Source organism: Chroicocephalus ridibundus, chromosome 6, assembly GCF_963924245.1.
Source record: "Chroicocephalus ridibundus chromosome 6, bChrRid1.1, whole genome shotgun sequence".
Classification (NCBI taxonomy): Eukaryota; Metazoa; Chordata; class Aves; order Charadriiformes; family Laridae; genus Chroicocephalus; species Chroicocephalus ridibundus.
The window spans coordinates 15122186-15257276 of NC_086289.1; the positions used below are offsets into that span (position 1 = coordinate 15122186).

The following is a 135091-nucleotide window of genomic DNA, read 5'->3' on the forward strand; positions in this document are numbered from 1 at the left end:
GAGTGTAGTACATGGCAGACTCAGACACTTCAGATGCTCAAAAACCAGTTTTCTGTTTTGACTTGCGCTTTCTGTTTTGCATTACTTTGCAGACTTTCCCTAGGCCAGCCTACCCAGGTGTCGTGGTTTGACCCCGGTTGGCAGCCAAGCACCACGCAGCTACTCGCTTGCTCCCCCCTGGTGGGATGGGGGGAGAATCTGAAGAGTAAAAGTGAGAAAACTCGTGGGTTGAGATAAAGACAGTTTAATAAGCAAAGCAAAAGCCATGCACGCAAGCAAAGCAAAACAAGGAATTCATTCACTGCTTCCCATGGGCAGGCTGGTGTTCAGCCATCTCCAGGAAAGCAGGGCTCCATCACATGTTGGGAAGATGAATGCCATAACTCTGAACGTTCCCCCCTTCCTCCTCCTTCCCCCAGCTTTATATGCTGAGCATGACACCACATGGTATGGGTTATCCCTTTGGTTGCTTGGGATCAGCTGTCATGACTGTGTGCCCTCGCAGCTTCTTGTGCACGCCCGGCCCTTGCTGGTGGGGTGGTGTGAGAGGCAGAAAAGGCCACGATGCTGTGCAAGCGCTGCTCAGCAATAATAAAAATATCCCTGTATTACCAATGCTGTTTCCAGCATAAATTAGCTATTACAAAGAAAATTAACTCTGCCCCAGCCAAACCCAGCACCCCAGGGCAGGGAGGGAGAGACATCAGACGGGTCATTCCTTTCTGTTTGAGTGAATTGTCTCCTGCTGTTTCTGGGACCAAGAAAAACATTAGAAAAAGAGCAGCCTTGGTCATCTCCGCTCTAAGACAAAGTGCTAAAAAAACCAAAACCACAGCCGATTTCAGCATAAACTGCCCCAGAAAACCTTCAGGGCACTGTTGTGATGAAGGAAGCCCAATGAGCTCTGTTTTCTCTTACTTCTGCAGACCAAGGGCAGGGATTAGCTTCTATCTGTGCAGTGCCTGCTTTTAACTGCTACAGCTACCACTGTGGAGACATGTGGATACCGCTAACTTTATTTACGGCGACTAATTATGTAAATCTGTGCAGAACACTACAGATGGCAGTACGAGGTCTCCCTAAGCTTGTAGATCTGGTCCTTTGGCTTTTTGACCCTGGGCCAGACCAATGCGGTGGTGCAGCACACGGCGCAACCACAAAAAATATGTATTTTTTTTAAGGGGAGGGGTGTAAAGTACGGCACAGAGCGAAGCCTGGACAGCAGGCCGTGGTCGCGAAGGCAGAGGTCTGTGTGCTGTTTTGGTGGAGATGGGGGCGATTTCAGTAAAGTTACTCCCTTCCCAGCTTTTTACCCTCCTCACACCTGTAGCTTTGTCAAGCGGCGGCAGAGATGCGGTTTGGCTTGTCTCAGAGATGTGGCCGGGCTGTCCCTGGACGCTTTCCTCACAGGACGCTCCTGCCTGTAGCGGAATCCACCCCTACGCGTGCCCCGCCTGAGGGTGCCCTCCCTGATGGGAGCGGAGCCGCCGCGGGGCGGGGAGCGGGGCCGGCTCTGAGGGGGAACGGGGGGAACCGGGCGGTGCCCCAGGCTCGCGCCCGGGGGGCGGGACCCGCCCCGCGCGCACCAATCAGCGAGCGGGAACCGGCGGGAGCGAGCGGCACGCGACCAAGGCGCCAAACGGCCCTTTGGCCGCGGAAGGACGCTCCCACCTCCCCGCTCTCCTCGCAGCCAATCACAGCCGCGCTCCGTCTGCCCGTCCCGCCCCTGGCGGCAAAGAACCAACCGGAGGCGCTACTCCTTCAGCCGCTCAGCCAATCAGCGGCAGAGCCTTCAAGTGAACCCGTCCCCGCCTCCTCCCGCCCGTAGCCCCCGCAGGCGAGGGTCGCTCCGGTCAGCGGCTTCTGCCATGGTGCCGGGGGTGGCCGGGCTCCCCGCTCCGCTCCGCCGCCCGGGGTCAGCCGGGCAACCCGCGCCATGACCCGACCGCTCGGCGTGGGCGTGCCGTCGCGGAGCCCGTCCGTCACCAGGTCCCGCCGCCATTTTACGCCGGCGGCCGCGGGCAGACAGACAGCCCAAGACCTCAGGTACCGGCGCGGAGGGGCGGGCGGCGGGGGCGCGGGAGGCGGCGGCTGCCGCTGTCGCTGTCGCTGGGCTCGGCGCCCGCCCAGCGGGGCGCCGCTCGGCTCCCGGCGTGCAGCGCGGCGGCTCCCGCCGTGCACCCCGCCCGGCCTGGGCGGAGGGGCCGTCGCCATGGCCGCGGGATGGGGCCGCTGGGCGGGAGGCTGGGATCGAAAGCCTGGAGCCGGGAACGGCAGCGGGAGGCTCCCGGCCAAACTTGGCAGGTGAGGGCGTGCTAGCCGCGCTAGGGGCCGGTGCCCTCCTCGTCCGTACTGGCCCCACCGGGAGTTCCAGCCCTGAGGTGCTGGCCCTACTTCTGTGGTGATGGCAGTGTGTATGTTTTTATTTGGCGGCGTCTGGTAGCCAGGCAACCAGACAACATACGGAGAAACTGAAGAAGATGTCTGGCCAAGTACTGACTGGCATCTTCAAAATACATGAGTCCTCCCGTGCGTGCCCATATGTCCTCCCGTCGCGTGTCTCGGTGTTTGGTAGCAAGCCTACCTGTAGAGCTGGGGAGGCTCCAGCAGTTCGGCTCTAAAGATAGAGTTTTGGTTTTCACTGACTCAGCTGTCAAGCCTGTTCCAGCTGCAGACTGTACTGTTAACGGTGCTGGAGAAGAAGGTCTCTGGTGAAGGCAGTGGCAGTCAATGACAGTTTTTAGACATGATGCCCCTGTCTACCAACTTGAAATCCAAATTCTGCCAAAGGCTCGATGAGTCTTTTCAGAGGCTGCCAAGTTAACTAAGTTCTGTTTCTTGCGGTATGAGGCAAGTCATAATTTTCTTACCCTGTTCACAGCACCCCACTTTGCTCGTCTCTGCTCGTATCTTTTTTGGTAGCCCTGACATTTGGAGGAAAGGGAGAAGGTAAAAGTTCAGTTTCATTTCCGTGTTGCTTCTTGCCCACAAAAGTGAAACTACTCTGTGTTTTGTTTTTTCTGCGGTCATCTAAAAGACTGTTGTGACGGTCTATGTGCGACTTTCTTTTCTGGCTTGTTTTGTTTTCTGTTGCTATTTCTACAGGGCTTTTCAAGATGCTCCATTTTGTCAAAGATGTAGTTACATTTTGTAGTTTATTCCTATGTTGTGCCTCTTTGCTTTCTCTGAGCTACTACTGGTGTTTCCAGAAAAATATTTTTAAAATTATAGTTTTTATCCAATCAAAGTTAACCATTGATATGGCTGTAAACACTAATTACTTTTAATGGAGTTTGTCTTTTTAAACAAGTGAAAGAATTTTCTCCCTCCCTCTTTCATGCGGGTTGTGCCCTTAATCTTGAAAGACCTGGAAGGTCTGTTAGGTGCATCTCCTGGCTGTGTACCTTATTTTTCTTTGTCAAGTGAGATCACGTATTTATGGAGTTTGCTTTTTCTTCTCTGGGTTTTTTAGTGGTCTCCCTGGTGTCTCAGTTAAGATGAGATTTCACAAAAAATGGGGGAATAATCTTTAGTGCAGATAAATATGTTTTGCTGAATTAATGTCTTTTGCTAAAAAGCGTTAACCAGAGCTATATAGTTGTTGATAAAGATACATTAAACAACTGCGACTTTCATGTCAGGAGGGAAAGAGTAAAAACCCAATAATTATCATTGCTTTATCATTTCTTCATTCTTCTAGGTCTGACTATTTGACCTCTTATGAAAATAATAGTGGAAGTCCTCCTGTGAACAGTTAGGGTCCTGTTTGCATAGAAAATCACATGTTCTTTTTGTACTTCCGTATATACGAAAAGCAAGTTTGAAAGCCCAGCACTTTCTCACGTTCCTCCTAATACTGTATCACATGCTTTCTTTATTTTCACCCTTTGCCGTTTGTAAAGTTTCTAGTATGCTTCCTTGTCTGAGTACAATTGAGGAATTATTATTCTGTTTTAGTTGGACAGTTCCTGTCTCTTGTTCTTCCAAAAAGCAGTAGAATACAAAGTAGAAAATGGCAGTGGATAAGCACTTTAAAACAAATAATCTAAGATAAATCACGCTCTGCTCAAGTTAAACTTTTACCCCAGGGGGAAGAAAAAAAAAGCCTTTCCCCCCCCCACCCCCAGTGGTAGTGCCTCCAGTCTCTCCAGTCTCTTAGTTATGTTATAAGAGGCTTTCTACAATTATGGAACAAACATGAATTTTGTTACAAAGCTATTGCACTTAAAATAAAAGACAGTAAATGGATACAACAACGAGATAAGGGATGTGGGAGGGAGACAAGCAGCTGTTCAAAATCAGTGGCTGTGGAAAGGAGAAAAAGAGTAGAAAACTTTGATTTTGGTTTGTTTTCAAGATTTAAGTGTGGAGAGAAATCTGAGAGGTAACTGAAGATGACATTTGGACTGACGACAGTGGTTGGTATTGCAGATGGGACTTGAACCTGGAAGGAGGAAGTCCAGTTGCTTAGAAAAATAGAAGGGTTTTGGAAAGATATGCAGTGCAGGAAGCTGTGGGCACAGGGTGATTTTTGTGGCTGCGAGAGCAGTTTCAAGTGAGCATTGGAAGTGTCCTGAGGAATGCAAAGCAGAGAGAGCTGTGCCGTGGGAAGGTGAGGTCAGGGTGTCAGAGTGGGAGGTGGTCTAGGGCACAAAGACAAATCATTCGGCAACCACCGTAACAGCAAATAAACCCGCAATTTAGCCTCTTGATTGTTCTGTTGAACTGAAATTTGAGGACCCCGTTGCTTCAGCATGTGGGAAGAATGGGCATATCTTGGCCTAAGTCAAATTAATCTGGGATGGGTTGGAAGCAAGTAGTCTTTGACAAGTAGTTTTTCTGCTCTCTTTGGTGAGCCGAAAAGAAAGGTTTATGAACTTGCGTATTCTGATTACAGGTGGCTTTTCATTGAGTTACAGTATTCTCAAGCATCGCTGCTTGCCTGTAGCCTGATAAAAGAAATAGCTATGTATTATAAACAGTTTTTTTGTGTTTGTGTAGGTGCTAAAAAAACAGAAGCCATGTTAGAGAATGCAAAAGTGAAAGTAACAAGCTTACGGAAAGATTCAACATGAAATCCAAGCTTAGTTTGAATGAGTGAGCAGTGGATTCTTCTGACCTGAGCTTCAAAAATGGTTATTGAGTCCATGAGAGCACAGTCATGTATGGATGCTTGAATATGTTAGCTTAGAATCTGGAATAAATAAGTTTTGCCTTTGTAATCACTGTTACACAGAGAGTAGTGATATAGCTTTGTTTTGGAAGGCACAGAAAGATTATAGAAGTTGGAAAGGTGATTTTGAACAGATCTGTATTATTCTTGCTTTCTCACAGCAGTATCTTCTTGGAACTCGAAGAGACACTTCCAAAACAGGCATAAGTGTAGCCTTGAAGTTGTTAATAAACTTCCTTGCTACATGGGAGAAGATAGCCAATTCAGAGTTCTTGATGTATTCTTAATGTTCACATTGTATGTTACTCAGACAATCTGCCCATTTTTAGAAGTGACATTCTGTCATGGAGAAATGCCTTGGTGTTCTCATGTCCCACTTATTCTTGCGAGGGAAAATACCTCTGATTCAAAGCTACTAATTGTCTTGTGTCTGTGTAAAAAAAAAAAAAAAAAAAAAAAAAAAAAAAAAAAAAAAAAGATGGTTGTAGACTGTTGTTTCTGTGGGAAGCTGTGTTCTGGGAGAGAGACTGCGGACACGTGTATTTTGTTAAGGGGCAGTGCTGGTACAAGTTCCTGCTGAGAAGTGTGTCTGGTAATAGTACAGATAGGAATTTGCATCCCAGCCTGGCACCAGATGTGTGGAAAAAAGCAACAAACAGTGGTGCGCAAATTCTTTTGGACAACAGGAAGAAAGTTACAGGATTAGATAGAACTTTGTGGTTAGGCTTGATTGCAGCTAATAATGCATTGAGGTGTTTTTGGTCACCGATGGTATTGATAAGGCCAGCTGCTTGCCACTATAACACCTTAAAAAAAAAAAATAAAAAATTGCAGTAGGAGTTATCAACTCAGAAGTGTTGACAGTGGAGATGGGGCGGTTGTTAACACCATCACATAAGGTACTGGTGAGCTCTCATCTAGAATACTGAATACAGGTGAGGTAAGTTCCATTTTTAAGAACGGTTAATTTAAGCTGGAAGGGTGCTTAAGACTTTCTAGAATGATAAAGGAAACAGTTTGAGTGAGGAAACTGACAGGTTGGCTTCATTAGCCAAGCAAAGTGAAGGCTAGAAGGCAATGAGGATGATGATGCTTTCTCTGATCTGTCAGAAAGGGTTATCAGAAATAAGAACTGCTGTCATTAAAATTAAAAAAAATCTGTAGAAATTACACTGTCTTAATTTTCTCAGTAGTCACTTTATGGGCATTTAGTTGGTGTTCTTTTAAAAACATAAAGTTATGTTTTCTCTTCAGAAACCAGACCATTACAGAGTTCTTCAAACCAGTTTTAAACAAAGGTAAATATGTGTTTTTTAAATAGAAGATATTTATATGACCTTTAATTTGTAAGTGTGCAGAAGTATAGTCTAATCCTGTTCCAAATTGGAGCATGTGTAATGAGTATAGCTTACCAAATATGTCAAAATGCACACATTTAATTTTTTTTCCAATAATGTAACTGAAAATGTTAGCTTCCTATTAAAATTTATTTATTTAAATAGTGATTTAATTATTGTTTCAAGTTATTGTCTCATGCTTAAGCTAGATTGTTTATAACAACTGAAACTGTGGCATAGATCATGCAATTTTTTGATGCGAAATAAATCGCATGGCACTAGCAAAACTAAAGGATTTAATAAATTAATTTTGGATTGCATGTGACATAAAATACCAAATAATACAGTCCAATAAGATATTTTTTTTTCCAATGTTATGATGGTGAATAATTTGTCTTATCTTTTTTCTCTCAGACCTTGGCCATAAAGACAGAACTGTGTTGGGCTCACCAGACAGAGGAAATGTAAAAGATGCAGGAATCGGACTGTCAGTTCTATGCGCTGAACGTTTTGAAAAGAAAACATCTTCTCCAAAGAAGGTCAGAAGAAAAAAGATGCCAGACCAAACACCAAACACAAGTCCTGTGGTAGATGCCTTTCGGAGAGGAATTAAGGTGAAAAAGGACAGTGTAAACGTCTTAGAGAATGGCAGAGCATGCAAGGCACTGAGTTCGTTGTACCCAAAAGTTGTGATTCAAAAACTCCTTATTACTGCAGGGTCTCGCGGCTCTCTCTTGGCCAAAAAGGATAAAACTCACAAGTCAGAACAGGGAAGAAATGAGAAGTGTCTGAGTGTAACAAGAGCACCATTTTCTTGTGGAAATAGTTGGGAGCGGGAAACTGACTGTATGGATCTAGAAGACACTAGTTCAGACTCTGACAAATGGGTTTCACCAGAAGCTGATACTCGAAAAGCCTCTGCTAGAAATAATGGCACTGTGAACAACACATCGCTGTGCCAAAACCCAGGTCTTCCCATGAAATTGCCCTGCGCTCCAGCTGACTCTGAATTTCGGTTGTCACTGGAAGCTCTCCACAGAGAAAGGAAGCAGAAGAGACATAGAATGAAACAATCTAAGCCACATTCTGTAAAGCCATTCTCAGGAACAAGTGTATCACATCAGGTGTGTTTGAAAGGGTCATTAAAAGTAGAAATCAGTGACCCATTGTGCATGCGGTATTTTCTTGAATTTTTTTTTTTTTTCAATGTAGGATGAGATTCTTGGTGCTGCATTTTTCAGATGTAACAAAAGTTTATGTGCTTGCTATTTCTTTGCAATTTTAGGTTATGCTTGGGTAAGATGATTCTTAACTAGTTTACAATAAATAAGAAATCCTGGTTTAAAAGCAGCGGAGGTATTCTGAGTTAGATGCAAGCATGGAAATGCAATGGAAATTGTAACTTTAAGTTGTATTTTGTAGAAAAAAGGTCTTTATCTAAATGTCTTATAACCTTGTATTTTCTTACAATGTAATGTAGAGAACAGCCTGGCAAACTTCTGCTAGTTAGAAGCTGCAGTTAAGTTCAGATTTATGCACTTCAGCCACAGTATTTAGGTAGAGGTGGGAATGGTCCTATGAGGTATGTAGTATTTCATTATAGCTTGAATTATATCCACTTTTTTTACCAACCAAGAAAACCCTTGAAAAGGTTGCCGCTTACTTTCAAGGAAGATCATTATGTGTGCTTCCATAGTATGCTATGAATGGAAAAAAAGATTGTTTAGCTTGGGTTTCCTTTTCTCCTTAGCACCCCTCCCTCTGTATTCGCTTCTCTGTGCTTTCTGTCGTTTTGTTGTTTAAGTTCCTAATGACTTGTCTGAGGAAAAGCCAGCTAGGCTGTGTTGCCATATAGCCCAGGGTCACAAGTGGCTAATGGCCCTAAAAGCGGAGAGATTTAGAACTGGAGGCCAGTCTGAAGAAAAGATACAAAATCTAGGTTATGGAGTGTCCTTTTGTTGAGATCTTTGGAGCTGTGTTTTAAGTTTGTCTTGAAACAAAGTATATTACCATATTTCTGGGGTTGCGTGGAACTAAGTCCGTGCTGGATTCAGCGCTTGGCTCAAGACGTTGACATCCTGGTTTTAAAAAGTTTGCAATTAACTCTTCTATTTTTTCCATCTTTACTTTTAGGGAAATGGATGTCCTTTAAGAAAAATACCACGTTCTGGTTCAAGAGAGACTGCCTCAGGTAGAAGTAGTGCTGATAATATGGAATTGATTAAACAATCACATTCATCACTTAGTGTCTCTTTCTAATGGCTTTTTTTTCATGAAGTTACGTTTTTCTGTCTTCTCTCTCTCAAAAAAGACTATACAGCAGTCAAGGTTATTTCTAATATGTGGCAAGCTTGAAGAGATTTAAAAGTAATTTGGGATTTTGGTGAAAAACAGGTTGTAACTTAATTAGAAGCAATGATATTTCTTTCTGTTAAACCCTTAATCCATTATTATTTTTGTGGTTTCTCTTGCATTTTGGAAAATCCACATTCACTGTGGTTGTTAACAAATTCTGCCTTTCGGCTTAATCCGAAAAGAACATTCTTGTTGAACCAAACATTAAAGTTTAGCTGATATTCTTATTGCTTTTTGTCCCTTTTAACCACATAATTTTGTTCTACAGTAGGTAGAACTGAATAAAAAGCTCACATGAATAGAAGCTTGAGCTAGGTAGGTAGAATGATTTTTTTTTTTTTTTTTTTTTTTTAAAATAGATGGGGGGGTGCAAAACAAGGAGAATATTCCCATGTTGTGGGTCCATGACTGTGTAAACCTATTGGACTCTCTGCTGCCAGGCCTCACTCTCCATCTATGCTAGCACTGGGACTTCGCCAGGGGTGTGAGGAGCTGATCTGGCTGAAAATTGAGTTGGGAAGTTCTCGGCCACATCAGCTCCAAGAAGTAGCTTGCCATAAAGTGTCCAGGTGCTGGTGCCAGCTTAAGAGAGGAAGCAGAAAAGCATTGTGAGAAAAGTGAGCGCTGGAGCCACAGAACCATAGCCTGAAAACAGATTTCTTCACGTTCTGGGTGCTTTTTTATGAGCACTGTTAAAATTATTACAGCGTTTCCAAAATATTTTTTGTACTGTTCGTTATTTATAATCATATATGTAATTACAGAAAATTCCTTCCAGTCCCATACCTCAACTGGGCTATTGTCTTTTTCCAAAGACTGGTTGATTCTAGTGTATAGGAAAAGCGTTCTACAGTGGCTACTGAGCTGCTTTTAAATAAAAGGATTTAATTTCATTTCCAAGTTAGTTACAATAATAACTTAATAGTATCATCTGTGTTCAAGCAGAATGGAAGTATTGTAGTTTCTGACAAAAATTTCAGTCAACTATGACTTAAAAGCAGAAGTTAGTTTTTTAAAGGGTAAGCTGTTATGGTTTTGACTTTGTGTTTTATTATTTTTCAAATGTGACAACAGTGGTTTACTTTTTTCTTAATCACTTAATAGATGACCCATCTCAACCAAAGCAGGTTTCAAAACATGAGGCATCTTCTCCAAATGCACTGGGAATGTCATCTGAGGTGCGGAAGAGCCAGTCTTTTCCTTCACGCTGCCTTACATCTAAGATGTCTTCTGGGCAATCCAAACAAATAGACTTTCCTGGGAAAAGGAAACATGCTGCCATGAGTGTGGATGCAGACAGTTCAAATCAATCTGAAGTATCAAGTTTGAATGACCCTGCTTTTAGTAGATCATCTGCAATATGCAAAAATAGGAGGTCTGACTTTGTAAAAAATATCCTTTTAAAGTCTAGTTGTGGTGATGTTCTGCAATTAATGGAGGCTGCTGCTTTACCTAGATATGATTCTACTCTTCCAGAGGAATACCTCAACTCAAGTGATGAAAATGAGAAAAATAATTGTTCCTCTGTAGGCTTGTCATCTTCATATTCTGTACGCAGCCCTGGTAAAAATAACCACATTTCTGCTGTGGATACCAAAGAGAATCAATTGCAGGTGGCTAACTCATGCTTTTTCTTGGAAAAGTCCCTTCCTTTTTCTCAGGAAAAAAGTACTCTGTTGCCTTCTCTCCACCACTTAACACAAACAAAGAGTGTGGAATCTAATCTCCAGAATGCTGGCTTATCTCAGGTATTGGACACTAAGAAGGAGCAACATGGGAAAAGACCAGAAAGAAGCACACACAATAAAGCTTACAGTATTCAATCTGGCAACGGTGTTTCAAAAACAAAAAACGAGACTTCAGAAAATGCTTCTGATTCTTGTTCAGTGGAAGGTTCTGGGAAATCTGCGCTCTCAGAAGAGACTGGTAAAAGTGTTCCCTGTTTGTTGTCTTTTAAAGAAGGATGCACGGACAGTGGCCATATGTCTTCACAACTCTCAGGAGAGTTAAAAGTTGCAAGCAAGTCCAAATTGAATGAAAAATCAAAAAGCAGCTTTGATAGTGAAGATGAGCATTTGGAATGCAGTCTAGATGATGATGACGACGATGATGATGTAGTATTCATGCCACTGCAAGAAATTCTCTCTTCAAGTCCCAAGCCACAGGCAGGAACCCTGGAGGATTCTTGTCTTGACAGTTTTTCTCAGGAAACCATGACTCCATTACTGAAGCTTCACGTAAGTGCCTAAAAAAACCAAAAAAAGCATTGCATCAACTTTGTTATATTTTTTGTATGATTTTTTTTTTCTTTTAATCATAATGCATGAAAACTCAGAGCTATTTGCCTGCAAAACTGGTGACTCAGCTTAAGGGTCCTATGCTGTAGAGTGCAACGTAGTCAGAGAAAGGGTGTGCTTGTTACTGTGGCTGACCTTGGAATGGCTGAAAGATGGTTCATGCAGCTGGATTGCATTGGCTGTATGCCCTTCTGTGGTTTTTAGGAGTGCTGGTTTTGTTTTTTTTGCCCTAAAGAAAAAGGCAGGAGGTTACATTTAGATGATGTGTGGAATCTAAGGTTTCCATTTTCCTGATCAGGTAAGATTTTTGAGTTGAAATTAACTAGGAAATAAACAGGAAATTGATGTAGATGTTGAGATCTGTGTGCTAGATGCCAGTCATATATCCTTGTCACAGTCTGTGATTGTTAAAATCTGTGGATGAGTTCTTGATCTGTAAGTGTGATGTTTTCTTTGAGGTTGAATTTCATGGAAATTGGATGTATTTTAGAAAGGATTTCAAAAAGCTGAATAACTACTACTGCTCATGAGGGATAAATGAAGTGTTTAGCCTATTTTTTCAATAACAGCTTGTCCTATAAGTAGTGATTTTTGAAGTTTTATTGTAAAATAATGTTTTAATTAGGAAGGTCCTGCAGTAAGACTCTAGTGTGGCATTCCAGACAAAGCTGGTACAGGTTGGAAGTGGCTGCATTTAAATAAAAGAATTTTGTACTGAGTCTGGCTGGGTTGAAGTTAATTTTCTTCATAACAGCTGTATGGTGCTGTGTGTTTTGGACAAAAACAGTGTTAAGAGACCAGTCTTCTGGCTGTGGCGGAGCAATACTTGCACAGCATCAAGGCTTTCTCTTCTTCCCACTCTGCCTCCTCAGCGAGTAGGCCAGAGTGGACAAAAAGTTGTGAGGGGACACAGCCTGGACAGCTGACCCCAGATGTCTGCAGGGGTATATTCTGTGCCACATAGTGTCATGCTCAGCAATAAAAAGCAAGCAGGGGTACTTGGTCTGGCATGTAGCCATTACTTGGAGTCTAGCTGGGCATCCGTCTGCTTGTGGGAGATGCTGAGTGATTGCACCGCTTTTTCTTTTCCCCCTTATCCCCTCTTCCTTCACTAATTAAACTGTCTTTATCTCGACCTATGAGTTTCCCTGCTTTTTGCTTTTCTTATTCACTCCCCTGCATCACTGGGTCGGGAAATGAGCAAGCTGTGTGGTGCTTAGCTGCTGTTGGGGGTCAGCCCACGGTGATTTTCTGCAGTAGAAAACGAACAGCAGAATACCTGTTTAAGTACTCTTGTCTTCCTCTCGTCCTGTTTTTAAATCTCTGAAACTGTTCATTTGTTGACTGAGTTTCTATCTCCGTAGGCAGATGTTGAACAGCCATAATTACTTTATCTGTCCTTACAGTTCATTATGCAAGTACGTTATAGATCAGACTTGTGTGGTTACATACATATTCCACAATCTTAACCAACATGTCTACGTAATTAATGGTTAAGACTGATAAACATATGCAGCCTAGATCAAATGTTTGTGGAACATGTATGTGACCACAACATTTGGCCTGTCCTGTTCCTGCATAACTAATGGCTAAGTACGACAAAACAGTTAAGAACTGTCCCAAAATTTCCATGGCCATGTTTTTTGCATATACTAGCATTCTTCTCTTGCCTTGTAAGAAGGGGCATATGTGCACATTGGAATAAAGTCTTGATTTCTCAGTTGTTTTAGACATACTAAACCAGTTGTTTTAGACATACTAACCAGATTATGAAATAAAGAGGTCTCAGCTTTCCCATGAGACTTCCCACACAAAGACATGCCGCTTGTTACATTTGCCAGATATCTCTTAATACCAAAAATAAATGCTGTGTTAAGTGGTTTTTTTATTAGCAGGTGGGCATTAACTTCTTAAACTAACTTCTGTTACCTCTGGGTAATAGAAAATCCTTAATGAGAGGGGATACTCTTATTGAATTGTGTTCTCCTAAAATGAAGGAGCTCATAGGAAGAAGCTTTGTCAGTAATCGTAGGCTTGCAATTTAAGAGGATGGTGTCAGAAGAACTGAATCATGGCCATAAAAGACTTCAAATCTGTGTCGTCTGCTCCTAGCTGGATAAAACACTGGATACTGAAAAACAAACTAATTTTGCTAGTGGTTAAGACTTTCTTTATGTGTTATTTTGGTTTTTAATTCTATTTATTAGCTTCTTAATTTGGGTTTGTATTAGGATTTTGATTGGAAGTTTTGTTTTCTGTGGTGATTTTGTAGGTGATTTAGCAAATGCTGGTGCTTTTTTCCCCTAGGGACTCCTGAAAGTAACAAAGAGGTACTGAATTACTTTTTGAGTTTCTTGTCTCATGTGCAAGAGTGGGGATTCCCAGGGTCTCATTGGATGATAATAATAAAGCTGTGAGGTAAAAGGCTTCTGATGCTAAGGCTCTTTGTGAAGGTTAGCTGGAAGTCAGCCCCAGGGAGAGGAGCAGAGATACAGAGAGAAGTACAGTTATTTCTAAAGTAATCACTGAGAGAGATTTGACCATTATATAAAATTGTCAAGGGACTGAGAAATGTAAACTCAGGACGTTAATCGTCCTGTTCTTCAGGGTCTCATTTGAGGTTTTTATCTTCTGGTAAAACATCGTTAAAATGAGAAGAGGTTTCTATTTTGATTATTGTCTAACTAAATGAATTGATAACTTGTGGTATTTTTCTAACTTCTTACTATTTCATTTACAGCTTTCTAAACCTCCTGTTGTTAGCCAGGTGTCATATGTGAACAGCTTAGAACATCTCTTGAAGGAGAAAGAACAATCTAAAAGGTTTGTTTCTTAAAGCAGCTTTGAAAAATTTGGGATGGAGTTGTAGAAGCTTAGATTTACCTCGTGTCCCTGAAACTAGGGGAGTTTGGGTAGCAACAAGCTAAGATTTGCCAGCTGATGCCACCAGCTTACATCTGGCGGATATACAAGCGTGGCTTAACTGTAAAAGCTGAATGACAGGCTCCTTCCAGGCAATAATGAGTGATTTGTGATATATCTGTCTACCCCTTAAGAACCAGACTAAATTTACTGATGCCTTCGTTGTCGGTCACTGAGCCAGCTAGCAGCTGCTGGTCAGGCATGAAGTAGAAGTATTTATATAGACTGACTGTTCTAGTTGCTTCTGCTAGGCATTTGTAGCTCAGTTTTGGTTTCCAAAGTTGCGTAGACTGTCAGTATCTGAGTAGTTACACAGTAGAGTGAACAGAACTAAGGAGTGTTCTTGCAAGAGGTCTTTGAGGTAGAAAGTGTGATATGGTATATATACTCATGGTAAATCACAGTGGTGATGGGTAAGATGTGTGATTTACTGCTTTTGTCAAAGAATCTGACCCTAGTAACTATGGGCTGACTGACTATGGAGTAGTGAATGTTCCTATAACTAATACTATTTAACAAATAAAATACTAGGATGATGATTAAAAAAAAAAAATCATCCAGAAGATTGAAAGTTTTGTGCAATTACAAAAAATTCTGTCAGAAGTTGGTTGAGCGTATTTGTCTCTGATAAACTAGGGATTGAATGTGCTGTTGGAAATTCCTTAGGCTTTGGGAAACATCCACTTTGTATCTTGGAATAGGAAGATGCTTGCTTTTTGCACAGATGCAGCCTCACACATGCTTTTGCCATGCATAATTGGCTACTGACTTGTACGTTCACATTCAGAACTTAAATTTTGTTTTCTTCTGCTGTAAATACTAAATGGTGATCATATGTTCTGCTGCTACTGTTATTTCAGGGTAGATGAACTAGAAAAGCAGTTACAGGAAGACATACAAAGAAGGGAAACAGATTCTTCAGATGGAGATGATGAGGAGAATGCCAGTGGAGATGAAGATCTCTCAGAAGAGCACAGGTCCTTCCAACTCCAAAACCAATTAAATCTAGTTCTTCACTTTTCTAGCCTTTTTTTCCTAATCTGTCTTTCCATCATTTGTTGTTAATATGTTTCATGTGAACCATTTTTATCATCTTTTGGGTATGGGTGGATTTTCTTGGACATTACTGTATTTTAACAATTCAGCTTTCACATAAGGTTAATATGTTCATCTGAAAATCACTGTCTTGACCAGAAAATATCTTCTCAATGTTTAAATTCATAAAAGCAATTTTGAATTTTACAGGGCTTTTATAAAGAGATTTTCAGTAATAGCTGATGCTATACCTGACTACCACCCTGGAGAAGATATATTTGATTTATCAGCCTCTGGGAAAGCCTTCAATCAACATAACCTTGACTTGAGGAATTTTCATTTAATCCCTCAGAATCCTATAGAAAAGCTCCTTCTTAAGTAAGAATATCTTCTTCGCTCTGTATTTGCTTGTATGACTTTTTTCAGTATTAGCAGTCTTTAAGATTAAATAATATCTTTGCATGCAAATGAGCTCTGTCTTACTAAGTAGGCAAGACTGATTCCCTTTCCCTGGAATTCTCCTTTCCAGGTTAACTTTACAGAACAATGAATTGTTGCTTGAAGCTTCTTTCTTTCCTCTTGGAATTCTTGAAAAACGTCTTAAATAAGACATAAGGACAAAAAATGGTGTTCTGACCTCTTCCATATTTCTACTGTGTTGGGCTATCATTGATAATCTGACCAGTTTGTGGAAGATAAATGCAGAAGTGCAATGTCATAGTGAACAAAACTTAACCATCCCAAGACAGAAAGAGGACCTTTGTGGTGAACTGATTTGGGACCTATCAATGTTGCATTATGTCTACTGAAAGACTTGTATGTGCTTTCATCCTGAATGGGCCTGGGACTTAATGCTCCATCTAATGAGGATTGCAGAAAGTCATGTTTTCTGACATCTGTTAGATTCAGTCACTTAGCTAGCAGGGTGTCTGTGTGTATATAAACAACTGTTCTGTAAATCATCGGGATTTGTGCTCTATATTTATGAGGCTGTCAGGCTACAAATAGCTGGACAAATTCTTGCCTAATGCCACAAGTGCAAATCCTGAAAAATTCTAGTTATTTCAGTTGGTGTTTTATTCCAAACTTGTATCAGTGAAACAGAATTCCTTTAATCTTAAAGGATTTTGTATATGTATATGCATATATGTGCTATTGTGGGTGTGAGGAGGAGGAGGGCGGCTTCTCCTCATCTCCGGAGGGAGTGATGTTTGTGATATACTCCTTTGGCTTCAGGAGTTCAAAACATTAATGTTTTGAATATCACAAGGATATAAGCTTCAAAAGTATCTTGTAAATCAGTGACTAGAGGAATGAAAATTAAACGGATCATCCCTTCCAGAAGGCAATTATAATTTAATTGCTTATGCATTCTTCCTATTTGGCACTGCTGGCATGTATTGACTGTCCAGTTGGCAGATGAATGTCTTCCTAGCCACTTGTTCAGTCAGACAGATAGAGGGTATACAGAGAAGTTAGGACACAGATCTCTCAAGAGAGCTACCCGTTTTAGTAGGTGCTGAGAACAGAGGAGACTAAAGAACGGTATGTGGGAAACTGGATATCATTAATTCAGCTGCTTATAACATACCTGATTTTATAACAAATACTCAATCTGAAATCATTGAGTAATAAAAATGGCATATTTTCTGTTCCTCCAAAAGCTACTTTTTGCATCTCACAAATTTGCACAGTAAGATTAGACTGACTGGTTTTAACTGCTTTAGTTTGCCTCCGTACTCTTTATTTAAAAGATTATTTTTAAATTTCAAACAAAGTGGGTTTTTTCTCTTTTCTTAGTAAAGGTCATTGGATAATAATAAAAAAAAAATCTTATTCACTGGTCTCATTGAGCATAGCAGCCTGTCTGTGTAGACAGGCATAAAGGTTCATAGTACAATACTGTAAATCAGTGTTTGTTTGAAGCTATTAGCTATTGTTCCCTACTAATACAAATGTTTCCAAATTATATAGTGTGGCATTCTGGAGAAAAAGATAGTTGTTCTAAATCATGAATAAGGTTTAATTACTGTAGTATTTCATATAGGTAAGAGCATAAGATAACACTTGTTTTGGATGTTCACATCTTTCTTTGCTGTTGATGATGTTTTGAAGGGTGGGGAAGTTCTTACTCTTGTGAAAGTGCTAATTCAACCACTAATTGATTTTTAACTTCTTCCCCCACCCCCGTCTTTGTCTTACAGTTCTGGTGTAACACAGCAGCTTTCTTTAGCTATTAATGGTTTTTTAAGTTCTGCTTACAGTTGTATCTTGTGTCCCATACCAATTCTAAAGTGGCTCTTCCAGGTAAGACTATACTATTCATGTAGTTATACTCTGTCCGGGTATAATATTATTCCCAGAAGGCAGTTGTAGCAGGAAGAATAGGAACAAGTTTATGAATCTGTTGCATGAAGTTAAAAACTTTTAAATCAAAAAAATCTTTTCTTTCTGGGTTCTGATTTGCTCTCCAGTCTGAAATACTTTGGTTGTCACTAGGGGTAAAACACTAGGGATAGTTTTTTCTCCACACGTTGAGTGACTGCAAAGCTGCACATCCATGTCCATCTTCATGTGTGTTACTGCATTTGAAAAGGCCACAGTACATGCTAGGTGAGAAGAGACTTCACGATATAATAGCGTGGGCCAAATAACAAACAAATGTTAATCTTACTTCCTTCCACCTTTAAAAAACAAACAGCAAAACCCCTAAACATGCTGCAGTATGCGAAAGTACCATTTCTACATATATCACCTTGTAAAACGTCAGAGATGCCTGCACTGTCAGATAATTTTCATTTGGCAAAAGCTGACATGCATTATAGCTCAGGAAAAAGTCTGAAGCCATTCTCAAAGGAAGTGTGGTGGCTGTCTGCTTTCTAGATGTCTGTATCCGTGTCTAAATCACCAGGAATGTACATTGTTCTGTTCCTCACAAAAATGCCCCTCTCCAGTTTCCATTCTGTTATTATTTACTACATTCTAACTGTGCCTGAAACAAAAAAAAAAACCTCACAAAATTGCAGCCTGCATCTATTGAGTGGCTTTCTGCTTTTGCCAAAAGGGAAACATTTTGTTTCTCTATGTCCTTCCCTCCAGACAGTAAAAAAATTGCCTTCCACCTCTTGTGTGAGCCCTGGTGTTCCTCTAGGGAGGAGGAAGCATGAACCAGTTCAGCTCACTTACTGAGCAGGAAACTCTCCAGCACTTGAGGGAGAAGAAGAAGGAGAGTTTTTTTTCTGGGCTAGTGAAGTGCTCCAGGAAACCTGAACTGTACTTCATAGTCATGCTTTTGTAGTTGGAGTTCTATGAAAAACCAAGAATTCATTGTTTCGGTTTAGTATTGCATATATTCAACTTGCACATGACTGGAAAAGGTTGTGGTTAACTCTGTTGCCCCTGCTCCTGATCAACGAGTTCAATTTGATTACACCCACAAATGAGTCCCAAAGGGATACATGATACTTTCCATTCTCTTAACCCTCAGTACCTTCTTATGAACCAATAGATTCTACATGGTGTTACAGCATTCTGATAATGCAAATAATTAAAGTATTCATAGCATCTGTGCACTGCTTGAAATAATCAATATTCACAATAGTCTGTTCTCCTCGGTGTATCTTGCTTTAGACTTTGGGTTTGTTTGTTTGGTTTTTTTCTGTTATTGTTTCTTACTTTATTTTACCAAAGAGTTGGTTTATTTCTTTTAATTTAAAAGAAGACTGATGCCGTCATGCTACTTGGTGTTTGACATGTAGCTTCTTTTCTCTCCACAGATGATGTCTGTTCATCCCGACTATTGTGTTTCCACACAGATTTTAGACAGATTGATGGAGATAACACTAAAAAACGGTGAGTATTTGAAGGATGGAAAAGTGACCACCTGAATGAAGGCATTTCCCTTCTGTTAAGTGTAGAAAGGTATTGAGGAGGAAGTAAAAGGTACTGGCTCTGTTCTGTGATTCTGGCATGAATTTAGGCTCTTCTGTTAATTACGTCACGCACAAATGTCAGGAGTTGGTCTTCACAGAGTGTGTGCAAGCTGTACCGCAGGATGTGGTCCTGGCATGTATTTGCAAAGCAGTGCATCCAGTACAGAGCCTTTTAAACTCACTTCTGTTATTTCACAAACATAATTGACCTGAAGAGGAGCCCAGTCTGCTCAAAAGTCTTACTCTTCTTTCTGTCTTTTACTTTGGAAGATGCAGGCATTCATTTCATAGCTTAATATCTTATACAAGATGTTTTTCACAGTCATGTGCAGTATGTAGTACTACATAGTTTACTTTCCAGATAAACGGCAAAAGTGAAAAGAATCGCACAAAAACACTTTCAAGGATCTGCTTCAGCCCACACCGCTGCTCGTATCTTGTGTGTTTTGCCTTCCTTCATCTGTACTCTCAAATACTTCTCCAGTACAATTTATTTTATGTTCTCCATGCCTTCACTTTATTCAGATCCATCAAAAGTCTCTAATTCATTTAAGCCTGCTGGTTAACATTGCTAAAGTAATGCGGTTCTCTTGAAGTGCTTACTCGGGTCTGTCCAAATTGTACCCCATGTTTTGAATCTTGTTTGAAATCAGACTGTGAGCTGATATGAGAGAGAACGTAGCTGCCTTTATTTTGTGCTTTGCTAGCGTTAAGCTTGGTTCTGAATGAACAGTTGAAGCTGGTGAATGAGCATTCAAAGAATTAAGACTGGGAGAGAGCCCCCAGCAGATCACTGACCTTGGAGCAGGATCACATAGACTACAGTTGCTCCTGGAACGCTGTCTAACCACTTTAAAGTTGCCACTGTGCAGTCTTTAAACCATTCTGAGATATTCTTTTCCAGTGCTTAACTAAGGATGCATCTTTTTTGTTCTTGTTTTGTTACTGAATTGAACATTGAACCTACAGTGTCTTGAGCGTTACGCTCCATTATGTTTAGGGTTTTTTCTTGCGAACTTAGCTCATAAGACACACAATTGACCCAATTCAGAATTCTAGTGACTTCTGTCACTGTTCAGAAAACGCTTCATCTAGTTTGATGTTACCTTGCTAGTTTAGCGTCCTGTAGAAAATCCTTTGTACAGTTTTCAGACTTTCAGACACAAGTCATCATACAAATCAGACCTTTTTGCAAGGGGCATTGGTTCTTGTTTCTATCAAATGAGTGAATTCTATCTGTTTAGCACTTCGGTTCTAGAAATCAAATTTTATTTATCTCTACTTCCAGTCCCAGTACAGTAACACCCTCTTACTTGTACCTACACAGAACAGTAATCTCTGTCTTCTCTTAAAAGTAAATATTGCCTCCTTGCTTTTCTGAAGTTTGTGATGGAAGAGAGCTACGAGGGGAAAATGGGTGGAACTTCTAAGTAATTCACCTGTTAAGTAGACAAGATGTTTCTCTACCTAAAATACTGTTGGACTACTGTTTGGGTTTTTTTCCCCTCGTGGTTCTGAAAACAAGCATATTGTTCAATGTATTGACTCTTCTGGGAAGAGAGCTGGTAGAATTGATGCAGACTACTGAGCTTATTTGTTTCCCTTAAAAGAAGGAACTAATGCTAAGAACTAAATTTAAAACTAATCCATTCCATGTCTTTTACTTGTAGCTTCCATCAGTGATGAACAGTGTAAACCATGGATTCCTTCACTCGCTGATGTGTCAGCTGTTTTTGTCAATATGGGTGTTGCGTTTAGATCTCTCTTTCCGTTGCAGCATCTTCAGCCCAGCTTTAACGAATGTGATATTCTGTAAGTGTTTTCCTTTTGACATTTATTGCTTAGATCCTGTGAAAGCAAGTCTTGTGCTTAGAATGTAGAATCGGAAGGTTTTCTTTTATTTCCTCTCCCTTCCATCAAGTCCTGCTCTTCTTTAAATTCTCAGCTCAGGTTTTAATAAGAGTAAATAAGACAGAACTTTAAACAATGCCTACCAGGTAAGGATTCAGCAAACCAGAACATTGTCCTTTGTCGTGCACCTTCCTAATGGAGGTTTACAAGAACTTTGCCAAAATAGCTGGGCAGAATTGTTAATAATGGGTCACAAGTTAAGATAGATGCGTATGCTCTGTAACTGATGATAGTTTTGATTTGAAGGCATTTTGAAACATGCGGGTTTTTTTCTTCAGTTGATGCACATGAGCTCTTGTGAGCTTTTAAATTGTTGGTTTATTGCTCAGATTAGTGTCTCTTCTTTTATTAGAAGTAAGATGCAAGAAACAGTGAGTAAACAACAGCCAAGAGGAGAAGGAGACCCAACCTCTGCCAGTCCAGCCTTCTCCAGTCTACCAGAAAACAATTTAATTAATGTGATTAAGGTGAGAAAAACTCCAGTTTGTGTGGGAGGGTTTTTTGTGTTTTTTTTTTTTTGTGGGTGGTGATGGGCCTTTTTTTTTTTTTTTTTTTTTTTTTTTTTTTTTTTTTTTTACCAAAAAGCCTGGTGTCTTAACCTAGTCCTGGGCATGTTTTTTGAGTAGATGCTATCCTGGGGTGTCAGCTTCACATCCAGCAGGCTTCTTGCAAACTTCAGTGTTTCCTTTCCATTGGCTTCACTCACAACGGCACAGCTCTGCTGCCTCCCTTTTTGGGCTTTGGCACTTTTATCAAATGTCTGTGCTCCCTCATGTAGAAGAAACTGCCCATTTCTGTGTTCCAGTGGAAATGGGAAGCAGAGTTGACGTTGGGTGGTGTGTTTTATGCTGCCTTAGTGTGTTAGTGCAGCTCTCAGAGGAACTCGATCAGTCCCTGTGCAGCACAAGGTGCATGAGGTGGGAGCTGATGGAGGGGAGGTGGAGCCGTGGCTGACTCTTCTGTGGAAGTGAGCTGTTAGATCCATGCGCTGTGTCCCGTGAGACCATAGCTTGAATGAGTGCTGGTCACACTTCACAGGCTAGTTCTCTGTGATTAAAGGTTGTATGGTGAAAACGCTGAATTTATAACTGATTTCAGAGTTCCTTGTGGAAGTATTTGAATCCTCCTAACATAATTTCTTTAGGGATTTTTAACTGTAAAATCACTTAGTTCAAGAGGAAGCACTCCGAGCATCTCCACTAGAGACAGAATCTCTTGATTTGTGTTCTCATTTACACACCCATCCCATATTGTGAGTGACCCAGGTAATAATACTTTGGTGGGGAAAAATCTTTTGATGTATGTTTTCAGTATTACTTTTGTATTTAGAAAGTCTGTCAGCCTTTCATTCAGCTAGATGAGAACTGTCTGTGTAGTGGAGAAAAATCTTTCCTACTCCTGTTATGTCCAGGGAATATTGCCATTGTTCAAAAGATGAGCTTCAGCAGGTATATATATATAAAAATATATATAAAAAGAAAGAAAAAAAAAAAAAAGAGTGCAGTTACTGGGAGATGAGGAGGTGTTAGTACACAAGTGTTGCAAGAACAATATATCATTTGAGGTGTATTTTAATGTGAGGATGGAAAACTTAAGTTCTCATTGTACTTAAGGTAAACAAATTTCAGGTTTTAATACTTTTTTTTTCTTTTAAAGTTTCTAGGTTTCTGTACAACGGTAATTCAAGGTGGATATACTGATCAAGAAATATTGCTGCTGCTTCTGTTGCTATTTAAAATAAGCTTGGAGAAACAATTAAAGCAAATTCCTTTGATAGATTTTCAGTGCCTTTTCATAAAGCTTCTGATAAGTATAAAAGACTGGGATACAAAGGTAACTTCATAAATAATTTTCTTGTACTAGATTAACGTGAAACTGCAACTTAATTTTCAAGAAACTTCTGTTTTGAAGTTGGTTTTTTTTTTTTTTGGGACATCAGAAAAATACTGCTTGAAAATGTAATATGAACAAATTGAGAGCTTTGGATTTGTGTGAGATTTAGGAGGTGGGTGGTTATACCAAGAGGGTTTTTGTTGCATGACATCATGCTTGCCTGCCCTCTTCTGTAAGGGGACTGTTGTATTGAACTTAATCTTATATTTACTAAAATAACTGTATGTTTATAGTGGCTCTCTGAAAGCAGAAATGATTGCATTAAGCTGATAAAATGTCATGAAAAGCAATCTGATCTTAACTACCCTACTGTAAAATAGTATTTAGCGGTCTTTACTACAAGTGCAATGCAGAAATATCTTTTATGCACATCACCTGTTATTAGCCGAATTCCTTTTAACGCTTATGTTGTGTATGTTTCTAGGGAGTAGATGTGTACTCCTTTGCAAGTCAAATGCTCACCATGTCTGTTCTTCAGTAATTTTTGAGAATTTTTTTTGGTTGTTGTTTTTCTTTTAAAGATGCCTGAGCTCTGCCTGGCAGTGAGTGAACTCTCCAGTAATCACCATAATCTCCTGTGGCTGGTTCAGCTGGTCCCTAGCTGGATAATACGTGGACGGTAATGACACAGTAACATCAGAAATAAATAGTATCATTAACAGCTAATTTATTTGAATCATTAACAGCTGATGTATTTGTGTAAGTTCGAAGTCTAATAAATGCGATAGGTATTATATGGTGCTTAAAAAGTATTTGGGTTTTCTCATATGTTGCAGATATATGTGCAGTTCTTACTGTGTGTATGTATAGCTTCTTGATCACCTCTGCTGCAAAAAAAAGGTTATTTTACATTTTATGTGTGGGTTTCTGGGCTGCAGACTTCCCATTACTCTATAGTAAAGAAAGGCTTAACAACTTCAGGTTCTGACATCTATCACCTCCTTTAATTCTTGTCTGAATGACTAAAAGTTACATTTTTCTTTGGGTGATTCATGTCTGCTTTTAAGTGTCAATCTGTTAATGGGTTCTCTATCTTTGACATGAATTAATTATAACGTATCTGAGTGAAGAGAATGAATTGGGTCCCCAATTTCAGGCTTGGAGGCAAGCATCTAGCAGTGTCACTTGCACAGAAGAAAAGCTGCAGTGAGATCAGGGTACTTATATTTTACTAGCCTCTTTATTAGTTTAGTAGCACCTATATTCAGAAAATCCACTTTAATAGTTGTAAGCAACTTTGTGTTTAGGGAAGTTATGCCTCACCTTGTATACTTTGTAGAACCAGTGTGGATTTAAGAAATTGTCTGGGAAGTAACTTTTTAAATTGTTTTTCAGGGAAGTAAGAAGACGTCTTAGTCTAGTGGTTATTTCAAAGCTGCTTAATAAAAAGCATATAGGAATACCTGATGACAGTGACAAGCAGGTACTGCATATGTGTTGTGTGTATGTGTATAATTGGAAAGTTTAGAAAATATGTATACTATTGTTTGTGATTGAACATGTTTTAATACTGTAAGCCTATTTTCAAGAACATTGCGAAATTAGTAATTTTTAGTTTAGATTAATATTAGAAGTATATTTTTCAAGATGTACATAACCTGCATGTTCTGCATCTTGTAAATGCAGTTTTGTTTATCTGCCTCAACATTCATTTTGGACATTGGAAAGTCTGCCTTGTAGAGTCACCCTCTTTTCATAGGGCTGATCTTTCAATGAGGTAACGTACAAACACTTTAGTTTGTGAATAGTCAAAAATGACCCAAAGCATTAAAACATCAATTTTAATTAAAAAACCCTTTTATGTTCTTGTCTTGGTGTACAAATAATATTGTAGTGGCATTTGATTTCAATTTTCCATTGCCAGGAGACCAGTCCAATTTGTTAATGCTTGTATTTGTAGATGTGTCTTCTGCATCAGTATCTGGTGTACATGAAACCTTCTAATCTACTAAAGAAGATGAGAGAAGGACAGGAGCAGCAGAACGCCGATGGAGACCACCTTAATACAGAACTAGAACAGGAGGTATATCACCAATTAGTGCATTTTTGCATTTGCATAGTCTACAATTTTGAGAATATTTATTTTAATTTCTGACTGAGGGCAGTTCTGTACATGGAACTGTACATACACTATTTTGTTGCTGTTCATCTGTGTAAGTTAAAATATTACTCATGTTCAATTTTAATTATAGTCATAGAGGAAGGAAAGTAGCACGTGACAGAGGAAGCTGTATTAAGGCTGTGTTACAAACGAAGGGAATCATCAGATTTTCTGCATAGCTAAATCACATGGATGTCTTGAGTCCTGTCTTCTGTAATTGGAGGACCATCCCCCCTCCCTTCTGATGTAATCACTGGAAACTGTTTGATGCTGAGACAGACCTTCACCTGCAGGCTTCAGAAAGAGATTTATGAATCTTTTATGAATCTTTTTTTCATAAACAAGTATTAGAAAGATTTCGTATTTCCACCCATCCAGAAACTGAATATTGGTTTGGTTATTTGAGTCTATCATGAAATCTCTTAGAAAGTATTTTGATCTGAATGTATATGATAGGAAAATAAAACCAACTGCTGAATTTAATTTTCAGTAATTAAAACTACAGAAAGCTTTGTAGGTTACTTAGGTAATTTATAACAGTGTAATACTGTTTTAAAATGTTTCTAATGTATGAACGTACTGTTTCAAATTAGTTATTTAGGCAAATGTGTAGACATACTTGTCCATTGATCTGGCTGTTGGAGGAATCATTCCAGAAAGCAAAAATAGCACTATATCTAGATGTGAAGAGTTATGATTGTGCTTTGGCTGCTAAAGCTCTGTTGATTTCTCTCCAGGCATACTACCTAATCTACATCCTCCTCCATCTAGTTAGCGAAGCTAGTTTCTTCGATGTTGTAAATTCTAATCAAAGGGTAAGTAACTTCAGTGGGTAGATCTTTAGATTTTAAAAGGCTATTTATCATGCACTTTTGGTCTACTTTGGTAAGAGCTATCATGTGATAAAGATCACCAGTGGATAATAGCACTGGGGGGGGACTTTTGTTCTTGGGCAAAGTAAATGCAGAAGAGCTTTCTCTGCACTTACTGCAGAGAAAGAAACCTCTTCTACATTTCTGCAAATGGAACTACCTCAAAACATGAGGCTGTGGATCAGCAGACATTTATTTTGTTAATCTTTCTCAGAAAGTAACTGAAAATTAACTCAACGTAGAAATTCTGAGAAGTCAATGATCCTATGAACTATTGAAGTAGAATTGAATTTTTTTTTAGAAGGAAATCACTTTGTAAATATCCAATAAAATATGTTCTAACACATCATGATTTTCTGTGCTGGAGTGCAGCCATGCAGCAAGTGAGAGCTAGGACTGTATCTCTTCTCTTCTCTGTAGCGATAGTTCCCTTGCACCATGTGGTGTGATCATCTGTTAAGTAATAGCTTCTGCTTAGCCTTTCACTAATCCTGTTCAGATTTCTGTGATCATTTGCTGAGTTCCTTGCTGCAAGGTGTTTGTGTACGCCTTCTGCCCATGGAATCACTGTTGGCTGTTAAGAAATCTGTCATGTGAACTGCTTGAGAGAGGCAAAGCAGGAATGTTTGGTTACATGTCAGGGCTTAAGTGTCTCAGTTTCCTACTCAATGCAAAAAGATAATCACAGCGTGTAATCTGAAACAAAATCATATTTGGTAAAGAGAATAATTACATTGTGATGATCTTTTGAGATTTGGTTTTTACCGCTGTCTTCCTGAAGATTTGTGGAGAACTTGTTCTTTCTTAAGTTTTTTTTTAATGTCTCTGTATTTCTTAATGAAGAAAGTCTATTATTCACCTTTTTGCCTTCAGGTGGCAAGAGGGGTGTGGCTAAATGTTGTGCAGGCTAGACTTTGTATAAAATCAATAAAACTATTTTATTTTCGGTCCTCCTCTAGTTAGATGGGCTAAATTGGCATGCTCTTGAGACACCAGCAAATGTTTATATTTCAGCATGTCTCACCTATTCTGCAGAGTGGAGCTTCTTTGCAGCTGTTCAGTGAGGGATTGAAAACAAGAATTTTATGAAGAAATTGGCAGAATGCAAAAGATCTTGGGAGCTGTTATCAAGGGATTATGAAGTTGCAAAACTGCTTTATTAAAGTAATCAGAAACTTAGAAATAAGATCGGGGCGTAAACCTTGAATACGAGCAGCCTGCTCAGCCAATTCCTACAACAGAAAATTACCTGAGTCATCGTTACTGAAAAGATTATTTTTAGCTATTGGAACTTCAGAACTTTTTTTTTGCTGATAAGAGATCTGAATGGTGCTGTGCTTGCTACTTTGGGGACAGAAAAGATTTACAAATTAGCTAGTAGGAACTTTAAAATTTGTGATGCATAGATCTGCTATACTTTGAAACTATTTTTTTAAAGCTCTTTGAACTGGTTTACTGAGTGCATCTGATAGAGGATCCTGTTTTCTTCCTTTTCCCCCTTCATTACTGTACATTTCTGAGAACATTTCAAATTGAAGCATGTAATTTTTAAATTGAAATAATATTTGAAGAAAGCTTTTGTTTTTGACATGAAGAATTTAAATAGCTGTATACTTTTGTCTTTATTTAGCAACACTTACTGAAGCTTTGTGGTGCCTTAGATAAGCACATAAAATGTGATATTAGGGAAGATGCAAGGCTGTTTTATCGAACTAAGGTAAGACATAAATTGTTTTTTTGGGGTGGTTTTTAGTGTTTTTGGTGCATGTTGTTCCCTCGTCCCAGCCCTGGAAGTTCAAAGAGTTTGGGGTTTTTCTGCTTTGTCTGTCTGCATCATGTCTTTGCATGTACATAAATATATGTCCATGTTAATGCACTAAAAATACTCTTTTTGCTAACAACGGGACTCTGAACAACTGTAAAATGTGAGATGGTCATCTTTCTAGCTCAGCATCTCAACTTCCATACCCACAGAGTTTCTTTTCCTGGCAGTCACTGATAGTTGTTGACTGTACTTTTAAGAGCAGAAGCTACATGCAGGGCAGGATACAGAGAACTGAAAAATTAGCTTATCTTGCATGCGTCTCTGTTTTATTGTCAAATTAATGAGTTAGTTAAAAATGTTGTGGATTTGAGCCAACAGTAAATGTGATGTAGCATCAAGTGTGGATAATTGCCTTTCGGTTTCTTTGTGGTGTGAGGCTTGCTAATGATAGTCCTAATTTTGTGACTTTCATGCTTTGTATGCTGTCGTAGCAAGCCAAATCAGATCAGTGATGAAGTGACTGACCTCAACTTGAAAAGCCTCAGCTTCTTCAGCTTTAAATCAAACATTTGCAGTTGTGTGCATCTCAAGATTTTTCTTTTTTATTCCTCCAGATCAGTAGAGCATGGATCCTTTTAACAAGTTAATGAATCTTGCCTTGGATTTTTGTGTCTTGAGTTGCTTTCACTTTTTTTTCTATATCCCTTTCACTGAGAGGGGGGAAAATCTTACTGTGTTTTTCCCCATCACTTGTGTAATGGTGCAGTAACTTCCAGAGGACACCACTGTGCTGGGTTTTAACACAGCATGTGAACCAGATCTCAGTTCTGAATGGCTTGGATTAAACTCCTGCTTGTGGTTATGAAAAAGCACAGTTTTATGCATAATAAATTCATGTCAGAAGTGGACAGTGCTGCATAGTTGGCTTTCGTGATTGCAGTTGCAGGCACCTTTTCTAGATACAATCAGATGTGTGTAACAAACATAACTCACCCGCAGGATGAGGTGAGTGGTTGGAGGCCAGAGGCTTGTGTGCTGATGCCAGACACTTCACATGGGGAGTCGTGTGCCTGTAATGCATTTGTGTGGAGCACAAGACTTTGAATTCAGAGTCACAAATTACGGGGATCTGGTTGGAGTTGAGGTGGTGATTTTTTGTGCCAGCTGTAAAATTGTGCCCTCCCAGTAAACCTTGGGTCTTGGGTTAGCCAGGGTTTTGTGGGTCTGGGGAAGTGGGAGGCAGGGAGGGTATAATTTTGGCTTTTTTAACGTAAATGGCTAAAGTAATCAATCTGCATTTGCAGGTAAAAGATTTAGTTGCTAGGATATATGGGAAATGGCAAGATATGATACAAACCACTCGGCCTACTCAGGTATTGTAATGAAACCTTCTTCTCTCTTTTCATATTGCAATGTGCATTTAACTCATTTTTTAGCATTTGAAAATAGCATAGCCTTTTAAAGAGATTGGGGTTTTTTTTCTTCATAAATGGCATGGCTGTGGAATATACTTAGATGTATTAGAATAGATTTTAATTAAAATCCTTACTTTGCTGGCTTCAATAAAACCAAGAGTTCATCTTAATCCTTAAAAGTGCTGTTTTTGTAAATGGCTTGCGTAATACACTGAAACGCTAGTACTGAGTCAAGTCACAGGGTCTGTCTCTGATTATAGTTATTAGCAGATGCTTTGAAAAGGACGTTGGGGCAGGAATGCAGTGATACACTTCCTGCTGTGGTCTGGCAGTGTGTGGCTTTGAGACTACTTGAGTCCAAGGCTGTCTCCGCATACCTTTAACAGCTCTGGATAACTCCTCCCCCTTTGAATGTGTCAAATTTCATGCAATGATTAGGAAAAGCCTTTCATGCTCTGTAACAGTATGCAGTAGTAAATAATGTCATGATTAGTGTCTCATTAGTATTTGCCTTCATGATACCTAGGTGGAATAGGTGGATAACTTCTACTGCTATCCAGAGTTCAGAGCTATTTCTTTTGTAATGTCATCAGACCAACTGTTTTTGAGGCCTGTCTTGGAATATAAGGCTACCTGTCGTGGAAGAGCTTAGCTTTCCAATAATGTAGTGTATCGCTTACATAAAATCTAAATTATGCATATATGCTTAGTATCGATTTCGGTTAAAAATTGTGTAATCAACCATTTGTCTGTAAAGACTATTAATCGCTCCCAGCAATGTGCAAAAAAGACATAATTTCTAGTGTGTGTGACATTTCTTGTTACAGAGGGGGAAGGGAACAAGACAGTAATACATGGCTGCAGAAGCTACTTAGCAATTGATGAAAGTTGATAACAACGCAGCGCTTTGAGTTGTTTATTCAGAGCTATTTGGGGTTGATCCACATATGGGGAAACTGGCAAATGTTTCGGAATAAATTCTAGGGACTTGCAACACGTGGTGATCGCAAGCTAAGCGCTTGCATAACGTGCTCTTCTATCATTGGTTTTCTGACTTGTTTACTATTTTGTTTTTACTCTTTAGGGAAAACTGCATGACTTTTGGGAGCCGGATTCATGAAATCTTGTCTAGTTCAGGGAAAATATCAGGAAAAACTCTGAAACCAAGGAAGACATAGAATGAGTGCAGCTTCACCTTGGTCGGAACAGAAGAAAGCAGTCACCTGAGTTAGAACTTGAGCTTGATTCAGGCAAATACTAGGAATGCAAGGATCTAATTTGATTAACATTGCTTTTAATACAAATATGTTACTTCTGAAAAATTGAAGCGGGTAAACTGAAAAAACCCAGCTATTTCTATAGCCCTGTCTGAATTGGCTAGAAATATTTTATCATATTGAAACCTGAGGGAAGTTTTCTTGTTTCCATTGTTAATCACAAGAGTTATTTGAAAACTGTATGTATTTGTTTTCTTGCCAGCACACACCTGCAAGCATTCTTTTAGGATGGCTGGGAAAGAACTGCCCTGTGACATTGAACCTGAGTTCAGAAACAGTGTTAGACCTCCCCTGTTGTGAGCAGGTGAGTTAGTGGTTCAGAACTGGGATGAATGACAGAATTGCCTGCACGTGTTAATCTGCAAAGCAGAACTGGTATGACCATCCAATGTCTTTAAAACATACAAAATACGGCAGTTGCATGTGAGCAGGTGACTGCTCTTGTGTTCACTTGAGGGTGGAAACAGAGTGGCTGTGCCCAGACAGTGTAAGTGGATGCTTCTTTCCTCTGTGGTTGTGTTTTATCAAATAACAAAATAGAATTTGTTATTACAGCGATGCATTCATTTTAACTTAACTTCCTCATCTTCAGACATTATTTATGCAGTGAATGTGACTGCACAGGAAGTGTTTCTAGATGACCAAGTTATAAATGAGATCTTATTACACCAGTAGTATTGTTGTAGTGCTCTTCAAGAAACAAGCATATCTATATTTGTTGTCTGGCTTCAGCACTTTCTCTAAATGGAGAAAATACTAGTTCTAAAATATCAGCTCAGTGGAGATTAGAGGAGATGAGGATTTGGCTCACGTATGTAAAAACTGTGAGCACCGTATGAGGTCTGCATTCCTTTGTGTGAAGTCTTGCCGCACATGCAGTATGTGTGCAAAGCTCCAAGAGCTGTTTGTGAAATAATCGGAGGAAGATGTGCTCTCCTTCTGCGCTCTCTGGGCAAATGCCATTATTTCGATCTTACACTGTGGTTTTTCTGTAGGATGTGTGTATACGTGAAGAGAAAGTTAAGGTATTGAGTAGAAGCGCCAACTGGGATTCCCTTAACAAGTGAGATTTTTAATAATATCAACATGTGTGTTTTATAATACTGTTTCCTTTTAATTTTTGTAATTACTGTCTTGTCTTGTACAATGAATTCTCTATGACTTTCCACGATGAGAATGTAAAATAAGGTTAAAAAAACCACCTTGAAATTTAATTATGTATATTACATATAAAGGAACTGCTATAGAACGGACCCATGTCTTATAGGGAAGATATCTTATTTGCAAATTCATACTAAATATTTTGTCTTTCATTTCAAGTGTTAGAGAGTTAGCCTAAGACTGTGGTGGCTCTGTGCCCTTCACAGGATAATCAGCTTATCTTTATTCAAACAAAAGTTACGCTCGTGGCATTGTTCAGGGGGAGGGAGGAGAAAATTCCTCCCTCCCCCCCCTTTTTTTTTTTCTCTCAACATGTTGCGTAAGAATTGGAAGAATCTACCTCAAAGGGTATCTTTGTTTGGCAATAGAACTGCTTTAGGCTAAAAAAGAAACAACTTACGTGGTAGTATATAGGTATGGCAATGCTATCCTTTGCTCTGCCTGTCTTTGATAGTGTTATCAACCTTCCCTCTGGTAGCAGTTGCTTATTCTGTTGAATATATTGTACGTAATTTTATTAATGTTTATATTTTTTCCTCACTAATGTTGTATAAAATTTAAAAATATTGCAGAATGTTTACTGTATGTAATGTGTATATATTTTCTTACCATGTAAAGTGTAAGTTGCTGTCCTGTATATTTTGGAGAAGGAAAGGGGAGGGGTTTAGATGAACAGCTTTTGTACTGCAGTTCAAGCACATTGAAACTGCTGGGGTTTCTTTTTCCAGATGAAATAACCACTTTGATATTTACTTTTATTTAATAGAACAATGAAAAAATAAAACCAGACATGCTTTTCTAATTAAATGTCCCTGGACAAAATGGGCATGCCTCAGCTGCGTTTCACCAAAAAAATGGCAGTGGGTCCTATTTTGGTCTTGGGGCACACAGACGTTGGAGTTCTTGGGCTCACAGCCGATGAGCTTACTATAAATGGAGAAAGTCTCAAAGTCATTCCTAGCTCAGCCACTCCTGTGTTTTCATGCCGAATGCCCATGTATACATCCTGGCATTTCCCCTCTCTCTCCCCCTCCCGCTTTGTCTGGACTTTTCTTCCATCTGTTTTGTAGCTGAGGAGTAATTCCCCAGTTGCTTTAAGTCTAGACGTGGGTTGAATTGGAGCTCATTGGTATCCCTACAGAGGTGATCCCCAAGCATCGCTGCGGAGCCTTTGCAAGGGACTGTGAGCTGGGCGCTGCTCCGGGACTCCAGGAAATAAAACAGCAAACCTGCTGCCGTTGTGTTTTGCAGACTCATTTACTGGCCCCCAGCCAGAAGTTACGTGCATTAGAAAAGGCTGTTTGCACAGGGAATGTCTTAACTGCTTTGGTTGTCTTCAGATAAGAATTTTGCACTGAGGTTTGTCTTTTGATATTACGTTGGCTGTATTAAGAGCCATGTTATTTCATGTGAAATTAGGTGCACTTTATTGCAGTAATCACAGACAAAAAAAATTAAAGGCTGAATATAAAATATACGTTTGTGTCTCTGCCTTTCTTTTTTTTATTATTATTATTTTCTGACAAGCCTCTCTATGGCTTACAAAAGAAAGCTTCTGGCTTTAAGTTGAAGAAACCTGCCAGCAAAACTGTTTGCAAGTCTCATATTCTCACTGTTTCTGTTGTGGAACTTGGTAATAGATGGGGATTTCAGAAGTGATTAATGACTTGCAGGTAGGTCTGGCTGAAGGTCAGTAGGACATGTATGCTTCATTGATGCGGTGGCTGCAGGAACTCTCTGAAGTCCCCCGTGCTGATAGTTGAGCTGAGAATATCTTTGGGAAAAGCGGATGACTGGAACAAATGCATGGAGCGCGCTGTTCTTATGCCGCGGCGGAGCGGCTGGTGAGATTGCTTCATGAGAGGATTTTAGAGGTAGCATTCCAACATGGAAAAAGACCTTTTTAATAACAAGGGATGGATACCGCAGTCTGGATTTTCCGCGCACAGCCAAGCCAGGCCTGTCTCCGTCAAAGGTGCCCGTGCTTAGCATCCTCTAGCAGCCAGCTCTGGGTCTAGGGGTGACCTAGCCCAGGGGTGGGCGCTGGGCACGAGAGACTATGCTCTCTCTTGGAGGTTCAAGCAAGTGCTTCTAGGTAGTTGGGTTACAGAGAGGATTCTTCTGCTGACCCCATCGCTAGCAGGAATACTTCAAGCCACAGTATTAATGCTGTTCTTGTATGTTTGGTTTTCTTCTTTCCCAGAAGAACTGTATATATAGCACAGTATGGCTTGGGTTTGTGTTTTGTTGGTTTTGGTTGCTTTGGTTTTTTTTTCTTCCACTGGCATTTAGTGTTTGTGTGACTTTCTTTTCCACCAGAAGGGGCAAATCAAAAAGGATGCTGCTGGAGATGACCCTCCTAATTCTTCTGGGGACTTGCTCCTTGGGCTTATGAGCTCTTGAGAAAGCTTCTTGCCCAAAGTTGCCCAATAGAAAGCATCCCACTGTGCCAGAGGGGCAGCTTGTGGCACTGGCATATCGGCGCTGGTTTTGGCGTCCCAAAAAAGAGGAATGGCTCTTGGGACTGGCTGGCACTGCTTGGGGAGCCAGCCCGGAGGGCAGAGAAGAGGCTCCATGAGCTTGTAGGAGCCTGGGCAGCTGCTGTGGGATCCTCCCTTGGAGCTCCAAAGGAGCTGCCCAGAGAGGTCAGACAATCATTAGTAGATTAACTCATTCGTTGTGGTTTAAGTTATCAGAACGCTCTTAATGACATTCAAATTGCCCTTTTCCCATCTTCCCCCCCCGGGCTGTGAAATACCTTGATGTTTTGCCTTGTGGATGTTTTGCCAGCTTTTCTGGCGGGGCCCCTTCTTATCTGGTGTTGAAAAGGGCTTTCAGTGCTGGGGAACGGCGTGGGCTGCTGATGGGGGGGGGAGGATCCTAGAGAAAGTAAATTCCTCGAAGGGTTTCTTGCGGAGGTGCTTTCTCCTTGCGGAGGTGCTTTTAGTTTTGCCTGACTGCTGCTTTTTTCAGCCAGCGCTTCCTCGCCTTTGCAGTAAGGAATTTGAAAGGGAATATTTTATCTGGTATCAAAAGTAGGGCTGGCTGGCGAGAGAAGGAAAACATTGGCGTCTCCCTGCCTTGATATTTTGGTCAGGGTGCTGAAAGCTGGTCCCCGTACTTCCAGGCTGCTGGTGAAGATGTATTTCCAGGTGACTTTGAAGCAGCATTTGGACGTGTGGTACTCTGGTGGATGCCTCCCCTGTCTCTGCATGGTGAGCTGCTGCTGGTGTTTCATCTCCAGCTTCCCTGCCGCCTCCCAGTGCCCTGTAGGGAGGTCATAGGGGAGGGGATGGAAACTGGAATTGTTCCCCTCGTTGTCATCAAGGCGTCTTTGCCATCAGCCTGGGGGGAGACCTCAAGCTTTTCAAGGCAGGTTTGGCCAGTGTGGTGTATCGGGGAGGGCTCCTGGCCACGGGACGCGGGGCCACGCTCACACACCCTCCTCCCAGTGCATTGGGTTTGCACTCACGGCTGCAGCTGCCTGAAGCCAGGCCAGTGATGCTCCTTCCCTCTCGCAGAGAAAAGCAAAAAGGGTAAATAGATTTTTTTTTTTTTCTTTCTTTCATTTTTTGTGTTACCGGGCGAGCACCCTTCCCCTGAGCAGTGAGGGCTGTGAGCTGGGGCTCGGCTTGCAGGCTGCGTGGCTTTGCCTCTGGGTCTCGGGCTCTCTTCTCTCAAAGCCTGCTTGGAGATGAAAGTCCTGGCACTCAGAGCACAGGCAGGAGCAGGGGGTTCTTGTCCTCTCTGGGCTGACCACCAGGTTGCGGTTGGAATAAAAATAACAGCTCAAAGCTGCCCGGCTTGGCGGTGGGGAGAGGATGGCTAGGCACTAAGTTTTGTGCTTTGTTCACGCTGCGGGCTTTTATAAAGGCAGCGTAAATCATGCAGGGCGGCCGGGGGCTCTTCCGACGGCATCGTTCAGGCTCGCAGACAAATTGATCTGCAGGCTGCAAACCAAACCCGTCCCCTCTGCCCTAAGCCAAGCCGCGGGGACAGGCCTGGCAGGTGCGGATGCCGAGACGCTGCGCTGCCTAGCAGCTCTCCTCCATGTTTGTGGAGCGCTGCCTGCCTCCCCTGTGTGCTAACCCATTTTCTTTTCCCAGAATTTTGGGTTCCAGCATTGTTATGGCAAGGTTTGCACTGCACAACGTTGGTTTTTTGTTGGTTTTTTTTTTTTTTTCCCTCCGGTTGATTTTTCTCTTATTAGCCCATTTTTTTTCCTGCCCTCATTCTGTTTCTCCCTGCAGTACGCGAACACCGTTTGCTGAGAAACTGTGTCAGCCTTCCTCGTAATTAAGAGTCTGGCAGGAGCGAGTGCGACAGTCGTTTTGGAGATGACGCTTCCAGTTTGGAGCTGACAGTAAGCTGGGGCGCTGCGTCCGGGGCTCGGTGCTGGGGATGCGGGGATGTCCTCCGGCTGCGCGGGGCAGGGAGCAGGAGCAGCGAGTACCCCGGGTATGTCTCGGCTGGCGATTTTAAACTCTGTCTTCTTGAAAAGCAGCTCCGGGAATGGGTAAAGTCTGGGTTATGTCACAGGTTGAGCCCATTGGGAGGGAATCTGCATATATGTGTGTGTGTAGGACAGGAATAAATTGCAGCGGCCCTGCGTTGGCTGCGTCTCTCCAGCTCAGAAATAGTTGTCATGTTGGAAAGTAAGATGGAGAGCTTGACAATCAAATGGCCTAAAAAAAAAAAAAAAAGGGTAAATAGAGAGAAGTTGTTCAATGCTGCTCTGTAATCTGGCTTCAGACTCTGCAGTTCTTTTATTAGCAGGAAGGCTCAAAGCAAACAAAAGGAGACAGGAGCTGGGGATGTGCTTGCCTCAGGATGTTGTGGATGCTGAAAGCTTAGAGGTTCAAAGAGCGTTTCGAGGCAGAAAAATCCATCAGGGTCCATGAAATCAAAGCGGCCATCCCTGGCTGAGAAAGCTTCGGGCTGCTGATCCCTGGGGGGTGATACCGAGTGTGCTGGGGAGGGTCCCTCCTGCTCCTCTACCCCCTGCAAGGCGCTCGGATTTTGGCCCAGCGTGGTGGGCTGCCTTTATGCTTTATGTGAATGGCTGAGGGATGTCATGTCGTGCCTTCTCGCAGTTTCCAAACCGTCTGTCGTGTCCACGATTGTCTTTCCTTCCGTTCCCAAGACAGACGTTGCGGTTGGAGGTGCTGCCAGCCCTTGCTCAGAAGGAGCCTGGTGAGGTGTACGGGATCCAAATGTCTTGTGTGGCTGAAGCAAACCCAGTGACTGGCTTTTGATCTTTCTAATGACGCTGCAAACGAGACTAGGAAAACAAGTCGTGTGGTTCAGGAGCTCCAGCAGAACACAATAACACCCACCCAACCACATGCCAAAGCTGACCGCCTTCCTCTCCTTTCCCACCCCATCCATAGATGTTTTCACCTAGTGGCAAAGTAAAAACAAGGCCGTATGAGGAAATTTTATTTTTTTTTTTAAATCCTTCCTATGTGGTATCTTCAGAGCAAGATTCAGCATTTTCCCTTTCTAGCTGCTGTGTCAGATTTGCCTCTTGGGGGCAACCTCACCCCGCTCCAGCTGGGAGCGTGGCTCCTGTCCCTGCAGAGACGAAAGGGAGTTCAACGCTCCCTTTCAACGCGCTTGGGAGAGGATGACTCACTGCGCATCTCGCTGCCTGTGCATTATCAGATCGCTTTTGGCAATCGAGGTCATTATTTGCTGAAAGGCTTTAAGGAAAGCCGTCGAGGTTGGCTGTTGGTGGCTTTTCAGAAATGATGTGATCCGTTTTTGAAGGTCGCTTTCCAGGCTTGGAGTCCTTCAAAGTTTTTCCTGCCTTGCTGTCCTTGGCGGAGAAGGAGGGTGGCGTGGAAGGACGTGTGTTTGATGGATGGCGCATAAATCTGTGCGAGGAAGATTTACAATGATCTCCCTGCTCTTCTTTTGCCTGGGATCCCTTGCGCTATCGCTGAGCCTATCAGCCCTGTGGTTGCTCTGGTTTATAGAGGAGATGGCAAACTTATGGCTCCAGCTCTGTTTTAGCCCCGTGTTCCTGAGCAGGTGCCTCATACAAACCCCGTCCATAAATAACCATTTGCCTTTATTTAAAGGGCGTTGAGGTATACGGTGGAATAAAGGGAGTATTATTCATGCTTCGTGCTGTGGTTTCTAATGGTACTTTACACGCTGATATGACCTACAAAGCTTGTTGTTTCGTGCCTGCAGTGCTCTGATGTTCTTCTTACCCCGAGGGTCAGAAATGACAAGAATAAACGATCATGACGGGTGTCTTGCGAATCCCGGCTCCCTCGCCTTGGAAGTGTCCTTGCAAGGGAACAGCCCGGTGACATCGCCGGCACAGGCCGTCCGGCTGCAAGAAGCGAAGGGGGTGGCCTTGGCATGACAGGCGAGGGCAGATCGATTTATCCGTATTCCTGTTTCACCCCCTTCCCGAAGCGCAGGGATGCAGCTTGGGCTCAGTAGGGGGGCTGGCCCAAGCCCAGCATAGGTGGGAACCCCCCCCGGCCCCGGGAAAACACCGGCGGAGGAGGCTGGAGCGAGCGGGGGTGAACCTGGAGCTTTAGGAGGGAGCCGAAAAAGGGGGTGCAGGGCTTGGCAGCCTGTTCCTGCCCGGTGAAGGGCTGAGTCAGCCCTGCTGGGAGAGCGGCTCCTGGCTCCAGCCAGCCTGGGCACTCGGACGGCAGCGACCGCACAGCTCATTAACCCAGCCCTCCAGCGCTCGCTCTGCTGGCCTCCACGCTGTCCTCCTTAATAGCTCCCTCTTCTCGCCGCCTTTTTTTTTTTTTCTTTTTTTTTTTCTTCCCCATAAAGGTAAATTAGCTCTATGGATATGCAGGAACATGAATCAAAGGAATTCAGCTGACTCTCGAACGTACCATTTGTAGAGAGAGGTGCTGAAGCACCAGGAGACGATGGACACAGCCCCAAAAACACCTCAGAAAACACCTGAGGACAAAAACTGCTTGTAAGGCATCTCACCACAGCTTCCCAAAATTTGATTACGTGGCGGATGGGGGGAGAAGATCAAGCTTTGGAATACATTAACTCAGTTGAACGCTACAGGGAGACAGTACCAGCAAGAAGCAAATCAATTCCCGAAGGCTGCAGAGAAGTTTCACTGACTTGGAGCTTCGGAGCAAGGTTGGCTACGCTTCAGAAGAGTTATGCTTCACCTGAAATATTTAGCACTGGGCATTTGACATGGTCTGTGTAGCTAAAGAGCCCACCGAAAATCTTACAAGGAGACTTTAGAGGAACCCTTGGCTCACGCAATGCTTTCGACGGGTTAACCCAAAAGTTTTGGGTTTTTTAGGAAAGAAAAAGCATGGGAAGGGTAAGAAGGGTAAGACTCCGGCCTCTGTCACAGGGAAGCAAAAATTACCATACAATGAACGCCGGGCTGCTTTCTGGGACATGTGCTGATGGGCCTGTTGTTAGGAGGGAGATGTTTCCATGGCAAAGCCATCATCCAAAACGGCTCTAACTCAGCAGAGCTGCGCTGGTGGCCCCGGGGACCATCTTCCCCATCCTTCCAGAGGAGGTGGGAGCGTGGTGGCCAGGGGGGATCGGGGCAGCTCACAGTGATGCTCCCCACGCCGAGCTCCTGCCGCAGCGCCAGGGCTCTGCCGGCAAGGCTGTCTGGCGGCTCACCGTTTTACAGTCCTTTCTGACTTTAAAAGAAAACTACAACAAAAGATGGGCTTGAAATAGCTCATTTTATCTCAGCAGACAAATAACTTGCTTTGAGCATCGTTGTCACTCAGGCTAAATTACTTTTAGATGTCTTTAATGACCGGGTAACATTTTTCAGCTGCTCATTGTGTGACACCCTGCTGGGGGAGAGTCCACTGTAGAGACCAAGGGCTCGGATATTGTGGCGGTTCTTCCAGGCATTTGTTTGGCTTTATTATTTGATATGCGTTTCCCTGCGGTAGAGATGTTTTCAGCTAAATTCACGGCTACACGCTCTTTCCTTTGCATACGGGGATCTGTTTCCAAGCGGAGCTGGGAGACTGGCTGCGTGTGGAGCAGCGGGAGGTCAGGGATGTAGAGGAGAAACTCTGGGAGATTGAAGGTGACAGTCCAAATCCTGTCTGCGCGAAGGCTGACATTGCCACCGGGCTGGAGGGATTTTAACCCGTCATTTGTTACTCCTACCTTTCATTTCACTTGCAATGCGTGGCACGGAGAGCTGTGACTTGCAAAACGATCCCAACGGGAACACGGTTTGCGACATCAGCCGCGCTGGTCTCCCAAATCCCTCTTTCTGAGGCAGACACAGCTTTCGCATTCGTTCCTGAAGGCAGCTTTTAAGCCACTCGCCTTCACCATCTCCGGGTTTTGCAGCGCTTCTAGGAGAAGTATTTTTAAATCCGAGCTCCTTCCCCCACCCCCTCGCCCCTATCAAAGTGTCAGCGCCGAAGAAAAACCGCGAGAGTGATGGATGCGCCGGGCTCCGCTTGCCAGCGCTCTGCCTGGGCGCGGGGGTTATTTACTGCCCCGCTCGGGCGCTTTCCTGCTCGGTGGCGGCGATGGCAGCGCTGGGGTTGGGCGCCTGGGAAGGAGAGGCAGGCTGCCCACGCGTCAGCCCGGCTTCGGGCAGGAGTGGACAGGGCTGGGGAAGGGTCACTTGGGCATGGGGGGATGCTCAGATGGCCAAAAGGTGAGGCTGTGGGGCTGTGGCCCAGAGGGTGGGTGCCGGGGGCTCTTACACCCTCCCGGTTTAGCTCTGGGGGGTGTGGGGTAGCTCACTCCAAAGGGCAGCTCTTAAAACCCACCGGTGTGTCCCCAGCCCATCCCCAGGGACGCGTGTTGCTGCTCTAAGCAGTGTGTGACAGCGACGTGAGCTGCCGCGCTGGGGAAAATGCAGGGGGCTGCAGAAACATGGGGAGAGACCCCCTGGTGCTCCCTGGACAGGTTGGAGCCTGACTGCTTTTACTGGGAGACGCTGGGATGATGGGCAGGGGGGTTGATGGTGTCCAGCCAAGCCAGACGCTTCTCCTGGGGCTGGAGCTGTGGCTCGGCCCCTTCCCCGCCTGCAGCCACCATGGTCCTGGTCCTGCTCCTGCCCCAGACCTGGGATGAGACCTCATGTTGGTCCCCAAAATGCCACCCTTGCCTCTCCCACGGGATTCCCAGCGGCTGCTGGCGTTTGCCCCCCGTGCTGCAGGAGCATCCTGAAGCAGCCCTGCCCGGTTGAAAGGCAGGTCAGGAGCCTGCCCTCCCGCAGTCTTGCCAGCCCTTCCCCGTAGGTGCGCTGCCGACAGATCCCGCGCCAGGGGAGATGCTTTCCACCGGCTTGGAGAGGTTTGCAGACGAGCGAACCAAACCCCGCCGTCTCCCCATGCGAGCGCCTGTTCCCCGTGAACTCCCGCGCGTCTCTTGCAGCCGGGCTTGTGGGAACAGATCGGAGGCTGCTGTGACTCAGCTCCTTCTCCCCTGAGAAAATCCACCCTGGCACCGCGCTCGGCTCCGCGGCTGGGGCTGCCGGCACCTGGCAGCCTTCATCAACAAATGGCCTTGGGCAGAACATCCCAATTTCCACCGCCAAACACTTACAGGGGAGAAATCCAGGATCTGATCTGGCGAGAAGTCGGGGCAGCAACTCCGCTGTTGTACTGAGCTGGGGGGAAAAGTCCTGTCCCGACCCAAAACTGAGCCCTGGGCTGGAGTGGCTGCAGCACGGGCTGGCTGTTCGGCTGCCTTCTGGCCTGCCCCGGCCTTTTTCCGACTCCTTATAACTTTCTCAGACAAATTCTTCTGCAATTGTAATTTTCCTCGCTGGCTCTCAGCCCGGAGAAACAGTGGTTTGGAAAGTTTGCTCAATGACTCGAAGGGAAGAGGCTCCCGAGCCTTTCATGCTCTGTGCCCGCTGGAATATTTTTTTTTTCCCTGGGGCTAATCTGTTGGAGCGTCACGCTTGGCTTGACCGAGTCCGTGACGCTCTCAAGAAACAAAGCCAAGCCCGGTGAGCGTGTGCTCAGCTGCTGGGAAGCCCCAAGTGCCACCGCCGGGCTCCAGGCATCGCCCGTGGCTCTTCTGCTCCTCTGCTTCACGCAGCGCTGCCGGCCCGGAGCCTGGGCAGGTTGGTCCTGGGGCAGGCAGAGGGGAATGCTGAGACATTGGATGCTGGAGCAGTGAGACCGACCCCAGGGTGTGGGGCTGGTGTGCTCCCCAGTGGGCTTCTCTTCCAGGGAGGCAGGCAAAGCGGCGATGCCAGTCTCGCAGCGTGGTTGAGGGATGGAGGGGGCCTGGAGAAAGGCTGTTTTGCTCGTTGTTGCTTTCTCATGTCAAAAGGGAAAAATACCCGTTTTTCCGCCGGTGGTTTTGACGTTATACCATGCCTCGCAGCACGGTGCGGGCTGGCACGGCTTTGGAACGAGTTTCACAACTCTCTTATGGGTTTCATAAATCCCCAGCTCCTGGAGTGCCGTGATTTTGTAACTCCTGACTTTCAAGCCAGTCTGGAAAGCAGCTTGAAACAGTTGTCTGCCTGCTGCCCCTCGGACCGCAGAGGCTGGCAAACCAAATTCCAGATGCTGGGGTTTTATCTCCCTTGTCTTGCTTGGGGAAAGGGACAGGCAGGCTGCAGGCGCTGCTGGGGAGGAGCCAGGCCTGCCCCAGGAAGCAGTTTCCTGCCAAAGGCATCAGATCCTGGTCAGCCCCATGGGTGTGATAGTCACCGACACCCCATCAGTGCTGCAACCCCAAAACTGGGGGGTTTGCGCCACGCCGCTGCCGTGGTGTGCACCCTGCCAGCGCATTTCCAATTTAATGCTGGCTGTTATTTGATCCTGCGAAGCTGTTTGTGTTTATGCCGCTGTGATGCATAATGAAAACCCTCTTCCCGGTCAAACCTGGTTCCCGGGGCTGGGAGCGGGGTTATGCAGTGGTGGGGAGGGCAGGGGTCTCCTGCCAGCCAGTGCATGGGGTATCCCCCGTGGTCCTGGATGTGTGGGATGAACTTGAGATGGGGCAAGGGGATGGAGCCTGGGGGCTGGCAGGGGCTGCAGGCAGGGTGGGGGTCCCTCGGCTCGCAGGGTGGGGGTTCCTTGGGTCACAGGGTGGCAGTGGCTGCTGAGCTGCGACCAAACCAGACAACGCCTCACCCCTGGCAGAACCTGAGGCACGGCGCCGTCGTGCATTAACAACTTAATGCATGTCATCTTGTGCTGTGATGGGGTCCCCCATGCCCCCCCGCAGGGAGGCTGCGGGCTGGTGGTGGCCGGAGAAATGTCTCTCGGCCAATGCAGCTCGGCTAGTCCAGGCAGGGAGTAGTCGGCAGCGCCCCCGTCCCGGGCACTGACCTGCAACCTGAGCACAGGCAGGTCGCCAGCCCCCGGGCTCGGGGTGAGCACAGCATGTGTGCTGGGAGAGCTGATCCGCGATAATCCCATCAATATTTCACGGCGCTGTGGCCCTGTTATAATTCCTCTCGTCATCTGGGATGCCGGCTGGGGCCGAGGGGGTGCGGTGCCAAGTGAAACGCGAGAGCGGCCGTGGATTTACCCCGGCTCCATGGGCATTGGAGGGGCGAAATGCTGCGGACGTTTCCTCTCGCTGCCGTGGGTAGGGTTGTCTGGTGGAGTTGGGGAACCCCAGCGGAGCGTGGGCATCCCGCCCGGCTTTGCCATGTGCCGGGGCGGGGGGGCTGCGCTGTGACGGGTGGCTGCCAGTGCAGGCAAAGGGCAGCCGACCCTGGAGGAGACGGGGATGTGATGTGGGACAAACCCGCTCTGCCCCGTCCTCTCTGCGTGGGACGTGGGGTTTTAGTGACAACAAGGAGAAATTAAACAGTAACCAGACTCTGGGCTGGCGATCAGGACACTAAAGCGTTTCCTTTTCCTAAAGGCCGTTTGGATTTAGTGGGACAAGAGACTATGAGGGATAAAATCTCCTTGCGTGACCCTGCGGAGGGTGGTTTCCCAAGGCTCGGTGGCACGATCCAAAGGTCCCCCTGCTCCAGGCCATCCTGGGGGCTGCAGGGCTGTTCCCATGGGAAATTCCCTGTCCAGTGCCTTGTTGGCTCTGGGCTGAGGCTGGAGCACCAGGAGGACCTCCCGGCTCAGCGGTGGGATGCAGGTGCGGGAGAGGGTCGGGTCTGGTTCAGCTCCTGCCCGCATCCCGCTCCGGCTCTTGGGAAAGCCGTGCAAATAAGAGCAAGGCCCTGGCCTTCAACCTCGCGGGGGCCCTAAATTCCTTCAGTTAATCTCACGGGGGCAGCAGAGCAGGCGAAGGCTCTGAAAATAGATCTGTTTCCAGCTGCCGATGACTCGCGCTAATTAATTAAAGCCGCACAAGCTCGGGCCTGTTAAATACGCAGTGCCGAACGCGCCAGGCTCTGCTCACTCTTTGCTCATGCACTAATTACCCCACTGCGAGGCCAGGAGCTAACGCAGCTCCAATTTGTGCCGGGTTCGGCTTGCAGCCATGTGGGAGGGCGGCTGCCTGCGCTGCCTGCGCGGGCAGGGAGCGTTGCCGCAGGATGGGACGGGGCGTGCAGAGCACCCTGGAGAGGGAGGGAGCCTTGGGCAGCCCCTTCCCCAGCGCTCACGGACCAGTTTTCCCCATAACTATCCCCCCAGCCTCCAGCGGCACGTCTGCTAAGGCAGGGGATGGGATTAAGAGTGGATGTGGGGGACCATCTGCCTCACAGCACCCGAACCCCCCCGTTCCTGGGTGAGACGGACTGCCCAAAAGCATCCCTGCCTCGCGGGCAGTGCCTGCTGCTCCAGCCTGCCCTCCTGCTCGGGAGCAGTGCTCCAGGTCTGGCCGGGCAGGGCTGGGAATGAGCCTGGATCCCGATGGATGCGTGGGCATCCCGCTTCCGCAGGGTGGGCGGAGAGGCGAGGCGAGGCGTGGAGGAGACGCTGGGGTTTTGCCCAAGGAGAGGAGGAAATGGTAATTAGCCGCTGGAGTGTACAGGAGGTGAGGGAGGGAGGACAGGGAGCACTGGAGGAGGTGGGTAGCGTCTCTGCTCTGCTCTTCTGGGGTCCCTGGGCGTGGGGACAGGGGACAGATCCCAGCATCTTGCGCTGGGTGAGGGGATGGTGGCTGCTTGGTGAGCGTGCGTGAGGGTGATGGGAGCCACCTCGTCTGCTGGAGCACCCAGATGGGTCCCTCCTTGGCTGAGACCCGTCAGTGCGTGGGGACTGGTGGGATTCAAGCCTCCGCTGCTCTCGCTCACAGTGATTTTAGGAGGCAAGACCCTGGCAGAGGCCCTGAGAGCGGTATGTCGGCCAGGCTCCCCATGGGAGCACCCTGCCCCTGCTGCCCTTCCCGACTCTAATAGGTCCAGGTGGTGGGGAGGGCTCAGCTGGGGCTGACCCTCATCCCTGGATGACGCTGAGCAACTTCAGCACAACCCACTCAGCACTAAGCCCTGCCATGGGTCTGGCTCTGGGTCTGCAGGGCGTGGGGTAGGGGTGGCCCTCGTCCTCTTCATGAAGACCTCATCCCTCATCTGGGGCCAGTGTGGAATGGAGGAGATGAGCCAGCATCCGAGGGCATGGGCGCTGGGACTGGGCACCACGTGGCTTTGTAACCACGGGCTGGCAGCACCCGGATGCTTTGGGAGCTGTAACCCTACGTGTGCAGGTACGGCATCTCCCCACCTCCTGCTCCAGCTGATTTCCAGTTGCCCTAGATCCAACCTGCTGATTACACGCAGCGCTCGGGGTTTTGCTTTCGGGAGGCCTGCCACCCTGACGGGTGAGGAGGGAGGGCTGGCCGGGCGCTTGCGAAAGGAAAGCAAACACAGGCCTGAACCTGGCAGCTCCTGCCCGTGGGGAGGAGCCGCAGAAGCCACCCAGGACAAAAAGGCTCCACACAGGGCCCTAGAGAAACCATTACCACCTGCCCGTGTTTCCAAACAAGCTTCCACTATGGGTAAATGCAGACTAAATGGGGAACCACGTGTTACAGGAGGGAGAAGATGTGGCACGGTGCCCCGTCCAGGTGTGCGATGCGGGATGCAAGGACTCGGGGTGGTGGTGGGGGGATGTTCAGGGAGCAAGGACACCCTGGCACCGCCTGGGTGGCTGCGGGGTGATGACACCCGCGTGTGCTGTGTCGGCAGAGCGGGATGATGCTTATCTGCATTCGGCAACACTTCTTTATAGTCACAAGCCCGCGTTACTAGCCCTTTGTCTCCCTGGTCTTGCAAAGGGCTTGAACCCAGCCTCCTCTGCCAGCGGCCTTTTTTGGGGCTGTATAACCCAAACTGCCCGTGCTGAGCGACCCCCCCGCAGCCTGCCCCGTGTGCCCGGTGCCGACCGTCCCTGGGCCGGGGACTGCGGGTTGCACAGCGGCGTCTCTGCACCATGTGCCGGGGGGACCCAGCGCAGGGCCCGGCCCCCCTCCCTGCCGCCCCTGCCCTCCTCCTCCTCCTCCTCCTCCGCCTCCGCCTCCTCGGGCCCGGCTGGTACCGGGGCCTCGCTCTGCGCACCGGCAGGGGGCGGTGCGGGGCGGTGCGGTGCGGCTCGGTACGGCACGGCGGGGCCGCGCACAGCCGGTCTGCACCGGGGCCGGTCTGCACCGGGGCGGCGCTGCGCCGTACCGGGCCGGTCCGCCCGCACCTGCTGCGCCGCCGGACCGAGCAGCACCGCAGCGCACCGCACCAGGCAAGCGGCGGGGAGACGCGAGGGGCGGACACAGGCGCCGGGGCCGGTGCGGGTCCGCAAGGCAGGGCCGGGAGTGCGGGTCTGGGCGCCGCGTCCGCGGGGGGGGGGATGCGGAAAGCTGGGTCCGGGGGCTGGGTCCTGTTGCTGCAGGCGCAGGCAGGGGCTGGGGAGTCTGCAGGGCAGCCTCGGGGGCGGTGGGTTTGGGGTGCTGGGTCTCTGTCCGGGTCCCCAGGCAGGATTGGGGGTGCTGGGTCCGGGAGCTGCCGGCACAGGCAGGGGCTGGGGGCTGAGTCCGCTGGGCAGCATCGGGGTTGCAGGGTCTGAGCGCTGAATCCGCAGGCAAGGTCGGGGGTGGTGGGTTTGGGGGACTGGGTCTCTGTCCGGGTCCACAGGCAGGATCTGGGGTGCTGGGTCTGGGTATTGAGTGCCTTGGTTAGGGGCAGGGGTGCTGGGTCTGGGTCTGGGTCTGGTTCTGCAGGCAGGGTTTGGGGTGCTGGATCCGGGTGCTGGGTCCACAGGCAGGATCTAGGGTGCTGGGTCTGGGTATTAAGTGTCTTGGGTCACGGTCCAGATCTGGGTCTGGTTCTGCAGGCAGGGTTTGGGGTGCTGGATCCAGGTGCTGAGTCCACAGGCAGGATATGGGGTGCTGGGTGCAGAGGCAGGGTCCAGAGGAGGAGGAGCAGGGGTGTGACCTGCTGGGGTCGAAGTCCAGGGGGGACTTGGGGGGAACAAGGGGGCAGAGCTTTGGGGGCAGGGTGAGGTTCGGGGAAGGTCTGATGCCGGGGTGACAAGCTGGGGGAGAGGTGAGGACATGCAGGATCTGGTGTCGGTGCAGGTCGCTTTCTATGGGGACAGGTCTGTGGTGTGGGGTGAGGTGGGGTTGGGACCTGTGCAGGAATGACGGGGTGACAAGCTGGGGGAGAGGTGAGGACATGCAGGATCTGGTGTCGGTGCAGGTCGCTTTCTATGGGGACAGGTCTGTGGTGTGGGGTGAGGTGGGGTTGGGACCTGTGCAGGAATGACGGGGCGACACGCTGTGGGGGTGAGGGAAGACGATGGTGGGAACTGCAGCCAGACGGGGCACCAGCTTCTTGGGGGGAGGGCTACCTAAACCCCCCCCCACTTCCCCAGCAGATCAGGGGTCTGCAGGGATGGGGACTGCTGGTGGTATTTGGGGAGGCTGAGTGTTACCTGGAGGCAGCTGGTGTTTCAGCTGGCTGGAATGAGACACTGAGGCCATGCAGGTGGTGCAGTGCAATCCCTGCCTGCCCCCTCCCCTCCCCTCGGGTTGGATGTGGCATTTCTGAGCCCTGGCTCCTTGGGATCATTCCCCTTGGGATGCGTCGCTGTGGGGGCTGCGGATGCCCCTGCGGGGAGGGGACTGGCTTGTGCTGGGGGCTTGTCTGCGTTGGGGTCGAGCTTCGTATCTGCGGATCCAAGGGTAGAAGGGACCTGCCGTGCAGCCAGGCAGCGCTGGGATTTGGGGCTCTCTCTGCCCTCCCCACCAGCACCCAGGTGGGTCAGTGGCTTGTGCGTGGCCTTTAAAACCAAGAGCGTGAAGTGGGAACGGGAACCATGAAAGGGCTCTTCAGGTGCCAAGAAAAACAGTCTCTAAAGACAAAGAGACTGCCCAAAATGGATGAGGAGCGCAGATTTCCCCCAGAGGCAGGGAAATTATTAATAACAACGATGGCATTTTTTGTGCTAGTTGGCCTACCACCGGGGGCTCTGGCTGCTTTGACATCCCCCCCCCGGCCCCGAATGAACACCGAACCCGGGGGGGAAGGCTGTGGTGATGCTGCACGTGTGTCCTGCGGGACGCATCTCTGCTTCATCTGGGTTTGGCCGGGCTCACTGTGCCCGGAGGGACGAGGGGCAGGGAGCTGCCCCCCCAGCACGCCGCGATCCCTATCTTGACTTTGTTTTTGTGTTGCAACCGGAGGGGGGGGAAAAGAAACCCAAACCCCAACAACCCTTTTGGTTCTTGCAGATGAGGGTTTTGTGTCGTAGGCTTGTTCTCCCCCCGCTGCCTTTTCCAACATCCATTTGAACCTTTCACCACTTTCCCCGCCAGGAATGCAGCGGGTTTGCCGGAGCTGGGAGGTTTATTCAGCAAATCTGGTGGGTCGTGTGCCAGGGAAAAAGGATCCAGGTGCGCTCGGCAGGGCGGGCGCGGGGGGGCTATGCCGGCACCCCCGTCGGGAGGGCAGCGGTGGGCGCGGTGGAGACGCGGTGCCAGCCTCGCCTGGCCGCGTGTGGGGAATTTCCCTCCCTGCGCTTGCCCGCCGGCTCTGCTTGGCATCGTGATGGGACTTGTTGGGAAGCGGCTCATGTGATGGGTGGTGTGATGGGGGGGGTGCCAGTCCTGGGGGACCCGTTGCCTCTTGTGGAGGGGAAGGCGATGCCGTGAGAGGCTTTATGTTCACGTAAAGCCGCCCCCGGCAGTGGCCGGCTGCTGCTGTTGGTCGGACACCTGGTATGTTCAAAGGTGAGAGCTCTCTGCCCTGCTGGCACTGCGGGAGGAAACGCTGCCGCCGCCGTCCCTCCCCGTCTGGCTGTGACACCACTCCAGGTGACTTACAAGAACGAGGGTTTTGCCGTAGCACGATCACTGCCAAACCCACCCCCTCCTTCCTTCCGGGGCCCGAGCTCCGGCATCCAGAGTCGAAGGAAGCTGAAGGTCTCCGGCACCGTGTTACTGACCGGTGTGGGGACGTGGCTTGCAGATTCAGGGTGTGCTCCGGGTTGTGATTTTCTTGTTGCTCAAAGGCTCCCCCCAGGCACAACCCCACCTCTCCGTACCTGACGGAGGGCTCTCGTTTGCCTGTCGCAAAGCCCAGCCCGTGCAAATAAGGTGGGGAGCTGATTTTGGGGCGGCAAAGCTGGCGGTATGCAAACGACCGGGGGAAAGGCCAGGTGCTACTGCCTCATGCGGTGCAGTTTGAAACGCGAAGTTGAATGGCAAATTGAGTTTGACCCCAAATTTGAAGCTTTGTTGGAGGGAAAGCGAAGAAAACAAGACGAGGTTGTTAAAGCTAGAAGCCATAAAACTGCTCACGTCATCTGGTTTTGCTGGACTTTTGAAAATAAAACAGTTTATCTTTGGAATAAATAAAAGGCAGAGGGACGGGCTTGCTCCAGAAAGCCCCGTGTGCGTGCCAGGCGAGCTGGGTTGTGCTCCAGCTCTTGCCCCCGCTTCTGAGAGGACCTCAGGTCCTGCGGGATTTTTGAGCCTCAGTTTCCCCTCGGGAAAGCCCCGCGCCACGCCGATGGTGGGAACCCCGGGCATTGCCAAGAAATGTCTTTGAAACTCAAACCTGCCTTTGGAAAAAAACTGGAAGACAAACCGGCTCTAAACAAACACCCGAGTTAATTCCTTGTCTTGCATTGTACGAGCCCAGTGAAATGAAACACGGTGCAGCCACGGGGACGAGCAAATGGATCCAAATGCGTCAAAAAGCGCCGAAATTTGCTGTCTCTGAAATGTCCCTTTACATTTAGGGTTGGGAGTTTTTCTCATTTTCCTTCCGGTTGTCCCTGGGCATTTAATTCCACAATTATTTTCCTGCTTCTGCCGTGGAGATGATGTGCTTCAGCCACAAAGCCTTTGAAGGCTGAATTGCAGATCGCATCCAGCACTGAGCCACTTGGATGCGAACGCCCCCTCGCTGGGAAACTTCACTGGGCTGCGGAGGGCTGTTGGTCCATCCGTCCGTCTGTCCTTCTGGGCCGCTGAGGGGCCGCTGGCAAGCAGCGAAGCCTGGCGTGCCGCAAATGAGGCGGGAAAGGATGGAAAATGTTGGGGCTTGGGGGTGATGTTGCTAGCACCGAGCATGCCTCCTCCCCGCCATGGAGGAGGTGGGAGCCCCGGGGGTCTGCACCCCGCATCCCGGGGGTTGGTGGCCCCACTCTGCCTCCCCCGTGTCCCGGACGTGGGGTTGGGCTGGCGGCGGGTGAAGTCAGAGTCAGGCCATCGCGTCTCGGCATCCTCCGGTTTCACTTCCCAGTTCCTGCGTGGCTCCCGGCTGGGCTCTCTTTCAGGTGCTCCCGGGCTGCGGGATCAGCCCAGGGCTGCTGCCGTGGGATTTCCACAGTGGAGATGTGCTGGATGGTAGGGAAAAGCCATGGGACTGTGTCCTCACTGCTGGCTTGCAAGGGCCAAACGGCCTCTGGCGCGCAGGGAATCATTCCTGTGAGGGGAGATTTGCTGCTCTGCCTGAGGGTGCTGGGTCCGGGCTGTCCGGGGCATCCCTTAGTGTTCTTGGTCCCTTTTGGTCCCCGCACTGAGCTGCAAGGGTTTGCCCTTCAGCCTCCCCTCCTTTCACCCTTCCCTCCCCGGGCTGGCTCTGAGCAAGGCTTTTGGGGCGATGGAGTCAGGTGAGGAACTGTTTCAACTAAGAGCCGTCGTTGGTGGGTTTTCCATATGGATGGGGAGCGGAGGAGCGCTCTGCCCTGCCGTCCTGGGCACCGTGCTCTTGCTGTCTGCTTGCAGCGTGCCGGGAGCTGCTGGAGCGGAGCCGTCCCTGTGCCTGGCAGGCGGCTGCAGGCAGGTGATGCCTGTCCATGGCACAGGACGGAGCAGCTTTCCTAATTTTCTCAGCTGGTATTTTTTTTTTTGGGTGGTTTTGGATGGGAACGGCAGGAGAGCTCTCACGGGGACTTGGCAGTGAGCTCCGTCACTGCCTGGCAGCCCCTTTGAACCTCCCGCTCCACATCCCACCCGACCTGACGGAGGAGAGGAACGAGTTCTTGTAAGATCAGTGAAAATGGGGAGCTGGGGAGAAGCTAAAACACCCCGATCCCTGCAGCCATGCAGGGGGACACCGTGGCTGGTCCCTGCCCCTCGCTGGGCAGGCAGCATCCCCCAGAGGGATGCTGCAGGGTGATGGAGATAAAGGCACGGTGCTGGGGGCCAGTGGGGCAAATCTGTGGGAAACTGGGCCGTTGGTAGCTTTTTTGCTGACGGATCAGCTCGTCTTTTTAGGGATGTTTAGACATCTGGCTCCCGTCAACACTGATGCCCCTTAACCTGGCCCTCGTCCCCGACCGTCCCCGCCATCCATCACTTTGCTCCTTCACGTGCCTCCTCCCCGCCGTGACATTGATGGGATCAAAGCTGGGCGCTCTCCTCTGCCGGATGCGCCAGGCTCTGCCGGTGGTGGATGGGGACCCTGCTGTGCCGGGAAAATTCAGAGCCCGTTCCCATAGCCCGCTGGTGCCCACCCCCTGCCCCCCCGGCTCCACGGCAGCTGTGCCATCTCTGCGTGGGGGCTTTGCGGCGGGAGTGGGGTGGGATGCTCCCTGAGAGGAGCTGATGTCACTCTCCCTGCCCTCCTCTGTGCCTGAATCCCAAATTTGGGTAAAAGAGGGATATATCTGCTTCCCGAATCATCGAAGCTCTCGTGCGTGTCCGCTGAAGCGCCTCAGGGTCAAGCGTGGTTTTGTTTAAAGAAAGCAACTAAAATAAACTCGGCGAGGGGCTCCCGGGAGGTCACTGTGCTCCTTCCCTCCCCGTCCCCAGCCCCCAAGCCCAGCGCAGGTCCCCTCTTCCCGCGGGGCTTTCAGCAAGTTAGCATTTTTTTCTTGCTGTTGTTGACAAAAAAAATCCTGGCTGGTTGAGAAATATCTGCGCGGCAGCGCCAGCCCAGTCCCACGGGTCAAATCCTGCCCCTGCAAATCTCTGCCGGGAAGGACGGCTTGTCCTGGGCTGGCCTTGGGGGCTGCTGCTGGGGGGACCCATCGCCTGGCAGGGTACCCCGGGCAGGAGGCCATGAGCAAGCCCCTGTGATGGACGGATGGCTGCGGGCTCGAGGTGGACCTGGTGTTTTATCGTCTGCTGGTTGGGCTCTGCAGCGGAGGAGGCAGGGAAGTGCTGGAAGTTCGTCAAGGGCTGAATTAAAGTTGCCTGGCAACCTCCATCCCGGCTCCTCTTCCCGCATCTCGCAGGATTTCCCACCCAAGGTCTGTGGGCTCCGGGGAAGGGGGGCCCAAAACGCGCTGCGCTCGCCGCCGGGCAGGGGCCAGGCTCGCCTCCCCCCGCCGGATGGATCTTTTCCCTGTAAATTCCCTGGCTCGTTCCCACGCCTGGGAGCCGGGAGCTCTCCCTGCCTCGTCCCCCGGGGCGGGTGCCTTTCTCTCCCCCGCGCCGGGAACGGGTCGGGCTGTATCAGCTGAACCCGGGGGCAACTCGCGTGGGTCCCCACGGGGGTAACACAGCACTGGGCTGGTGGGAACGCGGCTGGGGGAGCCGAGGAGGGCGGGGGGGTTCACATGCCGGGCTTGGCCCCTGTGGGTGAAGCTGAATCGGCCACGCGGGGTTTGGAGTGCCTGGGCTGGGTCGCTGTAAAAAAGCAAGATGTAAATGGTGGCTCCTGGTGCAGTCCCTGATGGGAGTTTTGTTACAGCTGTTTTGCAATGCCGTCACCCAGAGGAGACCTGCTGGAAATCCTGGACTCCATTGGGAAGCTTGTAGGAGTGCACGATGCCAAGGGGGGCAGCCCGGGAGGAGGGGAGAAAGGTCCGGCCATTCCAGGACCCGGCTTGGGCTTTACTAGAGCTCTCGGTGGAGCGACCACAAGCTGTCCACGGAGCGGCGGGTTGGGGAAGTGTCCGATGCCGCCCCGCAAATCTCTGTCCCTCCATCCAGGATGAATGCTGGGGCTGAGCCAGAGAAGGGCTGCTCCCACCCGGCGTTTCCATTCTCTCTCCTGGGTTCCCTTTAAATTAAAAACCTGGCATCTCCTTTGGCTGTGCCGCTGAGGAAGCAGCCACGGTGGGGGGGCCCATAACACCCCAGCTGAGGTCTCTCCGTCTTTGCCAACCCCACTGACAGCGCAGCTTCCTTGCTCTGCCGCTTGTGGCTGGCTCTCGCTTCCACGTTTTGTTGCCTCGTGGCTTTGAGGACCGCAGGGCAGCAGGACGGGGCCAGCATGGCCAGCAGAAGCTCCCCGTGCAGCAGCCGTCAAGGGGTGCGGCAGCTTTGGCTGCTTTCTTTGGCCAGATCCAGGTTGGCGAGACCTGCCGCCGGGAAATTCACTCATCAAAAGCTTTTTGCATCTCCAGAGACGCTGGTCGTGGGGATTTTAAGGAGGTGCCGACTGGGCCGGCTCGTTTGGGTGTGCTGTGCCGGCTGGCTGCCGGTGGGAGGCTGGGGCCGGCACAGTCATGCTCACACAGCTTCCTCCGTGACCCAGTAAACCCAGTCAGACCTGACCGGGGCTCGCTCGCTTGCTCCCCTGCGCGCTCGCGCACGCCTCCGACGCCCTGCTGCTTTCCTGGTGTTCCCTGGGGACCAGCGAACCCGTCCCACCGGCAGGACTCGATGCCTGGGTCGGGCTGACCCGGCTCCATGCCGGGAGCCGCAGCTGCATCCCACAGGAGCACCGATAGCCGGCGGTAGGAGGGTGGGCTTTGGCCCCCGTGGACATGGCACGTTGCGATTAGAGCGGCTGGTTCCTGGCTTCGCCCTGCTCTCGGGGTGGCCATCAGCCCTGTGTCAGCCCAGCTGCCTCCACCACCCTTTTCCTTCGGCATCGCCGCCCGGGGTGGGAGCTGGGGCTGGATTTCAGGTCCTATGTTTGCGCTGGGAAGTAGGTGAGGCGCCGAGGGGCTCCGGAGCTTACTCCTGGGGATGGGATGGGCTTTTCTGGGCAGTTTTTCTCTTAAACCCCAGCTTTCACCGGAGCTGCTGCTGCTTTCCAGCCTCTTCCTCTCCCCCTTTTGTCTCCCTCACATGGAGAAAGCTCTCTGCGGCATCTCCCCTCCTGGCTTTTCCGTGTTGCCCATGGAAGTGCTGGGCTTGAGCAATCCAGTTGTCCCAGCCTGACCGGTGGGTCCCGTGGACCAAGACCTCCTCTGCCTCCCGCGCTGGCCCTCGCCTCCGCCCAGAGCTTTGAACTTGCACCCTGCCAGGGGGGAAACGGTGGGTTTGGGGGTGTTTGGTGTGGCCGCAGCCCGAGTTGACGATCTCATTGGGGCCAAGGATGGTTTCAGTTCCTTCTTGCTCTTTCTCCCCCACTCTAGGTATGAAAAATAAATAATAATAACAAAAAAAAAAAAAATAGAGAAGCTCGGAGCAGCTCTTCCCTTTGAGTAAAACATTAACTGGCTCTTACAGCTAACTGATTAAATGTCCTTTAGGACAAAGTTACATCTGATCTTGGGCAAAGGAGCCTTTGGAAATGGGTGTAGCCGCTTCCTTGGAATAAGCAGAGGAGCCCAGTCCCGGCAGCAGGGGAGGCTCTTCCCCCCTGCCCCTGCCTGGCTTGGAACCCTGCACAGCCCCACAGCTTTATTATTTTTATTTCCGTGTTCCCCCCGCCCTGTGCTGGCTCGGTGCTCACGCTGGTTAAATGTTAGCTGGGGCTGGCTCACAGCGCAGCGCTTGCCCTGTGATAACCACCATCCCAGCCTCCCTGCCCGGCTGCGCTCCCGGCTCCAATCCCCGTCGCGCCCGGAGCCAGGCAGCAGGCAAAGTTCAGGGCTTGTTTGTTCGGGGGAGATAAGGCGAGGATGCCTGGCAGCGCGCAGGCAGCTTGCAGGGCTGTTACTCGTTTATGAGAGATCGTTGTTTGCCTTGTTGTACGAAGTTTTCTCCTCCCCTCTGCTTTCCCAGCCCAGGTGTATATGGCAGCTCTTGTGGTTTGTACGTGATTCCGGGCTCGTGTCCCCATGTGGAGGCCTGGAGAAGGGTCCCTGCAGCTGCCGGGGTGGCCTCCGTCCCTCTGGCGGGATGGAGAAATGTCAGTGTGGGGCTGGCCAGAGCGCTTTTGGGTGCTTTGGTGCTCCAGATGTGACCGTGCCGCTTTGCCCAAAAATCCTGGTGGCTTTGGCTCATGCTAGACATGGTGCCACCAAAGCAACTTCTTTCTCGTTGACCTCCATCCCTGCTCACCCGCCTTCCATCGTCCTCTCAGGCCCATCACTTGTGGGCACACCCTCGGTCCGGACAAGGCTTGCCCTGGGAACAGGAGTTCCTTGGAGGGAGGATGCTCCGGGTCACCATCCTCTGCTCCCCGGGGAGCTCACCCCGCAGGCAGCACCCTGCCCGCACCCGGGATTGGGTGCTCTGTGCCTGGGGGGCAGTGAGGAGAAGGGGGGCACATCTCCACTCTGCCCCATTGCAGGGATGCTCCGGGGCAGCGGCCAGTGCAGACACAAAGTCTGGGTCTGATCTGCCCCCACCCCCAGAGGAAACAGCGGTTTAATGCTGGCTCCAGAACTACGGCTGGATGCCACATCCAGCCCCTCACTTCTCCTTTTCAGCCCCAAAGCCCTTTTCACTTTCGTTTCACTTTGATTTTACCTCCCCTCTGCTTGGGACCCGGCGAGGTATTTGCTTCGGGGAAACCGTCTGCAGCGAGCGTGTTTGAACAGCTTCTCTCCAGGGTCAGGTATTTGGGTTTTTTATATATATATCTAAAAAAACCCTAAGCAAATGTATACGTGCTGGTTGCTTATGTGATCTCTCCTGCTTGGAGATATCCTGTCGTCTCCTTCCTCCTCGGTGCCCTCAAAATGAACCGGTGGCTTTGCTCGAAGCAGCTGGGAGAGGCAGGGGGTTATTTGGGAGGGATCGGATGCATGAAAGCGAGAGCCGAGGTAGACGCTGAGCTTCAAGGCAGCTTGGGATGAGAGAGAAACTGAAATCTTGTGGAAAAACACTGGGGGGAAGACTGTTCTCACTTGAAAAGACTCGATGAAGAAGGCTAGCAGCTCCTATATGGGTTTTCCTTTGCCCTGCGTCGCTGCGTGTCTGCAGCATCCTTCCCCGCGCCTCTGTCCTCGGGACTCTTGTCATTTCAGGAGGGGCAAAGCTTTGGGGACAAGTACCTTGCGTGACAGGAGATGGCCAGCTGTGCTTTCGGGGAGGAGCGGAGCCCTTGGGCTCCCTGGGAGCCCACCCACTGCCCATCGCGCTACAGCTGCTCCAGGGAGCGAGGCTTGGGGTGCCCAAATGTGCCAAGAGAGCTGCAGAGGGGCTTGGCACCAAGGCTCGCGCTCTGCTTTTGGGGGTAAACGTGTCTGGTTTGTGTGTGTGAAAATGCAATGGGGGATCAGCTGGCTCCACCAAAGCATATCTTTCGGTCAGGGGGAGATGCGGGAGAAGATGGCCAGGAGTGATGGAAAGAGGAGCCCGGAGCAGGCCTGGAGGAAAATGAGCCTCCAAGGAACCGAACCAAGCACTCAGCAAGCAGCTGCCGCTGCTGCGACAAAGCGGACGCTGAGCCGTGGGGATGCTGCGGAGGGTCGCCCCGCTCAGCCTCCCCTCCCTGCCCCGTGCTGGCTGCAGGCTCGATGCCATGCGTCATGCCTCAGTTTCCCCTTTGGCAAATGAGGATTAGCTTTCCCTGAAGCCGTCCCCAGGCTGAGGCCGTGCCCAGTCAAGCGTCCATGCATGTCCCCGGCTGGCTCCTTCCCAAGCCTGCTTGCTTGTTGAGGTGCCAGGGGCAGTGGTAGTGTCTGACCCGGTGCTCTGTGTTCCAGGAGGATTTGGCTGCCGGCCCCGTCCCGTAGAGCTGGGGAGCTCGTCCCGAGGATCGGCTGTGCTGGCCCGGCGGCAGCGGCCTGGGCGACTGGCCTTGCCGGGGGAGCGGGAAGATGAGCGGAGGCACGGCCCACCTCCTGACAGCTCTCTTCATGGTGGCGGTGGCGACGGGCTACCCGTCACGGCGGTCTGCCACTGACCTGGATGCCACCCCCAGGACAACGGTCACCTTTGATGGTAAGGGGGTGCGGTTCTTGGTGGTGGCGGTGAGGTTTGGGATCTTGCTGGCACTGCGTTTGGGGCATCATGACTGTATCCAGCCTTCACCAGTCCCCCCGGAGCAGGGGGCTCAGCATGGCGGGGTTGGCTACAGGGGGTCCTCTGGTCCCCTGGGGTCCAGAAATCAGAGCCTGCATGGCTGTCTGGCATTGAGTGCATGAAGTCAGTGTGCCCCGAGGGGTGGAGCAGGGCAAAGGCATCTCCCCAAAAGCCGGGGGCAGACAAGGACATGCAGGGAGCCAGCCATGGCCAGTCCCTGGCCCTGCCTAGCAGCCCTTGGAGAGTGTCCTGAGCCAGGCATCACACCTGGGCTGGGCTCTCATGGCCCAAATAGTCAGCAGGGAGCTTTCTTCCGTGATTTTCTCTAATTGCCACTGGGCTTGTGGCCTCCAGCCTCTGTGGTGTCAGCAAGCCCTGCAGTGTCATCGTGCCTTGAGCATCCACACGACTTTGTTGACCTTGTTAGTGAAGCCTGGCTCAGCAGTTGACGGCAAGAGAAGGTTTCATTTGCAGCTGGGGTGCCCTTTTCTCTCTGGGTAATGCCTCCTTTCAGGGGGGTCATTCCCTTCCCAGCTGCCTTCAGGGTCCCAAGCCCCACGGGACTTTCTCCTCCTGTGGCGGGAGGGTCTGAGCCTGTATTGGGGTCCCTCTGGACAGGGCTGAGTCCCACCTCACACTTCTCAGCACCCCAAATTGGATGGTTTCTCTGTCTCGGTGGACAGGAGGCGCCCAGCCTCGCTGCAGAAGCCCTCCCTTTGCACGGCAGTTTTGGTTCAGGTTTTTTGCATCCTTCCTTTTGGGCTGACTGGGTTCAGTTCGGAACTGGGGTCACCGCTGGTGTGTTTTCGCTTCCTCCACCAGTTCCCCAAACAGCGTGGCAGGTCCATGCCGGGCATGGATATTGCAGCTCCCACTGCTGAGCTGCAATTTTAATTAGTGAGAAGAAATTTCCCCTGTGAGCCTGAGCCCATTAGTGCCTTTCACCTCCTACCAAACCTCCCCTCTTCCTTTCTTCCTGCCGTAACCTCTGGGACCTGGCACCATCTGCCTGATAACTTTGGTGGGTGCCTTCGCACCCGCTCCTGGCTCCATCCCCTGTATTTTCCCGGCGGCTCGCACCTTGCCTGCCCCGGAGCCCCCCGTCAGCCCCCCATTCCCTTTGCAGAGCTGTCGGGTGTCCGGCGCTTCAGCACACGGACCCTCAACTACAGCACCCTGCTGCTGGAGGACGACCGGGGCATCCTCTACGTGGGTGCCAGGGGAGCCATCTTCGCCCTCAACTCCAGTGACGTGACTGACGGCTCCCACCGCACGGTGAGCCCAGCCTCTGCTTGCCGCTGGCTGGTTGTCCCCTCCTGTCCCACACTGCACGGTCCCTGCCCGAATCGTGGCCACCCTATCCCTGGTCATACTCCTGCTTACCATCTCAGGTCTTGCCTGGAGGTGCTGTCCCCAGGTCCCTTGTGGATGCCTGGTCCTTCTCCCCAGACAGGCAGCATGGGGAACATGGTGGGAGATGTCCCCAAGCCCAGAACTTCAGGGACACCCCAGCAGGATGAGGGGCAGGGGGGGAAGCACACTCCTTCGCTCCCCACGGGAAGGACACCCCCAAATCCTCCAGGCTCCTGCAGGTGCTCTGGGGTTTCTGCTGGCAGGACGGGCTGTGGGACCGCTCTCGCGCCGGGCTGGGGGCATACGGGCAGGGTGCTATCTCGTGCTCTGAGCAGCTGTCCTCTCTCTAAATAAAAGAGAGGATTTTAGCATCTCTGACGGTTCTCGCAGAGGCCCACAGTGACGGGGGGACCACGCAGTGACAGTCCCTTTTCCCCTTGCAGATCCACTGGGAAGCTTCCCCAGAGAAGCAGATGGACTGCCTGCAGAAGGGGAAGAACAACAAGGTAGAGCTGGTGGGTGGGTGCCGGGTGCCAGGGGGGGCCACCACTGCTTCCCCCGTGTGGTGACGCCTGTCCTCCCCCTCCACAGACCGAGTGCTTCAACCACGTGAGGTTTCTGCAGAGGCTGAACAGCACCCACCTCTACGCCTGTGGGACCTACGCCTTCCACCCACTCTGCGCCGCCATCGTGAGTACCGCCCAGCCCCACAGCTGTCACCTGTCCCCTGCCACCATGTCACCCTGGGGTGGCGCAGCTCCCATCCTCTTCCTGCAGCCCCACTCCCTTTCTAGCCCCCTCCCCAGCTCATGGCGGGGGCGAGTGACCCCCAGGCTGGGGTGGGCCAGTTTAGGGATGCAGCCACTGTGACGCAGGTGCCCAAAGTCCCCAGTCCTGCGCTGGGGTTGGACTCTGACCCCACAGTGAGATGGCCAGGGGAAAAAACAGTACCGTGGGGGGGACACGTGGTCTGAGTGGGGCCAGCGGGGTGGGACATGCCAGCACTGGAGCTGATCCCCAGCCCCTGCTGTTGCAAACCTCTTCCCAAAGCAAGGGCTGCAGACTGGCTGGTGGCAGGTGGCAAGCGTCCCTGGGGAGGGTGATGGTGGCAGGGCTGACTCAGTGGCCCCTCCCCAGGGATTTCCCAGGCCAGGCTGGGGGTCCCCACGTAGCCGTGACTCACAGCAGAGCGGACGGGGGCAGCCACATCCTCCGTCAGTGGGACTTTCACCTCTGTGCGGTGGCTCCTCAGTGACTTGGCTGCCCTTTGCCCACCTCCCTCCCTGAGCTGGGGGGCAAAGGGGCCTGGGGCTGTGTCTCCAGCGTGGCCGGGGAGCCCCAGAGGGCCCGTGCCCGTTCCCACGACTGTGCCGCCGGTCCGGTTTGGCCATAGCACGCCCTGGGAGTCAGGCAGAGGAGCCGCTGAGCTGGATGGCACCGTCATTATTTGATGTGCTTTGAACTGCAAACCCCAAAGAAAATAACTCCTGCCGTGACAGGGATGTCACCCGGGGGGACCCAGCCCGGCTGGGCAGCGTCTGCTGACCAGGCACAACCCAGGAACATTGGCTGCAATGGCTGGCTCCTGCCCAGTGCCCATGCCATGCCAACGTGGGGTTCTGGGGCTCCCCTTCTCCCCTGAGCCCACTCCCCACTCTTGGCTGGGGGCTCTGGCTGTCCCTGTGGTTTCTGATCGGCTGGAGAGTGCTGGGGACGGTTGTATTGCCCAGACAGGGGCATGGCCATGGCCAATGCTTTGTCCCCACTAGCAGCCTCTGCAGAGAGCCTGGGGCTGACAGGTGAGGCAGGTCTGTCCACTCTGTCTAACCTGGTCCCCTGTCCCCCTCAAGGATGCCGACAGGTTCACGTTGCCATCCCACTTCGAGGAAGGCAAGGAGAAGTGCCCGTATGACCCTGCTCGTGGCTACACCGGCCTCATCGTGGGTAAGTGGTGCCTTTCCCAGGGCTGGCAGGGACATATGGGATGCCACCGACCCTGGCCCTATCCCCAACACCCCCATGGGGTGTCCCCAGCCACGTGGGCTCTGCGTGCAGGGTCCTTAGCAAGCCAGGACTTGGTCCTCCTCCTCCTCCTCCTCCTCCTTCTCTGCCTGGGGCACGGGGATGGTGGTGGCTTTTGGGGCTGTCCCTGCTGTCCCTGGGGTGCATGGCTGATGGGTACCTGCCCTGCCCAGATGGTGGCTTGTACACGGCTACGCGCTACGAGTTTCGGAGCCTTCCTGACATCCGGAGGAACCTGCACCAGCGGCCACTGAAGACAGAGGAGTCCCCGCTGCACTGGCTGAATGGTGAGCCTTCCCCGTCCCCTGGGACTGGTGTCACGGGCTGTGGGATGCTGGGCATCGCCATCACTCCCACGGTGGTTGCCAATCTCCGCCTCTTACTCCGCGTCCCCCAGATGCTGAGTTTGTGGCCTCTGTGCTGGTCCGGGAGAGCAAGGACAGCCCCGTGGGCGACGATGACAAAATCTACTACTTCTTCATGGAGCGGGCGGGTGAGGAGACCACGTCCTTCTTCGACAAGAGCCAGGTGGCTCGCGTGGCCCGGGTGGCCCGTGTCTGCAAGGTAGGCATGTCCCTGGCCACAGGAAGCTAAGCGCTGCTCCTCCTGGTGCAGGGGCTGCGTGCCTGCACCTTGGGGGAAACTGAGGCACGGGCAGAGAGGGGGACACACCCCCACCAGCCTGTGCCGACATGCTCCCTGCACTCTCCCAGAGCGACGTGGGGGGGAAGAAGATCCTGCAACGCAAGTGGACATCCTTCATGAAGGCACGCCTGGTCTGCTACATCCCCTACTACGAGGTGCTGCGCAGCATCTGCAGCCTGGACGGGGGCGGCTGGGCCAGCACCGTCTTCTACGCCGCCTTCACCCTCTCGGCACAGTGGTGAGCGGGGCAGCAGCCGAAATGGCTGGGGCTAAGAATCTGTGGGGGACTGGAGATGCTCAAGCGGGCACACAGGCAGGCTGTGGGGGTGCACTGGTGGGGAGCACGCGTGTGTCTGCTCGGGCTCAGGTGGGGCTCTGCTCCCCCAGGAGGACCATGGAGGCCTCGGCCGTGTGCCGCTACAGCATCTCGGCGGTGCAGCGCGCCTTTGAGGGGCCCTACATGGAGTACCAGGACTCAGCTCGCAAGTGGTCCCGCTATGACGGTGTGGTGCCCGAGCCCCGGCCTGGCTCTGTGAGTGCCCAGGGGTGAGGGGCAGAGGGGGGAGTGGGGTGGCCACATCCCCCCCTGACCCCCATCTCCCCCGGGCAGTGCATCACGGACCGCTCCCGCAGGAAGGGCTACAACACCTCGCAGGACCTGCCCAACAGCGTCCTGGACTTCGTCAAGCTGCACCCGCTCATGTTTGAGGAGGTGAAGCCGGCTGGCGGGGAGCCGCTGCTGGTGAAGAAGAACGTGGCGTACAGCCGGCTGGCTGTGGACAGGGTGCAGGCCCTCGACGGCCGCTCCTACGATGTGCTTTTCATGGGGACAGGTGAGTGTGGGATGAGTTTGCCAGGTCTCTGCTGGGCAAGGGGGACATCCCACACTCCCTTCTGACCCCCCGCTGTGGCTCTCCAGGGGATGGCTGGATCCACAAGGCCGTGGTGGTGGGCTCCGGCATCCACATTGTGGAGGAGGTGCAGGTGTTCAGGGACCCGCAGCCCGTGGAGAGCCTGGTGATCTCCCACGCCCAGGTGAGGGGTGGAAGAAGTGCGGGGGGCTCCACACATGGGGCACATTTGTGCTGCAAAGCTCTTATTGGGCTGTTTGGGGGACAGGGGGTACGTGACTCCTGGGTCACCCCAGCTCGGGATACACACCGGAGCCTGGTGGGGCAGCCTGGGGGTCAGGGACCGGCCTGGCTCTCACCTCCTTGCCAGGTGCCAGCTGCAGCTGTTGGCACAGACTGCAGCTGGGGGCCCTTCCCCATGCGTGCCCACCAAGGGAGAGCTGTGCTGTGGGGCTGGGGGGAAATCTCTGGGCACCATGGGGCTGAGCCGCCCCATACCAGAGCAGTGCTGAACCAGCCCTTTTTCACCCCAGAGGAGCCTGTATGTAGGGGCAGCCAGCGGGATCCTGCAGCTGCCCCTGGCCTCCTGTGCCAGATACACCTCCTGCTACGACTGCATCCTTGCCCGGGACCCCTACTGCGCCTGGGACGGCAGGGCCTGCCGGGCCACCGCCACCGCGGACAGGTAGGGACGGGCTGCCCATCCCTGGTAGGCTCTCCACGAGCCTTCCACCTGCCCTCTGCCATGCTGTTCCACATCAGCCCATGGAACAGTCATCCTAGTGCCTCCCACAAGGGTCTGGCACGTGGCAGCGGGTCTCCTGGTGGCCTTGACCCCGTAAGGGTGGGCTCAGCTGGGGCTGTATGGCTGAAGCCCCCCATGTCTTGCAGCACAGGGCTGGTACAGGACATTCAGAGTGGCAACGAGGGATGCTGGAGCAGCTTTGGGCGTGGTGAGTCTGGGCAGCCCCTTCGGACTGCAGGGGATGCCAGCATCTGGCGTCCCTTAGGGTGTCTGGGATGGGTGCGAGGCAGTGTGTGTCCCTGCAGGCTCCCTGCCGCGGAAGAACCGGACGGTGCTGCAGGGAGACGATGTGCTGCTGCCCTGTGATCAGCGCTCCAACCTGGCACGAGCCATCTGGCTACTGAACGGCAGCGAGGCACCAGCCGCGGGTCAGGACCGGCTGCGTGTCGGGGTGGATGGGCTGCTGGTGACGGACACACTGCCACAGCACAGTGGCGAGTACCGCTGCTACGGGGAGGAGCGGGGCCTCCGGACACTGCTGGCTGCCTACAGCCTCACTGTGCTGCCCGAGCTGCCCCGCAGGCCCACGGCTGCCCCATGGCCCCACGCCGCCAGCCAGGCAGCCGGTGACATGAAGGTGGCTTACATCTCCGCCATCGTTGCCTTGGTGGTACTGTGCTCCGTGCTCAGCGCTGGCCTCCTCTACATGTCCTGCCTGGAGAAGCGCAAGGGCAAGTACGTCCTGGGGGAGCCACGGCCATCCAGCGTGGAGCTGCAAACCGTCTCGGCCAACTGCCTGCGCAAGGGCCACCGGCAGGAGGAGGAGGAGGAGGAGGAAGACCTCACCTACCCCGACGGCTGCCTGCGGATCATCCCTGGCGAGGCGCCCACAGCTGCCACCTCCCCGGTCAAGGAGCTGCCGGCTGCCATGCCCCCGCTGCCGCCACCACCGCCGCTGCCGGCCGAGCTCACCAACGGCATGGGAGCTCTGCCCAACGTCCTCCGCAAGATGAACGGCAACAGCTACATGCTGCTGCAGCAGCAGGAGGAGCCGCTGGCCTCGCCGCTCTACAACACATCCTTCACCGAGGAGCTCAGCAAGATCCTGGAGAAGCGGAAACACACGCAGCTGGTGGAGAAGCTGGACGAGAGCTCCGTGTAGGGGCCGGGAGGGGGGTCCTGCCAGCGGGATCCTCCTCCCTTCCAGCCCCTTCTCCCACCCCCTGCCAGCAGTATTACAAGACTCAGGTGAAACTACCTCCTGGACGGCAGAGCCGGGCCGCGCCCGGGCTTGGCCGTTCCTTCGGCTTTTCACTCACTTTTGAGACTCACTGTACAGAAAAAAAGAAAAGAATCTATTTAAATTTGGGAGCTCTATTTATGTATAAAAACCCACCGACGGCGGCCACAAGCTGGAGGCAGGAGCTGGTGCCTGGCTAAAGGTGGACACCGGGGGGAGGGAGGGTTTCTGTCTGTCCAGGCATAAGAAATGCTGTTGTGGACACGTGGACTCGGCCTGCCCCGCTGGGCATCCCTCAGCGCACAGGAGCCAGATGGCTGCTGAGAGGTGGGTGAGAGCGGGGAGGGGGGTTGGGAGCTGCCCTGAGGTGCCTGCGCCTCTCGCAGGGTGCAGGGTCCCTTCCCAGCACGGGGCAGGAGAGGGGCTGCGGACCCATCTCATGTTGTGGGGCCTTGGTGGCTGCCAGCCCCTGCCCACTCTCCCATGTCTGTTCCCCACAGGGTTTCCTCTCTGGGAGAGGATGGTTCGGCAAGGGATGGAGCTGAGGTCAGGAGCCCGGTGTCCCTGAATGCCCCGGAGCAGCTGATGGGGCGGTGCGTGCCCACTGTGAGGAAGTCCCAGGTGAAATGCAGGGCTGGGTGCCCTGGGGAGGTGGCACCCCTGGGGTCCCCAACCCTGACAAGGTTCTTCGCCTTTCCCCCAGGGCGCTGCAGGGGAAGAGAGGGATGCAGAAGTGGACGGCAAGATGCACCGGCAGCCACCGCCATGCCCTGCAGTGTGGCAAGGGACCAACGCAGCATGGACGTCTCCCTGGCATCTGCAGTGCCCCCCACAGCCTTGGACACCACGTGTTTCTGCTCTCCTGCATGTGGTGCTGCTGGAGAACTGGAGTTCAGGCACAGCCCTGTCCCTTGTGGAACAATGTGTGGGAGGGGAAACGTCCTCATACAGCGAGGAAGAGGAGCCCTGGACCAGGGCCTGCCTCCCTCTGGGGCCTCCAGCTCTTCATGGCACTTGCCAGGGGCAGCTACTGTCCCTAAATTCCCCCAACTACCTCTGCTGGGGGAACCCGAGGGACTGGGGTGACAAAAGCATCTCACACCCCGGAGACAGGATAGCGACACTGGAGAAGCTGGGAAGGGACAGACTTGCTGGGGTATGTGTCCTCCCGTGTTCCTCGTCAGCACCTCCAGAATCAGGACATTGCCTGGAGCTCAGCCCTGCAAGGGTGGCAGGAGGGGAGTGGCAGCCCCTGGGGTCCCTAACAGGCCGGAGGCCAGGCCCTCCTACCCCAGAAGAGTGAGGCTTGGTGAGAAAAGACAAGAGCCGGATGCCCAGGTTTTCCCATCCTGCCCCCACCCTTGTTTTTGCTGCAAGGCGGGGCAAGCTACCCCCAAGCATCCCACCTGCCCCAAGGAGGGCCATCACCCTGCGTGCCTGGCACCCCTCATGCACAGCCCCATGTGCTCCCTGGCAATAAATGCGCCTCTGTCTGGATGTGGTGTGTCAGTGTCTCTCTGTGGGCAGAAGGAGAGATGGATGCAGAGTTATGGGGCGGAGGCTTTATTGGAGCTGCAGGCGTGGGCCCTGGACGGTGAGGGCGGAGGGTTTGTTGGTGAGAGGGTGCCACTGGCCCTGGACACTGGGGTTGTCGGTGTGGAAGGGCTTGCGGATGCGGATGATATCCAGACCGGACTGGCCGGCCAGCTTGGTGGCTAGCTGCTTGATCTCCTCGCTCGTCTTGCTGGCGATGAGCTCCTCCCGCACTGTCCCGTTCACTGCGGCACAGCAAGGGAGGTCAGGACAGGCCCCCCCCTCCCACCCCCCGAGCCCGCAGCTTCCCCCGGGGGGCTGCTGCTGTGCCCCCGTCCCCCTCCAGCCCCGCCCCGCCCCCCCAGCCCCCTTGCACTCACAGTACTCGGCCAGCAGCAGCGGGGCCGAGCCAGCGCGGGGGCTGACATAGAGAACGACATCGGGGTGCTGCCGGGCAAAGTCTACGGCCGCCTCCTCCACGAACTGCCTGCGAGGGGGAGGGGGGGGAGGTAGCCATCAGCCCCGGCGGGGTCAGAGGGCAGAGGTCACCGTAGCCCCGCCCCACGGCAAAGGTGATGGGCGGGATCACCAGGCGTCTCCCCGCCCCCCCATCCCGGGCGGTCCGGGCCAGCGGGAGCGGCGCCTCCGACGGTACCTGGCGCCGCGGGAGTCGGCCGCGGTGGGGCTGAAGAGGAGCTGGAGGCGCTGGAGCTGCCGCACGTAGCGGCCCACGCCGTTTTGCAGGACGGCCGCCAGGAACCGGCTGGGCGTCCCGCGGCCCGTCATGGCGCCGCTCTCACCCGGAACCGGAACGGCGCGGGGATGGGAGAAGATCCGCTTCCAGTTCCCGCCCGGAAGTGACGCGCTGAGCGCGGCGGCGTCAGGCAATGGCGGCGTCCGTGGAGCTCCACGTGAGGCGGGCGGCCTGAGCGGCGCCGGGCCGGGGGACCGGGGGGCTGCGGGGGCCGCGGAGCCGCTGCCGATGCGGATCGGTAGCGGCGTGGGCGGGTGCCGGGGCGGCCCGGGCGGAGGCGGGCGCGGGCGGGTGGGATGGCGGTGGTGCCCCTGCGGCCCTGCAAAGCAGCCGGCCGCCTCATGCCGCTGCTGTGCGGGGGGGCGAGGAGCAAGGGAGCCTCCCTGAGCCCCGGGGTTCCGGGCCGCCTCACCCAGCGGCGCTACAAGAAGGACGTGCTGCCCTCCCCCGAGGGGCCCGTGCCCTCCGTCTCCATCACCGAGATCCGGCAGTACCTGCGGGCCCAGGGCATCCCCTTCCACGATGGCTACAGCTGCCTCCACATCCCCAGCCTCTTCACTGACATCCGGGAGGGCCAGCCACCGCCGCCGGCCAGCAGTGTCCCTTACACGCTTTTCATTGACAAGACCACGGGCAGCTTCCTGTGCACGGCCACCCTGGCCGAGGGCACCTGGCAGGACTTCCAGGCCAATGTGGAGCTGCGGCACCGCGGTGTTCCCCCTGCCAGCTCGGAGGAACCAGAGGAAGACACGCGACAGGCTCGTGAGGATGCCCGCTGCATCTGGGAACGGGCAGTACCACTCTGGGACCTGCTGGATGAGGATGAGACCAACAAGACCAAGGCCATGTTTGGTATCTCCCTGGTGACGGATGCCACTCTGAAACGCTTTGGAGTGCGTTATCTGAGGACTGCCAAGTCCCTTGTCTTCCCCTGGTTCAGCCCCCGCGATGCGACCCTGAAGGGCCTGAAGCTCATGAGGGTGGAGAAGAAGGGGGATGCAATATCTTATGTGGAAGAGACTATACCCCGCTTTGATTCCTATCGCAATCTTTTTGGGCTGCCCCTGGTCAGCCGCCGAGACACAGAGCTGGTCTTGACCGGGTGGGAGCTGGACGCCCTGGCCCTGAACCAAGCTACAGGGGTGGCCAGCCTGGCCCTGCCGCGGGGGGCTACCTGCCTGCCCCCTGCCCTCCTACCCTATCTGGAGCAGTTCAAGCGCATCACGCTGTGGCTGGGTGAGGACCTGCGTTCCTGGGAAGCTGCCAAGCTCTTTGCCCGCAAGCTGAGCCTCAAGCGCTGCTCCTTGGTGCGCCCCGGTGACCTCCAGCCCCGGCCCTTGGAGGCTCTGAACCAGGGTCTGAACCTCACCAAGATCCTGCGTGCTGCCCTGCCCGCCAGCCACAAATCCATCGTCTCCTTCCGGCAGCTGCGCGAGGAGGTGTTTGGGGAGCTGGTCAACACTGAGCAGGTGGCTGGTGTCAAATGGGCGCGCTTCCCCGAGCTCAACAAGCTCCTCAAAGGGCACCGCAGAGGGGAGCTCACCATCTTCACAGGTGATGAGCAAACAGCTGGTGGACGGGGGGCGCAGAGGGCCCTTTGATGGTTTCATGTTCCTGGGGGTGACACCTTACAAGTCTTCGTGGTCCTTTTCTACTCATGGCTTCAGCATAGCCTGTTGTGGGGGTGCATGAGAGGTTGGAGTGCATTCCTGGGTGCGGTGGCGCCAGGCATGCTGGTGTGGTGATGGGCGCTCTACCTAGGGCAGCATAGGGTCTCCTGGGGTGTCCTTTTCCTCTGCTCCCATCTGCTTCCTCCTGTCTGAGCCCTCCCTGTGCCCCTCTGCTGGCTGCCCAGCCTTTCCCCACACCCCGCAAGGACCCAGTGGCTGCTGGAGGTGACACACATGTGCTTGGACACACAGCCTCTTGTGAGACACTACTTGTTTATGGTTGAAGTGCTGCAGATGGGTTGCTCTTTGTCTGCTTCTCAGCGCTTCCACCTCTAAACAACCCCCTGGTGTGTTCAGGCCATGTCAGATCTTCTCCCTGAGCTAGTTCCTCTTGTCGTTGTTCTTGTGCCAGGCCCAACAGGCAGTGGAAAGACAACCTTCATCAGTGAGTACGCCCTGGACCTGTGCATGCAGGGGGTGTGCACGCTGTGGGGCAGCTTTGAGATCAACAACGTCCGCCTGGCTAAGATCATGCTGACACAGTTTGCCGCCCAGCGCCTGGAGGACCAGCTGGAACTGTATGACGAGTGGGCTGACCGCTTTGAGGACCTCCCACTCTACTTCATGACCTTCCACGGCCAGCAGAACATCAAGTATGTTCCCACACCTTTGTCCCCGGCGGTGTTTACCCCTCAGGGCGTGTGCTGTGGGGCCCTGGGGATGTGGGGCTCTTCTCCTGCAGTGGGTTGTGGATTTGGGGCTAGCAGGAGGCATATTGAGGCTGATCAAGTCCCAGGGTTAGCACATGGGGACTGCATGGCTCAACCAGCCGCATCCCTGCTGTCATGGGGACTGTCACAGCCTCCCTCTGGGGTGGGGGTGAAGGGAGGTGTGCTAGGTGGCCACTCCAAAACTCTGTCTCTGTCAGGATGTGTCCCCCTACACCCTGCTCACCTGGCAGCGTTGCTGGTTGCTGGGGAGGGAGGACCTGAGGGTCACCACAGGCTGGGGCATTGCAGGATGGTGAGCAGGATGGACCCTCCTGGTCCAACTGCCCTTACCGGTGGGGATGGGGCTGCCCCCATCCCACAACAGAGGAGATGTTGGGTTAGGATGTGCCCGGGGCCTGGTGGTCAGCGGCCAGCTGCCATTGTCACCAGCCTGGTGCCTCCCCACTCTGCCTTTCCCTGTCCCTGGCTTAGCATCCCCATCCTCGCCTCTGCTTATCCCCGTGGCTGGTCCCGGTCTCCCCCTGCCCAGGACGGTGATTGACACCATGCAGCACGCCGTCTACATGTATGACATCACCCACGTGGTCGTCGACAACCTCCAGTTCATGATGGGACATGAGCACCTCTCTGTGGACAGGTAGCCCTTCTCTGAGCCGCTCCCTCCTTCCTCCGCCACCCTCATCCCCAGAGCTGGCCCTATTGGGTGTCACAGCAGGGGCTGGGGAGCTACATGTGGTGTCCCTTCCTCCCTGCTTTGGCATGGCAGCCCTGTTCTGTGCAAGGGCGATCACTGCCCTGGGGAGGAAGAGGTGGGAAAGGGTGAGCAGGCTGCCTGCGATGACTGTCCAGCCCCATTCCTTTGCCTGCGTGGGCCCAACTGCCTCACAGAGAGTGAGCCCAGACCCCGGGGTGTTTCTTGCTGTGGGGCTGAACCTGGCAGCACCTTGCTGCCCCTCCACACTGAGCAGTGCCAGCCACTGACCCTGTTCTCACTGCCATGGCAGGCTCGCTGCCCAGGACTACATCGTTGGTGCCTTCCGCAAGTTTGCCACGGACAACACCTGCCACATCACACTGGTCATCCATCCCCGCAAGGAGGATGATGAGAAGGAGCTGCAGACGGCCTCCATCTTTGGCTCTGCTAAGGTGAGCTGGGCCGGGGTGGCCCTTCCTGTCCCTCAGGCACAGCATGTTCCCAGGAAGGGGCTGGGATACGTCAGGCAGCCATCCCCAGCTCCCACCAGCACCTTGAGTCATCGTTGGGGACCTGAAAGGTGCTCTGAGGGGCAGGATGTTCCCAGGACTCCTGTCACCTGCTGAAGACGTGCAGAGTGCTGATTTGGCCAGGCCCTGGTTGGGAAACACAGACAGGGAGCAAACGCTTTGCTAGCTGATGCTCTGTTGGGGCTTTAGGTGCAGTTAATTAATGCTCATTGACTGTGAGTGGGATGTAGATAATAAAGACAGGGAGGATGAAGGGATGGGTTCTCTGAGTGCTCTGGTCTCTGCTGTGATGCTGAACGACCCTGCAGTGGTGAGCAGGAGGTGCTTTGTGAGTGTGCACGGACCTCCTGTGCTCCTTTGTTTCCCCAGGACGCGCTGTGGCTTCAGCTCAAGCCTGTCTGCCCAACAGGTCGCTGGGGTGACACGGGGGAAGACAAGGGGTTGGTGTTGGGGAGGTGCAGGAGTTGCCGTGGCCTGGAATGCCCTGTAACAGGGCTTGAAGGAGTCAGGCAAGGCAGCCCATGAGCACCTCCAGCCCCATGACTCCGTCTGCGTCCCCAGCACCCTCCTGGAGATGTTTTTCTTCCCTCAGGCTAGCCAGGAGGCTGACAACGTCCTCATCCTGCAGGACCGTAAGCTGGTGACGGGGCCAGGGAAGCGCTACCTGCAGGTCTCCAAGAACCGCTTCGATGGGGATGTGGGTGTTTTCCCTCTGGAGTTCAGCAAGGCCTCGCTCACCTTCTCATCCACCAGCAGAAGCAAGGTCAAGCTGAAGAAGATGAAGGAGGAGAAGGCGCTTTTAGCCAAGAAAGCTCCAGAGGGAGGCTCAGGAGCCTCCAAGAAGCCGTGAGCTCGGCAGGTGTCTTCCTCAGCCTGTCAAGAGGGACTGGGACTGGTGCTGGGAGCACGGGGCTGGGGTACACCAGCCCCTTTCCCCCAGAAGCAGCAGCCATGTGCCGCTGTCGCCCTTTCTCCTGCACGAACAAGCCTCTTGGCCACGAGCACAGTGTCTCTTAAGATGTGGGGCCACCATGAGAGGAGTGGGCTTGTCCCAGAGAAGAGCGGCCAGGGCAGAGTGCTTTGGCAAACGCTGGCCACTCTCTCTGTACTGGTGCTGAGTGCTGGGAGCACGGGGAGGGGAGCAGAGTCAGTGTGAGCTGGGTGATGGGGGAGTAACCTGAAGCTCCATGATTTCAGGATCTCTGGACCTGGGGCACATCGTTAAATTGCGGCCAAAATGGATCCGAAATCGTGGGCTGTCACTGGTAGGAGGGATTGTGTGGGGAGACTGTGCATAGGGACACATGGCGGGAACCCCCCCATCATGGGTGGGGGTCTCTGGGCCTGATCCTGCCTGGGATGGAGCCAGCGAGGGGAAGGTGGTGGAGGGAAGCGTGGGGGGTTGTGGATGGCTCTTGCCCCGGAGCTGTGTGCTGTTGGTGACACCACCCCCCGTGGTGTCACTGCCCCCTGCGAGTTACTCTGCTAATGCCTGACCCAGACACATTGCTCAGGGTCTCCCCCAGCCCCTTTCTCAGGGGACATCACCAGCAGTAAAACCCTGGGGGGAGCAGCACTGCCTTGCCCTGCTGGGCTGGGGGGGTGCCCGTCCCCATCCCCTCCGGGCAGCAAATACTGTGACTTGGCCAGTCCCCGCTGTGGTAGGACGAGCCTGCGGCTGGATTTTGGTCTAATCCCCATATTTCCACCCGCCCCCCCCCTTCCTAGCTTTATTAAAGCAGAAATGTGAGTGCTGTTCCTCTGCTGTTGTCCCTGTGACTGCGGGACCTTGGGGCTGGGGAGGGGGTGTCCCCCAGAGGATTGGGAGGGATGCGATGCCAGAGGAGGTCCCCGCTACGCAGAGCATCCCGCCCTGGCCCTGGCGCATGGGTTATTACCAGCCTCCGCACCAGGCATAGTTTCAACCTGAGCCATAATGAGGGGCCAGGGCGGGCAGTAACACACCCAGCCCCGGGTTTCCGGGGTGCACCGGCTCTCCGGGGCCAGGAAAGCACCCTTGGGTGCCATTGGTGCAGATGCGAGCCCCCCCCCTTCCCCACGGCAGGCTGGGGGCGATGGCAGAGGAGGGTCCCTGGGAAGCAGAGGTAAGACGGGGGGAGCTGGACCCCCAGCACAGCTGGGTCAGGGTGGGTGGGGGCTGTGGGGTCCCTCCTCGGCCTGAGGGACCCCTCTGGATCCCTGGTCCCCCATCACCTGGTCTAACCCAGGGTGGGTGCTGTCACAGGGCTGTGGGGTGGAAGTGGGGCAGTGGGAAGCCTGGGATCCTCCTTGGGGCTGGGAGGGGGTGATGGAGCTGAGCCTGGGGGTTGGACACGGACCCTGCGTGATCCCAGACCCCGAGGGGGGCAGGTGGGCACCCACGGCTCCCTGGGCTGTGGGTGGGTTGATGTGGGGTTATTTTTTTCAACCTTTTCCCCCACTTTGGGGCAGTTTGGGAACTGGTAGGTGGCAATAGCTGCAACATCTCACGGAGGGGAGGAGATGGGGGGGTGATGTCACACGGTGTAGAGCCCCCCAGCCCTCTTGTCGAGGTGCTGATAATTTGAGGGGCGTGGGGAGGGGGGGGGGACATTCTTGGGACAACCTTCACCCCGTGGGTTTGGGGCTGCTTTGGGGGAGGGAGAGCTCCGGGGAGGTGGGGATGAGCCCGAGAATTCCCCGGGATCGACGGGGCTGTGCTGGGCGAGGGTGACCCACGCGTGGGCTCCCCCCGCCACGCACCCCCACGGTCATCCCCCGCCGTATCCCCATTCCGCTCGGGGGGCGTGGCCTGGCGGGGGGCAAGGGGGCGTGGTCTGATGGGGAGGCGTGGCCTGGAGAAGGGGCGGGTCCTTTGGTCGGGGGCGTGGCCTGCGGCGGGGCGGGGCGGCGGGGCGCGGCGCGGCGCGGGAGGGCGGCAGCGGGGCGGCGGTGAGTGCGGGGGCCGGGGCCGGGGGGTCCCGCCGGGCCTGGCGGGGGGCGGGGGGAGCTGCGGCGGCGCTAGGGGCGAGCCGGGGGAGGGCGGCCGAGGCGCGGGGGACCCAGGAAGGCGCTTCGAGGGGGGTGGGGGTTTGGGGGCGCTTCGGGGGAGCTGGCGGCGCTTGGGGTGTTGGGGGGGCCGCGCCCCCGGGGGCCGCTTTGGGGGGTGGGGGGGGAGGTCCGGGGCGCTCTGGGAGGCAGCGGCGGCGCTGGGGCGCCGTGGGGTGCTTTGGGGATGTTGCAGGGACAGTTTGGGGGGGTCCTGGGGATGCAGAGGCCCAGAGGCTCCGTGGGGCGCTTTGGGGGGGGTCGTGGGGCACTTTGGGGGTGCTTTAGAGGCACTCTGGGGGAACTATGGGACAGTGCCGGCCCAGGGCTCCCGTGGGGCACTTCAGGGTTGTTTTGGAGCACTTTGAGTGTGTTTTGGGGACACTTTGGGGGAGCTGTTGGGCAGCAGAGGCCCAGGGGCTCTGTGGGACACTTTGGGGGTGTTTTAGAGGCACTCTGGGGGAGCTGTGGGGCAGCAGAAGCTCAGGGTCTCTGTGAGGCACTTCGGGGTGTTGTGGGGCACTTTGGGGGTGTTGTGGGGCAGTACAGGCCCTGGGGCTCAGTGGGGCACTTTGGGGGTGTCATGGGAAATTTTTGGGGTGTTTTAGAGCACTTTGCAGGAGCTGTGGGGCAGCGGGGGCCCAGGGGTGCCATGGGGCGCTTTGGGGAGCCATGGGGTTGGGCAGGGTGGAAGCAGCGTGGGGCAGGCTGGGCGCTGCAGGGCTCCGTGGGGCAGTGTGGGGTGGGTGGGAGGGCAAGGGGGGGGCATGGGTCGGACAAGGCAGGCAGCATCACCCACGGAGCCTCGGGATGTGGGGGGGCCAGCAGAGCAGTACTGCTAGGCACCGGGGGGGTGTCCATCCCACACGGGCCAGGTGTGGGGAGGGATGAAGGGCTGCTTGCCCCTGCCCTGGGGGGGGCCCTGAGGTGCCACTGAGGCGTGGGGGTCCCTGGGGGCCCGAAACACCCGCCAGCTCAGGGTGGGGGTCCGGCCAAGCAGGGGCCGAGCCTTCCCTTGCCGTTTCGGGGTCGGAACGGTGGGATCTGGCTTTGCTGCGCTCCGGCCGGAGCAGCTGGCGGTGGCGCCGCCCCAGTTCCTGACTGGTTTTACTGGGTGGCTGGAGGGAGGTTTCACAGGGCGCTGGCGGCTGGCCGGGGGGCTGCCCCCCACGCCGGGGTGGCAGTGGGACCCTCTCCGTGGGCTGTGGGGGCTTGCGGGAGGGAGAAGATGGAGTCCCTTCCCACCGCCACTGAGCACGGGGCCCTGACGGTGGCAGCGTCCCCTCCGTGGCTGTGCGGGGACCCGGCTGTCCCTAGGGGCGTCCTCCTGACCCACACGTCCCAGCCGGGTTTCGCTGGGGTGGGGTGTTGTGCCTTGCCTGTCTGCAGCTGGCGGGGGCTGAGATGTCTCTTTGGGACAAGGGCCCCCCTGTCCCCACCGGGTCCCTGATCTGTGCTTCTGCCCCTCTGTCAGGTCCCCACGGGGGGACGTTGTCCCCACCACCCCTCCCTGGGCAGCCACAGCCCTCCCTGGGCACTGGGAGCAGCGTACCTGCCGCCAGGCTCCCCTGCCACCCCCTGTGCCACGCTGGCACAGGCGGCTTGGGCAGGGGGGGCTGTGAGGGGCACAGGGACCCCCACTGCTGTTTGGCACCCTGACCCCCCTCCTCTTTCTCCTTCCCGCTTCAGGGGCCGGCAGAGCCGTGTTCGTGGTGCAGGGACCCAAGCGGACCGGACGGATGGGCAGCAGCTGGCGAGGTAAGTTGGGGGGGGTCGGGGGTGTCACCCATCTTCCCACCCGGGGGCGTCATGGGCACGGTGTGAGGTCACCACGCCTGGGGACCGCACGTGCAGGTGGGGGCGACGATGGCAGGGAGGGAGGGGGGCTGGCTCGCCGGCATCTCTCCCCTGCTTGCCCCCCCCGGGGCGCTGGCAGGCGGATTGATTTCAGGTGACAGCTCGGCAGGCGAGACCATGCGGGCAGCGGCCCCCCCTGCCCGCGCCCTGTGCCAGCTGCAGCCATGTGCGAGATGCGATGAGGCAGCGGGGAACGGATCCGGCCCGTCGGCTGCCTCACGTCACGTGGGCGTATGGCGTGGGTTGGGGCAGGGGGGGACTGCGGTGGGGCATTGGCAGAGGCCCCCCCGCCTGGAGGAGTGGGGTGCGCAGGGCAGGAATGAGGGGTATCCGTGTGTTTGGGTTGGGAAGGAGCCTGGTGCCCGCATCCTGGACCACCAGCCTGCCTGGCCGCTGCCCCCTTTATGGAGGTGGGGGGGGGTGTGGAGCAGAGCCCCCTGCCCTGCGCTGCTTCATGTGGGCTCCAACCCACCTGCCTGGTACCCCGGTAGCAGAGGGGGCTGCGTGGTGTGTCCCCCCCCACCACGGTGGTGGGTCAGGGAAGAGACGCCCTGCCCAGCCCCCCACGTGGTGGGGGTTTGGTAGGCAGATGGGCAGGGGCTGGTGGCTCTTTGGGGGACCCTGCACCCCACTGTGGGTGCATGGGGGTAGAGGGGCACCCTCTGTAGGGTCACTGCAGAGACGTGGGGGCTGTGGGGCAGGGGAAGAGGCTGTCCCTGTTATTGTGTGGGGCTGCCCCCCACTCTCTGTGGGGGCTGCGCTGGCAGGCGCCGTGGGGCAGGCAGCGCCGTGGGGCAGGCAGGCGGGCAGGCTGCCCGGGAGCCGGCTCTCCGCAGGCCTCCCGGGATTCGCCTCCAGCTCTGGCACGCTTCCTGCAGCGGGGTCATGCCGGGGCACGTCGGGGGACAGGACCGTAACGCCGCTGCCCCACGGTGCCACGGGCACCCCACAGCCCCTGGCACCCCCAGGGTGCTGAGCCCAGCTTGGGGGGTGCTGGTGCCACCCCCTTAGCTAATCCTGGTTTTAGTCTGGTTCGTTTGGCATCTCCTGCCTGCTTCCCCTCGGGCCTCCCTGCGCCCATGAGATTGGGGATGGCCGATGGGGGTTCAGGGGTGTCCCTGTGCCTACCTGGGTATGGTGGCAGCTGGTGGGACATGACGAATGGTCCCCGCTGCTCTGACACCCCATCTCCCTTGCCTGCAGGCTGCCCGTGCGCTCCCGCCCGCCGGGGACCCCCCCGCCATGGCCATCGTGCAGACGCTGCCGGTGCCCCTCGAGGCTGCTGCTGAGGGGGCTGCGCAGCTCCGTGCCGCCCCGGGCTCGCCCCCCGCCGCCATGGGCAGCGTCAGCAGCCTCCTGCCCGGCCGGCCCCGCCACGACCGCCCCGGCCAGCCCTGTGATGGGGGGCTCCCCACTGCCTCCTTCCGCAAGCAGGAGGGGCTGCTCCGGGCCACCCCTCGGGACCCCCTGTCCCCTGAGGAGCCCCACGCGGCTGTGCCCAGTGTCACCCACGCCTACGCCAATGGGGGCTTCTGTGGTGACTGGCTCGACGCCCCCTCTCCCACCAGCCCCTGCAGCGACTCGGATGAGCCCCGTGATGACCGAGCCCTGAGTGGCCACCTGCGGGGGCCGCCCCCCAAGCTCGTCCCCGTCTCTGGCAAACTGGAGGAGGTGAGAGGGGCTGGTGGCAGCAGAGTGGATGGGTGCTGGGGTCTTGACTTTGCTCCCTGTGCCACGCTGGGGCTGTCAGCTTGGACATGTGAACTGGGGCCACATAGCCATGTTTTTGGTGTCCCTAGGGATGTGGTGGTCTCTATCCCTTTGATGCCCCGTCCTTCGTGCCAGGGTTGCATATGGGAGCCCACCTGGGCACCCCATGGAGGGAGGATGGAGAGGGCAGCGACCATCCCTTGTCTCCTTTTGGATGTGAAGGTGTCGGGGCTGGGGGCACTCCCTCGTCACCGCCCCAGGGAGCCCCTCGGGAGGTCAACAGGTCCCGCAGCACTCCCCAGTCTCCCCTTTTTTCCCCGGCAGAACGTGGAGAAGACCCTGATCCGCCCCATGGCCTTCAAGCCAGTGGTGCCCAAGCTCCGGAGCGCCCAGGCGGCCGCACGCCCGGGGCTCTCGGAGAGCCAGGTGAGCCTCACCCACTTGCTGGGTGCCGAGAAGCCCGGCTCCCTGAGCTGCCGCGCCAGCACCCTCTCGGACTCGGGGCGCAACTCCCTCTCCAGCCTGCCCACCTACAGCACGGGCTGCAGCCAGCACCCCGAGGCGGGCGCCCTGCCGGCCACCCCCCATGGTCCCCCCGACCCGCCGGGGGGCTGCCGCCCCTCCAACTCGGATAGCGGGCGCTCGTCCTCCAGCAAGAGCACGGGCTCGCTGAGCGGCCGCGGCCGGCCTTCCTCGGAAAGCGGCTCCTGCGGGCGCTCGCCCTTGCCCGGCGAGGAGGCCATGCTGGTGCGGGAGCTGGAGGACAAGCTGCGGGAGAGGGAGGCCGAGCTGCGGCTCCTGCGCGACAGCCTGGACGAGAATGAGGTGGCCATCTGCCAGGTACGCCCCTGGCATCCCCCTGTCTCCCTCCCTGGGGCACCTTGTGTGGATGTGTCCCCCCATTGTGGGGCAGGGACTCCCTTTGGGGACCCTCATGCAGACCTTTGTATGGGGATACTTTTTTCTGTGGGTCTGGGGATGGGGGTTTTCCCCACCGATGGGTGGTCCTATATGGTCCCTGGGGGAGCCTTTGTGATCTGGGGGGGCCAGTTGTACAGACTGGGGTGCCTCATCTTAGGGTACCCCTTTTTCAGATGTGCCTGGGACCTGTGGCTTCTCCCTGCTGATGGTGGGGCTGGGGGAGCTCTATAGACTCTGGGGGTGCTAACAGGGTGGCGGGGGGGGGACAGGACAGCACGCCAAGGCAGGGGGGACACAAGGTGGGGGGTCTACGACTACATTGAACCCCTCTTCTGTTTGGGGGGGACACAAGGAGGGGGTGTCCACTACTAGATCACACCCCTCTTGAACCCCTCTAGTCTTTGGGGGGGACAAGCCCCTCCCCTCCCTATGGGCATTGGATGCCCGTCCCGGGGAGGGCAGCAGAAGTTGGGGGGATGCCATGCTGCCCCCCCAGCGTGTTCTCCTCTCCCCCCCGCCCCAGGTGTATGAGGAGAAGCAGCGTCGCTGCGAGCAGGAGCTGGAGGGCCTGCGGCAGCGCTGTGCGGCCCAGGCGCGGCAGGCGGCCCAGGCGGCGCAGCGAGGGCAGCAGGTCCTGCAGCTCCAGGTGCTGCAGCTGCAGCAGGAGAAGAAGCAGCTGCAGGAGGACTTGGCCCAGCTGCTGCAGGAGCGGGAGCTGCTGGAGCGACGCTGCGCCTCCTTCCAGCGCGAGCGCACCGAGATGGCACCCCGGCTGGAGGAGACCAAGTGGGAGGTGAGTTGTCCGATGGCGCTGGGGGAGTCGGGGGGTGCAGGAGCTGGAGGCGGGGGGGATCCCCACCAGCGCCCTGAGCCCCCGCCATCCCCCGCAGGTGTGCCAGAAGTCGGGGGAGATCTCGTTGCTGAAGCAGCAGCTGAAGGAGGCACAGGCGGAGCTGGCGCAGCGGGGTGCGGAGCTGCTGGGGCTGCGGGCGCAGCTGCGGGAGGCGCGGGCCCAGCTGCAGGCGGGCGAGCGGCGGGCGCAGGGGCTGCAGGAGGCCGCCCGCCTGAAGGCGCTGGAGCTGGAGGTCTGCGCCAACGAACTGCAGCGCCGCAAGAGCGAGGCCGACCTCTTCCGCGCCAAAGCCGGCCGGCTCGAGCAGGAGGTGGCGGGGCTGCGGGAAGCTGCCCGCGGGCAATGCCCCCCACCCGGCGATGGCTTCCCCCCACCCGGCGAGGGATGCCCCCAACCCGACGAGGAGCCCCGGGGCGGCGCGGGGCTGCGGCGGCAGCTGGAGCGGCTGCGGGCGGAGGTGGCCCTGGAGCGGCGGCGCGGGCAGGAGCAGCGGGACGCCTTTGAGCAGGAGCGTGGCACGTGGCAGGGCGAGAAGGAGCGGGTCATCCGCTACCAGAAGCAGCTGCAGTACAGCTACATCCAGATGTACCGCCGCAACCGGCGGCTCGAGCAACGGCTCCAGCATCTCCGGCTCCAGGGCGAGGACCCCCCGCCCGAGCCCTGCGACCCCCCTGGCCCCGACCCACCCTTCGAGGAGATCACGGCCACTGAGATCTGAGAAGCTGCCTGCTGCGGGGGAGCTCCAGCCCCTGGGATTTTGGGAGCTAGGGGGCTGTGGGGGATCCCTGCCCTCCCCCCAGCTCTGCAAAGACTGTGCTGGCACTGGGAGGGGGCAGAGGGGACCACAGGCACTGCCCCCTCCCCAGCATCGAGGTGTTGCGGCGAGGGTGCATCAGCACCTGGCATAGCAAGGGGGGTGCCCGTGAGATGTGGGGCCAGGTGGGTGCTGAGTCCCGGCCTCAGGGCTGCCCGGAGCTGGTCCCCGCTGATCTTCTTAGCGCCCAGGGGATTAGCGGCGCTGGCTTCAGCCAGGGTCACCTTGGACCGGGGGAGGTCTGGCTTGTCCCCTCCCTCTCATCCCTGCTGGCACTGTCACCCAGCCAGTTCCAGAGGGGATGGCATGTGTAGCCTGCCTGTGCCAGCCTCCCCCCTGCCCTCCGTGTGTTTGTCAGGGGATTAGTTTCTGTGCCATTTTAAATAACTCTATTTTTATAGGACCTACCAAAACATATCACCCTCTCCCAGCTCACACTCCACCTGTCTGCGTCCTCTTTGCCCCTGCCGTGGGGCAGCTTGCCTTCAGTGCCTTTCCCATGCCCTTGTCCCCAGCAGCCCTCTGTTCTCTCCCCCCCAGAAATAGCCTGGCCCATGCCCCTGTGATGCCCAGCTTGCCAGGGGAGAGGGGCACGGTGCCGGGGGTGACAGCTGGGGACACCCCGGGGACACTCCTGGGGTGGGCAGTGGTGGGTAGCCCAGCTGGGCACCCAGGGGGGTCAAACCAAAGGAAAAGCCTGGCTGTGCCCAGCTCTGGCTTGGTCGCCCCTGGCTCCAGAGGGGGATTTTTGTACTTTATTTCGGTCGTGCCCCATTCCCAGAGCCCGGTTCGCCCGTGTACCACTTGGAAACGCCCATTAAAAACAAGCCCCTGGCTGTGTTTTTTTTTCAGGGCTGTGTCTGTCTGTCTGTCCAGAGCAGGGTTGGGGGCTACTTGTCCCCCTCCCACCTTGCCAGCATTGCCCCCCCACATTGGGTCCTGCTGTGGGCATCTCCTCTGTGCCCGTGGGGTGACTCTGGCTCTCGTGCACTCTGCCTGTGCTGAGACCAGCCACAACTTGGTGCAGGAATGAGCCATCCAGCTCCTCCTGAGCGTGGGATGGCTCCTCGAAGCGGGGGTGCAGCATCACTCTGGGGAGACTGCAGCCACCCGCACCACCAGCTCCATGGGCTCCTTGGCTTTGTTGCGGTAGGCCTGGCGGATGATGTCCACAGCCCGCTGGTGGGTGACATTCTGCAGGCTCTCTCCATCCACTGACACCAGCTCCTGCCCGGCCTGGCCCCCATGAGAGAAGGCAGCAGGGTGAAGTACAGCCGCTTTTGGGGTGCCAGCGGGCTGCGAGCACCCAGCAGCACCACGGGATGGGGATGTCTGGATGCCTGCCCACCCCTCGGGGTGTGCTGGGTCCCCCGATATCCCCCTGTACCTTGAGGACACCACTGAGGAAGGCGGCTCCCCCAGGGAAGATCTTCTCGATCTTCACCACTGGCTGTGCCCTCGACTCGATGCCGCCGGAGATGCTGATCCCTGTGAGGGACCCACAAGACCCTCGCATCCAGGTAGGCTGGGACCCCCTCCACCCACTCCCGGCCATGGCACCCCCTCCCCTGGGCAGCCATGCCTCTGTCCTGCCCTGTTTTTTTAGGGTCGAGGGCACCAGGCAGTGGCAGCTCCTCTTCTCCCCACCTAGTTTTGGAGGTAGGAGCAGTGTTCGGTGTGTTGTCCCATTCCCTAAATGGGATGCCCCTTGCCAAGGGGGTCCCACCCATCCCAGTGATGCTGGTGCCAGGAGGAGGGTCCCCACCCCATCCCTAGGGTCCCACCCCTGTGCCACCCACCCAGTGAGTGCTTCAGCTTGGAGAGGGTGACGGTGAGCAGCCGGTACTCCTCTTCCTCCTCTTCCTCCCTGCCAGCATCCCCGGGGCCATTGGTGGCCACGCCAGCCCCTGCCTCACTACCTGGCCCCCCAAAGAGGGGTGCAAGGGGGGGCCGTGTCCGCCGGGGCTTCCCCAGCACATCGGCCCCTCTGTCGGGCACCGACCTGGGGGGCTCCTTGTGCCAGGTGGGCCGGGGGCTGCGTGAACGCCCGCGCCCCTCGCCCAGGGGGGGCTCAGCCAGCAGCCAGTTGGGGGGCCGGGGGCTGGCAGGGGGTGGGGGGCGGCTGGCGCAGGCGTAGGCATCCACTGGCACGTCGGGGAGTGGGGTGTAGGTGCGGGGGTGAAGCTGGTGGGGGCTGGGGGAGGCTCGCAGCCGGGCTGGGCTCGCCTGTAGCCCCCCGGCTTCCTCCAGTTCTGGGGCCCCAGCCGGCTTCAGCAGGAACCCGCCCCGATAGTCTGCAATGAGAGGGGCTCAGGGATCCCCCCGGAACCCCACAGCCCTGCTCCCTGGGACCCCCACCACCCAAGGATCCCCTGGGACCCCAGCCACCCAGGGATCCCCCCAGCACCCCAAAGCCCTGAGCCCTGGGGACCTCCACCAACCCAGGGACCCCCTCGGCACCAAGGATCTTCATCCTCCAGGGATGCCCAGGCACCCCAGCTCTCTCCAGGGACTCCAGGTGCCTCCTCCCCAAGAACCCCTGGCACCCATGGTCCCCAGATCCTGCCCTGGGCCTTCCCAGCACCCAGGGACACCACCCTCCCTCTCCCCCAGGAACCCCTGCACCCACCAGCCTCCCTCTCCCCTGGGACCCCCTGCACCCAGGCATCCCAGCTCCCTTTCTCCTCGCCCAAAACTGCACCCATACCCCCTCCACCCTGCACCCCCCCCACACCCTCCCTGGTGCCCCCCCTGTCTCCCAGGGCAGCCTGGGGACCAGGGCGCAGACCCCGTGGGGTGGCACTCACCAGGCACTGGTGTGATGAGGTGTCTCTTGGGGGGGACGTCGTGGTGGGCTGGGCGGAGGGCAGGCGAGCGCACTGTGGGCAGGGAGAGCGGCCAGTCACACCCCCCCCCAGGCTGTGCCCACCCCTGCCTGCTGACCCCCCACGGTCAAGGTCCCCAGGGGGGCCAGGCTCTACCTGAGCGGCTCTTCAGGGCGTCAAAGGCTTCCAGCTCCAGGGGCATCACCATGCTGTCGAACCGTCCCAGGTCTGTGGGGGCCACCACGCTCCTGCCGGGGCAAAGGGGAAGGGATGGGTTGTGGCTGCCTCCGGGATGGGACACGACCGGAGCTGAAGAGCACATGTGGGGCTCTGGGTCTGTCTCACCCGGCTGGGTGGTACTGGGGTACCCCGGGGTACCACCCACCTCACATCCCGTAGCAGCAGGACCTTCTCCGGCCGGTCCAGGATGGCCAGCAGCGGCCGCACCAAATCCTCCACGCTGCCCTCATGCAGGTACTGCGGGCGCAGGAGGAGTGTCAGCACATGGGTGTGTCTCCCCCGTGCCTCAGTTTACCTTCCAGACCTTAATGTGTGTGGGGGGGGTCACAGAGCTTCCCCCCCAGCATGCAGGAGCTACCCTGCCTGCAGCACCGTACCCGGGAGCAGTGGCGGAGCACGGCCGTCACCTCGTCGGGGCTGAGGAGGCGTGCGGCGGTGTCCTGGATGTGCGGGAGCCGGGCCTCCGGGTCGCTGCTGCTGGGCTGCAGGGCAGCCATGCCCGCGGGGCCCAGGATGCTGGCACGCTGGCTTTTCTCTGGGGGGGGCACAGCAAGGAGGGGTGGCCAGAGGGGCAGCGACCGCCCTGGACCCCCCACAACCACCCCCAGCCCACCAGCTCAATCCACACCAGTCAGACACACGCAGTGTGGGGCCAGGCACATGCAGAGCCTGCCCCACAGTCCGTCCCCCCGCCCCGGGCACACAGGCACCCCCGTTACCCCGCTTCAGGCTCCGGATGACAAACTTCTGCACAGCACCTACTGCAAGGGAGATGGAGAGGGGTGAGCACCCATGGAGGGGCCAGCAGCATTGCTGCCCATCGCCAAAATTGCATGTCTGGGGTCTCCCTCCCCATGCTCCCCCTCCATGCCAGGGATGCCGCAATGGGGTCGCAGTGCCCACAGAAGGTGGGACTGGTCCCAGGTCGAGTCCCTCTCCGCCCTGTCCCCCATCCCAGTACCTCTGTCCCCATCAGGGCGCCCCGGGGACTTGGCGCGTGCCCGGCGGTCGGAGGCGGGGGGCTCCTGGCTGGGGGGGGCCCAGCTCTGGCTGGTGGCACGGCCCCCTTTGAAGAAGAGATTGACGAGGGTCTTGGAGCGGTGCAGCCCCGGGGGAGCCCCCCGTGCCTCTTGTACCTCTGGCTTCTCCTTCTTCCTCTTCTCCTCTGGGGACAGAGAGGGGTTTGGAGCGGAGAGGGTGGGGGATGCCACCCCAAATGGTGTTTGGGAGCTGGGAAGAAGCCTGGGCTGGTAACCTGGGGGGGCACTGACTGGAAAGGAAACCTGCTGCAGAGTGCTGGGCATGTCCAGGGGCTGCAGGGCTGGGCTTTGGGGTGCCCTGCAAGCCCTGCAGACAGGACTGGGTCTAGGCAGGGCTATAGGATGCCCAGGACTGGTGGCCAGGTGTCTATATGGGGCGGGGGCTAGAAGGTGCTGGGGTAGGGCCCAGGGACTCAGCTATAGGATGCCCAGGACTGGTGGCCAGGTATCTGTGTGGGGCAGGGGCTATAGGATTCCTGAGCAGGGGATAGGCTCCATGTGGGGCAGAGGCTGAGCTACAGGACACGCAGGGCTGGGGGTGCAGGGTTGGAAGGGACCGCCAGCCAGGGGTGAGTGCCATGCGTGGGGCTGCGCCCCGGTGCCTACCGGCGACGGTGAGGTCGCTCTGGGAGCGTGTGATGGGCTGCCGGGGCCGGCTCAGTGCCAGCAGCAGCGCTGTCTTGGGCGAGTGGGCGAAGGTCCGGCGCGGGTGGGTGCCGGGGGGCTCGCGGACGCCCTGGGCCCGGATGGCTGTGTCCCGCAGGAGCTCGGGGGGCCGCACCGTGCGCCGCGTCTCCGGCAGCCCCTCGGCGGCTGGCTCGGTCTGCATGGCCCGTTCGGCACGCTCCCGTGCCCAGCCCCGCCGTGGCCCGTCCTCCGTGGAGATGGCCACATCAACGGTGCGGGTGGGGGGTCCCGAGGTGGCCGTCCCCAGCCCATTCACTGCCCCTGGTGCTGGCCCCGAGGAATAGGAGGAGATGGAGGAGCTGGTCTCCGAGGCCTGAGACAGCTGCTGCAGTTGCCCATTGGTCACTGCAAAGGCACAGTGGGGACATTGGGTGACACACCACCGGGCCTCAGGGAGCTCTGCTTTCACCCTGAGGACAGGGGACATGTGGAGACCCACAAGGTGGGGGACCAAGTGGCTGCTGGCCATTGCATAGGGCTCTTCATGTCCGTTACAAGGATGGGGACACATGAGACCCTGCAGGATCGCAGGGACCACAGGGCTGCTGGCCACAGCATGGGGCTCTTACGTCCCCTAGAAGAACGGGGGACAGGTGAGACCTTTGTGAGGCCATGGAGACCATGGAGATGCTGACTGTGGCACAGGGAGCTTCGTGCCCCCTCTGAGGCCATGGGACCCCATGGCACGAGGACCCCCTCCCTCCCCACCGGGGCCAGCTGCACTTTGCATGGTGGTCTCAGCCCTGCCCCCCCCCGGCCCCCCCCTCCCCGACCGGCGGCCCCTGCCAGTACGCATGCAGCACTGTCCTTACAGCGACTGAGCCAGCAGTACTCGGCCACCATCTCCTTGTAGGCAGGGAACCGGCCGGTCTCCTAGGCACAGGGGGAGAGGACATGGGGGTCAGCGTGTGCTGGGTGAACCCGATCTGGTGCCAGCCATGAATAATGCATCCCCCCCCTCCCCCCCCGCCGCCTCCCACCCGCCTGAAACCCAACCAGCTGGTGGCTGCGCCAGCCCCACAGGCGCCGGGCCGAGCTGGGGCAGCGCCAGCCTGGGGACACACCGACCCCCCCACCTCGCCCAGGGGTCCCGTGGGGCTGGGTGCCAGTACCTTGATGGTTAGCATGATGTGGGTCTGCCCCTTGAGCACCTCCACTGCCTTGCTATGGCTTATGTCTTCGAACTTGACTCCGTTGGCTGCAAGGACTTGGTCTCCCACCCGAATGCCGTTCTGCTCCGCCAGCCCCCCGGGGTCCACCCTAGGGCAGCAGGGGGAGCAGGATGGCTCCGAGCCCTTGTCGGAGCCCTGCTCCTGCCCCACACCTCTGCCTGGGTGGCCCCGTGCCCCAGCACCCGCGGTAGTGATGCCCACAGTCTTACGAGGGTGGGGGGGCTCAGCCAGGGCGGAGGTGCCGAGCCCCACTGTGGGCACAGCGGGGATCAGGGTGCTGCATGTCCCCTGGGGTGGACGTACTTGGAGACGTAGATGCCAAGGCCGAACTCCCTGCCACCGCGGATGTTGAAGCCCAGGCAGTAGTCGTCGGAGGTGGTGTAGAGGTGGACGATGCGCCGCAGCCCATCCTCGGAGCTGCTCTCCGACGGCGTTGAGCCGCTTTTCTCCACCACCAGACGCCTGTTCACCACGTCCACCCTGGAGCACGGGCACAATGTTGGGGGGGGGCTCGGGGGTCTGGCTCTCGCCCTCCAGCAGGATGGGGCCATTGGTGTCACCAGCAGAGGAAGAGCAATGGGGATGGGGGATGTTGAGGATGGGGCTTGCACCCACCCTGCCTGCTCCAGACCTTCCTGCACAGACCTGTGTCCCACCTTGGGCTCCCCCCACCTTTTTCAGAGACCTCCGATGCCCCCAACCCTGAGAGTCCCCCAGCTTTGGCACCCTGCCTGCTCCCCAGCATCCCCCACCATGCCTCCCCACCATGCTTGGGGTGCTGGCATGGGGGATGTCCTGCTCACCAGGCCGTCTTCTCCTTGGAGAACTTGATGCCCGGCACGCGGCCCATCCGCCGGATGACCATGCGGAGGCGGTTGTTGCCAGTGAGGACCTTGACGGCGCTGCTCATGGTGATGTTCTCCAGGCTCACACTGTTTACCTCCGTGATCTTGTCACCAACACACAGCCCGGCCTGCTCTGCAAGGGGCACACGGCTCGGCTGGGCACCTGACCCAGCACTGATGTCCTTGTTTGGCATCCCCTCCCTAAATGTGTCCCCAGCCTGATCCAAACCCCACAGGAACAGAGGCAGGGATCCCTGGGAATCACACCAAGGCTGTAGCAGGCACAGGGGGCTTGTCACCCCACTGTGGCTTGGGGATAGAGCTCAGAGCCATCAGCACAGGGCTGCCCACTCCTGTCCCCGACTCTTCTCTGTGGGCAGCCTGAAAACTCCATGGTGAGAGGCAGCAGGGAGCAAATGGTGGCTTGCAACCATGAATGGTGGCATTGCCACTATGGCACTGCGTCACTGGGAGCTTCCAGAGAGGGTCTTGCTGGCACGTGCCTGTCCCCACCGGCATCCCTCGCCCCGTCCCACTTACCGGCAGCGCTGCCCTCCTCCACCTTGCTGACGAAGATGCCCAGCCCGTGCTCGGATCCACCACGGACGCTGAAGCCCAGCTTGCCGTCCATGCTCTTCTCCACCGTGATGGCATTGATGATGTCGCTCTCATTGCTGCTGGCTATGGGGACGAGGGACGGGATGTGTCACCCAGGCTGGGCGCAAGCAACAGGAGAGGGCATATCTCTCTTGATGGGGATGTCCCCAGTCCCAGGACAACTCCCCCTACCCCCAGACCCGGGGAACCCAGGCGTCTGCCCCCTCCCCGGCCACAGGGGTGGGCAGAGGGGTGGGAGGGCACCCCACACACCTTCGATGGGGGTGTTGATGAGGATGACGCGGCCCATGGGGGAAGCAGCGCGGCTGACCCGGGTGGCCCCATTGAGCAGGCGGCTCTGCTTGCTGAGGAGGCAGTGGGGGGCCAGGCTGGCCTCGCTGCTGGAGCTCCGCGACCGGCTGCCCGTCGTCATCCCCGACAGCGCCGCGTCCCAGCCCTGGGCCATGGCGGCGCTGGGCGTCCCGGCGTCCCGGCGTCCGGCTCCGGTCTGGCCGTGTCCTCACGGGGCTGGGGCTGCCCGCCGGCCGGGGGGGGACATGGCATAGTCCAGCAGCACATGCCCGGGCTCAGGCACCGCTCCCTCTTAGCAGCGCGATGCTGGGGACAGCTGGCGTGGGTGCGCTGTGCTGGCAGGATGGGTCCTGGGCGTGGTGGCACAGCCTGGGGGGACAAGGAGCTTTGTGACCCCTTCTCCATCCCTGTCTCCTCCCTGTCCTGTAGGACCCTGGGGGCCAAACTGCTGCAGGGCTCCTGGGTACCACCATGGGGGCGGGCGGGCGCAGGCTGTCCTGCCCTAGGGCAAGGTACCGGGGTGAAAAGGGGCTTTGCCTGGCAGTGTAAATCCGGAATAGGGAGTGCAAAGGGGCTTTACCTGGTGGTGTAAATCCGGAAAGGCCCTGGAGTGGGGACGTAAGAACCTCAGCTTTATGCCAGAGAGCGGGACCTGCCCCCCCCGGTCCCCTCCCTGTGGAGGCTTTGCAGCAGGAGGGGGGGAGAAGCCCCTCTCCATCCTCCCCGGAGCCCCTCCGGATTTACATCGCCAGGAGCCGCCATGGGGCAGGGGACAAGCCCGCAGCCCCCCGGGGCAGTACCCGCGGGGATTTTCCAGGCGTGGGTGAAACGCCACCACGGGGCCCCCCCGCTTCGTCCCCCGCTCGCCCCAGCCTGACCTCAATAAATAAGTGATGGCCTCGGTCAGGGGGACACGCCGGTGTCCCCGCCGCCCGCCTGCCCCCCACGGCGCCCCGGCCCCCAGCATCAGCCGGCGGTGCCCCCCCCGGAAAGGGCGCTGGGGACCCCCCTACCGCCGTCTCCGCCCCCGCGCCCCGTGCCCTCCTCACCTGTCCCCATGGTGCCACCTGCGAAAGAGACACCCGGCAGCGCGGGGGGGATGGAGAGGCCGGGGGGGGGCACCGCCTCCCGGCCCCCCGCCCGCGGGGATTGGCTGCCCCCGCGGGACCGGCGCGGCCACCGGGCGCGGGAGCTGTCAATCAGGAGCGGCCAGGGCTGGCTTTGCAACTGCGGGGGGGGGGGGGAGCCCTGTGCATACCCCGCTACACGGGCACGGCGTTGGGGGGCTCGGGGGTGGCGCGTCCCCCCGTGGGGTTGCGCGGGGCGAGGTATGTGGTGCCCCGCCCCGAGGGGGTCATCCCGGAGCATCCCGGGGGCACACGGGGGAAACTGAGGCACGGACGGGGTGTGGGGGGGTTTCGTGTGCCCCCTCCCCCCTCCCCGCCCCCGATCACTCCGGTGATGCGAGCCGGTGTCCCCCCGTGTCCCCCTCCCCGGGGGGCATCGCGTCCACCCCGGGGCTGGCCGTGACCCCCCGGCGAGGCCCGGAGCCGCCAGCGCGAACCCGACACCGCGGCGGTTTCAGGTGATGCGGGGCGGGGGGAGGGCAGACGAGGGGACACGGGGCTGCGGGGGGGGGGGGGGGGCGGCGGGGGCGGGGACCGTGGTGTCCCCCCACTCCCGCGGGGGCAGGGTCGCGCTCGCAGACACCCACGCAGCGGGGGCACCCGCGTGCGCGCGGCCCCGCTCACGCGCGCGCACGCGCGTGTGCCCTCCCGCCCCGCCCCACGCGTGAACACACGCGTGAGCGCGACGTCACGAGGAACATCCAAACCCGCGTGAGCCCGCGGGGACGCACGGCGGACACGGGGACACCCGCGTGCGGCTTGGCACGTACCACACACACCCCCCCCACACACACACACACCCCCGCCCCCGCAGCCGGCCCGGTCCTGCGTGGCCCCCGCCGCGCTCCCCCCGCCGCGGGGCCGCCCCCCCCCCGCCCCCGGCCCGTGACGAGGCCGGACGTCAGCGCGCCGGGCGGGAGAGGGGCGGAGGCGGCGGGAGCGGGCACGGCGGGCGCTGCCCCGGGAGCCGTGAGTGCCTGGGGCGACCCCGGCCCGGGTCGTTATGGGGCGGGGGGGGAGGGAGGGAGGGTGTCACGCGTGGGAGGAGGGATGCTCGGCCCGGCGCGGGGGGAGCACAGCCCCGCTTCTCGCCGGCAAGGGCGGGCGTGGAAATGGGGCCGGGCCGTGTGTTTCGGTGCCGTACCGGGTGGGGGATCTGCTGCTTTCCCCTGCCCTTCCTCGCCCCCTCCCCACCCCCCCGCGACTGGCACCCCCGGGGCGGCGGGTCCCCGTACCCCCACCCATGTCCGGGGTGCCCTGCTGGGGTGGGAGGGGTCTACATCGGTGGCTGTTGCGAGCTGGACTGGGGGGCTACCCACTGACAGATTGCAGGGTGGAGGGGTGCAGTGGGGGGGTCACCCACCCACGAGCTGCCCCGTCTGCTGGGTGGGCTCAGCGGTCTCCTCTCAGCTCCATTGCAAAGGGGTGCTCTGTGTCTCCCCCGTGTCCCCTCCCGGCTGGGGGAGCTCCAGAGCTGCCCCACCAGGGATTCGGGAGGGGGGAGTGGACGTCCCACATAACCACTGCCCCCCCACCCCTTCCAGAAGATGCCTCCGTCCCTGCCTGCCACCATCAACATCCGTGAGCCCCGCTGGGACCAGAGCACCTTCCAGGGCCGGGCCAAGCACTTCTTCATGGTCACCGACCCCCGAAACCTGCTGCTCTCAGGGGCCACGCTGGAGGAGGCTCGCAGGGTGGTGGAGGACTACAGGTACTGGGGGGAGAGGGGGGCGTACCCCCAGCACTGCTCCCGGGCAGGATACAACCTCGGGGCCATTCCCTGGAGTGGGAGTGGGAGCAGTGCTGGCCTCCCCCCAGCCAAAGACAGCTCCCCACATTTCCTGGCTGGTCCCCGAGGCATCCCCCAACTGCCCCATATGGGGTGGGGGGCCAGGTGGGGCACAGATGCTGGCAGAGGGTCTCCCAGCGGGTGCTACCCTTACTCGGCAGGGCGGGCATGGTGCCCCCGGGGCTGACGGAGGACCAGCTATGGCGGGCAAAGTACATCTACGACTCGGCTTTCCACCCCGACACGGGCGAGAAGATGCTCCTCATAGGGCGCATGTCCGCCCAGGTCCCCATGAACATGACCATCACCGGTTGCATGTTGACCTTCTACAGGTACCCGTCCCTTCCAAACCCCAGGGCCCAGGAAGGTGCCCGGTGCGGGGGTTCCTGGGCACCCTCCTGGGCCCTGGGGTGAGAAGGGGATGCATGCCCCTTACCTGGCAAGGCACCCATGCCATAGGAGCATGGGTGGCATCCCCCAGTGCCACCAGCACCCTCTTCTGTCTCATAGGACCACGCCGGCCGTGCTGTTCTGGCAGTGGGTCAACCAGTCTTTCAACGCCATCGTCAACTACACCAACCGCAGTGGGGATGCGCCCATCACCCCCAGGTAAGCACTCCTCTGACCAGGGCACCCAAAAATTCCAGGGGGGAGTGCCTTGAATAGCTTTTTAAATAGTGGGGGTTTGTGAGATGGGATGATGGAGACCTGGTGCAGCCAGAGATAGACACCAGTGGGGCTGTTAGGGTTGGTGGTAGAGCTGGGAGAGGAACCCAGGTGCCCTCCTACTATTGAAGGACATGCTGTCCCCTCCTCTGGGGTGGTGGTGGGATGGGGAGACCCTGGCTCATCAGTGTCACCTTCCGCTCTTGCAGCCAGCTGGGGACAGCCTATGTGAGTGCAACCACAGGGGCAGTTGTCACAGCACTGGGGCTCAAATCGCTCACCAAGGTAAGGTGGCATGTGGCCATCAGTGGCTGGGGCACCTGGGCGCTCCCTGTGGAGTGTCCCTCTGCTCCCCATCACCTGGGGCAGGGGAGAAAATGGAGGAATGGGGTTGCTGGGGGTGCGCGGGGGGCACACAAAGCAGCCCCTCTCTCCAGCGATGGCTCTGGAGATGGCCTGTCCCACTAGCCCCGCTCCGTCCCCAGCTGGATCTCTCCAGGCTTCTTTCACCCCTCGGTCTCCCTCCAGGGCTGGGAGGGGACATGGGACCCCCCAACCCCCTGGGCTGTGCAGCTTTCACTGGCTGGGAGTTGCAGGGGAGGAGGGAATGGTTTTCCTTGGTGGGGCTGGGACATTCCAAGGTCTTGGAGGTGGCAGACCCAGGGACAGCCAGCTCTGCCCCCAGACGCTCTGCGTGACGTGCTCCCTGCTTACCCCTGCAGCACTTGCCAGCCATCATCGGCCGGTACGTGCCTTTTGCGGCTGTGGCTGCTGCCAACTGCATCAACATCCCGCTGATGAGGCAGAGGTGAGTCCCTGGGCTGGGACGGGGCGCTCGGGCTCGCATTGGGATTCACCAGGCACTGGTGGGGGATGGGGGGGAGGAATGCCATGGGCTTGCAGGGGGCTTCCTTTCTGGCCCTGCTGGCACCCCTTCCCCTGGGGGGTTGGTTTGAGGGTACAAGCACCCCATTGCATCCCACGGGGTTATCAGTTAATGCCAGCTGTGAACTCCCCCTCCGTGTCCAGCCCTGCTGAGGACCCACCAAATGTGAATGTGGGTCCAGCTGAGACACACCCCCCCCAACTTATTATGCAGGCAGTGGATGGGGAATAAGGAGGACACCAACCTCCCTTGGAGATATGCTCCTGTGCAGTGTCCCTGCCCTGTCCCTTGATCCTCCCCACCTGCGTGCCCTGGGGTCCCCCTCACCCCCACTCTCCCTGCAGAGAGCTCAAGCTGGGAATCCCCGTCACGGATGAGAACGGGAACCGCCTGGGCGAGTCCACGGCTGCAGCCCAGAAGGCCATTTTCCAGGTGGTCGTTTCCCGCATCGGCATGGCAGCCCCGGCCATGGGTGAGTGTCCCCTCCTCCCCCCGTGTCCGAGGGCTGCAGTTGGTCCCTGGCAGTGTGGGACAGGGTCCCACAGCTGGCTGGGGGGCTGTGAGCACTGGGAGCTCATCTCCTTCCCCTCTGCCCCAGCCATCCCCCCGGTGATCATGAACGCCCTGGAGAAGAGAGCTTTCTTGAAGGTACTGCTGGTCCCACGAGGGGAGGGTGGGCATGGGGTGATGTCTCTCAGGGCTGGCACCCCGTCAGGGAACAGACACCTTCCTGCTCCGTCCACCCCACTGACCGCAGCCTCTCCCTGTCCCTGGCAGCGCTACCCGTACATGAATGCTCCTCTGCAGGTTGGCCTGGTGGGACTCTGGTAAGTCAGCCTCTGCTGATGGGCATCGCTGCCCTGGGCACAGACCAAGCCCGGGTACGGGGGGCAGTGCTGCTGGGGGGGTCTGCCTGGCAGGGGAGGCGAGAGCCACCCCAGAGCTCCCTGGGAGGGCAAATGGAGCTTAGCCAGGCTGTTGCCCACCCAGGCGGTTGGGATGGGGGGCCATGTCCCGGGACCAGGAGCTGTTTTGCTCCATCTTGACATCTCTCAAGCCTGCCACGGGCTCTTGCTCAGCATTGCTGTTCCCCCATGCTGATGGGGACAGGCTTTGCCCCACTCCAGGAGCCAAAAGCAGGTTCTGGAGCTTGGAGATGACGTCTCCTTACCCCTTCCCTAGATGAGCACCCGGCACAGCTCTGGGCTGCCTCCTTGCTGCTCTGCAGCCCAGCTTCTCCTCTCCGTGTCTTTCCCTTGCAGCTTGGTGTTCGCGACCCCGCTGTGCTGCGCGCTTTTCCCGCAGAAAAGGTAAGGATGGGCACTTTGCCCCTGTGTGCAGCCCCGTGGGGCAAGGCATGGGGTGTGGGAGGGAAATAGCGGGCTCCTTGTGCTCTCCAACTCCCAAGAGATGATTCTGCCCCTTTGAACGATCAGAGGCTTGAAAATACATGTGCGCACACATCCCTGTGCACACGCAGCAGTGTAGACCCAGAGGTCTGTGCTGGGGCATGGGGACAACATCCCCATGGGGTGCAGGTGGGGAAGGGGTGGCAGCAGGTGGTTTCCCAAACCTGAAGCCACTGATGGGTGTCCCCCTTCCATCCACTGTATCCGTGTCCCCTCGGCAGCTCGATGTCTGTGAGCCGCCTGGAGCCTGAAGTCCAAGCTCGGATCCGGGAGAAAGACCCGCAGCTGGAGACCGTCTACTTCAACAAAGGGCTCTGAACGGGGGTCCCGGGGTGGCCGAGATGCGTGCTGCGGAGCCACCGGGCTGGCGCATCGCTGAGCTTCGCCCCTTGGATCCCTTTGGGTCTGCCGCCGCTTTCCCTTGGCCGTCGTGTGTCTGTAGGTCCCAGGTGCTCGGCCCCGCTTCCCGGGATGCCCGCAGCCCTGCAGCACCACACTGAACCCTGTCCCCAAGCCTGGGGACCTCCTGGCTGGCCCCCCTGTGCGTGTCTCCCGTGCTCACCCTGCGTGTGCAGCTGCACCGGGGACCGTGTGAGTGGGGAGGTGGGGTGGGGAAGAGGATGGTGCTCCCCAGCTTTAGGAGGCAGCAGACAATCACAGCCATGGAGGGTTGGACCCCTCTGCAGGCACCCCAAGTTCCCCAGCAGTTCAGCAGCTGGTGCCTGGGGATGGCAGAGCAGCTTTCAGAGAGGAAAACTCCCCGTGTCCAAAATAGCCGTGGGTGAGTGATTTCAAGCGTACACAGTGGCTCGAACCCAGGGGAGGGTTCTCCCAGCCCAGGCGCGCGCTCTCAGCTCACCCCCTGCTCTTCTCTGGGCTGCTCCAGGGATTTAATCTGGCTTTCTGCTCCTTCCCATCCCCAGAGCAAATGGCACATTTTAATTCCAGCAGAGTCCATGTTTTTATTCTCATCTTAATGCCATCTGTATTCAGGGCTGGGCTCCCCCTGGGGGGACACTCTACCCTCTCCTGGAGTGCTTGCTTTCAGGTGGACCTTCTCAAATAGCTTTAAGTTCACCGTGGTTTCCTCTAGTTATTTTTGATATAAATACAATGTACCCATACATATACCAAATAATAAAGGCAGGTTGTTTATACAAAACCAAAAGCAGAGAGAAGCGTCTTGCTTGACAGTTCGTATACGGTTGGAAGGGACTGCCGCGGGGGTGAGGATGGCAGCGGGAGGGATGGACAGGTTGGCTGCCAGGGTGCCCCTGCGCCCCCCGGGGCCGGGCTTTGCTCCTGTTTTCCAGCCTGCTGCTTTTGCAGAGGCTCTGGCTGGCTCGGCGTGTGGTTAAGCTCATCCAGCTGTCGGGAGGGCTTTTTTTAGCACAGGCAGCTTTGCACCTCGCCGCTGCGCAGAGGGCTCTGTGCTAAGCTGCTGCCCTGGATGCTGCTGGTTTGGAGAGGCCGGATCGTTCCCCCCCCCTCACCCTGGGCTCTGCCCACGCTCCCACCCCCTCTCCCAGCCCGCTCACAGGACGCTCTGCTTCAATCCCTGGCTTCGGCCTTGTGCCTGCCTCTCCAGCGAGGATATTTTTATCCCGCTTTCTATGCACGGCTATCGGAGAACACGTCGCTGCTGTCCTGGGACCCTGGCAAGCCCGCGGGCAGCAGCTGTGTCACCCACAAGCCAGGGCAGGCAGAGGGAGCTATGGATGTCCATGCAAGGAGAAGGAGGGATGGAGGCAACCACGCTCCGCAGAGTCCCCGTGTCGAGCCAGGACGGAGGAGCGAGAGTCGCTGCAAAGCCAAAGATGGGCAGATGCAGCAGCTGGTGAGATAAGGGCCAGGCAGCCCAGAGCCACACCGTTCTGTAGCTTCTCCGGCAGGCAGGGGCTGGCAGAGCCTGGGCAGGGCGTGCTCCCCCCACCAGGGGCAGCCAGGAGGACACCTGCACCCAGCACCCACCCAGGATGGGGGAGCGGATCGGGACAGGCGCGTCGGGAATCTGTCCCTGTCCTTCTGCCGGCCCCGGCATATTGCAAATATCTCCCCTGAGCCAGCCATTGGCGGCTTATAAATAATGCAGCCCCTCGCCGTGCAATAAGGGCTTGTCAGTAGCTATTCTGCTCTCATAAATTAAAGATGAAAAGGTACAAGGCTCTTGCCAGAAAAATGAAGACAAATTTTTAATAGCTTGCCAAGACACAGGGAGATGGAGCGCTCGGGAAAAATGAATTACGTTTTTATTATGTGTTTTATTGTGGTGTAATTGAACGGGATTAGCTGAGAATACAATATATTTCCAGGGCAGTGCAAAGAAAACAAAAATAATGATGACACCTACCCCCCCAGCTCCGCACCACCAGCCTGCGCAGGGACACCCTCTGTGCATGCACTGACTGGGAGCTGGCCCTGAGCTGCTGATGGCCACAAGAGGCAGAGATGGGGATGGGAGGGACACTGGAGGGGACAGGGGACTGGAGACACAGGGGCTTGGGGTGGCTGGGTCCGGCTGGGTGACTCGGCAGGGCCTGGGCTCGCCCCAAGAGCCCATGGAGCTGTGGGGCTAGGGTGCAGGGCAGGGTGGCATGGCAGCACTTGGCTGCACGGAGCCACTGGGTGTCTTTTGCCTGTCCCCATGTCCCCAGCTACTTTCATCCCACCCCTGAGACCCACTTTGGCCTGTCCCCCACCCGTACAAGCTGGCATGGCTGGGCTGAGATCTGACGAACTCAGCGCTGGTGGGAAGCAGTCCTGGGGTGCTGTCCTGCAAACCAGCCATACTGGCTGTCCTCTCCCGGAGCTGGCAGCGCTGCTGAGAGTCCACGGATTCAATCACTTTGCTGGGCTAGGGAGGGCCTGTCCCCATGGGTCCCCTGGTTGGGGGAGGAAAGAAAGATGACCCCCCCAGCTGGTGAGCTCTGTGGGGCTGACAAGCCCAAAGGCGACACTGCTGCCTCTGCAGGGGAGCCCAGGATGTGGCAATGGATGCAGGGGAGCAAGGATGCTCAATCCTTTCCCGAGCTGGCTCATCCCAGAGGTCATGGGTGAGTCTCCGAAAGGCAGCATCTGGGTGTCCCCGGGGGTGCTGAGTGTGCTGGGCGGCACTGGGCTGGGGACATTGATTGGTCCCTAGCATTTTTAATGAGCTGCCCGACCGCAAGCTTTAACCTTGCCCATAATGAGGGTGAGCGGCAGCAATTCCTACCGCCACAGCCGGCTCCCCCAGCCTTAATGAGCTAATCAATACTTGTTCTCAGCTTAATTTCCAGCTAATTGCTCTTTAATGACGCCTGGAAATGGGCAGCCTCTTGCAGGGCGGGGGGTGGGTAGGCTCCCCCTCCCCAGCGCCCATCCCTGGTGGCAGGGGGTGCCGGGGCGCTGGCGATGGGTCACCTTCCCTGGCTGTGTCCCAGCCCTACTGGCGCTGGTGGAGGCTGGGGAAAGGGAGGGTGCAAGGGGGACAGCGGGCACAGGGCACCGTCCCACAGAGCTGGCAGCACCCTCCAGAGCACCCACCCCGGCCGGTTGAGGCGGGGGGTGGGATATGCAGCCTGATGCACCCAGGGCAGGCTGAGCGGAGGGTCCCCGCACCCTAGGAGAGTCCCCAAGGCCCTCAGGACGCTACGTGGCAGTGGGGGTCCCCAGGGTGGGCTCATGGCGGTGGCTTGTTTTGGGGTGCAGGGAGGGGGGGGCGGTGCTGAGGTGGCCATGCGGAGCTCCAGGATCTGCAGGGCCCGGGTACAGGGAAAAGAGTGCCAGGGCGAGGGGAGGGGGACGAGGCAAGCAGTGCCCTGGAGGTGGCAGCAGAGACCCCGCAGCCTGCTGCCTGCACCGCCTGCCTGCACCCCTCCGCCGGGGCAGCCCCTCGGTGCGGGGGCTGGAAGGGGCTGCGGGGCGGGTAGGGACGTTATAGGGGGTGCTCCTGTTTGCTGCGGGGTCAGGGATGCGGAGCTGGGGGGGGGGGAGCCTGGTACGTCGCGGGGCGGTGGGAACCGCGCTAAGCCGTCCCCGAGGTGTCAAAGTTGGCACGGCTGTGTCAGCCGCCGGGGGGGTGGGGGTGGACGGCAGGCAGAGGGGGGGCATCCCCGGGAACGCAGCCCCCGCCGCCCGCTTGCCTCCTGGCCCCGCGTTATACGACCTGCTCTTGGATGAGGCCGGTGGAAAAACCCCGGCGAAAGCAGAGGGATTCCTGCGGGGAAGGAGCCGAGCCGCATCCAGCCCCGCCGAGCCGCGGCTCCTGCCCTGCGGGAGAAGGGGCCCGACAGCCTCCGGCCGGGGACACCGCGGCAGCCTGGGGACCGGAGCATCCCTCGCCACCCGGATGCCTCTCCTCGGGGCCGGCCTGAGAGCCCCACCGTCCCTCCTGCTCGCAGCTGCAACCGTTTCCCCAAGAATTTGCTGACGGGTTTGTTCTTGGGAGGAATTTGCTCTGGAAAAGCCTGGAGAAACCTGAGCCCGGATGCTTCCCAGGGCCTGGGATGTGGGTCAGGAGGGACCTGCCTGCTGCCTGTCCCTTGTCCCCACAGTGGATACCCAGGATGTGGTTAGGACCCCCGAGAGCTGTGTGGCCTTGGGGTGGGCTGGCTGGATCATGGCTGCTTCAGGCTGCTCCAAAAGACAGGAAACGGAGAAGAGCAGCAAGTTTGAGCTGAAACATGGGAAATTTGGTTTATTATCAGAATGAGACCGCCACAGCCCCAAGCAGTGTGCCAGCAGCACCCCCTGCCCCAGCACGTCCCAGTGACGTTTGCTTCTGCTGTGACACAACCCGCATTCCCGTCCCCGCCAGCCCCGACGCTGCTCGCCAGCCCTCCCTGACATGACGTGCGTTGAGTCACTTGGCCCAGGACCTTTTTTCCAGGGTGGGTTTTTTCCTTGGCCTTGTCTGCTGTAAGCCCCAGATCTCTGTGGGGTGGTCCAGGAGATCAGCCCAGGGCTGTGAGGAGATAATGGGGCCAGGAACAGCGGGGCACCCCAGATCGGCCATGACAGCTCTGCCATCAGGGGCACATCCTGGTGACAGAGCTCTGGAGAGATGCCATGGCTGTGGATCTGCCAGGAGCATCCACAGACTCCTGGCTTCAACGGGACCACCACAGCAGGGGGAAACGGTGATGGGGAGCAAAGCTCCAGGTAGGGAGGAAGGGGCTTTGGTGCTTAAGACTCACTGCATCTTCACAGCCCAACTTCAGGAGCTTCACTGGGCTAGGGCCAATTGAGGAGAAAGGAAGGAAAACTGGCCAGTATGAGTGGGTAGCTGGGAATGTGATTTACCCCAGTGCTAGGCCATCCAGGGCTGCAACCACCTTTTTTCCCCCTAAAATCCGCTCCCAGCAGTTGGAGCTGCAAGCCCTGGGTGCCGCACTGGTTGAATCAAGGTGTGATTGAGCACAGCTCCTTGTTAAGCACAGGTTAGCCCTTCCACCCCTCATTCATAGCTGCTGCTATTTATTAGCACATTCAACAGCCTCATTAAGCAGGAGGTTTAATTACCTGCCAGGTTTGAGCTCCATCTTGTCTTCCTGAGCTGCACTGCCCATGGCTTGCAGGTGCTGGGTTGTGTTGCACCGTGGCTGGAGCTTTCCCTACTCAGATCTGTGGTTGGATTTCACCCTTGGCCAGAGGATCTCTATCCGAAGATGTAGCCTCCCCCCACCTCGCAGGTGGCAGATGCTGCGGTGATGCTCGGACGAATCCAGCCACCCAGAAGCTGTGATAACCCCATGGGGACAGGGACACTCCAGTCACCTGGGTATGGGACATGGGAGAAAGAGCCTGGGCCAGGGTCCTCGTGTGTGGAGAAGGACAGCAGCATGGGGGCCTGTCCCCCCTTGCCCTCCTGCCGAGGGCAAGAGAGGCAAATGACCAGGGGTTATTTCTGTCCCCACTTTTCAGCAGTGCCTGGGATTTAAGCGCTGGCTGTATTCCTGTGCCGGCCAGGAGCTGTGTGGACTGACAGTGGCATTTAGGGCCAGACTTGCCCCACTGCTTTGCCTGCTGTGTGGGGCCGGGACAGGCCAGGATGCGCTTGGCTCAGGGATGCCCGAAGGCACAAGTGATGCTTCGTCCCAAGGTGGGGAAGCAGGGCACAGTGGGGGCAGCCCAGGGGGGCTCAACACCCCCATCTGTGTCACCTACAGCCTGTCCCCTCTCTGCTCCGGCTCTGAGCCATTTCTGAGGGTGTGTGTAGGGAAACCTCAGCCCCCTCCCTGACTTTTTCCCTGCTCGCAAAGCAGCTGCAGCCCCAGCTGCTCGGCGTCTCGTGGATGAGGGGCCTGAAAACCTGCGGCACGCAGGGACCACGCTCGATGGGCCAGGCAAGGGGAGCCGGGAAGGGAGGCAGCCCTGAGCCAAGGGGCTGGGGGCCGCGGAGGGGGAGCGGGAGGCGAGGCCGAAGGCAGAGCCGGCAGGAAACCCCCCTCTGCGGTGGGGGGCTGGAGAGGGGGGGTTTGGCTGGCAAAGGAGGATTTAGGGGGCCGAAGCCTGGCGCATTTTCCGTCGTTAGCTGCAGCCGGATTCACAACGTGACCGAGTGAAAGCTCTGGAGACCGGAACGAATTTGCAGGAGGGTGTTGGAAAGCAAAAGCAGATTTTTGCAGCGTGGTGAAGGAAACCAGATCCTCCGAGGGGTCCTGCAACAGCTTTGCTTCGCCTGAGCTTCACCGGGGAAGCAAATCCCACAAATTCCTCGCCCGGAGGAGGGAAGTGGGCTGTAGGATCCCCCCCAGCAGAGTGGCAGGAGCAAGATGTGAATGCATGACGTGTTTGTGCTGAAAAGGCACGCTGGGTCCCCGGCTCCTCAGAGCCAGGGAAACTGAGGCAGGGAGCACTGAGGCAGCTTACTGGGGAGCTCTGGAGACCCAGTCCCGTGGACGTCGGTTTTGCTCTGCTGTGGCGTGGAGCAGCCCCACCACCGCTCCCGACGGCTCCGCTCCAGCCAAGGTAATGCCATTGCTTGCACCCCAATACCCTCTTTGTTCCTGGCTCCTGGGGTGGGGTGAGGACAGACATCCCCCAGGAATTATCCCCCCTGTTTATTTACAGCAGCTTCTCGGTGTTTCAGCCTGTATTTCCCACCCAAATTAAAGGTTGAGAGAGGCTTTTGCCCACTTCCCCAGCCATGCCCACCCCTGTCTTTTTCCCTCCCATTCACGTGTCCCCACAGAGCCCTGCAAAGTTGGTCTCTGAACCCCAGCCCCCCACTTTGGTACCCTCCTACCCCAGGGCATCAGCCCAGGTCCCAGTGCGTGGCTTGGGGTGACCCCAGTGTCGGGGTCTGTGGGGTGGTGCCGGTGTCGGGGGGCCGGAGCGGCAGAGCCGGGGTGCGGTGGGTGGCGGGACCCCGGCAGGGAAGGGGTGCCCGCCAGCCCGGGTGCCGGTCCAGGGATGGGCGGCGGGGCCCGGAGAGGGGCGGGGGGACTCACGTTTCGCTGACATCACGGCGGGTGTCGGAGCAGCCGGGGGCCAGCAGCCCTGCCGCCACGGCCACTGCATGCCCGCAACCCCCCGAAACCACCGCTGCCCGGCACCTCCGGTAAGTGGCGGCTCACAGCGGGGGGGCTCCCGACGGGCGGGGACCCCAGGGGACGCCGTGCCCCTTCCCAGGGCTCAGCCAGGACCCCCAGAGCCATCCCTCGAGTGCACTCCAGACTTGGGGAGCCAGTGATCAACTTTGCAGTTATTCCCCCTTCCCTGCCAGCCTCCCCCCGCCATCCATCGGGGCTGGAGCCTTGCTCCATAAAGCCCAGGCTAAGGAGAGTTTAAGGGGGGGGGACACACCACCACCGGGACCCCCTGCCCCTTTCCACCCGTGGGGAGCTCGGTGGTCTCTGCTAAACAGGTCAAAGCTTCCCAGTTTGTTATGCGGGGGGTGCATGTGTGTGTCGCCTTGCAAAGCCACTGACCTGGCCATCCCCATCACCCCAGCTCCGGGCTGCGTTAGTCCTGGAGGATGGGGGTTCTGTGGGGTGCAGCTGAGGGGGCTGCAGCCTGCCCTTCGGTGCCGTTCCCAGCAGGAGGGGATGGGGCAGCCCGGGTCCCCTCCCCAGCTCTGCTTACTGGTGTTGGGTGACCCAGGGGACAGGAATTTCACTCCGTCTCAGGGAAGGCAGCCAGAGTATAATCAGGGGTTGGGCCATGCTTGTAAAGGGGTTCAATTTATTGTCACCCTCTCTGGGGATGGTGACCCCAAATATCCCCCCCACAGGGATGGGAAGCCCAGGGGCAGATCAGCCTCCCTACTTACCTGGGCGGTGATGCAGGCTTGGGGTTTGGGGACAGGGACCCCACTGTGCCAGAGCATGGTCAGCCTGCCGCCAGTCTGCTGACTGCCCACTTGTGCACTGAGTTCTCCTGTGCTCACCCCGATGCTTGTGTGATAACTGGGAGGTTCACAAAGCTTTTTTTGGGGTGTTTCAGACCCTGCTTGGGTGGGAGGTACCTAAAAAGAGGGTTTACGGTGCAGGGAGGGGAGAAGGACAAAAGCCAGGCGTGACTGGGAGCATCCTGCTGGCTCGGCTCCTCTCGGCTGGCTGCCTCCAGTGGGAAAGAGCCCCTTGTCTGTGGGATCAGCCGCTCCACTGCGCTTGTCTGGATGGTGACGGAGGAAAAAAGGGCTCATGACTCTTGCAAAGCAATAGGGAAAGGAAAGGGGCGCCTGGCTCAAGAACGGCCTTCCTAGAGGAACAGAGTACAAACCATCTGAGCCGTGATGGTGTGCAGCAGCCTGTCCAGCCCCTCGGCAGCCCCCCGGCTTCCTGGGCTGCGGTGGGGTCACAGCAGGCTGGGCTCTGCCCACTGGGCTGCCAGGGAAAAAGGATGAAACCTGATGGGTCTGGGGCAGCAGCCTCGTGCCACCGGAGGATGTTCAGCATCTTGGGCTGGGAGTTGGTTGAGGAGCCTGGCAGGAGTTGGGGACCCCCAGGATGGGAAGGACACGGCTGCGGGGCTGGGACCAACCCCTGCTGGGAGTCAGAGGGGTGGGGGACACTCCCTGCACTGACAACACACATCCTCCCTCCTTGCAGGTCAGGATGGCCCCTCGGATCTAGCCAGGGAGGCCAGAGCAGTGCCAGAGGTCCCTGTCCAAGTGATGGTGAGACCGGGATAGAGGAGCTGCCGTGAGGATGTCTGAAGCCAAGACCCTGAGCTCCTCTTGCCTCGTGCTTTCCTTGCTCTCCTTGCACTGGGCTTCGCTCCAGCTGGGCCAGGCTTTTCCCAGCACCTCCGACTACCTCCAGCGGGGCTGGCAGCGGCTGCTGGAGGAAGGAGAGGGCTGCGCCGAGTGCCGGCCGGAGGAGTGCCCGGTGCCACGCGGGTGCCTGGCTGGCACGGTGCGGGATGCCTGCGACTGCTGCTGGGAGTGTGCTAACCTGGAGGGGCAGATCTGCGACCTGGACAACACCAACCACTTCTACGGCAAGTGCGGGGAACACCTGGAGTGCCGGCTGGATGCCGGGGACCTGCAGCACGGAGAGGTGCCCGAGCCGCAGTGCGCCTGCCTCTCCCACCTGGCCCTCTGCGGCTCCGATGGCAAAACCTATGCCCAGATCTGCAGGTTCCTGGAAGTCGCCCATGCCCACCCCGATGCCAACCTCACCGTGGCCCACGAGGGTCCCTGCGAGTCAGGTAGTGCCTCGGGAGTGGTTGTGTGGGCAGCGGGACAGAGGCTCGTCCCTCTTGGGAAAGACAAACAAGTGGGGGATTGGCTCAACTCTTTCACTTGGCAGCAAACCCACGGCATCCACAGGGACACGGCTGTGCTGGGGACTGCACCATGGAGTGGCAAGTCCCCTCTGGTCCCCCCAACCCTGCTGCTCTGGGGCAGCCCCTGCAGATCCGGCACCTGGAAAGGCCTGGGAGCAGCTTTACCAAATGGGAGCGGGATTTATGGGAGGCAGCAAAACCTGCTGGAGCAGATGGGGAAGTTCCAGGGAATTGTTAGTGAATTCTTGGCGGCAGCGCTGGTCCAGCGCTCCTGAGAAATGTGGCTGCCTCCTGCAAATGGAAACCTGGGTCAATTTGACTTGCCTGCATGATTTCCATCTCCCATTTAAAACCCAGTGGGGGTTGGGGGGCAGGCAGCGGTGGGGAGATAGTGCCCCAGCCTGCTCAGTCCACACAGTGCTGTCACCACAGCCTGAGGGACATAAAGTTGGCTTTATTTTCTGTAGATCATCATGTCCTTGATGTTTTCCCCTGGGTATATTTGGAGGTGGAAGCCTTCCCTTGACCTGTGGGTAGGAAGGGTGGTCCTCACTCAGTCCCTCTAGGGAAGGGATGTGGGACCTGGAGGTATCGCCTCTGTACAGCATCCAGGGACCTGCTCACTCCCTTAATCGCTGTCACAAGCCTGGTGCCAGAGCAGAGGTTTCATTCGGCTGGAAGTTCATCTACCCCATCCATCCTCACCAGTCTCGGGCTGGAGGAGAGCCCCTCGGCCTTTGCCCCACAGGAGGAGCACACTCGGATTGTGGAGGAGAGCTTCGCTTTGTAGTGTTGACGTTATTGAACTGTTCCCTGCTGCACGTGTGTCTCTGAGCATCACTGTGCAGGTGGGGAAAGCGAGGTCAGGAGGGATGGCAACCCACCATGGGCCAGGGGGTCTGGACAGGGAGCCCCCAGTCCCAGATGCGAAGAGGGACCACGTCCTGGGGCAAGGTGAGGGTCTGCCATGGGTGGGAGAGGAGAGGGGCACGCCTCTACATGAGACAAATTGTCCCATGCCAGAGGCAAACAGCCCAGGACAGTCTGTAGGACTTCTTCTGAGCCCACCCTGCTCTCCTGTCCCCCCTTCCCCAGAGCCCCAGATCACCTCTCCTCCCTACGACACGTGGAACATCACTGGGCAGGACGTCATCTTCGGCTGCGAGGTCTTCGCCTACCCCATGGCATCCATCGAGTGGAGGAAGGATGGCATGGAGATGCTGCTGCCTGGAGATGACCCCCACATCTCTGTCCAGGTGAGCAGTGCACGTAGGACGTTGGACCCAGACTTTCTCAGAGCTTGTGGGCAACCAGACCTTAGGGCATTCTTCCTCTGGGGGAGGCCACGCCTGCTTGCCTGGGAATGAGAAGTGGTGGCTGGAGCCTGCACACCATGAGGACTGGCTGAGACAGGGCTGGTGTCTTGGTGTTAGGAGCCATCAGCATAGCGCTCTTCTGCAATTTTCTCTAGTAGTTTTTGAATGTATGAATATTTTTTAGGACCTGCAGAGACCTGCAGCACGGGATTTCCCACCTCTCTGCCTTTAGTTTGCTTTGTTTTCTGGCTTCACTTGCACTCCCACCGGCAGGGCTGGAAGAGAAGACCTCCCAAGGTGCCTTCCAGCCTGGGTTATCCTCCTGCTGGCTCCCACCAGCAGACTCAGGCAGTCCCTGCCCTTTTCCGCCCGTTGCTCTGAGCCGGACTCCCTTCCCAGCGCTGGCAGGCCCAGGGGTCAGCATCTTGCCTGCAGCCAGCCCCAAATATAGTGCCTAGCTGGGCGGACCCAGCTGTTAGAGGTTGTGGGCACAGGGGCCGCACACTGCAGTCAGGAACCGGCTGGGAGAAAGCTATTGTAGGATAGATGGGGGAAGCCAAAGGAGCAGGTAGGACCTGGCACCATTGCAGGGTGACATGCTGGTCCCCCTCCATCTTTCTGACCTTTGTGGCACCCCATACCCTGTCGCAGGGTCCGGCCAAGGACCTTCAACCCAAGCAGGGCTACCCTGCCTGGCTGCAGGAGACTCAGCTGTCCTCCGCCCCTGACCGCTGCACCATAATAGCAGCCTGCAAACACAGCTGCAGCCCAGCTGGGTCAGGAAAAGGCTATTTATTGCTGGGGACAAACAGAAAATAGCATGGTTGGCGCCAGAGCAGTCCTGGGACCTCACTGCTTGCTGGAACAGGGAACCTGGGGCTCCTCTGAGCCATCCCAGGCTGGCTGTGGCCACGGCACAGATAGCCCCTTGCTTCTGCCGTGCTGCAAAGCACCAGCCCCAGCATCCTCCTGCCGTTTGGGGACCACGGTGGCATTAGGGGCACAGCTGGGAGTCCAGGACATGTCTGCAGGGTCCTGCCCAAAGCAGGGCTCCCAGGTCCTTCAGGGGGCAAGAAGATGGCCATTTCCCCCACCTCTCCTGGGTAGTGGAAAAAGGGGGCACCTGCATCCAGGGGGTTGACGCCTGCCCCCAGGGTGGTACTTACTAGGGAGGGGAAAGAGTTTCCCTGGTCTTGTGTCCTCCTTCCCATCCATCCCAGCCCCACATGGGGCTTTGCTGGCCCCAGCGCTAACCAAAATCCCACCCCACCCCTTGCCTTGCAGTTCAGAGGCGGTCCCCAGAAATACGAAGTGACAGGCTGGCTCCAGATCCAGGGTGTGCGAGTGACGGATGAAGGCACCTACCGCTGCTTCGCCAGAAACAGGGTTGGGGAGGTGGTGGCATTAGCCAGCCTGACCGTCTTCACGCCAGGTGAGCACCATGTCCTTGTCCCCATGCTCTCATGGGGACAAGGGGAGGGACATTTGAGCAGGATGCACTGGTATGGTGGGAACTGCCTGTGCATAGGGCTGTGCTGGGGATGCCCCAGCAAGCTGCCGTGCACGGTTTGGCTTTAGCTCTGGTGGGTAAGGGGGAAGGCACCGAGATGGACAATGTCACATTGTCCCCGTGCTGCCGTTTCAGATCAGCTCAACCTGACAGGCTTTTCCCTGCCGAAGCCTCACACGACGCCTGAGGACTACGGGGAGAGCGAGGAGGACTATTACTAGCCCGGAGACGGGATGTCCAGATGCAGACATCACCTTGCCCATGGTGGCTGTTCCTGGGGTTCAGGGACATCTCCAGAGCAAGCACCCCCAGCCCAAAACTCCTTCTCTGAACAGTCCTGGCACAGCAGCCTCTCTTTTTGGGGTGGGGGACAGGGTGACACATCCCTTTGCTGAGGGTGCTTGGGGAGGGGACACTGGCTGGTTGATGGCGCAGGGCTGGGACTGGGGGTGGCGTGGGTCTGTCCTCCAGGCACTGAGCAGGAATGTGGCAGCAGGTGGGACACTGCAGGGAGACCCATGCTGTGTGTGACAAGGACTTGGTGCTGGGGGTAGAGGCAGCCCTCCCCGGGAGAGGGACACCAGGGCAGGAACATCTCTGCCTTGTGCGAAGCATTTTGGGGAAGCCAGAGCGGTGGGCTGGGACCTAGCCGTGACACCCAGTGTGTCACCCCTGGGGCTGATCTGTGTTACCCAAGCACAGGGACAGTCAGGCTTCTCCCCAGGACCTGGGGAACCTGCTGCCAAAAACATCCTTCTTCCCATTTAGTTTTTAACCAGAAAAGTAGTGATTTGAGGAAACCAGACACTTGTGGTTTTGAGTGCTGCCCTTTTCCCCAGCCCAGCCACTCATGTGGTCAGAAACACTTCGGCCTTTTTGACTGACTTTGTGCTTTCCTTTCCACGCAACTCTTTACTTTGACATTTCAGTTGATGTTACTTAAAATATACACATTGGTCAAAGCCAACACAGACCAGGCAACTGTTCTCTACCCGCAAGGGTTATTCTTGGGTGAGGGAGAGTGCAAACGCTGCGGATGCTACCTTGTCCTTTGCAGTGATGCTTGGGCTGAGGAGCCCTCCTGCCCATCCTGGGGCTCACAGCTGGTCCTGGTGTGGGTCCTGCCCTTCTCACCCCACGTGGGGATGGGGGTACCCACCAGACCATCCCCTGCGCGGTGGGGATGCATCAAGCTGGGTCTTTGCACCCCCTTTTTTTCCGGTCCTATCCCACCTCTGCCTATCCTCATCCTGGGGTCCTGTGCCCCGTGGGTGGCACTGGGGGTCTCCACCCAGGTGACCATAGCCCTGACAGCACGGAGGGAGCACAGCAGCTCTGTGCCTGACTGGGGAAGGACAGGGAGGCTCCCATTTCCACTGAAAATGCTCCATTTATTAAAGAAAAAACACCTGCCTCAGAGATCTGGAAATTTAGAGCAAATTAATTTTAGCGGAAAGCAGGAAAGAAACCTAGAGCTGTGGTGTGCTGTTCTGTGCCCAGAGAGGGCTGGCAGGACCCAGGGCTGAGCTCACACTCAAGGGAGGATTTGCCCTCCCCCCCCACCCAAACCAGCAGCATTTACAAGACTTTTGAGACTCGAAACCTCCCCACGGCCCAAACCGTTCCTGGTTACTCAGTCCCAGCTCCAGGGAGGTCCAGAGCTGCGGCAGGGAGCCAGACCCTGGGAGGAAGGAGTTGGCCTGTCCCCAGGCAGGAGTGGGCAGGATGCGACGAGGCTGGCGGCTCGGGCACCGTGCTGCTCTCCTTCCCCTTTTTTTTTCCCCCCCTGTTCTTTTCTTCCTCTTTCTCTCAAGAGCTGGCTCAGGCGATGCAATTATGGCATCGAAACCTGAACAAGCAAATAAAAGGGATTTGTCTGGAGTTGGCAGCGGAGCAAAATTCCTGCAGACGGTGAGGCTGGGCCAGCCCTGGCCCCTGCGCCGCAGCCTGATGGGGCACAGGCGGCCGTGCTGCCGCCCTGCCTGCCTGCGGGGCTGCCCATCCTCCGAACCCCTGCTCGGCCGGGGAAATGCAAGAGCCACCCTTAGTTTCTCCTTCCATCTAACAGCGTAATAACATCCTCCTGGGGCTGCTACATCAGAGTCGGAGGGTGTTGGGAGGTACAGAAATGTGCCATTTGCTTTTATTTTGCTTTTTTGGGGTGCAAAGCCTGCTTTTGGAAGAGCTGGGGTGTTTTCACCCATCCTGATCCCCACACAGATCAGCTGGTGGAACTGGGCCACGCTCAGGCTGAGGCTGCCATGGGGAAACCTGAGAGTATCCCGGCGCTTCAACAGTTCAGAGACGCTCGCTGGACTCCCCGCCGGTGCCCGGGGCTGGCCCCTGGCCAGGGCTGCCATGCCAACCCTCCCCAGGGCCGGGCTCCCCTTGCCCACGCCGGCACGATTCCAGGTCACACCGGGCGTGGGTGCAGCACTGGGCTGGCTGGGGGGGGTGGATGGGTCGGACCCCCACCCCTGGCTTTCCATGTGCTCTGTAGGGTGATGCCCTGCCCAGGCACAGGTGGGCATCCACAGTTTGGGCTCAGTCCTTGCCGTCGTCAGCTCTGCACCTGGTCCCTGTGGTACCCGCCAGGTTCCTGGCAGGGGATGCTGTCGGCTCCCGCTCCTGCCCTGCAGGGATGGCAGAGGGGATGTGGTGGCTGAGAAAGTGGGGAGCTTAAGCAAGAGCCCTTGGCCAAAATTAACCAAACTGGGGGCTGCGAATCCCAGTTTCCACAGATCCCAGTGCATGAGAGGGCTGTTGGAGCTGCAGGCTGGCAGCTCAGCCAGTACTGGGGCTCCCCTTCCCCCAAAACAAGGAGCAGCAGAATGGTCCCAGGGGCACGAAGGGGGCTGGTGTCCCCCCGCCCCAGCTCCCAGCCTTGCCATTTCCAGCCACTTAAAAATTAAAGGAGCCAATATCACTGCACGGCTGGAATCGGTCACTGCCACAGAGCTTAATTGAGGTTATTTGTTGGCTCTACAAACATTTGGTCAGCTCTGCTGCTGGCTGCTCGGCTGCTTCCCGCAGCCCCTGCCCCAAGGAGGGGGTCCCCCTGGGCTCTGCCAGCAGCAGATGCTCTGCTCGGGTCCGAGCATCTGAAGGATGCTGGGGACCCAGCCAGACTTCGCCTGGTGTCAGTGTGGGGACAGAGATCGTGTTGGAGCAGTGTGCAGCACCAAATCCCTTCGCAGACTGATTTTTGGGGCGGTTGCTTTCCGGGGGCGCTGGGGGCGGAGGGGCCCCAGCGGCTCCTGCCAGCCCAGCTGCCGGCGCTCAGAGCAGCAGCTCGGCCCAGATGTTGGGCTGACGTCAGGCACGGGATCAGCTGGACTGGGAAGCGCTAACGTGGCTGCTGGCCCTAGGCATGTACCAGCCCTGGCACCTCCTGGCCACCGGGGGTGAGCAGGGTGCGGGGCATCTCCCTGGGCACCAGAAGTCACCGCGAGGCTGGGGACAAAGAAAGGGGGGCTCATCCTGCCGGCACCCAAAAGACCTTGAAGGCACACGCTAATGGAGCCAAAACCTTGTGGTTAAAAACCCACTGGACCCCAGCCCTTGGGGGGACATGCACAGGGCTGGCACTGCCCTGCCATCGTCAAGCATTTCGGCTACTGCCATTGTGTACTTGCAGCCCTGGGTTCTAGGGGAGAAATACAGGTAAAACAGCCCTCCCCAGCCCCCAAACCAGCTGCTTTCTGCCCCAAACCTGCAATTCTCACACCCTGCTGCAGGCTGCCAGTGGGATCTTGACTTTTCCCACCTCTCCAGCCTTTGATGCAGGAGCACCGTGCAGGTCTCCAGCCTGCCCCAGGGACCACCGCAGGCCTCACGAACTCACCTGGCACCAGGCACCCAGAGCAGCCACCAAGCCGCAGGGTTTTGTGGTCTGCAGGGAAGCCACCAAGTTTGGCAGGTAAATATGGTCCAGCAGCGAAAACACGTTGTCCCTCTTCTTCTCTGCCCCCGGGTGTGCCGGGATCTGCCCTCAGCCCGGGCCGGGGCAGAAGGCACATCTGCGCCTCCATCCCAGGGTCCAGATTTGGGCCACCGGCGCGATTAGCCGCTAAACAGTGCCATCTCCTGGCAAAGCCACCGGCCACGCTGAGCCCTGCCACCGTGCAGGGCGGCTAGCGAAGGCGCCACATGGGGCCTTGGGCACCCCTCGAACACCTTGACCTCCCCCCCACCCCCCCAAAATCCAGCACTGCCAGCTCCATCCCCTCCCCTTACCCCCTGGCAGCAGCTCTGCCTTGCCGGGCGATGCCGTCCCGAGGGATGCAGGTGCTAAACTGTCTGTCGGGATACTCACGGGAGCCAGAGCATCCTCGTGACACTGGCTTTGGGTGGCTGCAGCAGGCACAGTTGGGATGGGGCAGAGCTCAGAGATGTTCCGCTGCTGTGCTGGGGGGGTGTGCTTTAAACCAGCGCTGCAAAAGGGTCAAAACACCTCTTGGTTGCCCTGTTAGTCCCCCTGCACCGTGGGCAACTCCCATGGGAGAGGGATGACTTCTGGCAGGGGTGTCAGCAAGCCTGAGATGAATGCTGGTCATATCTGGAGGGAAACTGGCAGCACTGTAACCTCACCCTGCCAACAGGTAAACTGAGGCACAGAACAACCAGGCATGGGGAACTCAACCAGAGCCACAGAGACAAGCAGGGCAGAGCAGCCAGCTACATCCAGGACTTCTGTCCTCAAACTGTCCCCACCCCTGCGGGGTTGGGGTTGGCATTTCCCTTGTGGCCTCTGCACAGCATCTCTTTGCCCTGCTGTGCTGGTTTGGGGTGAAAATAAAAAAAGCAAGACCGCTTCCCTGCCTCCCCCCAGCATTTACGCCATCTGATAAACAAAATGGAAATAAATCCTCCTGCATTTGCAGCAAATAGGTCTCCACGGGGGGTTGCTTTCAATAATTCAAATGCCGCTGCAGAGCAGAGCCCACGCCAATGGGTTTTAATAAACACAGCCGTAATGTGACATGCAATTTATTATTAAGCTTAAAACAGGAAGCAAAGAGTTTAATAAAAGCACCAGGTTCCCCGTATCAGTCATGGCAAGCGGAGGGGGGGTGCTAGCTGTAGGGGGAATCTGGCCGAGCTGGCTGCAGGGGGACACTGAGCAGGGTTTGCTTTGCCTGAGCTGGGACCGCAGGGACCCCAGTCAGGGCACGGAGATGTGAGCCAGGGCAGGGGGAAATAGGGATTATTGCATGGACAGGGGTAAGGCGTGAAATGCTGCCTGCACCCTGGGTGCTCCACCCTCTACTGCTGCCCAGCCACCTGGGGCACCTTGGCAGAGCTCTGCCCTGGCTTCACAGAATGCTTGCGAGGGCAGATTAAAGCCTTGGGTTTCGTTCCCCTCCCTCTCCCCCAGGACTTTCTCACCCGCATCCCTTCCCACCTCAGCTGCACCTGGGCAGCCCTGCCCTGCTCCGCTCTCCCCGTCCCTGGGGCTGCCCTTAAAAGCAGGCAGAGAGGGCAGCTGAGCTCCTGGGGACAGCCTGGCTGCGCAAGGTGAGGTGCTGCAAGGTCTGGGGGCAGGAGCTGGCGGCTGGCACTGCAGCAAGCCTGTGTGCTGCCTGCGGGGCTGTATGGATGTGTCCCTTCAGGGCCCGGGGTGGCTCAAGGGGTGGTGACAAGCAGTGGCTGGCTCTGCGGGGAGATGGCTCAGCTGAGGGTTGGAGATGGCTGTGAGGTAGCTGGTCCAGCTACATCTGGAGGCGCCTCCGTGCAGAGACGAGGGGTGAACGAGGTGGCAGCATCCCACATTCATCACCTAGCAGGAGCCCAGCACTGCTTTCTTGCTGTCCCTGCTGTGGGCTTCCCTGGACACTTGAATGCTGACACTTCCCCCAGGGATGTGGCTTTTTTTGCCTCCTCTCCTTTGGTCTCATACCCTGGCAGCACCCTTTCTGTTTGGGAAGGGCCCTGGCAAACCCCAGTACCTAATCCCACAGGGACCAGCACAGCAGCTGGAAGAGGTGTGAGACATGGTGCAGGGACTGCCTATGCTGGTTCCCTATGGAAATGGGGTTTGTATGACTGTCCTGCACTCTGGCTTGGGGGAATGGCAGTTCCCTGGATGCAAGGTTTGCTCTTGTTATATTAGACAACAGAGAGTCCCGTCCTCACCAGGGCAGTGGGAGATTGGGGGGCTTTGTCCCAGTTCGGCCAAGCAACAGGCTGGGGCTGAGCCAGGCCCTCCAGGGCACCTGTACCTCCTTCCTATATATAGCTATTCCTATAGGAGCAAGCAGCCTCCTATCTCAAGGGGGGCTTTCCAGCCAGATAAAGCCACGCAGGCAGCCTCCTTCCTCCAGCCTGGCTGGAGTGCTGGCAGGGCTGTGCACGGGGCAGCTTTCGCGGGCTCTTAAGCTGGTGTTGACAGCAGAGGGTTCATGCTGGGATTGATGCTAACACCCTCTGGCTTCTGCCAGCACTGGTGCTTGGTGGAGCCTGTAAAAGGCTTTAACTTCATACTGGTTTTTTCCCAGCCGTGTTTGCTGAAAGCTCCACTACCTCTGGCTTTGAAAGCCCAAGGGCTGCTGAAGTGACTCTATGCGTGTCCACTACTGATGCTGCGAGTGGCGTGTTGAACCTGCATTCGGTGAAAGGACATGGTGTCTTGCCTGTCCCCTGGAGGTGACTATCCCTGGGCAGGACCATCAGGAGTGGCAGCAGCCCAAGGAGGGGCTGGAGGACCCCCACAGCTCTCCATGTGAAAGAATGGGGGGGGTGTTTCCTTTTAACACGAGTGGTTTTTGGCCTTCACTGGTGTTAAACTGGAAGGTGGAAAGACCTGCTTTTGGTGGTATGTGGAGATGGTCCTGGTTATATCTCAGCTTGTGTGCTTGTCTGATGTCCTGGGTCTGCTCCCCATGCCCAGAACCACTCCCCTCGATCTGGGCTTTCCCCTCTGTGTGGGGCTGGAGCGTGGGACCAGGATTTGGCTCCATGGAGAGAGGGGGATGAACAGGAGTGGGGAAATAACCCATAGAATCATAGAATCATAGAATTGTTGAGGTTGGAAGGGACCTTTAAGATCATCGAGTCCAATCTTTAACCTACCCTGACAAGAGCCACTTCTAAACCATGTCCCTAAGTGCCCCATCTACCCTTTTTTTAAACACCTCCAGGGATGGTGAATCCACCACCTCCCTGGGCATCCTATTCCAATGTTTAATAACCCTTTCAGTGAAAAAATGTTTCCTAATATTCAATCTAAACCTCCCCTGACATAACTTGAACCTGTTTCCCCTTGTCCTATCACTTGTCACCAGGGAGAAGAGGTCAGCCCCCATCTCTCTACAACCTCCTTTCAGGTAGTTGTAGAGGGTGATAAGGTCTCCCCTCAGCCTCCTCTTCTCCAGGCTAAACTCCATGCCTGCGTACAACCTGTGGAGAGCACAGGTACCCTTCGGAGAGCGCCTGGGACGGGTTATCTCGGAAGCAAGGAGATGCTCAGCAGGGACCTGCCTTATCTGAGTGCTGGTTGCTGTCTCTCCTCGAAGCCCTTTCTGCCCTGGGGCTGCTCTCTGTCACTTCTCTGCTCCGTAACAGCCAGAGGCAGGCGGAAATGGCAGCCCCTGTGCCTGGTCCCTGCTGGAGTGCACTGTTTCGGAAGTAGGGGGGTATCTGGATTGCAATTACTGTGCCTTTGGCTTGGCAGGCCTGAAAGTGTGAGTGATGGGGTCTCTGCAGAGCAGCGCCTGAGCCCCAGTGGGTTGGGAAGTGCTCGGACCCATCACCAGCCTCCCTGGCTGTCTGGGCTGAGCCGGTTTGGGAATGCGGGAGGGGAGCATGGGGACAGCAACTTTGGGGTGAGAACCCCAAAAATTCACCTGGCTGGATATCCACATCCAAAGCACAGCCTGGGGCCTCCCCTTTAATAACGTCCCTCTCCCAGACATGGCTGGGAGGAGAGGCAGAAGCAGTGCGAGACTCACATCTCCCGTTCCCATTCACCCTTCTTGCCTTGCAGCTGCATGTTGCTGTATGCAGTGCAGGGGGTGGCTGTTCCGCATCTCTCCAGGGCATCTGCTACAGCCAGCCCTTCCCTGCCAGGGGAGCTCAGGTAGGAAGGGAAAAAAAAAAAGAAACAGGAAAAAAAAAATCCGTTATTGCTGGGGTCAGTGGGACTGAGAGGGTCTTGGGATCCCTGGCCTGGGGTGTCACGCGAGTACAGCTGTAGACAGTGGATTGAAGCCCTTGTGTCTGTAGATAACAAACCATCAGCCACCGGGCTGCTGTGGTTGCAGGATGGGAGCAGCAGTTCCCTTGCCAGCACTTTGGGAGGGAGGATGCTGCCTGTTCTGCCCAAGGATGGAGGAGTCAGAAACAAGCGTTGCTGATTTCAGCCCAACAAGAATCACTTTAGACATGGAGGGAGGGCTGAAAGCACCGAGCACATTAGGATGGTGTCCTCAGCAGTGGTCCCAAACTCCAGCTCTCTCCCACCCCCGACTTGCCCTGGCCTTGGGGAAGGAAGGGTTAAGCTGAAGGTCTCAGGAAAGCAAGTGCTCTCCAAAAAGCCATCCAAGCTACCCAAATGCTGGCCTCCCCTCTGCCCCCACCCTTATCCATCTCTCTTATCTGCCCTGGGCAAGAGCAGGGCATTTCCCCTCCTATGGCTGACAAGGACCAGAGCTGGCGACAGGCGGAAGCCTGTGCTGACTGCACACAGGGCTCGGGGAGGCCATGGCCATGGCGTCCCGGCTGCCGGGTGGCCTGTGTAGCTGCAGGTCACAGATGTGGAGGGACGACATGGTCCACCATGGGGCTGAACCCACTGAGGGTGTCCCCTGTCCTTGGCTGTCCTTTACAGGCTGTTTCATACTCCAGAGAAATCTCATTTCTGCATTCTGTGTGTAATGAGTTGCTGGCTCTCAGCTCCTCTCTGGAGAGCAGGGCTCATATCACAGGGGATGGCAGCTCTGCGAGGTCTAAGTACCCTCTGGGCACTGATATCTGGCAGCCTGGTTTGGGGTGGCATCATGCAGCCCAGGCAAGCTGGTGCTCAGCTCTGCCTGTGCCAGGGGTGCAGGTAAGTGGGGGGTCCAAAGAGGTAGGGTTGTTTCACCCGGCGAGGGCTGTAGTGTGAGCGAGGTGCCAGGGCACGTCCGGCAGCACGGCGAGCTCTGCCGACATGAGGCAGGCTTGGATGGGCTGTTTAATTAAATGTGAAGGGCTCTCGCACTTCACAAGCTGCAGCCCTCGCCGCAGCCTGAGCGACTTCGGGAAAGAGGCCTTTTATTAAAAGAGAGAGAGTCTCCGGCTCTGCCAGGCAGCCATCAAATGGCACATTTAATTGTCTCGGCTTGTTTAGCTGTCGCACAGGGAGGGACACGCTCTGAGCTCTTCAGCCTTCCCTATACGTCGTGCCCGGCAGGCACACGTGCTGCCTGCATCCCGAGTGCTCCCGCTGCCCTCCAGGAGGGCTGGTGAGGAGGAGGTGGGAGATGAGCCCCCATCCAAGGACGGCACTGGGGGCTTCCCTGGGACTGGGCTGAGCCCTGGTTTGCTCAGTGCACTGATGGCCCAGCCTTCCTGGGGATGAGCATCGGGGTTCGAAAGGGCTTGGGAAAGCAGCTGGGAAGATGGGAGACTTCTGGGGTCATGGCAGCTGACTGGAAGGCAGAGGGTAACTAAGTGGCAGCTTAAAAGTATCTTCGCATTTATTCCCATGGTATAAATGAGGCAGCACACTTCTGGCTCCGAAGGTTGCAGTGTGGCAACCATAGTGTATGAGCCATGGGGCAGGCTGGCAGCGGGCCAGGATGTTTGTGCTGCTCCTCTGCAGGAAATACCTTCTGGGCTCTGCACCCTCCCAGCAGCAGGGAGCTGGCCTGTTCAGGGTGCACGTGGAGGGAGAAAGGACCCCTGGGTGGCTTTGCTTTAAATCTGCTGTCTTGCCACTGGGTGATATGGAGGGATTGAACTTGGGTTCGGCTGCTGGTACTGAGCCCGTACGTAGTCCTGTGGGAGAGGCTGTTTGGTGGAGTGAGGGGAGATGCCCCTGGGGGGAGTCACAGCCTTTCCCTTGGCCGTGCAGGAGCAGCCATGCCAAAGCTCCCCATTTGGAGAGGGGAAAGAAAAAAAGATCAAGAGGGGGAGGAAATACAGGCTTTTATCAAAACCTCCTACTTCAAAGTTGTCCAGCTGAAGTGCTCCCCTTTGGTTTAATTTGAAGTGATGTTTCCTTCAGCAACTGCAGCTAAATGGCATCAAACGAGGCTGAAACAGCCGGAAAGCCTGGAAAGGAAAGGCACCGTTTGGGAACGGCTCGAGGCAGACCTTCTCTTTGGGGTCATTTGTGAAAGCTTTTCCACGGGTATGAAAACTGCCAGTGCTGGCATTTCTCATCCCTCAGCTCATGGCGTGGGGTGAAATCCAAACCCTTTTGGGAAGAGGGAACACGGGTCATTTCCCATCCTGGGTGCCTGGGGGTGGCTCTGCCCCTCTGAACCAGCTGCAGTGTCTGTGTTCATGAGCAAGGGGAAGGCAGGAGATGGAGACCTGGGTGCTGCTCTGCCCCGAGGAGCCGGTGCATCTCCCAGGCTTGCAGTTCCCAGCCTGCAGCCTCCCTGAATCCAGATGCCGGGCGCTGCTTTGGCAGCCCTTCCGCACAGGGGAGAGCTAAACCAGACTGCGGTGAGTGCCAGGGGAAGGGGCTCAAATCCATCTTCCTGATGACCCTCTCCAAACCCTCCTGGAGCGGAAAAGGCCAGCCCCTGCTCCTGCTCCCGGGGAATTCCTGTGCGGGGGCAGCGGGGGAAAAGCAGCACGTGCTCCCCTGTCACAGAAGCCCTTAGCTACTAAAAAACTGCCTGGGAGGCAAAGCAGCTGGCTTTTCCTGGGAGATCTCAATGTGCTCCTGTCTGCTGCAGAGGAACTGATTTTCCCCATCTGGCTGGAAAATGGAGAGAAGGTACTTTGAAGGCAGCTGTGTCCTGTCCCTGCTGGGGATAGCGGGGCCGGGTGCCTCCTGAGCAGTGGGTCTGGTCACTGGGAGGACAAAGGTGGTCAAAACAGGCCAGCAAATCTGAAAGCTTCTCTGGAGAGAAGGACATGCCCTGGGAAACAGAGAGAAGGTCATGGTCATCTCTTCCACCTCCAGTGATCAAAGAAGTGTCTTAATGGCAGTAATTATGCTAGCACTAAAGCCACTGGCCAGGGAGGAAAGAGAATGACAAGTCATCTGGCACTGCAGACGGAGGAGGGATGCTCAGAGCTGTCTGTCTGCTGGGGACTGCTCCTAACAGCGCATCCAAACTTTCTCCCACCCAAAAGACTTGAGTGTTGTGATGGTGGCAGAGCTGGGACACTAATCCCAGATTTTCTTACATTAAATCTCAAGGGGGAGGTGCTCAAATAACGTCTTTGTGCTTGCAATGATGGGAGCTCCATGGAGCTGGAAGCATCTGAGAATTTGCTCTTTCTCATGCTCACTCTGAATCCTTGATGTTTGGGGAAAGGTCTCTGCCAGTATTACATGAAGTCCTGAGGCTGCATGAAGAGGCAAGGAGGAAAAAAATCCCTCTCCCATAAGAGTGGGGTGAAAGGAGCTGTAATTTCTCTTCTCCCAGTCCAGCAACCCCACATCCTCCGCAGCAGATCCGTTCCAGCGCTGGTACGGTTGCTGCTTTCTCAACTCTCCCCCCTCCTCGCCCCCTCCTCTGCCTCCCCCCGGCTCTGCTCCACATGCTCCCAGCTGCTCTAGGATGATACAGGCGGGCGCAGAGTTCATGGGAGCCGTACCTGTGCTTTGTCTTCATCTGTCACCCCTCCTGACAGTCAGATCCATCTTAAACTGGGAGCGAGAGGGGAAGAGAGGGAAGCAATAATTAACCTCTGCGCAGGCCGCTCCCGAAATGCTGCAGTCTGGTGATGCACGAGGAGACGTCCCTGACACTTTTATTGCTACTCCAGCGCCGTGCTGCATCTGTAGGAGGTGATTTGGCCGGGCTGGGATACCTGAGACTTTCATTACGGTTGAAGAGCTGCTGGCACCCGCAGCCCTTCCCTGCTGGGTGCATTAGTGAGGGCTCTTCACCACCCTCGCTCGCAGAGCTGGGGGGCAAAGCTCATTTGGGGTGTTTGCAGGCAGGCTGGGTCACAGTTTTCATGGTACAGTTCTTTTGGGGGGGCGGAGAGGGCGTGTGTTTAGATTTAGGGGTTGGAGTTGTCTCTGGTGTGGTGGAATACAGGTGTGCAGGAGCAGAGCTGGTGGAGTGGTCTGGGATGGGTAGTTCCAGCCCCAGGGTGGGCTGCTGGGATGTGCCTGAGGTCTAGTGCAGGAGTGTGGGTGTTACGGAGCCTGAGCTCTCATTACCTGTGACAGATCCTGGGTGGCAACCTTGTGCTGGACTGGAAAGTTTCCTTGATGGGGACATGAAGTGGGGAGGGGGGCTGGGGGCTTTTGGGCTCACAGCTTTCAGGCTGTGCTGGACCGTAATGCCACCTTGGCAAGGGACAGTGCTGAACATCCCCCTGGGTCCCTACAGCTCCCTGCCCTGGGTGCCTGTGGGTCCCTGTGCTGGTGCCCTTGGGGTGTGGTGGCCCCACAGCCACCTCCCAGAAAGGCTGGGACAGCAGTGATGCCGTACAGCTGACAAAGTCATCTGCACACCTGCCTGTGCGGGACCTGGTAGCAAAGGAGCCCTGCAATCAAAGCAGCTTTAGTGGCCAAGCTCCACGACATGCAAAGACAACAGTTGTTCTTCTGAACGCAGTGGAGCTCAGGGACAAACACTGCCTGACCCTGCATGGAAACCGGGAAAAGCCATTCAGGGGTTGGTGTCCGGCTAGGTTGTCTGCTCCTCACTTGTGCAGGGTTGCTGGGCCATGAGTCAGAGCAGCGACTGTGCTTCGTTACATGCCGATGCCCGTTCAGCAGATGTTGCAGCCTCGTCTTGTACGAGCATGAGAGAAAATCAATGCCAAAAGCGCTTGGCAGCCAGACCCTGAGTTGTGCTGATCCAAAGTGGCTCATGGTCAGGCTGGTGATGTATCAAACTCCTGGACCTCCGTGCGGGTGTGTGGAGGCTGGGGAAGGATGGGGCAGCACTGGTCAGAGCTGGGGACCAGGTGCAGAGCCACATCCTGCTATGGGATGTGCTGTTGTGCAGTGTCTTACAGTGCCCTGGACATGGAAAGTCCTTTGTTGGGGGAGGAGAGCAGAAAGGGCTCCTTGGGATATATCTCTGGGATAGCACCAGCATGTTGTGGGTTGCAACCAGCACGTTGCCCATGAGATGGGTTACAGCAACTGTTCCTCCCCAGAAATGGTCCCAAGTAATCAGGACGGTGAGTAGGCAGGAGCCTGGCATCAGGTCCCACTGCTGTCCTAAGGGTCTGCAGCAAGGGGAGGCCATCCAAGGGCTGTGACCTTCCCGGGATGGAGGGTCGGTGGGTCAGTACCATCTCCTGGGTGGGAGGATGGATGTGCCACTGGCGCTGGCACAGGGAAGAGCCATGGTGGGATTTCAGGCCCAGAGAAAATGCCTTGTAGGGTCCGGTGGACTGAGCTTATCAAAATGAGCATGAGGGTCCCTGGTCCCTTTGTGAGGAGGACTCACCAAGTGCTGAAGGATTGGCTTATGAAACTAAGAAAGCGGAAACATGAATCTGGACCTGAGTTCAAACAAAGGAAAAAACACTTAAAAATAGGATACATTTTGTTTTCCAGTTGTTTAATAATGTTGAAATAAGCCCATCCACCAAAACCAGAGGTGGCTTAGCCTGCTCTTCTTGTCTGCAGCGCAAACTGGGATCCTTTTCCATGCATTTTTGTCACAGAGATGCTTGAAGCAAACCCGAGTTACGGCTGTCAGTGTCTGGAGGCAGGCTGATATAACCTGGCCTGGGTAGTTCAGAGTCAGCTGCAGAGGATCCTGGCACCTCTCCTAGCCTTGAATTCTCTAGTTACTGCCTCAGTCCTGGCAGGTTTCTTACTCCGTGTCCTGGCACCCATGTCTTGTGAACTGTCAGCCTCATCGGTGTCCCCAGGTTGTTTCGGAGGGGTCTAGGTAAAGCCACCAAGAAAACCTGAAGTGGCTTCTGCACAGGCCAGGATTTGGGGCAAATCCCTAGTGGGAGACAGTCTCTGCTTTAAAGAAAACAGAGACTCTGCATGTAAGAATCTCATATCAGTCGGAGATGGAGAAACTGAGGCACGGAGGGTGAGACTGATTTTTCCCAGCTGAGGCAGGGACCTGATAGCAAGCCCACAGATGACTTGAAGTCTCGTACAGCTTCCTGCTTCTAGCTGAAAAAGCATCCACTGAGAACAGGTCAGCAGACTGAGGAAAACCATCTCAAAACTTCCCCGTTCAGCCTTCAAGGGGTAGCTTGCCAGGGGTAGAGGGGGGAAAACATCTCCCGAACACCTGAAATGCCCAAACTGGCTGCAGATGAGGCCATGCACAAGTGCTGCCAGCTCCCTGGCTTTTGAACGGTGGGGAGACTCGGCCTTTCCCTGCACAGATGGGGTTTTAATCAGGCGCAGTTTAAGCACATGGGTGTTCAGTGCTAATCCAATTTCCCTCCATTCATTAGGGTGGTTATTCATCACTCGGGAATGATGAAAGGCTGCGAGTCCACGTGGATGCTGGAGAGCAGCGGTCCTGCTCCATGCCGACGTGCGGCAGTGAGCCCTTCCATCGCCGGTGGGGATGGCAAGTGAGCTGCTGGATGATCCCTACCCCTTCGCAATACCAAATTGCAAGCTAGTCTTGCTCTGCCGAGCTCTGGAGACCAAGTCATCTTAGGCTTGTCCAGCAATTGGATGGAAAACTGGCTGAACAGCCAGGTAACTCACACAGATGGTCAGCTGCTGGGTTGGGAGAGGACCTGAAAGAATGGGAATCCATAGCCCTGCTCTTCTCCATTGGATCCCTGCATCACTCCTGAGGGTTAATTGTAGGATGAAGGTTGCAGGGCAAAGCCATCCTCCCACTGCTTGTGAGACCACAAACCACCATGTTCAACAAGCTGGAGCCAACCCTGTGGAGAAAGGCCGCGGTCCATGAGAGCAGAGCTATGGGGAGTGGGCGAAGGGATGGCAGATGCCCTGGGCTGGGGCAGAGCTCGGGTATAGCATCAACTGGAACAGCCATGGGTGAGGCTGCACAGGGAAGGCAGCTGCTTTTTGTCCTTGTTTGCTTCTTCCAAGGGTTTGGCAGATGCACTCCCACCTCTGCCACCCAGTTCCTGGGCAGATGGGTCAGGAGGCTGCCAGAGCAGGTCCTGGCTCCTCCCTGGGACCCTGCCTTCCAAAGAAATCAAAAAGGCAAGAGATGTGTCTCCCTCTGTTCCTTTCACCCATACGTGGAGATCAACAGACCTTAGCTTTCCAGAAACAGCAAAGTTTGCCCGTATGTTTAAGATGCTCCCTCCTGTCTCCAATGCAAATATTCTGGCCATTAAGGGCAAAAGAAGTAAATTACCCTCCATGGTTGGTATAAATTTTGGTGTGAGGTGAAAGAAAGGGCCTGCAAACACAGTACAGGAGGAATCAAAGGCTGTTGAGCAGATGCAAGTGTGAGCATTTCCCTGCTGCATTTATTCCCCCAGCCTTAGTAAATGGCAGTCGGTAGCATGGCTCCCGGGGATGAGAATTACTGCCCTGCCCCAGGGAGCTAAAGGGTAACTACCAATTAGCGGCTGGAGAGTTATTGGATAATTCAGATTATCATGAGGTGTCTGGGGACCTCTGGGTCATGGCCGTGGGGCACCTGGGCTGTGAGCAGGTATTTAACCGTGTTCTGGAGTGAACCAAAGTGATTTCCACATCCTGGCCGGGGCTGGTCCTGTGGACCCCACTTGGGGGTCCCAGCGCAGAGCCCATGAGGGGCAGACGGTGAGAGCTGCTTACCACTCACGGAGCTGAGCTCCACAGCTCCTGCCCGGTCCGTCTGTCTGCCCTGTGCCCTCTGTGGCTGGGAGCTGGGTACTAATGCATCCTTGATGCCGTTCCTCTGGACCGGGAAGCTGAACACATCTCTGGGGCCCTGAAATCGCCTCCAAGCTGCCTGCTGGCAGGGGCTCTCCTTTGCCTCCCCACTTCCCCCTTATCTTTCCTCTCCTCTGCAGGATCCCTTCTCCAAAGCACTGACACCTCGGTCCCACCACCTGAACCCCTCGTTTATTCAGTCTCCAGCTCACGGCATCCTCCAAAACCCCACTGGCATCCTCGCAGCCCCCTGCTTTCCTCGAGACCCTCTCCCCTCCCTCCCCAGCACCCCGTTTCCCCAACACTGGCCGAGCAGCGAGGCACTAATGCCGGCACCCCTCTACCTTCTGAAAGGGGCTGGTGGTTGTGTTTGACGGGAGCAATCCATCTCCATCATTGTAATGACCGTTCCCATTAATCGGCCATAAACTAATAAAGTAAGCACTTTCCCCTCCATCCCCACCACCCCCCCTCCAAACTTCATTAAGTCTTTAGTACATTAATATGTCTTACTTAGTGTCTGCTTTGGCCTCTGTTTGGGGTTGGTTTTTTTTCTTTTTTTTTTTTTTTTGCTGTGGGTAGCATGGATTTACCTGCTGATGTTATTCCCTGCAGCTCCGAGGAAGATTTGACAGCCCAGGTCATCCCTACGGCAGTGGAAGCATCACACGTGCTGGCGAGTTGAGAAGAAAGGGACATGGATAGGGCTGGGGGGGCGGAGGGAGGGAGGAATAAAAGATCCCGTACACCTCCAAATTAAATTTGTGATGCCTGGCATCAGATGGGCCCGCAGCCAGAGATTAATTCGACTGATCAAGTTATAAAGAGCGCTGAGGCGGGTAATCAATCTTGGAGCTGTCAGGCAAATCGGCAGCAGTATTAACCTGGCAGGACTCACACACACACACACACGCACACAGAAGCCTTTTTAATTCTTTTCACATTGACTATTATTTCCCAGGCCTGATTATTTTGGAAGGGCTGGGGGAAGGCAGGGGACAGCAGTGCTTTGCTCCCTCCTCCTCCGTCCCCGGCAGCAATAGCGCTCATGTGCCAGACACCTCCACATGCGAAGAGGAAGCCCTTGGCCATGAAGTTGGATGCCTTTAGGGTCAGTTTTCCAAGGGACAATACTGGATTTTCTACCTGATACTGAGAAGATTCAGGCTGGGTTTCCTCCTCTTCCCAGACCTGTGGTAGTGGCATTGTTTCTCCCTGCTGGTCCCCAGGCTAGGACTGGCCCCAGGCTTCTGGTGCTCGGCCCAGGGCATCCCTCCTGGCAGGCACCGTCCCCATGCATCCCTGGAAGGCCGCGGAGCCACTGAGATGCTCCGTGTCAGCTGCAAAATGGAGCTTCTTGGAGCTGAGTCTGGTTGAAAGTCCTAAGAGTCCCTGATGGAGCCCACAGAGAGAAGACCCGCAGGCAAGAGCAGGGTCAAGTCCAGCTGGGGGACCCGGAACAGGCTGTTTCGGGAGGGACCTGAACCTGGGACACTTGGAAAGACACCAGGAAGAGCAGGAGTTTGGGGTGCTCAGCCAGCAGCCTGCACGGCGGTGGGTCTGGGAAACCCACACTGCTCCGTGGAATCGTTGGCTATAAATGCGCAGTCAGCAGCTGGCTGTTCATAGCAAATCACCCGTAACATTAGAAGGCAGTGGGACTTCCTTATGGGAGAAGTGTGGGATACCATCCCCTGCTAACGCCTCTCTCGCTGGGAACACCTTCTCAGTGGATGTAGTCAAGGAGCAACGTCTCCATGCAGAGGTCACTGCGAGTAGCCACCAAAAGCTGTTGTTTTTCTTTTTTGCCAGGCCAAATGCACAGTGCTCCATCTGACATCCTCCAGGAGCTGGGAGGGGACCTGGCCAGCTCATACTGGTACCGGCATTGAACCCAAGGGCCGAGCATGGCCCAAATGCATGGGGACTAGGGACCGGCTCTGCAGGGTCCTACTGCTGGTGGCCACGCGGACCCCACCTGAATGTGAATGCTGGTTTAATGAAAAGGCTGTGGGTGCTTCACTGCCACAAGTCCTCCTTGTACCACAGCTTTTCTGGTTGTCCCAGCTGGCTGAGGGGCCAGGAGCCCACGCTGAGCCCCTGGGCTCAGAGCCAGCCGTGCTGCTCCACACCCTGGGCAGACTAGACTTTTGCAGTGGCCGTTGAGTCCTTTCCAGTGACAAAGCTGCAAGCCATCAACGTGACAGCAGCGGGACACGTGTCTTGGGCTGCTGGGAATGCTGCGGCCTTTCCAGGATGCTCAAGTGGGTTCCTTCAGGCTGGAACAAACTGCGTGGGCAGGCGAGGGATCTCTGAGTAATGTTCTGGGGTGGGAGCTGGCGTCCCTGGGAGAGGAGTTACTTTCCAAGCAAGGTCCCCCGGTCAAACATTTCAAAATCCTTTCGCTCCCACAGTTTCCCTGCCTGTCCCCTTCAGGGGCTGTCACTCAGGCTCCGATGGCTCCGCTGTGAGCCAGGGCATCCTGCACGGCTGCAGCTCGCAGACAGCTCCTGTGTCTGTGCAACCAGCACTCGCGAGCATTCAAGGGTTGTGCCAAGGGCTGGGGGGGGCACTCGCCTTTGGGATGCTTGGGGAGGGTCCCCAAAGGGGGCAGAGGTTGGGGAAGGATTGCTGGATGATGTGCTCAGTGCCAGCACTTGTCCTCTGCATCCCTCCCTCTCCAAAGGGGATGTAGGGCTCCCAGGAGCCTTCTTGTGACAGCTGGTGTGTGCCCCAGGGGTGTCCCCGTCCTCCCTCATGTCTCCCATAGAGATGCTGGGACTGCTCCCACCCCCGTGCAGGGCAGATGTCCTCTCCCCTCTGTTCAGAGCACGTGGCTGCCGCCATTCCCCCATCTTCTGTCCCCATGGCCCCATCCCTGCTGTCCTGCAGAGCTCTGATTGATGCCGCAGCTCCTTCCCCCGGACCCGCCGACAAACACCTGTATCCTCTGCCGGCTGCGCCGACCCCGCCAGCTCGCAGGGCTGCAGGCAAGAGGGCCGCATCCTGGTGCCAAGCCACTCCCGCTCAGCCCACACCGGTGGATTTTGGAGCCGTTTGGTGCCAAAGTCTTCTCCAATTAATCTCCCCCCTCCCTGGCTCCCTCCCCTCCTCACTGGGCCGCATCTTGGGGAGGATCCATCGATCTCCAAAGTGCCCAACAGAGCATCTGGAGCTCAGACTATGCTGCATTTCCCGGCACCTTCTCCAGGTTGCTGGGTACCGGCGCGGATGCTGTCTTCATATTTGATGGGATTATTAGCATGGGGGGAGGAGGAGGGGGGAAAGAAAGCACTAATTGATCTGGTAATAAAGTTAATAGAAGCTCTTATGAGCTTGCCCATTAAGAATAATTAAGGATGGGTGAGCGAGGGGAGGAGGGTGAAGGGAAGTCTGCCGAGACTGAGGCAGGCTGGCTTGGTGAGGGTGAGCAGAAGCTCTTCCACCCCACACCCTCTGCCCTTGGCCTTCACCCCTCTTCTGTCCCAGCTCCTGAGGACCCTGGCAGGTCCAGTTTCTCCAGCTGGGACTGGGGCAGCTGGGAGCACAGGTCACCACAGGCCTGGGAGGGGTGAGGCCAGGCAAGGTTCCACTGGTCCCCAGGCAAGGCAGGGTCCCGTGGGAAGTCGGGGAGGACAGGGACCAGAGAGGATGGGGGACTTCTTCCAAAGATCTCTCAGCAAAAGATGAGCACCAATTTTTGCCGGGCTTTTCAGGGATGCCGGGGCTCTAGTTCACTGGCTGGCTTGGCAGGAGTAACATCCCTGCGCTGGGCTGCGACCGCTGTGGACCTTCCAAACTAGGAAGGGCCAGGATGCATCCCAGGCTGGAGACACGATGGCTGAGATCTGGCATGGAGAAAAAAGCCAACCTCCAAGCACTTGGTAAACACAAACTTCTTCTTGTCAAAAGAAGAAAAGAGCAGCTCGGTGGGGTCAGGGGTTAATACGGACAGGGCTACTACTACAAACGGCAGGGAAAACAGGTGGGATTTCAGCGGCTGATAACAGGAGGCGGTGCGGACAGGCGTGTGGCAGGACTGTGAGCTGGCACAGAGGCAGCACCAGCCTGGCCGTGGGGCAGGGGGCAGCCGGGTACCTGGGGGCAATGGAGAGTAAGCCCCCCACTCCTCCTCCGCCCGCACGACCGCAGGCAGCGTGGCACAGGCTGCCCACTGTGTGTCCTTCTCGATATCCTGGAGGCACCATTCCCTGCTTTCTCCACCTCGCGGGGCTCGTTGTAGGTGTGTGCCTGGCTTGGCCGATGCTGCCAGCGACCAGCACAGAGCTGAATTCCAGGGAGCTGGGCAGCATATGCCAAATGAACAGGAATTTAGAGGAGGAGCGCGATGCTGCAGCTCCATCTACAACAAACCGCAATGTCCCAGCCACCAGGCCTCTCACGAGTACCCAGGGACCCTTGGCAACGCTGGCCCCGGCTGCTGCAAGTGATCTGTCCTAAAGAGGGGTGAAGAACCCCCTGGTTCCCAGCTCTTCTGCCTGCTCCTCACCGGCTCCCATCCCATCCATCTGCAACCAGCCAGGACATGCAGCCGGAGCTGGGCAGGGCGGATGTGGGGTTGCTTTGAGCAGCAGGTTGATTTTGCCACATTTTGGCACCGAAATGCAGACACCAGGCAGTGGGGCTGGACCAGCTCTGCCCCACACTGTCCCCTCATCCCAGACCCCTCCACATCCCCCTGCCCTTGGGTTTGCAGCTCAGCTCCGACCCTCTCTGCCCACCCTGTGGATGCAGTGCCATGCCCGTGGATCTCTGGGCAACCCTGCTAACTGTACCCCTGCGTGGCATGGACTTCTGCCCTGCCCGTACCACACAAAGGATGGCTTCATCGCCATGTGAGTGGCACAGCAGCCCTGAGACCTCCTGCCATGGGGAGAGATGGAGCAGCTTCTCCCACCAGCAGGATGCAAGGAGGATCCAGTGCCTGGGCCAAGGTGGGGGACGTGGTGGATGCAGCCTGGAGCACCCAATGCAGCCTGGGGCCAATTGCGTGCAGCGTCCATGGGAGGACGAAACCTGCCCTGATGCCCCCCAGGCCAACGCAGTGGGTGACACTGTCTGTGTGTGTTCGAGAAAGGGAGTGAAACCAGATCCATCCATGCCACTGTTTGCGGCGAGGCCCCGACCCAAACGCAGGGGACACGGTAAGCAGAGGCGGGAGGCCAGCACTAACCAGAGAGACCGTGTCCCTCCTGCAAGTGCCTTGGCCACAGGGAAGTGCCACTTCCCAGGGCATTCATCACTGCCCCCCCGTAGCCCCACCTGCAGCCCTCCTGTGTCCTGTCTGCAGTAGAAAATCCCATTTGCTGGTGATTTTGTAGCATTGCTGTGTGATGTGCCAGGTACCAAACAGGCATGGCGTCCAGGCTGGTGGTGTGATCCTGGAGAGATCCCTGGATTCTCCCACCGCTTCAGCCTACGTGTCTGGCAGAGGGTCCCTGCGAGGAGGTCGGTGACATCTTAAAAGCTGCTGCAACACTAGACAGTGGTTTGGGAACACCCATATGCTCCGCTGGACCCTGGGGAAGTGCAGCCAGGGCCAGCAGGCTCCAAATATTGATCATGGCTGGGATGCTTACGGAGCATCTTCCTAGTGCCGCCGTAACGGAGAGCCATGGACAGATGTCACTGCTTTAAACACCCCGCAGGTGGAAAGAAGTGGCACCTGCTCCTCGGAGCCCGAATAATCCCACTCACCCTGTCATCACCCATGGGTGATGGAGCCACTCGTTGCCACAGTGGACCGGGCATGTCTTGTGTGGCCATGGATCGCCTTGCACAGGGGGGACACCCTTTCTCCCCTCTGAATATGGGCTAGCTAATGGGGCTTGGGATCCTTCGTGGTAATCCTGAGCAATGATTTACATTTAATTAGCCAAATGAATATGAAAATAGACTCTGCCCAAGAGCCTACTAATAACTTTCTGTGTTAATGGCTTGGGCTAATACAACTCCTCCCCGGCAGATTGCTGCACTGTGCAGCGAGGAGTGAGAGCCCAACCAGGCTGCGAGGGGCGGGAAACTGGAGCCCCACGTGTCACAGAGCAGGGCAGGGGGCTTTGTCACCAAAAGTGCTGTGACCACAGCCTTTTCCCTTCTTTTCAATGGGTGCTGCAGGTCTGACATGATCGAGGCTCTAAAATACATAGTTACAGCCTAACCGCACGGACACAGCTCAGTGGTGGCTTTCCTGGTCCTAAATTTGGTGTTGCGTTGGTTAGCAAGGTCTAAACCTGAATAAGCAGGCGTTTTGTTATGGAGGTCAACGATACAAAAGGAAGGAATCAGGTATAACTACAGCAAGGAGGTCAAACAGCAAAAAATAGTCACTATGCAGAGCCAGCCCAGGAGCTGGACTCAAACCACATCACATCGCATCTGACACCTGGGAGCTTGGGAAGGGGCTTGGCCATAAAAACCCTCAGAGCTTCCCTTCTTTGAGCTCTCTGGCAGATGCAGGAGCATTTTTGCAAGGCTGCTGGTTGTCAGAAACAAATCAGTTGGTACCCCTGGGGCACAGGAAGGATCCTGCCGCCAAAGAGCAAGCTCCTAGGCCAGCCTGGAAATGATGCATTGCAAGAGGCAGGCCTGGACTGGGTGAAAAAGGGCATTTGGAGTCAGCTGTTAGCAAGGAATTAGAATAACATTCAGTTTGTTAACTAATTAATGTTAATGAATTGTCAGTTAATTAATGTTAATCAAGCCAGGATGTAGCATTTTTTTATTTTTAAAATAGTCTCTGCACCCCAGGCTAGTCTGCTCCCAGGGCATCGGAGGGCTGGCCTGATAAACCCGCAGACTCGGGTGATGGACGTGACCTAAGAACTGGCTTTGATGGCTTTACACTAAGTCGCAAATGCACAGGGATGTCAGAGCGCACCCGATTTTCCTGTGTGTTTGGTTTCTTAACCTGTCTGAACCCCATTAAACCTGATTGAGGCTAATACGGGGTGGATCCACTCAAAATCTCTTACAGTGGACTGGGGTTTCCCCAGTCAGTCTCGTCTCTATTTGATTTCTTGCTGCCCGGGAGCCTCCCCGCATCTGTAATTGAATGTAAAGGCTTCTGTCCAGGGCAGCGGCACTGCATTAATCACTGCAACCTGGCTGAGCTGGGCCGATAGATCTTCCCAGCACGTAAAATAACTCATGTTAATCATTGCTTGTGATTTATCCTCTTCTCTGTCTCATACATGAATTATTCAGGTTGGTAGTGGGGGAAGCTGGGGCAAGGCAAGCCACGAGAAAGTCCCGTGGCTGGCACCGGCAGCTCCGCTTCCCAGGATGGGAGGGCAGAGCAGGATGCAGTGGGGCTCTCCCTCCGGCTCTGGGCACATCCAGGCCAAGCAGGAGGTGCTTGGCCAAGGGTCTTCAGTCTCACAGGGGCCGCTGGAAATTAATTGCATGGTCGACAGCCACGTGTTGAACTCTTCCAGCATCTCCACCTGGGCTTCTCGGGACAGGATCTCCTCCCATCTGTCTTCGCGCTGGCTGCAGGGCTGTGTCCATCATTGGCGCCGCGTTTGTTTTGCTGTGGGTATTTTTCTTTAGCCCCAATTACGCTCAGGCTTACACCAAAACAAACAAGCCCTGGGACGCGGAGGTACCTGGCTGGCTCAGACAGGCTGGTGCCGCGGCTGGCCCCGGGGCTGATAAAGGACCCACCGTGTCGCTGCGCTGGAGTCTGGGCTTGTAAAATGTCACATGGTTTCTCTTGACAATTAATCACTGGGGAGCGGGCGGCATCAATTAATGGGTAATTGGCCTCATTTTTAGGTCAGGGTTTCCGGGCTGGGCTCCTTTTGGCCCTCTCTCTGCTGCAGGGATGGGCATCCCCATCGCAGGACCTGGATGCAAAGCCCTGAAGGAGCCGGTGGGCAGAGATGTGGGTCGATCTCCCAGTGATGGCAGCTGAGGGGGTTATTTCCCTGGGAAAGTGAGGATATTAGCAGCAAACCCCGAGATGGGGAATACAGATGGGGAGACAGGGCGAGGAGATGACCAGCTCTGTGCCCACCACTGCCATCTGTGCCCCAGCCAGGCTGGCAGCAGGTGTCCAGCCCAAGCCATGGGGTGTTTTGGGGGTGGGTGCTTCCAGGGTTTCAGTTCCCTGCATGGCCCCGTGTGGGGGCAGAAGCAAGGGCTGCTGGTTTTAGATGGAGGGGTGAATTGAGATGCCTCTAATGCTGGGAAATGCAAATGTTTCTGGTCTGTGTTTGCTTTAGGAAAGCCAATAGTGAGGTGGCTGCTTGTAACACTCAGTGGGGAAACTGAGGCACCGAAGCAGCTTCCCAAAGACCAAAAACCCCTTGATGAAACAGGGCTCTCCCAGCTGCACTGTGTGGCCCAAGGGGCAGCTCCTGGGGCATCCCCAGCCCTCTCCAGCGAAGCAGCTGGGTCGAAGGATGGAGATGCAGGTTTGCCTGCCATCGGTGAGGGCCCTTTCCTCCAGCCACGAACCACATCCCGCTGCCTGGCATCTCCGGTGAGCACCGATCCAGGAGCTCCAAACCAGTTCAGTGGAGGAGTACAGGATGGGAGGGTAATTTGATGCTCTGAGTGTCCAGAAGAGATCCTGCTCGAAATACCCATCTGACACGCTGCTTGAAATAAAGCAGGGGAGGCGGCTTTTACTTTAGCTTATCATCGGACACATTTCCTCCAGAGAGATCTCCATCAGCTCGGGGAGGAAACTACTGAATTTTAGTATTTTGGTGGCTTTTTTCCTTTTGAAATTTTTCAAGAGGAACAAAGATGGTTGGGGGGGAAAATGTTTCATTTGGCCCTTATTTTGTTGGTGAGAAAGTTCTAAATTGGAAAGCTTTTGTCGCTGTTTTCTTTTAGTACTAGAAATAGAATATTTTAATATTTTTTCCACAATTGAGATGAAGTAAAAAATACTGCCTGGAGAATGAGGTGGAAGAGAAATTTTTGAACCAGGGAACAAGTGACACGCTTGGAAACCTGTATTTGTCATAATTATACAATGGAGACAAAGCGAAGTGCAAGCACGACGTGGGAATTTCCCCCACTACTTCAAAGCTGATTTAATGAAATTCCATTTTTCAGGGAAAGCAGCAGCTCGTTGGAATGCATTTGCAGACATTCTCCATCCCTGGGACCCAACCTCATCCCCAGGAACCGACCCCCTACCTCCTGCCCGGACTCTTTGCATGTGCTGGGGAGGTGCAAAAGGACTTTGCGAAAGCCCTCACCCTGGGAAGACACGGGGGATCTTTGTTTGGCCTCAGCTGCTGCACAAACTGCTTCACTCCCTGCATCTGCTGTTACCTGGCCTTGCTTGCCAGGTTCTGGGGTTTCAGTGCCCCCCAGCTCCCCCAGTTCCATCGCTGCAGGAGATGTGGCTACCAGCCTGGTCCTCTTTCCCCGGGCCACTTCCAGGCACCAGAGCTCTCAGCAGGAACCTCCCCTCCAGGGTATCTCCTCCTGGGGAGGTGGGGACCCCCATCTCACCCACCTTCCAGCACCTCTCTGACCCTCGCCAGATGTGCACGCAGTGGGGCACACGAGCGAGATGCTGCAGTGCCAGGCAGGATGGCTGCTCGCCTGGCACGAGCCCAGGGAGCTGTCGTCTCGCCGCCATGGTGCTGCTAAGCATCAGGCACTCAGCATCAGTGCCCCAAAACCCACCAGAATCTTCAGGGGATCCGCCTTGCAAGCTGCAAGCATGAGCGAAGGTGTCACCGCGCAACAGTGTCTCAGAGAAACTCCTGCAAGGCTGTGAGGACATCAAGTCCCAGTTTTGGTATGGCAGCACACAGGGGACAGACTCTGGGGAGCACAGCTAGCCCTCAGGAGCTGGAAGTACCTTCATCTATTTGACCTTCCAGTTCTTTTTATCATGGTTTCTGCAAACTGTTACCACTTGCTAGCATTTTGTGAGTGCCCCTTTGCACCCTTGGTCTGGGAAATGCAGCCCTGGAATGATGTTCTCCCCACTTATGTATATCAGAACCACTCTCATTCATTTTCCTTCTGTTTTTTTGGTTTTTTTGGGGTTTTTTTCTCCCCAAAATACCAGTTCTATTTCAGTGAGGAGGCACTTCTCCAGCCTCCCAGGTTTTCTGCTTTCATTTTCAGCTCCATGTTAACCTGCCGCGGCCATCACTGAACGTAAGGTTTGAGTTTGCTGGTAGTCATGGGGGGTTTCCCCATGGCCATGGCACCTGGGACTGTGATGGCCTTAGAGGCTCCCATGGGCAACAAGAAGGGAGAACGCAGGCACTGGTCAGACGCAGCTGCCTGGAGGGAAGCATGAGCAGGAGAACCAGCCCTTGCTGGCCAAACTGCTGTGGCATGGGCAGAGCTGGGGATGTGCCGGACCACTAGTGAACTGAGCCCCTTGCCAGCCTGGCAACAGCATTATTTCCTTGGAAAATGAAGTTTTAGGTACCTTCAGTGCCCAGCAGTGCTGGGTGTATGGCCAGGGTGGGCAGTGCATTAGGTAACTGATTGGGGTGGTGATGGATGGGTAAGGTGTCTGGGGCTCATTAATTTCCTGGCAGGGATCAGCTTGTCACGTTGTATAATATAATCAAAGTGGGAACACATCTCACTCAGGAACACAAGGAGCTCTCAACCGTGAGGGAAAGCGCTACCTTGCAACATCCTCCAGCTGATAAAAAAAAAAAAAAAAAAAAAAAACCACCACTGTTGTGATAGTTTAATCCTGCTAAATGCTGAGCACCTGGGGCACTGATCAGCCTTGGCACAATAACCCTCAGCAGGGGCACTGCTCCTTTTTGGCTGATTTCTCCAGGCTGCCTAGGGAAAGGTGGCTGTGCAGGGGATGCTTGAGCTCAGCTTAGTGCTGCCTTGAAACCCCACCATCCTTAGGGGGCAGGTCTTCTGGGAAGCTTCTGCCCTCAAGCATGGAAGTCTGGGTGGGCAGGACCACAGCCTTCCCTCCCCTGAGCGCAGCTACAGCCGGATTCGGGGCTTGCCTGGATCCATGGAGCAGGGGCTCGGTTTTTTGGCAGGAGCGATCTACGCAGGTCAGGTGTACACTGGGCACAGACAGGCTCCCTGGAGCATGTGTTGGGTTATAGCTGCCACCACCGCGGCCAGAGGATGCTGTGGGGCAGGGTTGCGGTGGGGCGTCAGGGTGGATGAGCTCATGCTCTCTCCCGGCCTGAAACTCCCTAAATCCCCAGCCTCCTCTCCAAGAAACTGCCTCTTCCCGTCCTCTGAAGGGATAGGAGAGCACGGCAACAAAAAGATTTAAAAAAAAAAAAAAAAAAAGCCGGTGTGGTGACAAACATGAGCAGCATGGCTGTGAGCCAAGGCACCGCTCGCCCACCCTGGGGACAAGCTCGGGGGGGACGCATAGCCCCTCTGGCTGGGCCTATGGAAGGGAGAGGCTGGTTTTTCCGGCTGCGGCATTGTTCTGTGGGACCTGAATAAACAGCCGGTCCAGGGCACCCAGATGAAGGGCACGTTTCTCTCCCAGAGCCTTCAATGTGTCTGCCTTTGGCTGACCCTCGGAAAGCACCTCCGCTCCTTGCAGCCAGCGGTGCCTGCAGCCGCACTGAGGGGGGGTCCCTTGCTGTTAGGAGAGGGTGGGACGAGGCTGTCCTACGGCTCCTGCACAGACATCTGTTGCATGGTCTCCTCTGAGAGAGTTGGGATCCCCCATCTGCTTCTTTAGGGCCTAAACTCTGTGCAAGCGTGGGGGTGCTTGAGAAGTGCTTTAGTTTATCCTTTTTATATAAGTATTATTCATCAGTAGTGATTTTATAATTATTTAGTTATTAATACTGCTTGTTTGCTACCATTGATTGCTTTGGTTTGGTGTTACTTGCAGACAGTGAGGGGCTGAGGGCAGGCTCAGCTGCCCCACAGCAAGCTGCAGCACCCCACACGAGGGGAGAGGTGCTCTGTGGTGGCTGCCCCGAGGTGGGACAGAACTGGGGAAATGCCATTCCCCAGGCTCATGCAAGCAGACAAGTTTTGAAACCTGCTGACTTTGTGGACAGCCCTGGCTAGGGCGGCTGTGGCTGCACTTCTCTGCTTTTGGGAGACTTTCTGCCTCCAAGGCCGCCCATCAGCCACCCCAGAGGGTCCAGGGCTCGGCTGGGACCCACCGGGCTCTCCTGTCCTCCGGATGCTCTAACTGCAGAGAGGGCACTGGGCAGGGGAGGGGGGCAGCTGCCAGTGCTGGGCACAGAGCGTGAAGCTGGCATGTTCCCCTGCTCAGCACAAGGCTCTCGCTTTGCCTGCTGAGGCTCTCGCAGGTGCGGCAGCATCCGATGGGCCCAGGACAGGCCCTGAGTCACTCTGGGAGGGCAATGGCACAAGGATGCTGCAACCTTCAAGGGCAGCAAAGGACTGCAACCAGCTCCAAAGGCACCAGCAAGCAGGAGGTGTCAGGGTTATAATTTTCCCCTATCATTCACAGGTTTTAACCTAAGCGTGTCAGTGCTCGGAGGCCTCTGCATCCCTCCTTTTGCTCCATGCTGAATCAGACTTTGCCCCCGGGTAGGAGAGAGCTGCTGCCTGCCCAGTCTGCTTTGCTGTGCTGCGCTGGTATCGCCTGGAGAATACGATGCTCTTCTCCCCAGCACAGGCTTGGGGAGCGCAGGGAGTAGGTTAGCATCCTGTCTTGTGTCTGTTACCCAAAGCACTGAAAGGGCTGCAGATGAACTAAGTGAGGGACTAAGTAAATAAAGGATTGACCTTCCACCCTGGGGGCCAGAGGGCAGCTACAAACTAGTGCTAATGTGAAATAGAGAGGCAAACTTTGCAGGCTCTGGAGGAATTTGCCCTGGAAGCATCAAAGGCGGCAAAGGACTCGTGTATCACCTTGTTTGCATCAACATGGGGGTGATGGCCCTGCCACCCAGAGGAGGAAGCGGCTCTGGGAGCGACACTCTCCGTTCGAGGACTGAAGCAGGTCTGCAGGAAAGGGCAATGGGGAAATCCCCGAGTTGGAGGCTGGGGCTGCTCACACTTTTCAGCTCAGCACAAGCAAGTTGCTGTGTTTCCCACAGCTATCCTGCAAAGCCATCCTGGGGCTGTTGTGTGTGCTGCAGAGGGATGGACATGGGACCTGGTGCTTCTCTGTTAACTCTGTGGGCACTGGGAGCGGGGACTGCTGGAAAAGCCTGGGCTGTGCAGTACGGAGTTTTCAAAGGACTTTCTGAAAAGGGGCCACATCTAAATGCCTCAGGCTGGGCAACAAACGTGCCCAGTTACTTTTGGCCATAGGCAGATGGGCACATGGTTGGGAGTCGTACGATAGAGGCAGAAGACCACGAGGGATGGATGAGTCAATAGGAGGTGGCAGATGGACACTGCCACTGGACAGAAGGAAAGACAAGAGGATAAAGCTTGGGGAGCTGGAGATCAGCAGAGGAGAGCTAAGATATGATGGGAGTGTTGTGTTCTGACTGAGGGAAGTTGGACCGATGGGTGCTTTTTGTTGTTGCTTTTCTTGGTCTCGTGTTAGCTAGGGAGAGAGGTGCAGCTCTGCCTGTTATTAATAGCTGGGGACACATGGACTGGCACAAGCAACTTCTGATGAGCCCACAGGGCCCCCAAACGCTGGATAATTCATGGCTGATAGCCAAGCAGTAATTCAGTCACAGGATCGTGGTAATGTGGACAAACCTCCCTAGGTCTGTTGCTTTATGAAGTGCTATGAGTGATTCACACCCCGTTAATGGCTAACTGATCTGCGTGTTACCTACAACATAACCGGACCCTCTGGGCTACTTACAGCTCCACTTGCCATTTCAGTTGATCCTTGGGATCTTCCTCCCTTACAACTGATGCTATGGTACTGCGCTTGCCTTCCCCCTGGTGCAAAACAAAATCCCCAATCCCCCAAAGCACCCTGTTAAGAACTTCCACATCTCATTGAGCTGTTATTAATAGGGGGATTGTCTGGTGTCACAGCACAGGCATAAAATACATTAACATTATCACATAATCTTATTTAGCAAACACTTGTGTCGCTTCGCCCTTGGTAATTGCATTTGGGAGATGCAATATTTATGAAAGGGGAGAAGGAAATGTCTTGGCTCATCTCCTCTGAGCAGTAAAAGTCCTGGGGAAAAAAAAAAAAAAAAGATGCTGGGGGGGTTATGAGAGTCTGGGAAGGGGATGTCAGAGCTGCCGCTTCGCTCGCAGTGAGTTCAGTGTTT

At 55.7% G+C, this 135091-nt stretch overlaps 8 protein-coding genes across 21 annotated transcripts; 6 read left to right on the top strand and 2 right to left on the bottom strand.

Moving 5' to 3' along the window:
- Positions 1-1825: 1825 nt before the first annotated feature.
- Positions 1826-32923, top strand: SLF2 (SMC5-SMC6 complex localization factor 2). 4 transcript variants are annotated; one of them, XM_063339178.1, is made up of 20 exons: positions 1826-2046; positions 6428-6471; positions 6925-7634; positions 8644-8701; positions 9970-11102; positions 13903-13985; positions 14945-15061; positions 15330-15497; positions 17324-17426; positions 18896-18971; positions 20722-20863; positions 21315-21429; positions 22619-22795; positions 23377-23474; positions 24191-24278; positions 24756-24878; positions 25694-25771; positions 27459-27545; positions 28898-28966; positions 30093-32923. In XM_063339178.1, the coding sequence occupies exons 1-20, from the start codon at positions 1937-1939 to the stop codon at positions 30126-30128; spliced, it is 3615 nt and encodes a 1204-aa protein (XP_063195248.1). In that variant the 5' UTR covers positions 1826-1936; the 3' UTR covers positions 30129-32923. The 4 variants fall into 4 exon arrangements, with proteins under 4 accessions (XP_063195248.1, XP_063195250.1, XP_063195252.1 ...); XM_063339180.1 differs by having other exon boundaries at positions 6925-7124; XM_063339182.1 differs by having other exon boundaries at positions 6925-7049.
- A 2326-nt stretch (positions 32924-35249) lies between these two features.
- SEMA4G (semaphorin 4G) lies at positions 35250-65233 on the top strand. 7 transcript variants are annotated; one of them, XM_063339183.1, is made up of 18 exons: positions 35250-35582; positions 35697-35904; positions 56547-56784; positions 57992-58140; positions 58662-58724; positions 58810-58908; positions 60069-60162; positions 60414-60527; positions 60638-60804; positions 60954-61123; positions 61273-61417; positions 61496-61718; positions 61805-61920; positions 62270-62421; positions 62628-62689; positions 62787-64048; positions 64222-64342; positions 64425-65233. In XM_063339183.1, exons 3-16 carry the CDS (start codon positions 56661-56663, stop codon positions 63641-63643), a joined length of 2535 nt encoding a protein of 844 aa, XP_063195253.1. In that variant the 5' UTR covers positions 35250-35582; positions 35697-35904; positions 56547-56660; the 3' UTR covers positions 63644-64048; positions 64222-64342; positions 64425-65233. The 7 variants fall into 7 exon arrangements, with proteins under 7 accessions (XP_063195253.1, XP_063195255.1, XP_063195257.1 ...); XM_063339185.1 differs by having other exon boundaries at positions 35697-35809; XM_063339184.1 differs by lacking the exons at positions 35250-35582; positions 35697-35904 and adding exons at positions 48588-52022; positions 52466-55453.
- Positions 65234-65268: 35 nt separating this feature from the next.
- On the bottom strand, positions 65269-66077 carry MRPL43 (mitochondrial ribosomal protein L43). The gene is made up of 3 exons (XM_063339193.1): positions 65910-66077; positions 65635-65741; positions 65269-65499 (listed from the first exon to the last, which is right to left on the bottom strand). The coding sequence occupies exons 1-3, from the start codon at positions 66038-66040 to the stop codon at positions 65285-65287; spliced, it is 453 nt and encodes a 150-aa protein (XP_063195263.1). The 5' UTR covers positions 66041-66077; the 3' UTR covers positions 65269-65284.
- A 74-nt stretch (positions 66078-66151) lies between these two features.
- TWNK (twinkle mtDNA helicase) lies at positions 66152-71392 on the top strand. Of its 3 annotated transcripts, none has more exons than XM_063339190.1 (5): positions 66152-67562; positions 68091-68331; positions 68939-69046; positions 69414-69555; positions 70226-71392. In XM_063339190.1, the coding sequence occupies exons 1-5, from the start codon at positions 66305-66307 to the stop codon at positions 70481-70483; spliced, it is 2007 nt and encodes a 668-aa protein (XP_063195260.1). In that variant the 5' UTR covers positions 66152-66304; the 3' UTR covers positions 70484-71392. The 3 variants fall into 3 exon arrangements, with proteins under 3 accessions (XP_063195260.1, XP_063195261.1, XP_063195262.1); XM_063339191.1 differs by having other exon boundaries at positions 70262-71392; XM_063339192.1 differs by lacking the exon at positions 68939-69046.
- Positions 71393-72481: 1089 nt separating this feature from the next.
- Positions 72482-79666, top strand: LZTS2 (leucine zipper tumor suppressor 2). The gene is made up of 6 exons (XM_063339315.1): positions 72482-72564; positions 74350-74418; positions 75721-76188; positions 76552-77067; positions 77672-77941; positions 78039-79666. The coding sequence occupies exons 3-6, from the start codon at positions 75760-75762 to the stop codon at positions 78717-78719; spliced, it is 1896 nt and encodes a 631-aa protein (XP_063195385.1). The 5' UTR covers positions 72482-72564; positions 74350-74418; positions 75721-75759; the 3' UTR covers positions 78720-79666.
- Positions 79667-79774: 108 nt separating this feature from the next.
- Positions 79775-87639, bottom strand: PDZD7 (PDZ domain containing 7). 3 transcript variants are annotated; one of them, XM_063339313.1, is made up of 17 exons: positions 87583-87639; positions 86495-86902; positions 86165-86305; positions 85583-85757; positions 85083-85259; positions 84720-84867; positions 84420-84480; positions 83527-83952; positions 82842-83045; positions 82600-82638; positions 82258-82415; positions 82026-82117; positions 81797-81888; positions 81623-81694; positions 80615-81109; positions 80203-80303; positions 79775-80051 (listed from the first exon to the last, which is right to left on the bottom strand). In XM_063339313.1, the coding sequence occupies exons 2-17, from the start codon at positions 86685-86687 to the stop codon at positions 79902-79904; spliced, it is 2724 nt and encodes a 907-aa protein (XP_063195383.1). In that variant the 5' UTR covers positions 86688-86902; positions 87583-87639; the 3' UTR covers positions 79775-79901. The 3 variants fall into 3 exon arrangements, with proteins under 3 accessions (XP_063195383.1, XP_063195382.1, XP_063195384.1); XM_063339312.1 differs by having other exon boundaries at positions 82600-82641; XM_063339314.1 differs by lacking the exon at positions 82600-82638.
- An 834-nt stretch (positions 87640-88473) lies between these two features.
- SFXN3 (sideroflexin 3) lies at positions 88474-93570 on the top strand. Its single transcript, XM_063339617.1, has 11 exons — positions 88474-88629; positions 89205-89371; positions 89611-89781; positions 89960-90058; positions 90325-90400; positions 90838-90923; positions 91346-91473; positions 91600-91649; positions 91779-91828; positions 92264-92311; positions 92632-93570. Exons 2-11 carry the CDS (start codon positions 89208-89210, stop codon positions 92726-92728), a joined length of 969 nt encoding a protein of 322 aa, XP_063195687.1. The 5' UTR covers positions 88474-88629; positions 89205-89207; the 3' UTR covers positions 92729-93570.
- A 6288-nt stretch (positions 93571-99858) lies between these two features.
- On the top strand, positions 99859-105919 carry KAZALD1 (Kazal type serine peptidase inhibitor domain 1). The gene is made up of 5 exons (XM_063338764.1): positions 99859-99953; positions 101446-102046; positions 103220-103380; positions 104725-104872; positions 105086-105919. Exons 2-5 carry the CDS (start codon positions 101545-101547, stop codon positions 105169-105171), a joined length of 897 nt encoding a protein of 298 aa, XP_063194834.1. The 5' UTR covers positions 99859-99953; positions 101446-101544; the 3' UTR covers positions 105172-105919.
- Positions 105920-135091: the final 29172 nt, after the last annotated feature.

Coding starts and splice junctions, on each gene's coding strand:
- KAZALD1 (XM_063338764.1), top strand. CDS start 101,545: ATGTCTGAAGCCAAGACCCTGAGCTCCTCTTGCCTCGTGCTTTCCTTG. Junction 103,381..104,724: donor ACCCCCACATCTCTGTCCAG/GTGAGCAGTGCA, acceptor CTTGCCTTGCAG/TTCAGAGGCGGTCCCCAGAA. Junction 104,873..105,085: donor CCTGACCGTCTTCACGCCAG/GTGAGCACCATG, acceptor CTGCCGTTTCAG/ATCAGCTCAACCTGACAGGC.
- SLF2 (XM_063339178.1), top strand. CDS start 1,937: ATGACCCGACCGCTCGGCGTGGGCGTGCCGTCGCGGAGCCCGTCCGTC. Junction 15,498..17,323: donor ATAGAAAAGCTCCTTCTTAA/GTAAGAATATCT, acceptor TTTGTCTTACAG/TTCTGGTGTAACACAGCAGC. Junction 21,430..22,618: donor ATTTAATTAATGTGATTAAG/GTGAGAAAAACT, acceptor TTTCTTTTAAAG/TTTCTAGGTTTCTGTACAAC.
- LZTS2 (XM_063339315.1), top strand. CDS start 75,760: ATGGCCATCGTGCAGACGCTGCCGGTGCCCCTCGAGGCTGCTGCTGAG. Junction 77,068..77,671: donor ATGAGGTGGCCATCTGCCAG/GTACGCCCCTGG, acceptor CCCCCGCCCCAG/GTGTATGAGGAGAAGCAGCG. Junction 77,942..78,038: donor TGGAGGAGACCAAGTGGGAG/GTGAGTTGTCCG, acceptor CATCCCCCGCAG/GTGTGCCAGAAGTCGGGGGA.
- SEMA4G (XM_063339183.1), top strand. CDS start 56,661: ATGAGCGGAGGCACGGCCCACCTCCTGACAGCTCTCTTCATGGTGGCG. Junction 56,785..57,991: donor GACAACGGTCACCTTTGATG/GTAAGGGGGTGC, acceptor TTCCCTTTGCAG/AGCTGTCGGGTGTCCGGCGC. Junction 61,719..61,804: donor TGTGCTTTTCATGGGGACAG/GTGAGTGTGGGA, acceptor GTGGCTCTCCAG/GGGATGGCTGGATCCACAAG.
- PDZD7 (XM_063339312.1), bottom strand. CDS start 86,687: ATGGCCCAGGGCTGGGACGCGGCGCTGTCGGGGATGACGACGGGCAGC. Junction 80,304..80,614: donor CAAGCTGAAGCACTCACTGG/GTGGGTGGCACA, acceptor GGTCCCTCACAG/GGATCAGCATCTCCGGCGGC. Junction 80,052..80,202: donor TCCTCAGTGGTGTCCTCAAG/GTACAGGGGGAT, acceptor CATGGGGGCCAG/GCCGGGCAGGAGCTGGTGTC.
- SFXN3 (XM_063339617.1), top strand. CDS start 89,208: ATGCCTCCGTCCCTGCCTGCCACCATCAACATCCGTGAGCCCCGCTGG. Junction 90,059..90,324: donor GATGCGCCCATCACCCCCAG/GTAAGCACTCCT, acceptor CCGCTCTTGCAG/CCAGCTGGGGACAGCCTATG. Junction 91,829..92,263: donor GTTGGCCTGGTGGGACTCTG/GTAAGTCAGCCT, acceptor TTTCCCTTGCAG/CTTGGTGTTCGCGACCCCGC.
- MRPL43 (XM_063339193.1), bottom strand. CDS start 66,040: ATGACGGGCCGCGGGACGCCCAGCCGGTTCCTGGCGGCCGTCCTGCAA. Junction 65,742..65,909: donor GCCGACTCCCGCGGCGCCAG/GTACCGTCGGAG, acceptor TCCCCCTCGCAG/GCAGTTCGTGGAGGAGGCGG. Junction 65,500..65,634: donor GCTGCTGCTGGCCGAGTACT/GTGAGTGCAAGG, acceptor GCTGTGCCGCAG/TGAACGGGACAGTGCGGGAG.
- TWNK (XM_063339190.1), top strand. CDS start 66,305: ATGGCGGTGGTGCCCCTGCGGCCCTGCAAAGCAGCCGGCCGCCTCATG. Junction 67,563..68,090: donor GGAGCTCACCATCTTCACAG/GTGATGAGCAAA, acceptor TTCTTGTGCCAG/GCCCAACAGGCAGTGGAAAG. Junction 69,556..70,225: donor CCATCTTTGGCTCTGCTAAG/GTGAGCTGGGCC, acceptor TTCTTCCCTCAG/GCTAGCCAGGAGGCTGACAA.